The sequence below is a fragment of the Heterodontus francisci genome, chromosome 8 (assembly GCF_036365525.1).
Source record: "Heterodontus francisci isolate sHetFra1 chromosome 8, sHetFra1.hap1, whole genome shotgun sequence".
Taxonomy (NCBI): domain Eukaryota; kingdom Metazoa; phylum Chordata; class Chondrichthyes; order Heterodontiformes; family Heterodontidae; genus Heterodontus; species Heterodontus francisci.
The window spans coordinates 122656373-122778268 of NC_090378.1; the positions used below are offsets into that span (position 1 = coordinate 122656373).

At 44.9% G+C, this 121896-nt stretch overlaps 1 long non-coding RNA gene across 1 annotated transcript; it reads right to left on the bottom strand.

The window, feature by feature from the left end:
- Window positions 1-46942: 46942 nt before the first annotated feature.
- LOC137373131 (uncharacterized) lies at window positions 46943-112471 on the bottom strand. The gene is made up of 4 exons (XR_010975599.1): window positions 112148-112471; window positions 88888-89116; window positions 84069-84153; window positions 46943-47642 (listed from the first exon to the last, which is right to left on the bottom strand). It is a non-coding gene; the product is annotated as an uncharacterized lncRNA (long non-coding RNA).
- Window positions 112472-121896: the final 9425 nt, after the last annotated feature.

A 121896-nucleotide genomic window follows, 5' to 3' on the forward strand; every position in this document is an offset into this window, starting at 1 on the left:
AACAGCAGCCACCAAGGCACTCTCGAAGCCTCAGAAGATTGCAGGTCGACAGGCCCCGTATGATATACCTGCACATGTCACAGCACCAGTGTCAGAGGCGGCTGTGGATGTCCAGAGATGCTGAATGATGACCTGCAGCCAATGGGTTTTGCTGAACACCTTATGCCTGTGGCCCTCAAAGTCACCGCGGCTCTTACCTTCTGAGCTTCCGCAACATTTGTGTTGAGATTTGGCTCTCATTCACAGTGCTATTGTCCGTGGCGGTTGGGGGTCCTTCCCCATACTCCACAAAGTCAAGGTTTAAAGTCATGTTGTGGGGGGGGAGGGGATCGTGATCTTACCTCTGCCCCCTTTAATATCTCTTTTCTACGAGAGATATTACTTCCAATGAATCTTCTGCCGTGATGAGTGTATTGTAAGTTCCAGCCAAATTGTACATTTCGATAAAGTCTTTCTTTAAACAGTCTATACATTTGCATCCATCATCCCAAATCCCTTCTTACACAATCTTTCCGATTTTTCTCTTTTTACTTTTTGTTTTAACTTGCATGATAGTTTTAACACATACAATATTACAATCAATTGTGCAATTACTAGTACATGTGAAGCAATTCGAATCCAGGAAGGGATTTCAATATTAAACCCAGTATCCCACTCAGGTGGGGTAGTTATTCTGCTGATCCCATCTCTTGTGTCCCTATTTTTCTGTTCCAGAGTGTAATAATGCTTATGAGAGAGCTCCACTTCCTTTACCAGTTTTGTCAAATGCTCGGGTAATGATGGATATCATACCCAAAATGGACTATGTATTCGTGAAGGTTTGGTAAAGCATCAGTCACTGTTAGATTTACTGAGGTATGGAAGGACTGAGATATGGATAATCCTTTCCTGTGAAATTGTACCTTGATCTGGGGTTTAAAACAAAAGATCGAGTCGTAAACTGGGCACCATGTGTCATTGTGTATCTATACTGGTAGCAGCACAGTAGGTTCCATTACCCTGATATGCAACCTGGGGAGGAATATGGTTCTGAGCCATCACCTCCATAGCACAGTTGATGGGCTGTGTACTTTCAGACTCAAACCCAATACTGGTCAGTCAGACTCATTGAGGTGATACTGATACAGCACTTCATGTGCGCCCCTTCCCCGACACCCTTTCAGATCAGTGCCAATCATAAGAGTTCCCCCACTTAGCCACATAAACCCTTTGCTCTTCCTTCCACCATTTGTTCTAACACAATTTCACACCCTGCTATCTCCCCATAATCCATCTGTATGTGTTGTTCCCCAATCTTTCCCAATCCCCAAATTCATCACCCTTTGCCTTGTCTTTCTTATGGAACCACTACCACCATCCCACGGGGATGCGTCCCTGACATTCTAGGCCACCTGCCTTCCCTCTGTCACCCGTACCTTGCTGGTTGTGATATATAATTTTGGGCAGGGCACTGATGATTCAACGATTGGAATACTTGGATGAATTTGACCCCAACCTACCCAGACACCTTCCCTCAAGGAAGTATGTAGCTATCCCATCAGTGAACCATGTCTTACCCCGCTGTGTTACAGTGGGCCTGGCTCGTCCCATATACCCGTACGTGAAAGACATCTCGGTGCGCCTTTGATCCGTCTGTCCTGCTCCAATCAGGATTATCATCACACTCAACCACAGGGTACTACCCATCTTGTGTTCCTGGCTCAATTTTGCTTCTGCAGAAAAGGAAAAGAAAAGGAAATAGCACCACTCTGTGAGGAGTCTTCCCTCCACAGGTCAGACTTAGGTTATGTACAAATTTACACTACCTGAGAGATCTGACCATCTCCACAGGTCAGATTTCCTGTTATGTTACTTTACACTGTGTGCCGCAATCACCGTGTCCCCTTTTGTTTTTTCCCAGGTTGGTACTTTTTTGCGGTTCGTAGTCAGTGTGCGAGGAGGTGTCCAGGGCACCTTGGATCGGCGTGAGCGACTACCACTCCTTACCGTCCTGCTCACTAGGTCTTGCCTTTAAACAAATGAAACTCCCTTTTTCAAAATTAAAACCCTTTTATTTAAATTTTTCCCCCAAATTGTCCTATTCCACCCTTTAAATTCCTTTTGGCAAATGATCCTTTGTTCTTCCCACAGTTTTATTTTATATTTTAGAGATACAACACTGAAACAGGCCCCTTTGGCCCACTGAGTCTGTGCCGTTCATCAACCACCCTAATACTAATCCTACATTAATCCCATATTCCTACCACATCCCCACCTTCCCTCAATTCCCCTACCACCTACCTACACTAGGGGCAATTTACAATGGCCAATTTACCGATCAACCTGAAAGTCATTGGCTATAGGAGGAAACCGGAGCACCCAGCAGAAACCCACGCGGTCACAGGGAGAACATGCAAACTCCGCACAGGCAGTACCCAGAACTAAACCCAGGTTGCTGGAGCTGTGAGGCTGCAGTGCTAACCACTGCGCCATTGTGCTGCCCAAGCCATCTGAGTTTAAAACACACAGTTTGAGCATGTTTTTTTTTCCAGTCTCTAACTTGCATGTGTGAATTTCTGTCTGGAATAAAATCCCCACAAGTTTAACGAAACAAAATTCCATACGAATTGAAATTTGGATCCGAAATTCCAACTCAAATTTATAACTTCGAACAGCTACTCATTGCCATTACAGTTCCCTTTTAACAAGGTCACAATTCTTATTGTGAAATCCCCTTTAACCCAAAAGTAGTAAAACTTAGACTACAAAGTCACAATTTCAGAAAACAAACTTAAAACATACATCCTCCACACAGAACCTGTATTACACACACACATTCTCCTGCTGGTAACTTCCCATTTGCATTCTCCATTCACACACCTTAAACTTTATCCACTTAAATCAATCAACACATGTTATACAAAGAAACAAAAGAAAATAACTTAAGTTCTGGATTCTAAGGTCTTCTTTCTTCAAGGTCCCCTTTGAAACAACTGTAAGTAGGAACTCAAGACAAGGTGAATTTTCAAAGTACAACTTCAGACGAAATTTAAACCTAACAACAGCCTCACACAGCATGGGAGAGAACCCCCTATATCTCTATCTCTCAGAACAATGAAACAATCATTTTTTTCAGTTCAATATCCATGTTATCATAACTTCTTTCTCACTTTTACATCCATTAAAAAACCTCTTGAAACACATTAAACAACCAACTGTTTCAAAATCACATACAAAAACAGATCACAAGGGGTTAAACAACCTTGAAGTGACCCAGACACCGGCTTGCAAACTCAGAGAAATCAGAGACATGAGTCACGCTTGCTCCCTCTCAGCACAAGAGCACAGCACAATTAGAGTTTAACACTTTCAACATCCATTCAGTGACAGACACTGAACACTGGAGCACAGCCACACAAAATCAAACAGGACACTAATAAAACATACAAACAGAAAACTGAACCAACTCACACACACACAGACACACACACACACACACACACAAGGTTTTCTTTTACTGTTCATGCAGTGTTTTAAAACCTGCCATGTGACTCTTCCGATTAACTTCCTCCAACCATTATCTTTCAATCCGAGCATCTTTCTCTGTCCTTTGCCCATAACCTTAGTTTAGTTTAGAGATACAGCACTGAAACAGGCCCTTCGGCCCACCGAGTCTGTGCCGACCATCAACCACCCATTTATATACTAATCCTACACTAATCCCATATTCCTACCACATCCCCACCTGTCCTTATATTTCCCTACCACCTACCTGTACTAGGAACAATTTATAATGGCCAATTTACCTATCAACCCGCAAGTCTTTGGCATGTGGGAGGAAACCGGAGCACCCGGAGGAAACCCACGCAGACACAGGGAGAACTTGCAAACTCCACACAGGCAGTACCCAGAATTGAACCCGGGCCGCTGGAGCTGTGAGGCTGCAGTGCTAACCACTGCGCCACTGTGCTGCTGTAATGCGGCCACCAGAAATTTCACTGGATCTTCTGCTTGCTCTTTCTCTGCCTCTACTGCCTGTGATTTCCACCCTGAGGAACTCCCGCTTCCTGATTTCCCCCCTTTCGGAGACTTACACTCCCTACTCCAGTGTCCCATTTTCCCACAATTGAAACATGACTGGGATCTGTCTGCATTACCCACTTCTTGCTTCCATTCCTTTCCACCACTTACACTTCCCTTTATTTTGAGTACCTTTCCCTTTTGTTTATTCTCCTCCCCCCAGTCAGATTTAAAAGCCAGAGTCAGTTTCCTGAACACACCTGCCTCTGTATTTGTCTCACCCTCAGGGTCAAACCATGATTCTGCCCTTGCCCTGAACCGTGGCAAGCTGTTAGCGACTAGGGTCCTCAACCAATGATTCCTGGGAGCCCCTATCAGCTGCACTTGGGCGAGATTTCGTCCAGCAGCTTTCATTTATATGGGTCATAACCTATCCGCAAACGCCTGCAGTGCCTCGCCTGCTAGCTGTCTGGTCTGCTCAAGCTGCAAGAAAGGACTGCTCTGATTATGTCCCAGCACCACTAACATTTCCTCCTTTAAACCGTCCCTGGTTCCCTTTCCCAACTTAGTAGCTGCAGACAGACTCTGATACAGCTTCCCATCTCGGGACAACAGGATCAGTTTCTTCATTTCCTCCTTATCACAGTTATGAATTCCTCCTATCTGCTCTATGCTAACGAAATGGACAAAGGCATCCCCTCCAATCTTCAGTTTCGGCACACTGGTTAGTATTTCCCGCAACTGAAGGGTCGCATAGGGGAACACATAATCGCTCTGCAACGGCAGGGGTGGACCGAAGTTTTGCTGTCGCGGGGGCACATTGGTCTCGGTGGTCCTGGTGTCTCAGATGCCGGCTGACACTCTCTATACTGGGTCCCATCATCGGATGCCCTTCTCTCCACATCCCAGTCTATCCCAACTTCCCCTGGTGCCGTAAGACAAGCCATGCCCCTGGTGCTGGATAATCCTGGGTCAGCTTACAAATTTTCTCATTACATGGCCCGTGATCAGCCTCTTCATGTATCCGACTCTGAGCTACCCTGTATGCCACCTTGATATCCTTCAAATGCCCCTCAGCCTTGTCAGCTCTCTCCAAGTTCTTGGCACTTTCCTCATGCTGAGCCTGACCCTCCCTTTTACACTCTGTGACCTGGCACTGTAGGTACGCTATCGTATTCTTGGACATTTCCTCCTGTGCCTTCCTCTCCTGCATTTCCTTACTTAGATCTTCCATTAGCCGATTCACTACAGCCTCTGTCACTCGCCCAGTTCTCTGATTCCCTTTTTCCTATACTAACTGTTTAACCCTTTCTGTGAGAACTTGAATTTGTTTCTGCATAAATGGGAGCCAAATTGCTTTTCCTTTTGATTTCTTGTACTTGCTGCTACCTGTCCACTCTGCTGCCCTCTCCTGGGGACTGCCAGAATGCATCATTTCCAGCACCCATGGGTCAGAAAGGTTTAACTTGCGACACACATACTGAGATACCCTATCCTCCATTGAGGGTTTCTTGCCTATGACCCTGTCCATAATTTTAATTTTGTTCTTAACCTAAAGTCTTGCCATGGTCGCTAAGACATTCCGTTCCCGTACCCCCTTACGACAGTTCTTGGACTTTAGGAATTACAAGAACAAAATTGCACACGACACAGGGTTTGGCTTAACCATGAATTGTTGTTTTATTGAATCCAATAATATCCCTAATACAGACGCCTCTCTGGTTAGTTAAAACAGAAATAAAACAAAACTGTCCTTCGTACAAAGCATTCTGCAGTAACTTAAAATTGACACCTCAATTCCGAGCTGAAGCCCTCAGTGATTTGACCACTGTTCCCAGTTACCCAAAACAAAGTCACTACTACTTGGCTCAAACTTCCCAGTTACCCAAAACAAAGTCACTACGACTTGGCTCAAACTTACAAATTTCAGGCAAAAACACTACGCTTTTGTCCCAAAACCCTCAGACTAAGATCACTACAATTTGGCTGAAAACACTTACAATCACCTACATGGCCGGTCGGTCCCGGTGTTGATTGTAGGTCCTGAGTCAAGATGACCAACTTTGACCCTTCTTCCGACTGCAGCCCCCACAGTACAAACCGCTTGAAGACTTGACTGAAAAACTTACAATCACCCGCATGCTGGTTATTGCCAATGTTGATTGTAGGCCTGGATCTGAGATGACCAGTCCCCATCCTTCTTCATATAACTGCAGTGCCAAACCCTTCGAGGAGGGGATTCCAATCCTACAGTTGTCACCTGCTGGCATGCATCATTAACACAGTAAAAAGTAGAAACACATTTAATGAGAAGTTAACAAAACATGTACGTTGCGCCCGTGATAATCCATATGTGTAAATGTGCCTTTGTTTAGGCGCTTGCAGGTGCCCATTCGCCGTGCAACCTTTGCACTAGCAGCTTGACTGGAAGCAGGCTGCTGTTCAGGACGTCCTTTGGCTTTAGATGACTAGGACGGTCATCCTCTGGGATCACCAGGCTTGGAGGGCCCCGGCTGGCTGAGGGCGTCCTGAACCAGTGCAGGGCTCTCCTCTGACATCGTAGCTGCTGGAGCTGGACTCACCGGCAGAGGGGCTGAGGAGTCAGTGTCCACATTGGAATCGCCCTGAGGGGAGAGCCCACATATGGATGAATGGCTCTCCTCGTCCCTCTCAAGGCGTGTAGGAACCTCGCTATTCTCCTGACAAAGACCAGGTGCAGAGACAGTGTCCAGGCCACTGATCCCTCTCTCACCTAGCCACTGCTGCATCCAGCTTATGGCCAAGTCCCTGGTTTTCAGGTCAGCGTGCGTCTATGTGATGTGACTCTCCATGAGGGTCGCCATCCTCTCCATGGAGGAAGCCATGTGTTCATTTGCTCGTCCGTGGCAGCTGTCATGGCCTGGATGGATCATGGCTGCGTATGGCATGTGGCATCTCTGGCAGATGTTGTCTTACCTCTCCCTGCAACTCCAGAGTCCTCTGTGCTGTCGACACCAGAGGGTCATCATCAACCTGGGGCTCAGCATAGGCCTGGCCACCCAAAGTCCTCCGACTGTCAGAGGCCTCAGCTGTCTCAGCTTCAGCCAACAGCTCGGGTGCATGTGTGGAGTTCTCACTAGCTTGTGACCCAGACTCTAGAGCTGAATACATTCCCACTGAGGTGAGTGTCTCTGCATTGGTGGAAGGTGCTGGCACTCTCCGGGACCTCCGATGCCACCTCAGAGCATCGCCCTGCCAGATACAATTGAAGAGCATAGTTTTAGGTTCACTGGTGTACATATCATTAACATGATGGCATTGTGTCCAATAATGACATATTTCTGATAATAACTGAGATAGATGATATGGAGTTAGTTACCTACGACACAGTATGTATGACATACATGAATGAATGTACAAGATGCCAATGAGAGAAAAGTGTCCTATCCTCTCCCAACTCATGACCCAGCATCTTCCAGACAACATGTTGGGAAACCCCGAGGGCTCAATCTTGGTTTAATTTTGGTACCAAATGGATATTACAGAAACAGCATCATTTCGAGGACACATGTTGAAAATCTTTTGCTTCAGTTTCCCCTTTGGCTAGAAGCAAATTAAGCCGAATTGATGTTGGCACAATAGGAATCAATTAAAAATTTAATCTCAGACTTTACTAAGGATCCCATGAGATCATGAAGGATTTTTGTTGTAGCTCAAGCATGAAAAAAAAACTTGTGGAATAGCAATTTCATTTAAAATTTATAGTCAGCAGAAAGGACAACGTAATATTTTTCAGACATGGCACTACACTAAGGCCAACTTATTAAGTGACAAGGAATGCTAGCCAGAAGGTGCTTTGGTACTGGTTCCCTTAGACCCAATGCTTAAATGGAACACAAAGAGAAGCATAACCAACTTTTACCATTTATGCTTCCAAGGTAACCACCTGTTATCTTCCTCTTCATGATGTTGAAGCACTCTGATCTGAAGTTTTAGCAATCCTGTTACATACACCAAAGCCAAGCAACACAGTAACTTAGTGGAACAAGTCCATTTCTGGCACAGAGTTCAGCTGCAAATCCTCCCACTGTATGTAAAGCAACGATTTTCCTGTTTGTATTCCCAAACTTAAACCACGTCCTCTGCAAAAAATTCTAACCGCTGTTCTGGCCACACAATAGCCCATCTCCTTCGCATACTCTGTTTATCGACATATAATTTCAGAAGCAAGATTAGACCCCAGTAAATTGTGAGCTGGAAAAAGAATGTTCTGTCAGCATTAGAACAAAGGGAAGGAGTGCTGGAGAGAGGCGGGTTTTCAGGCATCATTAGCTGCTTGTGTAGATTTGCATGAAAAATTAAAATCAGACCAACTCAATTGAGCTATCTACACTGCACAACCCAGTAGTCTATGAAGAAAGAAAAACATCTACGGTGGTATGGACAGGTGAAAGATGATAGGGATGATTTCCACTTTTCACCTCCCAATTGACTGCACACAAAGTGTTTTCAAAAGTATTTTCAACCCTGAGCATTTTATTGGTCAAATTAACAGTCAAATGACAGGTTTTTGCCGCAGGATTAAAAGACATAAATATTTCTGAAACAATATCCAAAAATTCGCAACTTCACCCATTCATACACGCACACACACAAGAAAAGATAGAGATTAAAGGATAGCATGCATTTTTTAAAATTCATTCATGGGATGTGGGCATCGCTGGCCAGGCCAGCATTTATTGTCCATCACTAATTGCCCTTGAGAAGGCGGTGGTGAGCTGCCTTCTTGAACCGCTGCAGTCCATTTGTTAGAAAGGGCTAAAGGAGGGTCAGGAATGGCAGCTCAATGTTTCTGGTTACAGGGTTTTCAGATGCAAAAGGAAGGGGGACAAGAAAGGAGGGGGAGTGGCAATTTGGTTAAGGAAACTATTACAGCTCTGAGGAGGGATGATATGTTGGAAGGTTCATCAAATGAGGCCACCTTGATTGAGTTAAGGAACAAACATGGGGCAATCACATTACTGGGAGTGTACAATAGACCCCCAAACAGTCAGAGGGAGATAGAAGATCAGATATGTAGGCAAATCTCTGAGAGGTGAAAAATCAATAGTGCAGTAATAGAGTAATAGTAGGGGATTTTAACTTCCCCAATATTAACTGGGATAGTTTAATTGTGAAAGGAATTGAGGGAGAATACTTGAGATGCATTCAGGAGAACTTTTTGCCCAGTATGTAGCAAGTTCAACAAGAGGATGCAGTTTTGGACTTAGTTTTCAGAAATGATGCTGGGTAGGTGGAAGGAGTGGCAGTAGGAGAGCACTTTGGTGGTAGTGATCAGAATTCAGTCAGTTTTAACATAATTATGGAAAAGGACAAGGATAGAACAGGAGTTAAGAGTTCTCAAGGACTCCCACAGCTACCTTGACTACAGTTCTTCACACCCTGCCTCCTGTAAGGACTCCATTCCATTCTCCCAGTTTCTCTGTCTCCGACACATCTGCTCTGATGATGCTACCTTCCATGACAGCGCTTCTGATATGTCTTCCTTTTTCCTCAACCGAGGATTCCCCCCACCCCCACATCTGCGGTTGACAGGGCCCTCAACCATGTCCGGCCCATTTCCGGCACCTCTACCCTCATGCCTTCCCCTCCTTCCCAGAACCGTGACAGGGTTCCCCTTGTCCTCACTTTCTACCCCCTCAGCCGCGATCCAAAGGATCATCCTCCGCCATTTCCACCACGTCCAGCGTGATGCCACTACCAAAGGCATCTTCCCCTCCCTTCCCGTCAGCATTCCGAAGGGATTATTCCCTCCGCGACACTCTGGTCCCCTCCTCCATTACTCCCACCACTTTGTCCCCTTCCCACGGCAACTTCCCCTGCAAGCGCAGGAGGTGTAATACCTGCCCATCTCCTCTCTCCTCACTATCCAAGGCCCCAAACATTCCTTTCAGGTGAAGCAGCGATTTACTTGTGCCTCTTCCAATGTAGTATACTGTATTCGCTGCTCACAATGAGGTCTCCTCTACAGCTTAAGAGGGGAGACAAACGCAGAATGGGTGACCGCTTTGCGGAACATCTCCGCTCAGTCCGAAAGCATGACCCTGAGCTTCCGGTTGCTGGCCACTTCAACACCTCCCCCCCCCCCCCCACCCCTGCTCTCATGCTCACATCTCTGTCCTGGAATTGCTGCAGTGTTCCAGTGAACATCAATGCAATCTCGAGGAACAGCATCTCATTTACCGATTAGGCACGCTACAGCCTGCCGGTCTGAACATTTGAGTTCAATAATTTCAGAGCATGACGGGCCCCCCATTTTACTTTTATCTTTAGTTATGTTTTCTTTATTTTGAGTTTATTTTATTTTAGTTTGTTCAGTTTGTTTCTACTGTGCCTACCCACTTTTTTCATGTTTGTGCTGTTCGGTTTTCAGTCCATTAACACTCTATCTGTACCAATGCTTTGTCTATCAGCACACCATTAACATAGTGTTTGCCTTTGATCCATGACCTTCTGGTCAGCTATTCTGTGACCTTGTTCTATCAATACCTTCCCTTTTGTTATCTCTTGCCCCACCCCCACTTTACTTGCTTAAAATCTTTTACATTTCTTATATCTGCCAGTTCTGAAGAAGGGTCACTGACCTGAAACGTTAACTCTGCTTCTCTCTCCACAGATGCTGCCAGACCTGCTGAATTTTTCCAGCACTTTCTGTTTTTATTTCAGATTTCCAGCATCCGCAGTATTTTGGTTTTATTTTAGTTAAGAGTTCTCAATTGGGGCAAGGCTAATTTTGCTAAGCTGAGGAGTGATTTAGCTAAAGCAGACTGGAAACAGTTACTTGAAGGTAAATCAATGTCAGAGCAGTGTGAAGTATTCAAAGGGGAGATTCAAGGGCGGCAGAGTAAATATGTTCCCACAAAGAAAAAGGGTGTGATGGCCAGATCTAAAGTCCCATGGATGTCAAGGAGGTTACAGGGTAAGATAAGGCAAAAAAGGAAAGCTTATGTCCGAAACCAAGAAAGTGGAGGAGTGAAATCAAAAAGGAAATTAGGAAAGCAAAGAGAGGGCATGAAAGAATATTGGCAAGCAAAATCAAGGTGAATCCAAAGATGTTTTATCAATACATTAAGAGTAAAAGGATAAATAAGGAAAGAGGAGGGCCCATAAAAGATCAAAAAGGTAACCTATGTGTAGGGGTGGAAGATGTTGGTATAGTTCTTCATGAATACTTTGCATCTGTCTTTACAAAAGAGGGGACAATGCAAACATTGTAGTTAAGGAATATGGGTGTTAATTATTGGATGTGATAAACATAGGAAAAAAGGTAGCATTACTGGGATTCGTATCCTTGAAAACGGATAAATCACCAGGGCCGGATGAAATGTATCCCAGGCTGTTAAAAGAGGCCAGGGGGGGTCTATCTATCATTTTCCAGTTCTCACTGAATACAGGTGTGCTGCCGGAGGAATGGAGGACTGCTAACATTGTACCGATAGACCAAATAATTACAGGCTAGTCAGTCTAACCTCAGTGGAGGGCCAATTATTGGAATCAATTCTGAGAGACAGGATACACTGTCACTTAAAAAGGCCAAGGATAGTCAGCATGGATTTGTTCCCTGGTCTGGCCTACATGTTTTTTTTTATTCATTCATGGAATGTGGGCGATGCTGGCCAGGCCAGCATTTATTACCCATCCCACTTGCCCTTGAGAAGGTGGTGGTGAGCTGCCTTCTTGAACTGCTGCAGTCCATTTGGGGTAAGTATACATTGCTGTTAGGAAGGGAGTTCCAGGATTTTGACCCAGCGACAGTGAAGGAACGGCGATATAGTTCCAATTCAGGATGGTGTGTGTCTTGGAGGGGAACTTGCAGGTGGCGGTGTTCCCATGTATTTGCTGCCCTTGTCCTTCTAGTTGGTAGAGGTCGCGGGTTTGGAAGGTTCTGTCTAAGGAGCCTTGGTGCATTGCTGCAGTGCATCTTGTAGATGCTACACACTGCTGCCACTGTGCGTTGGTGGTGGAGGGAGTGAATGTTTGTAGATGGGGTGCCAATCAAGCGGGCTGCTTTGTCTTGGATGGTGACAAGCTTCTTGAGTGTTTTTGGAGCTGCACCCATCTAGGCAAGTGGAGAGTATTCCATCACAATCCTGACTTGTGCCTTGTAGATGGTGGACAGGCTTTGGGGAGTCAGGAGGTGAGTTACTCGCCTCAGGATTCCTAGCCTCTGACCTGCTCTTGTAGCCATGGTATTTATATGGCTACTCCAGCTCAGTTTCTGGTCAATGGTAGCCCTGAGGATGTCGATAGTGGGGGATTCAGCAATCGTAATGCCGTTGAATGTCAAGGGGAGATGGTTAGATTCTCTCTTGTTGGAGATGGTCATTGCCTGGCACTTGTGTGGCGTGAATGTTACTTGCCACTTATCAGCCCAAGCCAGGATATTGTTCAGGTCTTGCTGCATTTCTACACGGACTGCTTCAGTATCTGAGGAGTCACGAATGGTGCTGAACATTGTGCAATCATCAGTGAACATCCCCACTTCTGACCTTATAATTGAAGAAAGGTCATTGATGAAACAGCTGGAGATGGTTGGGCCTAGGACACTACCCTGAGGAACTCCTGCAGTGATGTCCTGGAGCTCAGATGATTGACCTCCAACAACCACAACCATCTTCCTTTGCGCTAGGTCTGCCTCCAGCCAGTGGAGGGTTTCCCCCCTGATTCCCATTGACCTCAGTTTTGCTCGGGCTCCTTGATGCCATACTCGGTCAAATGCTGCCTTGATGTCAAGGGCAGTCACTCTCACCTCACCTCTTGAGTGCAGCTCTTTTGTCCATGTTTGAACCAAGTCTGTAATGAGGTCAGGAGCTGAGTGGCCCTGGCGGAACCCAAACTGAGTGTCACTGAGCAGGTTATTGCTAAGCAAGTGCCGCTTGATGGCACTGTTGATGACACCTTCCATCACTTTATTGATGATTGAGAGTAGGCTGATGAGGCGGTAATTGGCCGGGTTGGACTTGTCCTGCTTTTTGTGTACAGGACATACCTGGGCAATTTTCCACATTGCAGGGTAGATGCCAGTGTTGCAGCTGTACTGGAACAGCTTGGTTGGGGCGTGGCAAGTTCTGGAGCACAGGTCTTCAGTACTATTGCCGGAATATTGTCAGGATCCATAGCCTCTGCAGTATCCAGTGCCTTCAGTCGTTTCTTGATATCACGCGGAGTGAATCGAATTGGCTGAAGTCTGGCATCTGTGATGCTGGGGACTTCAGGAGGAGGCCGAGATGGATTATCAAATCAGCACTTCTGACTGAAGATTGTTGCAAATGCTTCAGCCTTATCTTTCGCACTGATGTGCTGGGCTCCCCCATCATTGAGGATGGGGATATTTGTGGAGTCACCTCCTCCAGTTAGTTGTTTAATTGACCACCACCATTCACGGCTGGATGTGGCAGGACTGCAGAGCTTAGATCTGATCCGTTGGTTATGGGATCGCTTAGCTCTGTCTATTGCATGCTGCTTACGCAATTTGGCACGCAGATAGTCCTGTGTTGCAGCTTCACCAGGTTGACACCTCATTTTGAGGTGTGCCTGGTGCTGTTCCTGGCATGCCCTCCTGCACTCTCCATTGAACCAGGGATGGTCTCCTGGCTTGATGGTAACGGTAAAGTGGGGGATATGCCGGGCCATGAGGTTACAGATTGTGGTTGAGTACAATTCTGCTGCTGCTGATGGCCCACAGCGCCTCATGGATGCCCAGTTTTGAGTTGCTAGATCTGTTCGAAATCTATCTCATTTAGCAGGATGATAGTGCCACACAACACGACAGATGGTAGCCTCAATGTGAAGGCGGGAGTTCGTCTCCACAAGGACTATGCGGTGGTCACTCCTACCAATACTGTCATGGACAGAAGCATTTGCAGCAGGCAGATTGGTGAGGACGAAATCAAGTATGTTTTTCCCTCGTGTTGGTTCCCCCACCACCTGCCGCAGACTCAGTCTAGAAGCTATGTCCTTTTGGACTCCGCCAGCTCGGTCAGTAGTGGTGCTACCGAGCCACTCTTGGCGATGGACATTGAAGTCCCCCACCCAGAGTACATTTTGTGCCCTTGCCACCCTCAGTGCTTCCTCCAAGTGGTGTTCAACATGGAGGAGTACTGAGACATCAGCTGAGGGAGGGCAGTAGGTGGTAATCAGTAGAGGTTACTTTGCCCATGTTTGACCTGATGCAATGAGACTTCATGGGGTCCGGAGTCGATGTTGAGGACTCCCAGGGCAACTCTACTCCCTACTGTATACCGCTGTCCCGCCACCTCTGGTGGGTCTGTCCTCCCGGTGGGACAGGACATACCCGGGGATGGTGATGGCAGTGTTTGGGACATTGTCTGTAAGGTATGATTCCGTGAGTATGACTATGTCAGGCTGTTGCTTGACTAGTCTATGGGACAGCTCTCCCAACTTTGGCACAAGCCCTCAGATGTTAGTAAGAAGGACTTTGCAGGGTCAACAGGGCTGTGTTTGCCGTTGTTGTTTCCGGTGCCTAGGTTGATGCTGGGTGGTCCGCCATGTTTCATTCCTTTTTATTGACTTTGTAGCGGTTAGGTACAACTAAGGGTTTGCTAGGCCATTTCAGAGGGCATGTAAGAGTGAACCACGTTGCTGTGGGTCTGGAGTCACATGTCGGCTTGACCAGGTAAGGACAGCAGATTTCCTTCCCTGAAGGACATTAGTGAACCAGATGGGTTTTTACAACAATCAACAATGGTTTCATGGCCATCATTAGACTAGCTTTTAATTCCAGATTTATTAATAAAATTCAAATTCTACCTTCTGCTGTGTTGGGATTCGCACCCTTGTCCCCAGAGAAATACCCTGGGTCTCTGGGCTACTAGTCCAGTGATAATACCACTACGCCACAGCCTACCCCGACCCACAGCAATGTGGTAGACTCCAAAAAAAAATGCTCTCTGAAATGGCCGAGCAAGCCACTCAATTCAAGGGCAATTAGGGATGGGCAATAAATGCTGGCATAGCCAGCGATGCCCACATTCCATGAACAAATACAAAAAGACATCTTGTCTGACTAACTTGATTGAATTTTTTGAAGATGTAACAAGGAGAATTGATGAGGGTAGTGCAGTTGATGTAGTCTATATAGTGTCATAGAGTTATACAGCACAGAAACAGACCTATCGGCCCATCATGTCTGTGCCAGCCATCAAGCACCTTACGATTCTAATCTTTATTTTAGCAAGGCTTTTGACAAGGTCCCACATGGCACACTGGTTAAAAAAAAAGCCCATGGGTTCCCGGGAAATATCGCAAACTGGATACAAAATTGGCTGTGGCAGTAAAACAAATTGTTGATGGGTCTTTTTGTGACTAGAAGGCTGTTTCCAGTGATATTCCACAAGGCTCAGTACCAGGGCCCCTGCTTTCTGTGGTAAATAATTAATGATTTGGACAGAAATGTAGGGACATGATCAAGAAGTTTGCAGATGACACAAAAATTGGCCTGTGGTTGATAGTGAGGAGGATAGCTGAAGACAGCAGGAAGATATCGATGGACTGGTCAGGTGAGCACAAAAGTGACAATTGGAATTCAATCTGGAGAAGTGTGAGGCGATGCCCTTCCTAACAGCACTGTGGAAGTACCTACCCCTCATAGACTGCAATGGTTCAAGAAGGCAGCTTACCACCACCTCTCAAGGGTAATTAGGGATGGGCAATAAATGCTGTCCTAACTAGCGACGCCCACGTTCCATGAATGAATAAAAAAGATTTGGGGAGGTCAAACCAGGCAAAGGAATACACAATTAAAGGGAGAATACTGAAAGGTGCAGAGGAAGTGAGGGAAGCAGTGTTTAAAAAGAGCAGCAGCAGCGGGAAAGAGACTGAGTGAGAGCAGCGGTGTTTAAAAAGAGCAGAGACGGCAGGAAAGAAGGAGACTGAGTGAGAGCGGCGGTGTTTAAAAAGAGCAGTGACAGCGGGAAAGAAGGAGACTGAGTGAGACCAGCGGTGTTTAAAAAGAGCGACAGCGGCAGTGAAGGAGACTGAGTGAGACCAGCGGTGTTTAAAAAGTACAGCGACAGCGGGAAAGAAGGAGACTGAGTGAGACCAACGGTGTTTAAAAAGAGCAGCGACAGCGGGAAAGAAGGAGACTGAGTGAGAGCAGCGGTGTTTAAAAAGAGCAGAGACGGCGGGAAAGAAGGAGACTGAGTGAGACCAGCCAATAGTCCTCTTACCTTCCGGGACAGGAGCAGAGAGGACCTGTGTGAGAGCAGTCAGAGCTCTTCCAGCGCGCCTGAGTTTTGAAAAAAAAAGTCAACAGTGATATCACAGGAGAGCTGCAAGATGATTGGTTGGTGAGTAGCAGCTGTTAGAATATCTTAAAAAAATAAGGGGAAAGTTGTTTTTTTTGTTGAAAATAAAACCTCTGGTGATAAGGTGAGCACTACTAAAGTGTTTTTTTAAGGACTTTATATTGAAGTGGGTAGAGCAAGGCCCCTCGTGTAATTAGTATTTTTTTGATTCAGGGAGTAACTAATTAACCTCAGGGTAAGTCATGACAGGAGAGCTCAGCCCCGTGATATGCTCCTCCTGCGCTATGTGGGAAATCAGGGACGCTTCCAGTGTCCCTGGTGACCTTGTGTGCAGCAAGTGTATCTAGCTGCAGCTACTGGCTACCCGCATTGTGGAGCTGGAGCTGCGGGTGGATTCACTGTGGAGCATCCGTGATGCTGAGGAAGTCGTGGATAGCACGTTTAGTGAGGTGGTCACACCGCAGGTAATGGCTGTACAGGCAGAAAAGAGATGGGTGATCACCAGACGGAGTAGTAGGCGTAGGCAGGTAGTGCAGGAGTTCGCTGTGGCCATCCCTCCTCAAACAGATATACGGCTTTGGATACTGTTCGGGGGGTGGGGGGATTACCTCCCAGGGGAAAGCAGCACCAGGCAAGCTCGCATCACCACGGAGGGCTCTGCTGCACAGCAGAGGAGGAAAAGGGTTGATTAGATTAGAGATACAGCACTGAAACAGGCCCTTCGGCCCACCGAGTCTGTGCCGAACATCAACCACCCATTTATACTAATCCTACACTAATCCCATATTCCTACCAAACATCCCCACCTGTCCCTATATTTCCCTACCACCTACCTATACTAGTGACAATTTATAATGGCCAATTTACCTATCAACTTGCAAGTCTTTTGGCTTGTGGGAGGAAACCGGAGCACCCGGAGAAAACCCACGCAGACACAGGGAGAACTTGCAAACTCCACACAGGCAGTACCCGGAATCGAACCCGGGTCCCTGGAGCTGTGAGGCTGCGGTGCTAACCACTGCGCCACTGTGCCGTTGGAAGAGCTATGGTGATAGTGAATTCTATCGTAAGGGGTACAGATAGACGTTTCTGTGGCCACAAACGAGACTCCAGGATGGTATGTTGCCTCCCTGGTGCTAGGGTAAAGGATGTCTCGGAGCGGCTGCAGGACATTCTGAAAGGGCAGGGTGAGCAGCCAGAGGTCGTGGTCCAAATTGGTACTAACGACATAGGCAGGAAAAGAGATGAGGTCCTGCAAAGTGAATGCAGGGAGTTAGGCAGAAGGTTAAAAAGCAGGACCTCGAGGGTTGTAATCTCAAGATTACTCCCTGTGCCACATGCTAGTGAGGGTAGGAAAAGGGCGATTAGGCAAATGAATGCGTGGCTGAAGAACTAGTGTAGGCGGGAAGGCTTCAGCTACTTGGATCATTGGGATCTCTTCTGGTGCAGAGGTGACCTGTACAAGAAGGACTGGTTGCATCTAAACTGGAGGGGGACCAATATCCTTGCGGGGAGATTTGCTAGCACTACTCCGGACTGTTTAAACTAGTCTTGCAGGGGGGTGGGACCCAAAGTAGTAGTCTCTCAGATAAGATAGTTGAGGCAAATGTAAAGGTTAAAGCAAGCAAGTCAAGTAGGCAGGCCGGGCAGGGGCAGGACAGGGAGCGTGGAAGGTCTGGTAGGCTAAACTGCATTTACATTAATGCAAGGAGCCTTACAGGTAAGGCAGATAAACTCAGAGAATGGATCGGTACATGGGATTGTGATATTATAGCTATTACAGAAAAGTGGTTGAGAGATGGGCAGGACTGGCAACTCAATGTTCCGGAGTACCGATCCTTCTGGTGTGACAGATGTGGAGGTAAGAGAGGAGGGGCAGTTGCACTATTGATTAGGGAGGACATCACGGCAGTACTTAGAGAGGATATCCCAGGAGGAATGTCCAGCGAGGCCATATGGGTAGAACTCAGAAATAAGAAAGGGGTTCCGAAGAAGGGTCACTGACCCGAAACGTTAACTCTGCTTCTCTTTCCACAGATGCTGCCAGACCTGCTGAGTGGTTCCAGCATTTCTTGTTTTTATTTCAGATTTCCAGCATCTGCAGTATTTTGCTTTCGATATAATAAGAAAGGGGTGATCACTTTGATGGGATTATACTGTAGGCCCCCCAATAGTCAGAGGGAAGTGGAGGAGCATATATGTAGGGAAATCACAGATAGGGGTAGGAATTATAGGGTTGTAATAGTAAGTGATTTTAACTTCCCTAATATTGAATGGAACTGCCTGAGTGCTAAGGGATCAGATGGGGAAGAATTTGTTAAGTGTTTGCAGGATAGTTTTCTGAAGCAGTATGTGGATGGCCCTACTAGAGAAGGGGCTACACACGACCTCCTCTTAGGAACTGAGGATGGGCAGGTGGGTGATGTGTCAGTGGGGGAGCACTTTGGGACCAGTGACCATAACTCTATTAGCTTCAAGATAGATATGGAAAAGGGCAGGACTGGTCCTCAGGTTGAAGTCCTAAATTGGGGGAAGGCTAATTTTGATGGCATCAGACAGGAACTCTCAAAAGTTGAATGGGAGAGGCTGTTTACAGGTAAAGGGACATCTGGCAAGTGGGAGGCTTTTAAAAGTGAGATAGGAAGAGTTCAGGGCCGGCATGTTCCTGTTAGATGGAAGGGCAAGGCTGGCAATTTTAGGGAACCTTGGTTGACGTGGGATATTGAGGGTCTGGTCAGGACAAAGAAGGAAGCATATGTCAGGTATAGGCAGCTGGGATCGAGCGAGTCCCTCGAGGAGTATAGGGGATGTAGGACTACACTTAATAAGGAAATTAGGAGGGTGAAAAGGGGCCATGAGATTTCCCTGGTAGATAAGATCAAGGAGAATCCTAAAAGATTCTATAAGTATATTAAGAGTAAAAGGGTAGCTAGGGAGAGAGTAGGTCCCATTAAGGATCAGTGTGGCAATCTATGTGTGGAGCCACAGAAAATGGGCGAGGTCTGAAATGAATATTTCTCGTCCGTATTTACCGTGGAGAAGGTCATGGAAGCTAGTGAGTTCAAGGGAGGGAACACCGATATCCTGGAGCATATCAACATTACAAAGGAGGAGGTGCTGGAGGCTTTGAAGCGCATTAAGGTGGATAAATCCCCAGGGCCTGACCAGGTGTATCCTAGGATGCTATGGGAAGCAAGGGAGGAGATTGCTGGGGCCCTGGCACAGATTTTTGTATCATCATTAGCCACGGGTGAGGTACCAGAAGACTGGAGGAAAGCTAATGTTGTGCCTTTATTTAAGAAGGGCAGCAGGGATAAGCCAGGGAACTACAGGCCGGTGAGCCTTACATCAGTGGTGGGAAAGTTATTGGAAGGGATTCTGAGAGACAGGATTTATATGCCTCTGGAGAGGCATGGTCTGATTATGGATAGTCAGCATGGCTTTGTGCGTGGGAAATCATGTCTCACGAATTTGATTGAGTTTTTCGAGGAGGTGACCAAGAGGATTGACGAGAGCAGGGCAATGGACGTTGTCTACATGGCCTTTAGCAAGGCCTTTGACAAGGTCCCGCATGATAGGCTGGTCCAGAAGGTTTGAACACATGGGATCCAGGGTGAGCTCGTAAATTGGATACAAAATTGGCTTGGTGATAGGAGGCAGAGGGTGGTAGTGGAGGGTTGTTTTTCAGATTGGAGGCCAGTTGTGTGCCGCAGGGATCGGTGCTGGGCCCTCTGTTGTTTGTCATATATATTAATGACTTGGATGTGAATGTAAGGGGCATGATTAATAAGTTTGCAGATGACACCGAAATTGGTGGTATAGTGGACAGTGAAGAAGGTTGTCTTTGGTTACAACAGGATATAGATCAACTGGGAAAGTGGGCAAGGGAGTGACAAATGGAATTTAACGCAGACAAGTGTGAAGTGATGCATTTTGGGAAGTTAAACCAGGGCAGGACATATACAGTGAATGGCAGGGCCCTGGGGAGTGTTCTTGCGCAGAGAGACCTTGGGGTGCAAGTACATAGTTCCCTGAAAGTGGCAACACAGGTTTACAGGATGGTGAAGAAGGCATATGGCATGCTTGCCTTCATCGACCGAGGCACTGGGTACAAGAGTTGGGACGTCATGTTACAGTTGTACATAACGTTGGTTCGGCCGCATTTGGAGCACTGTGTGCAGTTCTGGTCACCGCACTACAGGAAAGATGTGATTAAGTTAGAGAAGGTGCAGCAAAGATTCACAAGGATGTGCCCTGGTTTGGAGTGCTTGAGTTATAAAGAGAAACTGGATAGGCTGGGTCTGTTTTCCCTGGAGCGAAGGAGGCTGAGAGGGGTATATAAAATTATGAGAGGCATAGATAGGATAGATAGCCAGAGTCTGTTTCCCATGGTAGGGGTGACTAAAACTAGAGGGCGTAGATTTAAGGTGAGAGGGAGGAGGTTTAAAGGGGATCAAAGGGGTAAATGTTTCACACAAAGAATAGTGGGTATCTGGAATGAGCTGCCTGAGGAGGTGGTGGAGGTAGGAACGGTAGTGACATTTAAGAGGCATCTGGACAGGTACTTGAATGAGCAAGGCGTAGAGGGATATGGAATTAATGCAGACAGGTGGGATTAGTATAGATAGGCATTATGGGTCGGCATGGATGCGGTGGGCTGAAGGGCCTGTTTCTATGCTGTACGACTCTATGACCTTGGAGTGAAAGTCCACAGATCCCTGAAGGTAGCAGGACAGGTCGATATGGTGCTAAAGAAGGCACGTGGAATCCTTTCCTTTATTAACCTAAGGTATAGAATTCAAGAGCAGGCAGGTTATGTTGGAACTGTATAAAACATTAGATAGGCCACAATTGAGTACTGTGTGCAGTTCTGGTCACCTCATTACAGAAAGGATGTAATTGCACTAGAAAGGGTACAGAGGAGATTTACGAGGATGTTGCCAGGACTGGAAAATTGCAGTTGTGAGGAAAGGTTGGAAAGGCTGCGGTTGTTCTCCTTGGAGCAGAGAAGGCTGAGGGGAGATTTGACTGAAATGTACAAAATTGTGATGGGCCTGCATAGAGTGGATATGAAGGCCTATTTACCTTAGCAGAGAGATCAGTGACTAGACAGCATAAATTTAAAGTGATTGGTAGAAAGATTAGAAGGGAGATGAGGAAATGTTTTTTCACTAAGAGAATGGTGGGTGTCTGGAACTCACTGCCTGAAAGGGTAGTAGTGGCAGAAACCCTCAACTCATTTAAAAGGTGTCTAGATATGCACCGAAAGTGCCATAACCTTCAGGGCAACGGACCAAATGCTGGAAGGTGGGATTAGGCTGGGTGGCTCATATTTCAGCTGGTGTAGACACAATGGGCCAAGTGGCCTCTTCCTGTGCCATAAACTTTCTATGATTCTATGAGTGCTCAGGTTGTGTCTGGATTCCAGTAACTCTCTGCATTGGTCATTAATCAGAAAATAGCACAATGCAAAGGGTGCTCTGATTATTTAATAGAAGGCATGTTGAGTATTCAAAACATTAAGCATTTAAAGGGAAACTAAATAAGTACATAAGGGAGAAAGGATTCAAATGAATATTTGTTCACAGCATCCACACATAGCTTGTAGTATAACAATGAGGTGGGAAGGGACGGCTGGCGTCATTTTTAAAGGGCTTTTCAGCTCTTACATTTCATTTTAATTTTTAAACACACATTGCTTCATTGCTTGAAAATTTATTTAAAACAATTAAATAAATGTTCCCAGCCCTTCTTCCCCCCTCCCACCCAATAACCTCACGTTTTATTCCTTGCCCTTTCCTCCCTGCAAAATACTTACCTTGTGCTCCCGACCTTCCCCCACTGTCCCCCCAAAGTTAATAAACTATGAACTTTACCCCTTCCCATCACCCTCGAGATCAACTAGAAACATTTAACCCTGCTCCTGCCCTGAAAACTTACCTGCTCTCCACCCCCCGCCGGCAACCAATGTTCTGCCTTGGATCTCCAAACGAAAATCCGGAGGCACAGGAGTCCTGGCAACCGACCTAAATATTGCAGTAGGACGGCCGGCAGGAGCTGGTAAGTCTTTAATTTACATTCATTACCATATTTAAATCTTGCTCGCATCGCCAAGTGGTGGAGGAGGGCGGTGGTGGCCACCATGAGGCTTCGCTGCCACAAACAATATGGGGCCGGGCCTTCCCGGCGTCGAGGCGGGCCTTTCCTGGAGGCATTTGCCAGGTCCCGCTGCCACGCCCTCCATTGGATTTCACAATGCTGATACTGATACTACTTTTTGTTTTATGATTAGTAATTTTGACTCTTCTGGATTTTGTTTAACAAGAGACTTGATAGCTGTGCATTCAGTTGAATAAGAAAAGATTGCTCTTAGAGTTTGATCCAAATTTTACAGGGATCGCTGAAGAACTGAAACTGCTGTCATTGGTGGAAGTCCAGTTATGATAAAAAATTCTATGTTTTGTCTTTATGATGATATTGCTCTTTGTGTGCTCTGCCTGTACGGATTTTTGACAAAGTGGACTGTTGAAGAGTGCATGAAACAGAAAATGTCAGTAAGACACACAACAGGCCTTGGGTGTATCTGTGGTGAGAATGGACAAGTTCATGTCGTGGGTGTGAACCCACCCCGCAGACGTTGACTGATCCGCTGTGTGTTTGCAGCATTTTCTGTTCTTACACGAAATGTGGTTCATGGTGACTGTTGCATTCCCAGTCCCAAGAAAATTGTAAATCACAACAGCAGATGCCATTTTTTTGCAGCATTTAAATTCTTCTCCTTGAAAGCACAGTTCCCTCTGGCAACCAGAGCTATCCATGGTTCTCCTGATCTGGGTGTGAAGTATTCTGTGTTCGGGTCACACCCCAGATGGTCCCAGTTGGTCCTGAGGATTTCGATCACCCCCTGCACATTATCTTTAGGCGAACTGTCACCATACCCGCCGCGTATAATTTTAGTCATGTACCCAGCTGCAGAAAACACATTTAGTTGAGGAAAAAGTGACTAGAATCGCAAAGGCACTGGGAATTCACATTTTGGTAAAGGAGGGGGTGTAGGACATGTCAAACATGACATCCATGTGCTGTGGAATAAATAACAGCTGGGAGCTAAGTGGTTCACTGGAAGAAAAATTGTATGATCCTGCGTTTCAGCTGACCCTGTGTGATGAAATAGTTTAAACAGAAACTGAGGCTGATTGAAAGTCTACTATGAAATACAAGACTAATTACTCAAGAGTAAAAGTGCAAGTTACAGGAAGAAATGGGCTGGATTTTGTTTCCCCACTGCCAGGAGTGGTGGTGGGCGTAAAAAATGCATCTGGCATGGATGGGCCACGTGCCACCACACCAAAGCGATCTTCAGCCTGGTGGCTCATTACAATATGCAAGGTGGCCATCCCCCCTCCCCCCCAATCACGTGGCGGAGCCAGCCTTGGCGACACCGTGTATGGCGTCATCTATCTCTGCACAGGCACTGGCGCCATTTTTAAAGGGTTGCCAGCCCTGCTCAGAGACTGCAGAGTTAAACCCCTGCCCCCCACTCTACACCAAAAATAAATGTTTGTCCTGTTTTCCCCCCACACCAAAATTGCAGTTGACCCCTTTTCCCCAACAAGTGCACAAAGTTCATAGTTCACCACTTCCCCCCCCCCCCACCCCCAAACTGCACAAATTGCTAACTTCACCCTTCCCAGCTCCCCCCAACCTGCCCTGCAACTGCACAAAATGCAGCGGTCATCCCTTCACCAACCACCCCCACAACCCTCCCCAGCTACATTAAAAATACTGAGTTCCCCCTTCCCACCTTGGTGGCACCGTCTTCAGGAAAGTGAAGGCCGAAGAGTGCCTCCCATCACACAGAAGATCCAGATTCAAGGGTAAGATGGTGGGGAAGTGTATTTAAATAGATACATGAGCTTTATTTAAGTATTTAAAGCAGGGTCTTGTCACCGAGCGGTGGAGGAGCCACCAGGGAGCTTTGCCGCCGCCGGGAAGATCGGGCCCAGCAATGCCGGCATTGGGCTCCATGGCAGGCCGCTACTGCCACAATCTTTCACCCCCCAACACCACCCCCCCCCCACCACGGAGCCTGACATCGGAAGCAGAACAAATTCAGCCCAATATGTGTATTACTATTGGCAAGTGATCTGTGATTAATCAGGTGGTGTAAAGCATTTATTGACTTGAGGAAGAGGTATGATTTAGTTAAAGCTGTTTTTTTTTGCAGAGGGCGAACTACACTGCAATGCACAATAATTCCTGGTTTAATAAACTGCCTCGAGCTTTCAGGTTTTCAGGACCAGTTCTCCTTTCTTTTTGCTTGTTGGCATCCTTCCATCTATGAAAGATGATGGACATACAGCAAACAATCCATTTAAGTGGGGCGTCTTCTCTTGGTGCACCTTTGTTGATGGCTCTGAAGGCCATTCCTTAAGAGGCAGGTTCTGCCACAAGTGTTGCAGGTGAAGCTGTCAAGTGATGCTCTGAGTTGTTGTTTTTGACGTTGGCGCCTGTTGCCACGCTACCATAGCAACTAGCCATCATGGTAGTGCACACCAGTCCACAGGATGTGTCGCCATTTCCCTCTTTCACCAACTACTGACTCAAGAGCGATAGTCAACATTTAGAGCCTTCAATTCACGCTTGCACGTATCCTTGGAGCAGAGCTTCGGGGGCCCCACTGGTCGTCTGGCCCCGGCTACCTCATCATACAGAAGGTCCTTGGGTATGCGACCGTCTTCTATCCTGCGGACTTGTTCGATCTACCGAAGCTGCCTTTGTTTGATTAGTGCCAACACACTTGGGAGCACTGCCTTTGAGAGGACTGATTTTTGTCCTGCCAGGAAATATCCATAAAGCACAACAGACAGTGAAGATGGAAATTATCGAGCTTCTTTTCCTGGTAGATGTAAGTTGCCCATGTTTCACAGCCATACAGCGAGGTGCTGAGAACACAGGCCTTATACACCATGAGCTTGGTCCTATGTGTCAGCTTGGTGTTACTCTATGCGCCTTTCGCAAGTCGGAAAAAGGTGGTAGCTGCTTTCCCTATACGTGTATCAAGCTCTGCATCAAGGGACAGATTCTCTGTCACTGTGGACCCAAGGTAGCAGAACAGTAGTTTTGTTGAAAGAAACACAAGAAAGTAAGGATGGATTTGAAGTAAATCACAAATTTTGAATTTTCTGTCTTTCTGTTGCTTGCTGACATGGAGGAGCTAGCTGGGAGATGTTGGTGGGCATTACTGTGTGAGAGCTGAACTAACATGAAAAGTCGAGTCATCCCAGGTTAATGGCTGGCTGACTCCAATGTTAATTCCATTTCCACATTATCACCTGTAGTAACTCCCCCTGCAGATCAATTCTCTTGAAATCACTGTTCAATGAAAAAATTAAGGACAATAATAGGATTTTGAAGATGATTGGAATTCAACGTACAGTTTAATGTTGAAATTAAATTCCCCCTCCCTGGATGTACCACAGGCAAACTACCCACTGGTACCACATCCAGGTGTCAGCCTGAATACAGCATTGACAGTCCATTCAACCAGGTGGGGGCGCAGGGGTATTGCAGCAGGTCCAATCCTGGACTTGTCTTATGAAAATGCATACTTTTCAGAGAGAATTGCTGGATTGCAATCACTATGAATTCGAGCTGCTCTTTCTCCCCCTCCCCTTCCCCCCGCCATTCCTGAAGTTAATTGTAATACTGCTATTCCTGCTCCAACTGAACAGCTTTGAGCCTGGGATATTCTTGTTCTGTCTCAAGAGGGGAGCTGTTTGTTTTTTGTTTTTAAAAGGATAATGTTGACAGTTACTGGGAGTTAACCGAGAGCTGTTGGTGCACTTGAGTACAAAGAAATGCAATCACCTGCAAACCAATCGTGTGTCTGCAATGTTTCAACTTTAACTGTTAAAGGCGATCATTTCACTAATACATGAAATGACCAGTTCCTTTCCAGTAAGAGTGAAAGGGTCCATATTCTGATGGATTTCCTTCCTATCTCTATATCCTCCTCCAGCTCTGAAACACACAGGTATGTGATGCTCCTCCAATTCTGGCCTCTTGTGCATCCCTGAATTTCATTGTTGGCGACCATGCTTTCAGCTGCCTTGTCCCAAAGCCCTGGAATTCCCTCACAAAACCTCTCTGCCTCTCCACCTCTCTTCTCCTGTAAGACACTCCTCAAAATCGATCTTTTTAACCAAGCTTTTGGTGATGTGTCCTATTACCTCTTCATGTGGCTTGCTGTCAATTTTTGCCTGTTTACACTCCTGTGAAGTACCTTGGAATGTTTTTACTATGTCAGAGATGCTATAGAAATACAAGTTGTTGTTGCGATATCTTTTGTTGCATTGCACGAATTTGTTTTTCAACACCCTGTAGGTTGAAGGAGACCAAGTTCCTCCAGGTCACACCAGCAGTCAGTCAACAAAAAAGATCCGTGCAATAAAGGCCGACACGTTACAACAACTTGGAAACAATTTGTTGACAGCTTCTGGAGACGGTGATTCTAATTACACCAGAATCTTTTTGTTAACGTACCGAGCATTTGCTTCTCCAGAAGCTGTATTGGATCTGCTGCTGGACAGGTGAGAGCAAAAAATCTTTGTTTAATGGCAATGACAGGATTCTTCAGTCAGGTTATTTTCATATCATGAATCTGCCAATCTGGATAGGAATTACTGAAGACCATCTACTGGAAGTGTCCAAGTTCACTGCTCATGGGCTGGGTGTCCCTCCCAGTTCTTGATAAGAAGGGCAATGCTTTGCTGCTGGAAGCTCTCCTGGTACAATACCATCTAAACACTTCTTCCTTCATTGCTCTTTAGTGAAATGACGTACAGTCCATTCCTTACTGATGCCTTGCAACAAACATTGGTACATTCCAGGCTGTAGACTCAGTTAGACAGAAGTTATTTGAAGGCTAACAAAAGATTGTGCCCACTACAGTTGGTCTTTGCACGTACTTACGTTTTTACCCAAATTCGCAATCAAGTGACGACAATTCTAGTGTTCAATGTGGAAAAATGTTAAAATCTCATATTCTGTGACTTTCTTTTATATTCTCAAGCATTTGTGTAAGGTACTTCTTAAAGAGGAAAATTTGTGAATGTTTTGGGCCCATCGAGCTGAATTTTACTGACCACCCCCCCCCCCCGCCCCACAACATCAGGGGTCGTGGCGGGGGTGCAGGGGGTGCCAGAAAATCCTTCCGAGACAGTCCCGCCACGGGCCTCGACCCTGGAAAGGTCCTGCCCCATTTTACTGGCAATGGCGAAGCCTCAGGGCCCCCGCCGCTCGGCAAAAAAACTGCATCTGTAAATAAATTATAATTAAAGAATTATAACTCATCGTGATGGCTGTCCCATGCCAATATTCCAGCCGGATGCCAGAGGTCCTGCGCCTTCGGAGCGGAGATCCGAGGCATAACACAGCTGTGGAGAGGGGAGGAGTGAAATTTTCAGGGCAGGTGGGAGTTCGAGTGGGAAAACCTCCTACTCTTGGCTGAGGGGATGGTGGGAAGGGAGCGAACTTCAAAGGTAACGAAGTTCAGGGGGGAAAGTTCGGCATCAGAATAAAAGCTTGTTTGGGGGGGGGGCGGTGGGACAAAGCAATTTATATATTGAGTACTCATTGTGGTGGCGGGGGGGGGGGGGGGGTGGGTCGGTGGGCGGGTGGTTGGAGAGAGGATTCAAAGTGAGATTACAATTTTATTTTTATAAAGATGTAAATGACCTGTCAGGCATTTTTGCACTTTAAAAATGGTGCCGGCGCCTGCACGGTGGTGCCGGATACCATTGCTGGCAATGAAGCACCCTCCCCCTCGACATCATCAGGGGTGGGCAGTCCGCCCACTCCATGTTAATGAGCTGCCGTGCAAAGCATCGTGGCGGTTCCACAGCGCACGTCCCACACGTGCACCGCGCACTTTTCGAAGCTTGCTGCCGAGAACAGCGCCGAGCTATTAAAATTCAGCCCAGTGTTTCCTCCTTCATTTCCAGTAGGAAATATTTTCTGTTGCACAACCTTCCTGTAGCCTCATGAATTCAATGATTTGAGTTCTGCGTGGTTCTATAACTCCTCTTGATAACATCCTGTGACGAGCTGGTAGGTTGTATCTTTGCAAAAAGGCACGCCAGTTATTGCCAGCCCCCCATGTCCCACCTCCCGACATCCCCCCCACACCTGTCTCCCCCCAAAGAAGGAGGCACCCAGCATGCTGAGGCACTCCATCTAGTGGTTTACGGTACAATAGAATAAAGTATAACCTCAGAACTCAAATCCACAACCACGTGGCAATGTTTTTGCTTAATCTTTTACAAAATATCTAATTGATCTTGGTCCCATGCCAACGCAATGTTGAGTGCAAATCATACAAAATTTGAAATGTGCAGTGAATAATGATCTGGCACCTGTGTTAAAGTTTAACACAGTAACAGAGGCTTTCAGTGTGAGGCTGTATGTGTCAGTTGAAGCTACCTGCAACAAGTTGTACCCTGGATGTGTAAATGTCTGAGGGGGGGAAGGTTATTTTCAGTAAAAGAGGGCTTTAAAACGGGCTTAAAGACGATCAAAGTGCTGAAATTGAGTGCAAAGAAAGAAGCTTTTATGGGAAATGTGTTCACAAAATCTTGGTTAAATAAAGTCTGCTTATGACTGAAATAGCAAGATACAACAAACAATTCTGCAACTGCAGCAGTTCAAATACATTTTAAACACCATCAGTGATTAGACTTTGGACTGAATTTTCCATGTCTGCCACCGAGATAGGCGGCCGACGTAAACTATGGCTGGCTGCCCGCGTGGATCACTCGACGCAGAGCCGGTGCAATATTAAAGGCAGCGGTCATTTAAATGGCGGGCATTCCATCCTCGACAATGGCATCAGGCGCCACTGTGCAGGCACCGACGCCATTTTTAAAGGGCTTCCTGCACTTTCATTTAATTTAAATATTTAAAGGACAATGATTGTAAAAAATTAAATAACATTATCCCGACCCTCTCCCACCGCCCTGCCAATGACCATGAAATTCATTACCTGCCCTCTCCCCCACCCCATGAAACACTTACCTTGTGCTCCCAACCTTCCCACCTGCAAAGTTTATCAACTTTAAACTTTACCCCTTCCCGTCACCCCCAGACCAATGAAATTAGTTTTACCCCACTCCGCAACCCCCCCCCCACCCCACCGTCCTGCACTGAGAAATGTACCTGCTCCCCGCCCCCACCAGTGTACCACCTTATATCACCAGATGGAGATCCAATGGCGCGGGAGTGCCGGAATCCGGCTCCAATATGGACGGACAGCGGGAGTGTTAAGTATTTAATTCATTAATTTTACTAAATTAACATATTTAAATTTTGGTCCCTTTGCTGACTGGTGGGTGGGGGTGGGGGCTGCTGCCACGAGGCCTCAACGCCGCTGGCAATATTGGGCCGGGCTTTCCCGGTGTCGAGGCCTGTGGCGAGCCTCCACCAGAGGTATTTTATGGCCCCACCTGCCATGACCCCCGACGTCAGGGGGCGCTGTGAAATCAGGCCCTTTAGTTTCTCCTTCATCTTTTCCACCCTTTTAATTCTTTACCTTTTTGTGCTCAATTGTAGAATGGTTGCCAGTTTATGTGCTTCACGAATGTGAATTGGGGTCACGGTTCAGAACTCATTCAGGGCACACAAGAATGTTCACTACTGCCGAGCTGATAACCTTCAGTTGATCTTCTCAGGCTTTCGAGGAGTGAACTGTGTTTAGGTAGGAAGAGTTTCCCAACCTGATGATTCTATACTTTAAGATAATTGGCAAAAGAACCACAAGCGATAAAAAATGTTCTTTTAAGCAGCGAGCTAGTGATCTGGAATGCACTGCCTGAAAGAGTGATGGAAACAGAACGAACAGTAACTTCCAAAAGGGAATTGGATCCATTGTTGAAAAGGAAAACATTGTAGATGTGTGGGACAGAGTGAGACTAATTGGTTAGTTGTATCAAAGAGCCGGGCACAAGTACGGTCGGCTGAATGGTTTCCTCCTATACTGTACGATTCTATAATTCTAAGATTGAAAATGATCCATGCTACACCCCACTCCTCTCTCCCCACAAGGTTTTGCACAAATATCTTTTCATGAAGATTTGTGTATCATTGGGCAAACAGGTGCAAGCAGAGTAGGCACATAATCATGTAAAAACTGTGTAAAGTTAATGACATTTCAAGATAGTATTGCAACATGCTAAATAGAAGTTAAAGTGAAAAGTTTTAACAAAACCAGCCAATTACTGAATCTACAGCGTCAGGGTTTTTAAAAAATGTTTGACAGCCAATTATGGATCAAATCCTTGTTTAAAATGACAATTTATCCTTTATGACCAATTGCAGGTATGGAAAGTGTGACTGTGAGGAATACGGCAAACAAAGGTCTCCTGAAACAAGTGCCGGAATCAGAAAGTAAGTTCAGCCCAATGTGTGACTAAAGTATGCTTCATTCAGAATGAGTAGACTAGGGAATCTGCAATTGGATCCAACTGTTCTACACAAACATCAGTAGCGCAGTCTCAATCAACGGGTGGGAATCGGAAAGTTTCCCGATCAAATCTGGAGTCAGACAGGGCTGTCCTCTGTCCCCGGTCTTGTTTGTTTGCTGTATTGAACCCTTTGCTGAGTCTATTAGGAAGGATGCGAGCATAAGAGGGGTGACAATCCCAGGCAGCAGAGGCACTCAGGTCAAAACCTCCCTGTACATGGATGACGTCGCCGTTTTCTGCTCGGATCCGCTGTCCGTGCGCAGACTGATGAGCATCTGCGACCAGTTCGAACTGGCCTCGGGTGCCAAAGTTAACCACAGCAAGAGCGAGGCCATGTTCTTTGGCAACTGGGCTGACCGATCCTTTGTCCCCTTCACCGTCAGGTCAGATTACCTGAAGGTGCTGGGGATATGGTTCGGAAGGGCCGGGGCGTGCACCAAAACATGGGAGGAGCGAGTAGCCAAGGTACGACAAAAGTTGGGCATGTGGGGGCAGCGATCTCTCTCCATTGTGGGTAAGAACCTGGTCATCAGGTGCGAGGCGCTCACGTTGTTGCTCTACGTGGCGCAGGTCTGGCCCATACCCCACTCCTGCGCTGTGGCAGTCACCCGAGCCATTTTCCGCTTCGTCTGGGGATCTAAAATGGACCGGGTCCGGAGGGACACGATCTTCAAATCTCTGGACAAGGGCGGGAAAAATGTACCCAACGTGGCCCTCATCCTGATGACCACCTTCGTGTGCGGATGCATCAAGCTGTGTGTAGATCCCCAGTACGCAAACTCCAAGTGTCACTACGTGCTGAGGTTCTATCTGTCCCCGGTGTTGCGAAGGATGGGCCTGGTCACATTGCCGCGGAACGCTCCGTGCAGTTGGGCGGTGCCGTACCACCTATCCTTCGTGGAGCAGTTTCTGCGGGAAAACACCTTTGACCACCGGTCCATCAGGCAGTGGTCTGCACGGAATGTCCTCAAGGCCCTACGGGAAAAGGAAACGGTGGATCCTGTCGGATGGTTCCCCGAGCAGACCGTCAAAGTCATTTGGCGGAATGCCTCATCACCAGAACTTTCAAACAAGCACCAAGACGTAGCTTGGCTGGTGGTGAGAAGGGCCCTCCCCGTCAGATCCTTCATGCACACTCGAAGTCTCGCCCCCTCCGCACAATGCCCCCGCGTTGGCTGTGGTGGGGAAGAGACGGTCGCCCACCTCCTCCTGGAATGTGACTTTGCAAAGCAGGTGTGGAAAGAGATGCAGTGGTTTTTGTCAAGGTTCATCCCAAGCAGCTCTGTAACACAGGAGTCTGTGCTCTACGGGCTGTTCCCAGGGACGCACACCGAGACAAACATCAACTGCTGCTGGAGGACGATCAATTCGGTGAAAGACGCCCTTTGGTCTGCCCGAAACTTGCTGGTCTTCCAGCGCAAAGAGTTGTCCACCACCGAATGTTGCAGACTGGCACATTCCAAGGTCCAGGACTACGTGCTGAGGGACGCACTAAAGCTTGGGGCAGCCGCAGCAAAGGCTCAATGGGGAAAGACCACAGTGTAAGGTTCCCCGACCAAGCTGGACTGAGGGGCTGGATCCATGGGAAACCCCTCGAACTGTATCGTTAATATTCTCAATTGCTGTAAATGTAAAACAGTAATTGACATGACAATTGTGAAAAGGAAGGGTTGGGAAGGAACTCATGACAGTATTGAAGGAAACTGATCTCCCTTGCAATGTTTGTATTTTTTGGTGCTGTTTGGAAACTGTCTGGCAATGTAATTTTTACAGATGTTTATGAATAAAGTATATTTTGGAAATAAAAAAAAAATTCAGAATGAGTAGACTGCCAAAGTCATTTGGCAGAATGCCTCATCACCAGAACTTTCAAACAAGCACCAAGATGTAGCTTGGCTGGTGGTGAGAAGAGCACTCCCCGTTGGATCCATCCTGCATGCCCGAAAACTCGCCCCCCTCGCGCAATGCCCCCGCGGTGGCTGTGGTGGGGAAGAGATGGTCGCCCACCTCCTCCTGGAATGTGTCTTTGCAAAGCAGGTGTGGAAAGAGATGCAGTGGTTTTTGTCGAGGTTCATCCCAAGCAGCTCTGTAACACAGGAGTCTGTGCTCTATGGGCTGTTCCCTGGGACGCACACCGAGACAAATATCAACTGCTGCTGGAGGACTATCAATTCGGTGAAAGACGCCCTTTGGTCTGCCCGAAACCTGCTGGTCTTCCAGCGCAAAGAGTTGTCCACGACCGAATGTTGCAGACTGGCACATTCCAAGGTCCAGGACTACGTGCTGAGGGACGCACTAAAGCTTGGGGTAGCCGCAGCAAAGGCTCAATGGGGAAAGACCACAGTGTAAGGTCCCCCCACCAAGCTGAACTGAGGGGCTGGATCCATGGAAAACCCCTCGAACTGTATCGGGAAAATTTTCATTTGCTGTAAAATGTCAAAATGTAATTGGCATGACAAATGTGAAATGGAAGGGCTGTGAGGCAACTCATGATTGTAATGAAGCAACGGACCTCTTTTGCACGGTTTGTATTTTTTGACTTGGTGCTGTTAGAAACTGGTAATGTAATTTTACAGATTTTTATGAATAAAGTATATTTTGCAAATAAAAAAAAAATTCAGAATACAATAATGTGAAAGGAAATTGCTGGAGAGCCAGCAGTTCCTGTAAATTTATATAGGAACTTCCTCATGAAGGCATCCCATAGCAGTACAGTGAACACCCTGCCAGACCATAGCAATCACATTAAACATTGACTGCCTCTCTAATATTTACATTATTCCGAGAGATCAGAGAATTAAAAAAAAATTGTATCAGCACAAAACATCCAAAACTCTTCAACAGAAAATTGCTTGAATTTCAATATCAAGGTTTTGAGTTGTTTACCTCAAGTTGACAATTCTGGACTATACAGCCAGTGTAAAAGAAATGGGTTTCCCTCCTCCTTCCCCCTTGCTTTTTGTCCATCCGATCTTGCCAAGCCAGTCTCACTGCGGTGTCCTGTGAACTTCTTGTGAAAGTTTGAAAAAATAAATCACCATTTAGTGCAATCATACATCCAGATTGTGACATGTTCCTGGTATCCTGGCTTTGGTTGAACTCCCATTCTGTTGCCATTGAATGTTTTGCATTGTGCCATAATCTAACTTGCCCATCTGGCTCCTGAATTCATGAAGTCAAGTACTTTGTCCAAGTAATGGTTACTCATGTTCAAATTGTGATAGTTAAAAGCTTTCAATGGTATTCGACAGCAGGCAGCATCACATCCATGCAATTCTGCATAAATCATCAGAGATTAACAGGAACCTGGTTAAGTTTTTGCTCTTCACCAAGATTGCTGAGGTCATTTTAGTGCCCTGGATCAGGTCAGTTATCTGAGTAGAAGCTTGGGATTAAACCCAGGATTATTCTGGTGTGTACAGCCTATGAACTAAACTCAGAAATATTGGAGAGGAAGGAAAGAAAATGCATCAAAATATCTTTCCTAGAAACAGCCCATAATTGCAAATATGTATTAAGCTTTGGTGATAATTGGAGGATGTGCATTATGAGAAATGCTTGCTACATTGGTGTTCTCGATCAAACGTTAAGTTGTGTCTGCGATGCGCATTGAATGGGCAGTGCTTCATAAAGAGTTTGAGGTTTTTTGAAAGTTGAGAGAGTTGAACTTAGGGCCAAAGTTTGGGAATCTGTTTCAGTACTTGTGCAGTGGTTCATTCTTTCTTCTTTCCACCCCGACCCCACCATCACCATCACCACCACCCATGCCAATAAATCCTGGCAAATATAAAACAGCCAAATATTAAAGTTATGTTTAACTTAGAATGGTTCAATTTGGGTTCTGAATTTAATTTGGTGTCAGGCAGATATTCCAAGACTGGAAGTGAAGCATGCTGAACTGGACTAGATTAGAGCTTGGAGAGGAGGAATACACCCATGAGACAGCAAGGAAATAATTAGCTGGGATAACTGACATATTAGATTTTATCAAGGTTTGGGTTAAAGGGCTCAAATGTATTTAAACGGTCATAAAACAAATGGTTTTATATAATTTCTGTGTGTGAAATGCGGCTGCCATTTTAAATTTTGTTTGAAGGGTCGTTGCTGGCTTCCTCCCCTCTCCCTGATTGTTCCATAGATTTAGATCCTAATCTGTACCTGATTGATTTGAATCGGCATGAAAGCTGGGCCTTAGCATCTGTGGATGGAGATGGAAAAATTGGGAATAGATCCATTGTTGATTTATTGTGTAAGAACTCCTGCTCTCCACAGGATGTGATGTCAAAGAATTGTAGAATGGACACCTTGTGTGCTGTACCATTCAACCATCAAGGCTGCCAAATGCTGACCAGTTGTTTCCATACTACAAAGAAGGAAGAAAAGGAGGAGGGCTGACAGTATTGATTTCAGGAGAATATTACAATACTGAAGAGACAGGATGTCCAAGAGGGGCCAAGGGCAGAATCGATTTGGTTAGAACTAAGAATCAACTGAGCTACCATTACACTGCTGGGTGTATTCGACAGACCACCAAGCAGTGGGAATGATATAGAGGAACCCATTTGCAAGGAAACTACAGAGGGGTGCAAGAATTATACCGTAGTTTTAATGAAGGATTTCAATTATCCTAATATAGGCTGTGATAGTAATAACAAAAAAGGGCAGAGAGTTTCAGAAGTGTGTTCAGGAGAATGTTCTGGATCAGTATGTTTCCAGTGCAATGAGGAAGAAGGCATTGCTGGATCTGGTTCTAGGGAATGAAGTGGGTCAAGTGGAGCAAGTGTCATTCGGGGAACATTCAGGAGACAATGATCATAGTACATAAGTGTTAGGTTAGCTAGGGAACAAGACAAGGAACAATCCAGAGTAAAAATAATGAATTGGGGAAGGGCAAATTTCAATAGGGTGAGAATGGATCTGGGGTCCAGTTGAATTGGAACTAAAGATTGGCAGACAAAACCTGTCAACAATGAGTTATTTTATTTATTTATTTTGAGATACAGCACTGAAACAGGCCCTTTGGCCCACCAAGTCTGTGCCGACCAACAAACACCCATTTATACTAATCCTACACTAATCCCATATTCCCTACTATATCCCCACCATTCTCCTACCACCTACCTACACTAGGAGCAATTTACAATGGCCAATTTACCTATCAACCTGCAAGTCTTTGGCTGTGGGAGGAAACCGGAGCACCCGGCGGAAACCCACGCGGTCACAGGGAGAACTTGCAAACTCCGCACAGGCAGTACCCAGAACTGAACCCTGGTTGCTGGAACTGTGATACTGCAGTGCTAACCACTGCACTACTGTGCCACCCAAATCTTTAATGAGAATAATGTTCAGATACAATGGAGGTCCATTCCCACAGGGGGCAAGGTAGTTGAAACAAAGCCAGAGCTCCCTGGATGATGAAAGGGACATGGTAAGATGAAGCATATTGCAGGTTGATATACAAGGGAGAACCAGGCTAAATATAGAAAGTTCAGTAGGAAAGCGAGAAAAGAAATAAGAGCAACAAAGAAAGCATGAGAAGAGTCTGGCAGCTAAGATAAAGGGGAACCCAAAGTCTTCTATAGACATATAAATAAGAAAAGGGTGCTGAAAGAAGAGGTTGGGCCAATTCGGGATCAAAAAGGAGATTTGCACATGGAGGCAGAGGGCATGACTGAGGTACTAAATAAGGACTTTACATCTGTCTTTATCAAGGAAGATGCTGCCAAAGTAATAGTGAAAGAGGAGGTAGCTGAGATACAGAATGGGCTACAAATTGATAAGGAGGTATTAGAAAGACTTGATAAGTCACCGGGATCAGATCAGATTCATCTGAGGATACAGAGGGAAGTAAGAGTGGAAATTGCGGAGGCACTGGCCATAACTTTCCAATCCTCCTTTGATACAGGAGTGGTGCTAGAGGACTGGAGAACTGCAAACCTTGTACCCTTGTTTAAAAAAGGATGTTGGATAAATACAGCTACTACAGACCATTCAGTTTAACCTTAGTGGTGGCAAAGCTTTTAGAAACGATAATCCAGGCCAAAATTAACAATCACTTGGACAAATGTGGATGAATTAAGGAAGCCAACATGTATTTGTTGAGACTGAATCATGTTTAACTAACTTGACTGAGTTTTTTGCTGAGGGTCCTGCGGTCGATGTGGTGTACATGGACTTTCAAAACGCGTTTCATAAAATGCTGCAAAACAGGCTTGTCAGTAAAGTTGAAGTCCATGGAATAAAAGGGAAGTGACAGAATGGATACAAAGTTGGCTGAGTAACAGGAAACAGTCATGGGGAACGATTGTTTTTTTGGGTTGGAGGAAGGTATATACTGGGGTTCCCCAGGGATCTGTATTAGGACCACTGCTTTTCAATCTATATTAATGATCTTGACTTGAGTGCACAGGACACAATTTTCAAGATTTTCAGATGTCAAAACTTGGAAGTAATGTGAACTGTGAGGAGGATGTTGTTGAACTTCCAGAGGACATAGATAGCCTGGTGGTCAGTCATGTGGCAGATGAAATTTGATACAGACTGTATGAAATTATACTTTTTGGGTAGAATTATTTTCTGCTGCACAACCTTCCTGCAGCCTCATGAATTGAATGATTTAGGTTCTGTATGGTTTTATGACTCCTCTTGATAACATCCTGTGACCAGACAGTAGGTTGTATCTTTGCAGAAAGGGAAGGCAGTTATTGCCAGTCCCCTTATTTACATCCACACTATGCCCCACTCCTGTCAAAATGAATATACCCAGCATGGTGAAGCACTCCATCTGCTGGTTTGGAATAGAACCTTGGAACTCAAATCCACAACCATGTGGCAGTATCTTTGCTTAATTTTTCACAAAATATCTAAATGATCTTGGCCCCATGCCAACGCAGTGTTTAATGTAAATCATGCAAAGTTTGAAATGTTCAGTGAATGGTTTACAACAATGATCAGGTATTATCAGGTATTGAAGAGTGACAGAGACTTTCAGTGTGAGTCTCTATGTGGAGGTTGGAGCTACCTGCAACAAATTATACCCTGGATGTGTAAATGTCTGAGGGGGAAGGTTATTTTCAATAAAAGAGGGTTTTAAAATGGGCTTAATGACAATCAGAGTTTATGAAACGAGTGCAAAAAAAGAAGCTATTCTGGGAAATCTGTTGTCCAGATCTTGGTTAAATAAATGTCTGCTTAACACTGAAATATGCAAGATACGACAAATCCATTCTGCAGTAACAGAATTGAAAAACATTTTAAACACCATCAGTGATGAGCCTTTGGTTTCTCCCCCTCCTTTTCCACCACTTTGCATTCTTTACCTTCCTGTGCTCTAGATGTTGGTAGATTTGTTTGCCAGTTTATGTGCTTCTCAAATGGTGAATTGGGGTCACTGTTTAGAACTCAGTCAGGGCACAAAAGAATTTTCACCACTGCTGAGCTGATCACCTTCAGTTGATGTGCTCGGATTTTAGAGGAGCAAACAGTATTCAGGGAAAAGAGTTTCCAAATTTTCTTATGATTGTAAAGTTTAAGATAATTGGCAAATGAACCAGAGGAATTGAGAATTTTTCCTTTGAAGGGACTTGGCGAGTTGCTGCAGTGCATCTTGTGTATGGTGCACTCTGTTGCCACTTGTTTATGATGGTGGATGAGGTGCCAATCAAGCGGGCTGCTTTTGTCCTGGATGGCATCGAGCCTCTTGAGTGTTGTTGTTGCTGCACTCATCCAGGCAAAGGGAGACTATTCTATCACATTCCTGACTAGTGCCTTGTTGATGGTGGTTAGGCCCTGGGGAGTCAGAAGGTGAGTTACTCAGCACAGAATTCCAAGCCTCTGACCTGCTGTAATAGCTGCAGTATTTATACAGCTGGTCCAGTTGAGCTTCTGGTCAATGGTAACCTGAGATCTGAGTGACTGAGGGGGCAGCACAGTGGCGCAGTGGTTAGCACCGCAGCCTCACAGCTCCAGGAACCCGGGTTCAATTCTGGTTACTGCCTGTGCGGAGTTTGCAAGCTCTCCCTGTGACCGCGTCGGTTTTCGCGGGTGCTCCGGTTTCTTCCCACAGCCAAAAACTTGTAGGTGATAGGTAAATTGGCCATTGTAAATTGCCTAATGTAGGTAGGTGGTAGGGAATATGGCATTACTGTCGGGTTAGTATAAATGGGTGGTTGTTGGTCGGCACAGACTCGGTAGGCCAAAGGACTTGTTTCAGTGCTGTATCTCTAAATAAATAAATAAAAACCCTCGACCATCACCCTCTGCCTCCTGCCACGAAGCCAATGTTGGATCCAATTTGCCAAACTGCCCTGGATCCCATGGGCTCTCACCTTCTTAACTAATCTCCCATGCAGGACCTTAGCAAAAGCCTTACTGAAGTCCATGTAGACTACATCAACTGCTTTACCCTCATCTACACATCTAGTCACCTCCTTGAAAAATTCAATCAAGTTTGTTAGACATGATCTCCTCCTGACAAAGCCATGCTAACTATCCTTGATTAATCCCTGCCTCTCCAAGTGGAGATTAATCCTGTCCCTCAGAATTTTTCCAACAGTTTCCCAACCACTGATGTTAGACTCACCGGCCTGTAATTACTTGGATTATCCCTGTTACCCTTCTTGAATAATGGTACCGCATTTGTTGTCCTCCAATCCTCTGATACCTCTCCCGTGGCCAGGGAGGATTTTAAAATCTGTGGCAAAGCCCCTGCTATCTCCTCCCTTGCCTCACATAACAGCCCAGATACATCTCATCTGGGCCTGGGAATTTATCCACTTTTAAGCCTGCGAAAACCCCTAGTACTTCCTCCCATTCATTGCTAATTCGTTCAAGTATATTACAATCCCCCTCCCTGATCTCGACGCCTACATCATCCTTCTCCATAGTGAACACAGATGAAAAGTAATCTTTTAAAACCTCACCTACGTTCTCCAGCTCCACACACAGATTGCCACTTTGGTCCCTAATAGGCCCTACTCTTTCCCTGGTTATCCTCTTTCCCTGAATACACTTATAAAACACCTTGCGATTTTCCTTTATCTTGCCCGCCAGTGTTTTTTCATGTCCCCTCTTCACTCTCCTGATTAGTTTTTTAAGTAACCCCCTACACTTTCTATACTCCTCTCGGACCTCCTCTGTTTTCAGCCCTCTGAATCTGCCATAAGCCTCCTTTTTTTCCCTTATCCAATCCTCTAGATTCCTTGACATCCAGGGTTCCCTGGACTTGATCCTACTCTTCAGCTTTATGGGAACATGTTGGCCTTGAACTCTCACTATTTCCTTTTCGAATGACTCCCACTGGTCTGATGTAGATTTTCCTACAAGTAGCTGCTCCCGGTCCACTTTGGCCAGATCATGTTTTATCATACTGAAATCGGCCTTCCCCCAATTCAGTACCTTTACTTCTGGTCTGTTTTTGTCCTTTTCCATAACTACCTTAAATCTTACAGAGTTATGGTCACTATCCCCAAAATGCTGCCCCACTGACAATTCTACCACTTGTCCGGCTTCATTCCCTAGGATTAGGTCCATACCGCCCCTTCTCTTGCAGGACTTTCTACGTGCTGGCACAAGAAGCTCCCTGTATGCATTTTAAGAATTCCGCCCCTTTTAAGCCTTCAGCACTCAGACTATCCCAGTTAATATTGGGAAAGTTGAAATCCTCTACTATTATTACCCTATTATTTTTACACCTGTCTGGGATTTGCCTACATATCTACTCCTCTATCTCTCCCTGACTATTAGCAGGCCTGTAGTACACTCCCAGCCAAGTGATTGCCCCCTTTTTGTTTTTAAGTTTTACCCATATGGACTCAGTTGAGGAACCTTCTAAGATATCATACCTCCTTACCGCAGTAATTGACTCCTTGATCAACGGTGCAATACCACCTCTTCTTTTACACCCTCCCCTGTCACGCCTGAAGATTCTATACCCTGGAATACTGAGCTGCCAGTCCTGCCCTTCCTTCTACCATGTCTCTGTGATAGCAATAATATCATATTCCCATGTGTTAACCAATGCCCTCAATTCATCTGCCTTACTTGTCAGACCCCTTGCGTTAAAATAAATGCAATTCAGCCTTGCATTATTCGCTTGTGCCTTGACAGGTCTATATTTGCTCTGCCTTCCAGACTGACTTATTTTCTCATCTATATTTGGCCGTGCATCACCCTCTACTGTACCTCCACTCTGTATCCCATCCTCCTGCCAAATTAGTTTCAACCCCCTCCTGCTCCACCCCACCACCACCCCCCCCACCCAAACAGCACTAGTAAAACTCCCTGCAAGGATGTTGGTCCTGTTCCGGTTCAGGTGCAACCCGTCCGACTTGCACAGGTCCCACCTTCGCCAGAAACAGACCCAGTGATCCGGTAAACTAAAGTCCTATCTCCTGCACCATCTCTTCAGCCACGCATTCATCTGCTCTATCCTCCGATTCCTATACTCACCAGCACGTGCCACTTGGAGTAATCCAGAGATTACAACCTTTGAGGTCGTGCTTTTTAATCTGCTACCGAGCTCCCTAAATTCTTGTTGCAGGACCTCATCCCTCTTTCTACCTATGTCGTTGGTACCAATGTGAACCACGACCTCTAACTGTTCACCCTCCCCCTTCAGAATGTCCTGCAGCTGCTCCGCGACATCCTTGACCCTCGCACCAGGGAGGCAACATACCATCCTGGAGGCAGGTTTGCGGCCACAGAAACACCTGTCTGTACCCCTTATGATAGCTCTCCCGCTCTTTTTCCTCCCCTCCTGTGCAGCTGAGACACTCGTGGTGCCACAGACTTGGCTCTTGCTGCATTCCCTGAGAAGCTCTCTCCCCCAACTGTATCCAGGCGGAAAATCTGTTAGAGAGAGAGATGGACCCAGGGGACTCCTGCACTACCTAGTTCTTCTACTCTGCCTGGCGGTCACCCATTCCCTTTCTGCCTGAGCAGTCTTTACCTACAGTGTGACCACCTCCCTGTACGTGCTATCCACAATGATCTCAGCCTCGCGGATGCTCGACAGTGTCCCCAGCCGCTGCTCCAGAACTAAAGTGCCGATTTTGAGCAGCTGCAGCTGGAGACACTTCCTGCACTCAAGTTCACCCTGGACAATGGAAGTCTTCCCGACATCCCACATTGCACAGGAAAAGCACTCCACACTGCCGAGCTGCCCTGTCATGACTTACCCTTAATTTACTCATTTAAATTACTCATAAATTAGAGATTATTTACACTTGGGATCTTGATTCCCTAAAAAATCACTACTTACTAGAAAAAACTGTAGACCTTACCTTTCTCTTTACTTACCTTCCTATTTAGTGATACTCCCTAACAGTGGTTACAGTCCCAATATGGCTGCCACGGGCTGTGAATTTTCCTTGTCCCTATGGTCTACATCTCAGGTCTGGGTCTTAAATCTCCATCACCCATCTTAAATGGCCACGCGTAGGTGGCAGGTCCTATGTGGGTGCAAGAACCAGGGCCACATCACAACTGAAGTGTAATGTAACCTGTCTTCACATGAGAGCCATGACTAGAGAAACTGCAGGACTGTATAAAACACAGCAAAGTGAGAAAAACTGTGTCCTTGTGACTGCAACAGCAAAGAAGGAAGAGGTAAAGCCAAGTGCGTTAAAAACATCCAAATCTTTGAAGATCATTGATTCAAAAGAAATCCAAAAGAAGTCAACCAAACAGAATCTGTTTTCAATCAGTGGGCTGTGGAATGTGTTCCAAAATAGACATCAAAATAGATTTATTAACAGTTGTCCTTGAAGGGATCGCTGAGAAAAGTGAAAAATCTCAGCAGAATATATCAAATACAATCCATCATGTAGACGAGGGGATCATTTCAACTGAAGACCATGAGCGACAGGGAGCCATGCAAACCACCTTCGAGCTACTGAAAGTTTACTTGAAGAAGCTCAACGTCAGTAACGGTGCATCTGGAAATATTATGGGGACTCTAATTGGACGATTGATGCTGCGCTGTGCAGACAGTTCGCTACCTGTGTGACAGATGGCCCTGGTCTCTGTGTACACCATCCTGTCCATTCAGTTATAATATGAAGGTACCGATCTGGATCAGCAACAGGAGCAGCTAGAGGATCTGAACACATTCAGAGAACAGTTAGACAACGATGACCTTTCAGTCCTCTTGCAAAAATACCATCAGATCGCAAAGGTAATTTCCAAGAATTTTCCCCATAACCAGCTGTGCAACTGCTCCTCATGGTCTTTAAAGGACTGTCTGACCAACACCCCAGCTGTTCCTTTGCAGCCGCTGTGCTCATAAAAATCATTAAAAGGCAAGGCAGCAATCCGCGGGACTAGGTCTCAGAAATACTAGACATGCTGAGGGTTGAGTTGGAGTCAGTTCCTTATGAAGATGTAAAACGTTCAGTTCTATGTATTTTCACCATTTTGGCCTGGCACAATGTAGCAGCAGTTGTGTCCCATCTCCTCATCTCCCCCATCCCATCGGAGAAATTTGTCAGAGAAGTGTGAAGATCAGTGGCCGAAGACACAAAATGTGCAGTCAGGACTATCAAGGAGCTGGTGTACACACCTGGGAAAAGAACCTGCCCCATCAGTGGGACAGAAAACCCTATTCGACTGCTGTATCACTGGTTGCTGTCTGCGGGCTGTGTGAGAATACAACTAATCCTGAGCTGGCAGAGGCAGTTAATACATTATTCCCACTGATATTCAGTATCCTAATTATTCCCTTAACCAGCTGTGTTAATATTTCTCTGCTCGATCGTTCAGATACTGATTTGCAGCAGAGAGATTTTGCAGCCCTATTTCAAACATCATCAAGTTGGGATTTGTGTAAGAAGTGTGTACAGACACTAAAGGTCCTTCCAGGCCAAGCAACAAATGGAGGCGTCATTGAAAACATGAATAGAAATGGAGGATGGCGCCAAAGGATGAAGCTGAGCCACTTTGACAAGGGGGTCGTTGTGTTGGCCACAGCAATGGCAGAACATGCTGGCTACAGTCTGCCTCATATTGTGAATCAACTGGCTTCTCACATCATTAGGCTCCAAGACTGTCAGGCAGTGACAGTAATCACCTCTTCGGTGAACTGCTGAAAGCTCCACTGGTTTCAGGGCCTTAGCTCACAGACACTGTGGTAAACAGTTTGATAAGGTATTTGCTGTATGTCTCTCCTGTTACCCAGTTGCTGTGTGTCTGGGCCCTGAGAAATATTAACTTTGGAGCTAAAAGACAATCTTGGAGCGTGATGGACACAATGATTAGCCTGTTGGGGAATGAGCAGAACTCGGAGTTGCTAACGCATGTGGTGCTGTCCTGCCTGAGTAAGAACATAATCCAGCCAATGGCAAACACCATCCAGCTCTTTGTGGATCCAACCCTTATCAGAATTCAGCCATTCTTCAGGGCAAAGTCTGAGAAAGTGCACGTGGAAGTATTCAACGTGTTGGGGAACTTGACCAAGTGCGGAATTGGAGGGTCCACCTCTTCTGTCTCTCAGCAGGTCCATTCCAACCTGGTGCACTTGTTGTTGCACTTCGATGGATTGGTTGAGGAGATCACCTGATCATGCAGTTTAACACTGTGGATGACCTGCCCAATCATTGGAACTGCGAAGGGATCCTCTTTAACTGAAAGATATTTGGAGGAGCCCAGCTGGAGTTACATGGACTTTCTCAGACGCATTTCATGCCTGTTGGTTCAAGATTTCCCAACGGGTGAATTCCTACGCCACGGATTGTGAATCATTTTTCAACAATGACCAGAAGCAGCTCTGAGATCACGCAAAGGCCTTTTCAACTTTCCTCCTGAGGCAGCCAGCATGTTACCGACTCAGCCGGTGGGCCACCGCCACCTGGTGGAAGAACTGTGCAATCAACTGCTGCTGTCGAGTCCCAGGATAAAGCCTGGAGAGACCCAGGCCCCGATGCTCCTTCAACTCCTCCTCTTAACATCAAACTGATCCTCCCCTTAACATGATTTGTACATTTGTAAATTATTGTAAATAAATAAATATTTTGTTGCAGTAAATATTCTGTTGTGCCATTGTAATTATTGGTGGATCTTCACACAGTGCAGTTTCTCCTGATGAACACGCACACACACACTCACGCACGACTTTGAAACTCACACCATTTTATCGCAAGTGACACCCTCACTCACGATCTTACAAAAGGGCTCTGAAATATTGGGATTTATGACAGGCATTGAAATACCTCCCTTTCCGAGTCTGCTGCATTCTGTCCTGTCCCCGATTGATCATGTGACCAGAAAGGCTTCATGAACCTCCTGTAGATCCACGGGGAATAGGCCACAGATTTGTCACTACTAAATCCAGGACAAAGATTGCAGTTGACAGCCTGAGCTTGGTCGTGTGAGTGACTGGGAGTCAGAGGGAGGCAGCAGGCTGGGATTTGGTGCATTATGGACAGGGATCTACTGGATCCTTAGTGTTTAAACACAACATTGGTGTCAAATCTCTTAAGAGGAATCAGTTTGCAGCTTTCTCTAGAGCATGAGACTCAATGGCCAGATGACAATCTAATTAGGTTTGATACAAAAACTGAAAAGGAAAGGGGACAGTCAATGATAAATGATCGTTACTGGGGCCAATTTCAATAACTTAAAAAGAGAAGCAGCCCAGATCAATTGGAACGAAAAGATGGCATATAAGACAGTGCAGAAATCATGGGAAATGATTAAACTGGGGATGATTGAGGAACAAACTTCACAGAACAACATTTACAACTGATAGAGAGACTGAGCAATAACACAGAGAGAAATATATTGATAAACAACATACAGACAGGTAAAATCAAACACTTGGAAACTAAAAAAACACATATACAAAATGCATTCACAAATAACACATAGATATAAGTACACCTACAATAATACTCATTTTTTTTGTCTATCCAGACTATTTTGATTGTTCAGTTTAACACAGGCCTCTGTTGGTGGGTGATGCCTGTCGCACACAGAGGCACATGGGGAACGCAGAGGATTGGAGTGCGTGATGTACGTAGGCTGTCAACTGTTGGTGGCTGCAGCGATGGCAGGCTGGGGTTTGGGAGAAGATAAGCAGTGGAAGGTAAGGGAGCACAACAAAGTTACCCTGGCTGGAGAGATTGTTTTCATAAGGGATGAGATGGGATTGATGGGAGGGATGGAGATGGCATGAGAGGGATAGAAGGAATTGAATGAGGGTGGCATGGGATGGGAATAGCATGGGAATCATGAGAGGGAAGGCATGGGAAAGATAAAATGGCATGGAATTGGTATGGCATGAGATGGAGGGAATGGTAAGGCTGTGTGGCTGAGATGGTGGAATTTTGAGAAGGAGGGGAATTATTATTATTAAAAACTATTCTTGTGCTAAAAATGAAGATTCACCAGATTTGAATGAAAGAGTTTTGGAAAAGCTGCGATGATGGGGAAGCCATGTTGGATCATCCACGCAGCTCTCCTGGCTGAAGATGGTGGTAATTGCTTCAGTTATCTTCAGCCTTGTCCTTTGCACTCTCATGTAGGCTCTGCCATCGTTCAGGATGTGAATGTTCTCTGAGATTCCTCTTGTTGTTTAATTGTCAACCATCATTCACGGCTGAATTCATTGATCGTGCGATCGCTTTGCTGTCTAAAGCATGCTGCTCCCACTGTTCAGTCCTGTGTTGCAGCTTCACAAGTTACAACTCATTTTCAGGTACACCTGGTGTTCCTCCTGGCATATTCTTCTATACTCCTCATTGAACCAGGTTTGGTCTCCTGGCTTGATGGTAAAGGCAAAGTGAGGGATATGCTGGGCCATGAGGTTACAGATTGTGCTGTTGGCCCTGAGCACTTCATGGATGCCCAGTTTTGAGCTGCTAGATGTGTTCTTATTATATCCCATTTCGCACATTGATAGCACTACATAACACAATGGAGGGTGGGACTTTGACTCCACAAGGTCTCCGATCAATGCTGTTATGGACACATGCAACTGCGACAGGTAGACTGATGATGACGAAGTCAAGTAGACTTTTGCCTCACGGTGTTCTCATCACCTGGTGAAGCCCAGACTTGCAACCATATCCTTTAGAACTTGGCCAGTAATGCTGCTACCAAGCTGCTCTTGGTGATGGACATTGATACTTGCCCCTGATTAAGCTGGGAGGATTCAGTCTCCAAAACATGTGGTGCTATGGGATATTTAACACTGACCCCTCTGTTCTATCTCAAAGATGCAAGTTGCTGTTGTCACCAACACCTGCTTCTAAAAATGAGGCCTGTTGCCCAACGCTATTTGCCCTACTTCTCTGCTGCTGTCTCCTCCCTCTCAGGCCCGCCTGAACTTTGGGCCTTGAAGCTTCCAGCTCTACAATCCAAGAAACTGCATTCATGAAAATCAGTTACAGCATCCTTAAAATTATAGTTTTTGTATCTTCATACTTTTCCTTTTGAAGTAGTGTGTGGTAGTATAACGCTTTACAGGCTGATTTATAATCCACTAGGCTTCAACTGGAACACGTTTTATGACCGTAACCATCTTTACACCAGCCTGTAGGGTGGTAAATCCAATATGTCACTTAGCTGACATGAAAAAATCTCTGGATAATCAACCCAGAGCCTGAGCTCTGATCTCTATTCATGTGTACAGTTCATTGTGCTAAGGGCAGTGAGGGTTGAAATTGTGGAGGCACTAACCATAGTTTTTCAGTCTTGCTTAGACTCATTGGCGGTTTCAAAGGACTGGAGAATTACAAATGTTTCACCCTTGTTCAAAAAAGGCTCCAAAGATAAGTCCAGCAACTATAGGTCAGTCAGTTTCACTTCGGCGGTGGGTAAACATCTAGAAATAATAATTCGGGACAAAATTAATTGTCACATGAACAAATGTGGGTTAATTAAGGAAAGCCAGCATGGGTTTCTTAAGGGAAAATCAGGTTTAACTAACTTTCTTGTGTTTTTTGAGGAGGAAACAGAGAGGGTTGATGAGGGCAATGCAGTTGATTTGGTGTACACGGACTTCCATAAGGCGTTTGATACAGTGCCACAGAACAGACTTGTGAGCAAAGTTATAGCTCTTGGAATAAAAGAGAGGTTGTAACATGGATACGGAATTGGCTGAGTGACAGGAAACAAACAGCAGTGGATAATGGATTTTATTTTGGCGAGAGGAAGGTTATCAGTGTTGGGACCCTTGCTTTTCCTGATATGTAATAATTACCTAGACCTTGGTGTACAGGGCACAAAGTCAAAGTCTGCAGATCAGATGAAACTAGGAAGCTTTGTGAACTGTGAGGAGGATAATGTGTAGAACTTCAAAAGGACAATATAAACTAAAGCGTATAATTCTAAAGGGGATGCAGGAGCAGAGGGAAAGGTCCTCCTCAAAACCTGCCTCATTCGTTAGGTCACAAACACTATTATCTCCTTCCTTAGCTCCATGTTAATTGTTGACTGATTACACTTCTGTGAAGTAGCTTGGGATGTTTTTTTCAACATTAAAAGCACCATATGAAAGCACTATTGTTGTTTTTGTCACCGTCCTCATTATGATTCCTCCCTCAACAAATACTATCAAAAAATAAGCGAATGGATCATTCACCACACTGTCTGACATTGGTGGGGAAGATTAGCTGCAACTCGTTTATGTAACAGCAGCCACTGCTTCAATGTGATCTCCTCGACTGCTTTCAATTACCTGAGGGAGTCGGGGAATAATGGTTTTCTGCCTCTCCCAGGAAGTTATATAACTGTGGGGTGCTTTCAAAGCATCTAACCACGATGGACCAGGCATCCTGTGTTTGGGGTAGGCTTGATGGACTAGCTGGTCCTTTCCTGTCCATCAATTTTGTATGTTCATGGGCGGCACAGTGGTTAGCACCGCAGCCCCACAACTCCAGCGACCCGGGTTCGATTCTGGGTACTGCCTGTGCGGAGTTTGCAAGTTCTCCCCTGTGACCTCGTGGGTTTTCGCCGGGTGCTCTGGTTTCCTCCCACAGCCAAAGACTTGCAGGTTGATAGGTAAGTTGGCCATTATAAATTAACCCTAGTACAGGTGGAAGGTGGGGATGTGAGAGGGTAATGGGATTAATATAGGATTAATATAAATGGGTGGTTGATGGTCGGCACAGACTCGGTGGGCCGAAGGACCTGTTTCAGTGCTGTATCTCTAAATAAATAAATATGTACTCTAGAAGTGATGTGCTTTGAGCTCTTTCACTGACATGATCACACATCATATACATCTTACCTAAAGGTGAAGGAGGTTTATGGTGGACCATCTGGCACTCAATGCCAGTTTTATTGGTGTCTTGGAGATCCTTGTGTCGCATCACCTTCTGTATGAAGTAGCTTCAGTGATGTCACCCCTTACTTCCTGGAATGGCTCTATGGTAAAGATCAGGATGTTGTGAGTTCACACTGACCTTCGAGCTACTAGGCTCCAGGAATTTATGCTGCAAGCGGGTCAATCTGCAGCCACAGTCAGCAGGGTGGCGACCAGATCAATCTGGAGTTTAGGCAACCCCTCTCCTCCAACTTTGACCATGCAACTGACTCCTCGGACTGGATTTTATTTCTGCAGGCGACGTGCCAGAAGACGGGAGGGACAATCCTGCCTCGGCCCTTTATTGGACCCCCATCCGAATTCAACGGTAGGCAAGTTATTAACTTCCTGCTGTCCCCTTTAAGGGACAAGATCCCGGCCTGTGATTGGGTGGAAGCTCAGCGCCACAGCAATGCCAGTGGGAGTGGTGGCCATTGCAGGTACTGCAGGAAGCTTGGGACCAGGATTAGCCATGGAGCCCCAGACTGCAGGTAAGTGGGGCTGGCTCACCTTGGCCAGTCAGGCATGCCCCGGTGAGGGGTGGGAGGGGTGTTGGTGTCAGGGCAACCTTTGTTGCTGGGGACCATCCCTGGGCCACAGATTGGCCCCTGCAGCCTTCAGGGAGGACTGGATGGCCTCCCCATATGGCGGAAGCCCCAATCACCACCCCCCACCAGCCGCTGGTTAAATGCCAACTGTGACAGGAGCAGGCCCTTAAGTGACCATTAATTGGCCACTTCGGATCTCAATGGTCACTGGGTGGAAAGACTGTTCTTGGCCTTCCCCCCAACCTCTGAAAAAATTGAATGGCATTGGGAAGGCAACGGGCCCTCCAACAAGCAAACATCCCCTCGCTATTTAATGGGCCCCTCCACCTCCCTGCCCATCCCTTGAAGGCTGATAAAGTTCAGCCCCTTCTGTTTCCCCTTTGGTCACATCACCGGGTCTCCCTCTCAAAGATTTCGATGCCACTAATAAAAAAAATGGTTTTCCCAAAATGACAAACAAATTCACAATGGGTTCTATAAATGGTGATTCCTGTCCAAAGCAAGGGGAAGCTGTCATTTACTGTATTAGACTATGGATCTCCAGGATTCAAAATCAGGATAATTGGCAAGTGTGGGCAGCTGCTTGTTTGGCTTCAGAACTTGGTGTTCCACTGCCCTTTTAATGACAGGCCTGTGAAGGACCACTGTGTAGGCCACAACCAACGCTGTCAACAAGAGAAAATATACTTTCATGAAGACCCCCCACCTGCCAAGAATGGGGCTTATTAATTTTGTCATATTAACATTAATTTTAAAGTGTTGCTGGAGTGAAGAAATGACTTGTTTAAAAAGAGATCACCGACACTTGGCTGCAGGACATTTGCATACTAAGAGACAGTGCTTGGAGAGACAAAAGAATTGCTCACTGATTCAATTAACAGAGATTGGGCTGGGTGACAGTGATCCACATCTTTTTGGTGTAAGATACAGCACAACACCCCGTCCCCTAACCAAAAGCTTTGGAATCCAGAAACTACAGGAGCAGTTGATCTCAAATAAGGGATTAATCACATGATGAACCTGCTGGCCAAGTTGGGAGTTTTGAATTGTGCACACAGGACAGTGTCCAGACCCACTGAAGTCGCTTAAACCTCTTTGCCTTACAATTGATCTGATGAAATGTCACAGACCTGAAATGTTAATTCTGCTTCTCTCTCCACAGTTGCTGCCTGATCTGAGTATTTCCAGCACTTTGTTTTTTAATTTCAGATTTCCAGCATCTGCAGTATTTTGCTTTTATGATTCTTCAAGTGTTCTGCTTTCATGTCCCTAATGATAGATTCTAGCAGTTTCCCATGATCTGACACTTGAACATCTTAATTTGGGGGAAATTCTGCTAGAACAGTTTGTCCAACACTCCCATTTCTACATCTCTTGTCATAAATACTTTGAGTGACTGTGGTGTTGTGGATGATTTATGGATGATTTTAATCTGCATATAGACTGGACAATTCAAATTGGCAAGGGTAGCATGGAAGACGAATTTGTAGAGTGCCTCCGGGATTGCTACTTCGAGCAATATGTTGCAGAACCTACCAGGGAACAGGCTATCTTAAATTTGGTATTGTGTAATGAGGCAGGATTAATAAGAGATCTTGTAGTTAAGGATCCTTTGGGGGAAGTGATCATAACATTGTAGAATTTCAAATTCAGCTTGAAGATGAGCAACTCAGGTCTCAAACCAGTGTCTTCAACTTAAGCAAGGGCAATTACAGAGGTATGAAGAAAGAGTTGTCTAAAGCGGGCTGGGAAGATAAACTACAGGGGAAGTCAGTAGATGAGCAGTGGCAGACTTTTAAGCAGATATTTCATAACACTCAGCAAACATTTATTCTAGTCAGAAGGAAGGACTCGAAGAGAACGATGAACCACACATGGATAACAAAGGATGTTAAGGAGAGTATCAAATCAAAAACAAAGGCGTGCAATGCAGCAAAAACGAGTGGTAGGCCAGAGGATTGGGAATTTTTTAGAAACCAGCAGCGGATGACTTAAAAAATAATAAAGGGGGACAAAATTGATTATGTGACTAAATTGGCAAGAAATATAAAAACAAACAGTAAGAGCTTCTACGGGTATATGAAAAGGAACAGAATAGCTAAAGCAAGTGTGGGACCCTTAGAGGATGAGACTGGGGAATTAATAACAGAATACAGGGAAATGGCAGATCATTTAAACCAATATTTTGCATCGGTCTTCACGGTGGAGGACACTATAAACATCCAACAATAATAGATGAACAAGGTGTAAATGGGAGGGAGGAACTTGTAATAATCTCTATCACGAGGGAAAAGGTGCTGGACAAACTGATGGGACTAAAGGCAGACAAGTCATCAGGACCTGATGGCCTGCATCCAATAGTTTTAAAAGAAGTGGCTGCAGAGATAGTGGAGGCATTGGTCATAATATACTAAAACTCACTGGATTCTGGTAGGGTACCAGCGGATTGGAAAACCGCTAATGTGACACCCCGATTCAAGTAAGGAGGGAGACAGAAAGCAGGAAACTACAGACCAGTTAGCTTAACATCTGTCACTGGGAAAAAACTAGAGTCCATTATTAAGGAAGAAATAGCAGGACATTTAGTAAAACATAATGCAATCAAACAGAGTCAACATGGTTTTATGAAAGGGAAATCATGTTTGACAAATTTGTTCGAGTTCTTTGAGGATATAACAAGCAGAGTGGATAAAGGGGAACCGGTAGATGTAGTGTGTTTGGATTTTCAGACGGCACCTTTTGATAAGGTGCCACATAAAAGGTTATTACACAAAATAAGAGCTCAGGGTATTGAGGGTAATGTGTTGGCATCGAACAAAGAACAGTACAGCACAGGAACAGGCCATTCGGCCCTCCAAGCCTGCGCCGATCTTGATGCCTGCCGAAACTAACACCTTCTGCACTTCCGGGGCCCATATCCCTCTATTCCCTTCCTATTCATATATTTGTCAAGATGTCTCTTAAACGTCGCTATCGTATCTGCTTCCACCAACTCCACTGGCAGCAAGTTCCAGGCACTCACCACCCTCTGTTCAAAAAACTTGCCTCGCACATCACCTCTAAACTTTGCCCCTCGCACCTTAAACCTATGTCCCCGAGTAACTGACTCTTCCATCCTGGGAAAAAGCTTCTGACTATCCACTCTGTCCATGCCGCTCATAACTCTGTAAACCTCTATCATGTCGCCCCTCCACCTCCGTCGTTCCAGTGAAAACAATCCAAGTTTTTCCAACCTCTCCTCATAGCTAATGCCCTCCAGACCAGGCAACATCCTGGTAAACCTAAAATAAAAGCAAAATACTGCGGATGCTGGAAATCTGAAATAAAAACAAGAAATGCTGGAACCACTCAGCAGGTCTGGCAGCATCTGTGGAAAGAAAAGCAGAGTTAACATTTCGGGGCAGTGAGTTCCGATGAAGGGTCACTGACCCGAAACGTTACCTCTGCTTTTCTTTCCACAGATGCTGCCAGACCTGCTGAGTGGTTCCAGCATTCCTTGTTTTTAATCCTGGTAAACCTCCTCTGTACCCTCTCCAAAGCCTCTACGTCCTTCTGGTAGTGTGGCGACCAGAATTGCACACAATATTCTAAGTGTGGCCTAACTAAGGTTCTGTACAGCTGCAACATGACTTGCCAATTTTTATACTCAATGCCCCGACCGATGAAGGCAAGCATGCCGTATGCCTTCTTGACTACCTTATCCACCTGCGTTGCCACTTTCAGTGACCTGTGGACCTGTACGCCCAGATCTCTCTGCCTGTCAATACTCCTAAGGGTTCTGCCATTTACTGTATACCTCCCACCTGCATTAGACCTTCCAAAATGCATTACCTCACATTTGTCCGGATTAAACTCCATCTGCCATTTCTCCGCCCAAGTATCCAACCGATCTATATCCTGCGGTGTCCTCTGACAATCCTCATTATTATCCGCAACTCCACCAACCTTTGTGTCGTCCGCAAACTTACTAATCAGACCAGCTACATTTTCCTCCAAATCATTTATATATACTACAAACAGCAAAGATCCCAGCACTGATCCCTGCGGAACACCACTAGTCACATCCCTCCATTCAGAAAAACACCCATCCACTGTTACCCTCTGTCTTCCACGACTGAGCCAGTTCTGTATCCATCTTGCCAGCTCACCTCTGATCCCGTGTGACTTCACCTTTTGCACCAGTCTGCCATGCGGGACCTTGTCAAAGGCTTTACTAAAGTCCATATAGACAACATCCACCGCCCTTCCCTCATCAATCATCTTCGTCACTTCCTCAAAAAACTAAATCAAATTAGTAAGACACGACCACCCCCCCTTCACAAAACCATGCTGTCTGTTGCTAATAAGTTTGTTTGTTTCCAAATGGGAGTAAATCCTGTCCCGAAGAATTCTCTCTAATAGTTTCCCTACCACTGACGTAAGGCTCACCGGCCGATAATTTCCTGGATTATCCTTACCACCCTTCTTAAACAAAGGAACAACATTGGCTATTCTCCAGTACTCTGGGACCTCACCTGTAGCCAATGAGGATGCAAAGATTTCTGTCAAGGCCCCAGCAATTTCTTCCCTTGCCTCCCTCAGTATTCTAGGGTAGATCCCATCAGGCCCTGGGGACTTATCTACCTTAATGCTTTGCAAGACACCCAACACCACCTCCTTTTTGATAATGAGGTGACTGAGACTATCTGCACTCCCTTCCCTAGGCTCATCATCCACCAAGTCCTTCTCCTTGGTGAATACTGATGCAAAGTACTCATTTAGCACCTCACCCATTTCCTCTGGCTCCACGCATAGATTCCCATCTCTGTCCTTGAGTGGGCCAACCCTTTCCCTGGTTACCCTCTTGCTCTTTATATATGTATAAAAAGCTTTGGGATTTTCCTTAATCCTGTTTGCCAATGACTTTTCATGACCCCTTTTAGCCCTCCTAACTCCTTGCTTAAGTTCCTTCCTACTGTCTTTATATTTCTCAAGTGCTTCATCTGTTCCTAGCCTTCCAGCCCTTACAAATGCTTCCTTTTTCTTTTTGACTGGGCTCACAATATCCCGTGTTATCCAAGCTTCCCGAAACTTGCCAAAGTTGTCTTTCTTCCTCACAGGAACATGCTGGTCCTGGATTCTAATCGATTGAAGATTGGCTAACACCCAGAAGGCAGTCAGTCGGGATCAATGGGTCTTTTTCAGGTTGGAAAGCAGTAACTAGTGGGGTGCCACAAGGATTGGTCCTAGGGCCTCAACTATTTACTATCTATATTAATGACTTAGAGGAAGGGACAGAGTGTAGTGTATCCAAATTTGCTGAAGAAACAAAAATAGCTGGGAAGACATGTTGTGATGAGGACATAAAGAATCTGCAAAGGAATATAGATAGGTTAAGTGAGTGGGCAAAAACTTGGCAGATGATGTTCAATGTGGGAAATTGTGAGGTAATTTACTTTGGTAGGAAGAATAAAAAGGCAGATTATTATTTTGATGGAGAAAGACTACAAAATACTGCAGTGCAGAGGGATTTGGGTGTTCCTGTGCATGAAACACAAAAGGTTAGCATGCAGGTGCAGCAAGTAATTAGGAAGGCAAATAGAATTCTGGCCTTTATTGCAAGGGGTTAGAGTTTAAAAATCGGGAAGTCTTGTTACAACTGTACAAGGTGTTGGTGAGACCACACCTGGAGTACTGTGTACAGTTTTAGTCCCCGTATTTAAGGAAGGATATACTAGCATTGGAGGCATTTCAGAAAAGGTTCACTAGGCTGATTCCTGGGATGAAGGGGTTGTCTTATCAAGAACGGCAAAACAGATTAGGCCTTTATTCATTGGAGTTTAGAAGAACGAGAGGTGATCTTATAGAAGCATATAAGATTTTAAGGGGGCTTGACAGGGTAAATGTTGAGAAGATGTTTCCAATAGTGCGGGAATCTCGAACGAGTGGACATATTTACAGAATAACGGGGCACACATTTAAAACTGAGATGCAAAGGAATTTCTTCTCTCAGAGGGTGGTGAATCTCTAGAATTCTCTGCCTCAGAGTTGTGGAGGCTAGATCACAAAATGTATTTAAGGAGGGGGTAGATAGATTTTTGAAATCTTGGGGAGTTAAGAGTTAGGCGGAGCAGGCCCGGAAGAGGATTGAGGCCTGGAACAGATCAGCCATGATCTTATTGAATGGCGGGGCAGGCTTGAGGGACTGAATGGCCTACTCCTGCTCCTATTTCTTATGCTCTTATTCAGAACAAACAGCTGCTCAGTCCAAATATGGCTGCCAAGGGCTGTGAATTTGCAATGTCCCTATGGTCTGCAGAGGCAAAGCCAAGTGCGTAAAAACATCCAAATCTTTGAAAATCACCTATTCGAAAGAAATTCAAAAGAGGTCAATCAAACAAAAGCTGATTTCAATCAGTGGGCTGTGGAATGAGTATAAAATGGACATCAAAGTAGATTTATTCACAACTGTCCTTGAAGAGATCGCTGAGAAAAGTGAAAATTCTCAGCAGAATATATCAAATACAATCCATCATGTAGAGGAGGGGATCATTTCAACTGAAGACCATGAGCGACAGAGAGCCATGCAGACCACCTTCGAGCTTCTGAAAGTTTACTGGCAGAAACTCAGTGTCAGTAACGGTGCATCTGGAAATATTATGGGGACTCTAATTGGACGATTGATGCTGCGCTGTGCAGACAGTTCGCTACCTGTGTGACAGATGGCCCTGGTCTCTGTGTACACCATCCTGTCCATTCAGTTAAAATATCAACGTGCCGATCTGGATCAGTAACAGGAGCAGCTAGAGGATCTGAACACACTCAGAGAATAGTTAGACAACAATGACCTTTCAGTCCTCTTGCAAAAATGCCATTAGATCGCAAAGGTAATTTCCAAGAATTTTCCCCATAACCAGCTGTGCAACTGCTCCTCATGGTCTTTAAAGGACTGTCTGACCAACACCCCAGCTGTTCCTTTGCAGCCGCTGTGCTCGTAAAAATCATGATTAAAGGCGAGGCAGTGATCCACGGGACCAAGTCTCAGAAATACACGCTGAGGGTTAAGTTGGAGTCAGTTCCGTATAAAGATGTAAAACGTTCTGTTCTATGTATTTTCACCATTTTGGCCTGGCACAATAGAGCAGCAGTGTGTCCCATCTCATCTCCTCCATTCCTTCGGAGAAATTTGTCAGAGACATGTGGAGATCAGTGGCCGAACACACAAAATCTGCAGTCAGGACTATCAAGGAGCTGGTGTACACACTTGGGAAAAGCACCTGCCCCATCAGTGGGACAGAAAAACATATTCAACCGCTGTATCACTGGTTGCTGTCTGCGGGCTGTGTGAGATTATCACTAAGCCTGTGTTGGCAGAGGTGGTGAATACATTATTTTCACTGATATTCAGTATCCTAATTATTTCCTTAACCAGCTGCGTTAATATTTCTCTGCTCGATCATTCAGATACTGAATCGCAGCAGAGAGATTTCGCAGCCCTATTTCAAACATCATCAAGTTGGGATTTGTGTAAGAAGTGTGTACAGACACTAAAGGTCCTTCGAAGCAAAGCAACAAATGGGGACGTCGTTGAAAACATGAATACAAATGGAGGATCATGCAAAATGATGAAGCTGAGCCACTTCGACAAGGGGGTCGTTCTGTTGGCCACAGCAATGGCAGAACATGCTGGCTACAGTCTGCCTCATATCGTGAACCAATTGGCTTCTCACATCATTAGGCTCCAAGACTGTCAGGCAGTGACAGTAATCACATTCTTTAGAGAACTGCTAATAGCTTCAGGGCAGCAGCTCACCGACACTGTGGTAAACGGTTTGATAAGGTATGTCTCTCCTGTTACCCAGTTGCTGTGTGTCTGAGCCCTGAGAAATATTAACTTTGGAGCTAAAAGACGGTCTTGGAGCGTGATGGACACAATGATTAGACTGTTGGGGAATGAGCAGAACTCGGAGTTGCTAACGCATGTGGTGCTGTCCTGCCTGAGTAAGAACATAATCCAGTCAATGGCAAACACCATCCAGCTCTTTGTGGATCCAAATCTTACCAGAATTCAGCCACTCTTCAGGGCAGAGTCTGAGAAAGTGCGGGTGGAAGTATTCAACGTGTTGGGGAGCTTGACCAAGTGCGGAATTGGAGGGTCCACATCTTTCTTCTCCCAGCAGGTCCATTCCAACCTGGTGCACTTGTTGTTGCACTTGGATGGATTGAGGAGATCACCTGATCATGCAGTTTAACACTGTGGATGATCTTCCGACTTATTGGATCTGCGAAGGGTTCTTGTTTAATTGAAAGATATCTAGAGGACCCCAACTGGAGTTACATGGACTCCCTCATGACGCATGTCATGCCAGTTGGCTCAAGAATTCCCAACGGGTGAATGTCTTCGCCATGGACTGTGAATCATTTTTCAACAATGACCAGGAGCAGCTCTGAGATCAGGCAAAGGCCTTTTCAACTTTCCTCCTGAGGCAGCCAGCATGTTACCGACTCAGCCGGTGGGCCACCTGGTGGAAGAATTTTTTTTTATTTCCCAAATATACTTTATTCATAAAAATCTGTAAAAATTACATTCCCAAACAGTTTAAAACAGCATCAAGTCAAAAAATACAAACAGTGCAAAGGTGATCAGTTTCCTTCTATACAATTATGAGTTGCCTCACAACCCTTCCATTTCATTGTCATGCCATATACATTTTTACATTTACAGCACACAAAATTTTCCCGATACAGTTCGAGGGGTTTCCCATGGATCCAGCCCCTCAGTTCAGCTTGGTGGGGGGGACCTTACACTGTGGTCTTTCCCCATTGAGCCTTTGCTGTGGCTGCCCCAAGCTTTAGGGCGACCCTCAGCACGTAGTCCTGGACCTTGGAATGTGCCAGTCTGCAACATTCGGTCGTGGACAACCCTTTGCACTGGAAGACCAGCAAGTTTCGGGCAGACCAAAGGGCGTCTTTCACCAAATTGATAGTCCTCCAGCAGCAGTTGATGTTTGTCTCGGCATGCGTCCCTGGGAACAGCCCGTCGAGCACAGACTCCTGTGTTACAGAGCTGCTTGGGATGAACCTCGACAAAAACCACTGCATCTCTTTCCACACCTGCTTTGCAAAGACACATTCCAGGAGGAGGTGGGCAACCGTCTCTTCCCCACCACAGCCACCGCGGGGGCATTGTGCAGAGGGGGCGAGACTTCGGGCGTGTATGAAGGATCTGACGGGAGGGATCTTCTCACCACCAGCCAAGCTATATCTTGGTGCTTGTTTGAAAGTTCTGGTGATGAAAGAACTGCGCAATCAACTGCTGTTGTCGAGTCCCAGAATAAAGCCTAGAGAGACCCAGGCCCCGACCCTCCTCCAGCTCCTCCTCTTAACATCAAACTGATCCTCCACTCAACATGATTTCTACATTTGTAAATTATTGTAAATAAATAAATATTTTGTTGCAATAAGTATTCTGTTGTGCCATTGTAATTATTGGTGGATCTCCAAACAGTGCTGTTTCTCCTGATGAACTCACACAAACTCACGCACAGACACCAGACATTGCAACACACGCCATTTTATTGCAAGTGACACCCTCACTCACGATCTTCCAAAAGGGCTCTGAAATATTGGGTTTTTTGACAGACATTGAAATACCTACCTTTCCTAGTCTGCTGCATTCTGTCCAGCCCCCGATGGATCATATGACCAGAAAGGCTTCAGCATGTACGTGAAGCCTCCTGCAGATACTGGAGGAACGGGCCACCAACTTGTCAGTATAAAATCCAGGACAAAGATTGCAGACATTGTAGTAACAGAAATATTAGATACGAAAAGCACAGTGAGAGAGGAAGTACCAGAGGGTCTGACATCCTTGAGGGTGGATAAATCACCAGGGCCAGATGGATTGCATTCCAAGTTGTTATAGGAAGACAGGGAGGAAATAACGGATGCGCTGAGGATCATCTTCAAATCCTCACCGGATACGGGTGAGGTGCCACAGGATTGGAGGTCTGTGAATGTTATAACCACTATATAAAAAGGATGCGAGGGATAGGCCAAATAATTATAGGCTGGTCAGTGTGACCTCAGTGGTGGGTAAATTATTAGAATCAATTTTGAGGGATAGGATAAACTGCCACTGAGAAAGGCATGGATCAATCAGATATAGTCAGCATGGATTTGCTGAGGGAAGGTCATGTCTTGCTAACTTGATTCAGGTTTTGGAAGTAAAAAGGATAGATGTGGGTAATGCAGTGGATGTGGTCTACATGGGTTTTATTAAGGCATTTGACAAGGTCCCGCATGGCAGTCTTGTCAGAAAATGAAAGCTCATGGGATACAGGGGAATGTGGCAGGTTGGATCCAAAATTGGCTCAGTGAGAGGAAACAAAGGATAGTAGTCAACGGATGTTTTTGCGAATGGAAAGTGGTTTCCAGTGGTGTTCCACAGGGCTCAGCGTTGGGACCATTGCTGTTTGCGGTATATATTAATGATTTGGACTTAAATGTGGGAGGCATGATTGGGAAATTTGCTGATGCACAAAAATTGGCCTTGTCGTTGATAGTGAAGAGGATAACTATTTTTTAATGAGTGATAGCCAAATCTGGATGCAAGTGCTTCTTGAAAATGACTTCATTTGTGCTTTATGACCAATTGCAGGCGTGGAAACCTGGACAGTCCAAACTGTGAAGAACATGGAAAATTAAGATCTCAAGAAATGAGCGGCGTATTCAGAAAGTAAGTTCGATCTAATGTGTGCCTAAATTATGCTTCATGCAGATTTCAACAATGTGAAAAGAAATTGTTGGACAGTGGGCAGTTCCTGTAAAGTTATGTAGGAACTTCTTTCCCACAAAAGCATCCCATAGTAGTGTGGCGAACACCATTCCAGACCATAACAATCACATTAAAGAAGCCGCTTGACTACCTCTCTAATATTTGCATTATTCCTCGAGATCAGAGAGGTCAAAGAAGAATTGTATCGACGCAAAAGTCAAAAGTGATAAGTCACCAGGACAAGATCAGATTCATCCGAGGATACTAAAGGAAGTAAGGGTCGAAATTGCAGAGGCACTGGCCATAATCTTTCAGTCCTCCTTAGATACAGGGTGGTTATGGAGGACTAGAGAATTGCAAATGTTATACCTTATGTTCAGAGAAGGGTGTAAGGATATGCGCATCAACTACAGACCAGTTAGTTTAACCTCAGTGGTGGGAAAGCTTTTAGAAAAGGTCTGTGGCAAAATTAACAGTCACTTGGACAAATGTTGATTCATTTAGGAAAGCCAGCACATGTTTAATCATGTTTGTCTTGAATTTTTTTGATGAGGTCAGAGGTTGATGAGGGTAACGTGGTCCATATGGTGTACATGGGTTTCAAAAAGATATTTGATAATGTTCCACATAACAAATTTGTCAGCAAAGTTGAAGGCCATGGAAGAAAAGGGACAGTGACAGCACGGATTTGAAGTTGGTTGAGTGACAGGAAACAGACAGTAGTGATGAATAGTTTTTTTCTGGACTAGAGGAAAGTATATAGTGAGGTTCCCCAGGGATCCATATTGGGACATTGCTTTTCTTGATCTATATTAATGACTTTGACTTGGGTGTGCAGAGCACATTTTCAAAATTTGCACTTGGGACAAAACTTGGAAGTATTATGAACTCGAGGAGGATAATGATAGACTTCAAGAGGACATAGTCAAGCTGGTGGAATCAGTGGACTTGTGGCAGATGAAATTTAATGCAGCAAATCAGTTTTGGTAGCAAGTGTTTTCTTTTGCACAACCATCCTGCAGCCTCATGAATTCAATGATTTGCATTCTGCACGGTTCTATCACACCTCTAGATAACACCCTGTAGCTAGCTGGTAAGTTGTATCTTTGCAGCAAGGCAAGCCAGTTATAGTCAGCCGCTTTAACTCCATCTCCCTTCAACCAACCCTCCCCCAATAAAGGAGACGCTCAGCATGGTAAACCACTTCATCTGGTGGTTTGGGAAAGAAATGAAAAAAGCAAACATATTGAACTCCTCCTTTTCCACCTCTTTTCATTCTTTCCATTCTTTGCTTTTCTGTGCTGGTTGGTGGAATTGTTTGCCAGTTTATGTGCTTCAAGAATGGTTAATTGGGGTCGCTGTTCAAAACTCAGTTAGGGCACACAAGAATTTTCACCACTGCTCAGCTGATAACTTTTTGGCCATAGCAATTACATTAAAGGAGATGATTGATTGCCTCTCTAATATTTGCCCTACATTCCTAGAGATTAGAGAGGTTTTTATCATACAAATTGTATCAACACAAACATCCAAAACTCTTCAGTGGAAAATTGCTCCTCCTTCAATATCAAGCTCTTGATTTTTTTTTACCTTAGATTGACATTGCTGGACTCTGCAGTCAGGGTAAAATATTGAAGAATTGGGCTCCTCTCCTCCTTCCCCCTCTCTTTATGCCCCACTCCACCACTCAATCTCACTATGAGGTCTAGCAAACTTCCTTTCAAAGTTTGAAGAAAAATGTAAATCATCATCTAGGTGCAGTCATACATCTGGAGCGTGACCTGTTCTTGGTAGACATTCAACTCTGTGTTGCCATTGAATGTTTTGCATTGTGTCACAATCTAACTTGCCCAGCTGACTCCTGAATTCATGGCTTCAAGTACATCCCCCAAGTGGTTATTATTCATGTCAAATCCTGATAGATAAATGCTTTCAAGAGCAGGCAGTTTCGCATCCATGCAATTCTGCGGAAGCCATCAAAGATAAACAGGAACCCTAGTTAAGTTTATCCCCCCACCCAGATGCTGAGGTCATTTTACTGCTCTGGATCAAACATGTTAACTCAGGAGAGATATGGGATGAAACCCAGGATTATTCTGCTTTGTGCTGCTCTTTAACTAAACTCGGAGCTCTCAGAGGGGAAGCAAAGATAAAGCATCAAAACATCTTTTCAACAAAACATCCCATAATTGCTAATGTGAAATTAAGCTCGGTGAAATTGGGGGCTGTGCATTATAAGAAATGCTTGCTACACTGGTGCACTACATCAAACAATACATTGAGTTGTGTCCGCAATAAGGATTGTGTCGTAATGGTCATAAAGAGCTTGAGTATTTTTTAAAGAGATAAGGGAGTTGACCCCTCACCTACTTTAGATGTGCAAAGCTAGTCCAAGAGACGACATTAGTCCGAATTAACATTACAAGGTACCTGTCTCTTGTACTGGGAGGTATGTAGTGATGAAGTACATACAGGGGCCAAAATACCACCATTTCCTAATTAAGGAAAGTCTAATTCATGTTAAAATACTGTGCTAGTTGGGCATGTTGTTTGGCAAATTAACTTCCACTTTAATCCAAGTTTCATGGGTGGAGGGAGGTTTGAAGCTGCTGCTTTTGTTTTAAACAGCAGAGTGGTTTTCAACATGTGAATATTGTGTTTATTCAAACAAATCTCAACAGCAACAACAACTGGCATTTATGTAGTTTCTTTAATGTAGTAAAACGTTCTAAGAAGCTTCAGAGGAGCATTATTTAACAAAGTTTGGCACCGAGCAACAGTAGGTTGCATTAGAGTAGATGCCCAAAAGCACAGTCAAAGAGGTAGGTTTTAAGGAGAGTCTAAAAGGAGGAGAGCGAGTCAGAGATTTAGAGGGGAATTTTATAGTGGCGGCGGAGGTCACGATGTCCAGAAAAATGGATGATGTGATCCCCACGTTGTCTCTGCTCCAGAAGGCTCACTGAATGTAGTGTCAATCAGGCACATACATGGACAGTGGCGGGATTTCTACAGGAGCAAGGACCTTGTCATTGAGAATCTGACATTGGAGAGCTGCCAGCCAATCAGATGCCAGAAACTGCAGCACCACTGTGGAGACCGAGGAAGGTCGCTGGACCCAGGCCACAGGTAGGTCAGAGTGGGAGGCGGGGCAGGGGGGGTGGGTGGAGAGTCGGGTCGGTAGCAAGGGCTTGGGAGAGGGGGATGGTTGGCTCTCAGCACACCCCACTCCCCCGCCCTTTCCCGATGTAGTGTCCCTTGTATAGGCACTAAGTGCCTTTACACTCCAGATCTGGGAAGCAGCCCCCACGGTTTGCTGTGTCGTGCTTCTCATGCAGCAACAGGGTCGCCTGTCGCATGGCCAATGGCGGCTGCAACGGGAAGAGACCCTTAACTGGGGGTTAACTGCCCAGTTAAGGGCCTCAATTGGTGGCAGTGGCAGGGGGGGGGGGCGGTGGTGAGGGAGGCTGTTCACAGGCCTTCTTGCCCTGGACTAAATTTTGACAGAGGCGGGATGGTAGCGGCAACCCCTGCCCCACCACCATCACAGCATATTTTATGTTCTCCCCACCTCCAAACCTGCCGCAGGGTAGATCATAAAATTCCCCCCTTCGGGTGGAGTTTCCAGAGCTCAGGGTCTTGGCATCTGAAGGCCCGGCTGCCATTGGTGAAACAATTAAAATCAGAGATGCTCAAGAGGCCACAATCGGAGGAAAGTAAGCAAAGTGCATCCATGCATAATTAACCTGAACTCCAGAATACTACAATTACACTATCCAAGATTGCACTTTCTCCAGTTCTATCACATCCTTACACTTTCTCCAGTGCCACCACCATCCAAGAGTACTTTCAGTGTCTACTTAAGAAGTGATGGTTTCAGAGACTGAAAGAATGATAATGAATCATGAAAGTAAATAATATAGTACAGTGCAGCTGATTGAAGATTTCAGATGACTCCGTAGGGATATAATTTTGTTGATGTGTAATGTGGGAAAATGTGGATTTGTCCACATTGGCAGGTAGAATAGAAATGCAGTATTATTATTATTTAAATGGAGAGACTGCAGAACTCTGTGGTACAGTAGGATCTGTCTATCCTGGTAGATGATTCACAAAAAGTATGCACGTTGAGCAAGTGATCAGGAAGGAAAATGGAATGTTGTCATTTATTGCAAGGGGAATGGAATATAAATGTCAGGAAGTTTTGCTACAGTTGTACAGGGCATTGGTGAGATCACACCGAGGGTACTGCGTAACATTTTGGTCCCCTTACTTAAGGATAAAACTGCATTAGAAGCAGTTCAGAGAAGGTTCACGTGACTGATTTCTGGGATGAAGTGGGTCTCTTATGAGGAAAGGTTGGACAGTTTGGCATTGTATCCATTGAAGTTTCAAACTTTGAAACATATAAGATCCTGAGGGGACTTGACAGGAGGGATGCTGAAAGGATGTTTCCCCTTTGTCAGAGTGACCAGAACTAGGGGAAACAGTTTAAAAATTAGGGGTCTCCCATTTAAGAGGGAGATGAGAAATCTTCCCCAGAGAGCAGTGGAGGCAGGGTCATTGAATATTTGTGAGGCAGAGTTAGATAGATTCTTGATCAACAAGTAGAGTTAAGACCAAAATCAGATCAGTCATGATCTTATCAAATGTGGAGCAGGCTCAAGGGGCCAAATCGCCTACTCCTGCTCCTAATTCGGATGTTTGTATGTATGCATTGGAGATAGAGACTTCAGTTCTGTGGGACTACAGGAGAGTGCTTTGGGCCAAATTTTCTAGACAGTACAGATTAAATTCTATGCATTGTGAGTCAGCGGAGTAGAGCCTCTTTAACTCAGTAATTTATTCCCACCTGAGATTTTGTTAATGGGGTATCTTCTCGTCGTGGCGATCTTTTGAACTGATTTTTCTTTTTAAACTTTTTCTGGAGTGTCACTGGTTGACTGTTTATTCAAGTCTATGTAATGTGTCCTCCTAAGCAGTATGAAAATGGTTAAGGAAGAGAGGCTTCCTTGACATAACAAATGAACTTTGGCTTCTTCTTCAGGTCATGTTTCCACTGTGTTTCAACCTAGAGATGCTGTTTTCTTTAACAAACATAACTACCCACCACCCCCCCAAACAAAATTAAAAATTTCCTTGGCCTTGCCCTTCTATTTCTGCAGCCTCCTCAAGCCCAATACTGGAATTTCTGTGTTCCTCCAATTCTACCCTTTTGTGCATCTCCAGTTTCCTTTATCCTTCCATTAGCAGCCGTGCCTTCAGCTCTCTGGGCCCTAAGTTCTGAAAATCCCACTCTAAGCTTCTCTCCTTTTTTAAAGACACTCCATAAAACCTGCATCTTTGACCAAGCTTTTGGTAATGCAGCTATCTTCACTGAACTGAAAACTACTGATGTTTGCAAAAATTATAGTACTTCATTTCCTAAGCTGTATGTTTTTACAGCCAATATGATTCAGCACCCTTAAAAATATGGGCCATCAAGGTTTTGGAACTGATGTAAAATAGCTTTTATCCCTGGATTTAACTATGCCAACTGACTTGAATGTTGCTGCACTGAAGTCAGATGATGTAAAGACAGTCCCTCCAGTACAAAATATTTCTACGAATATGAGGCTTTTACTGCATGTGACACTGCAGTCCACTGCAACCTGACCACCCACACCCCACCACACCCTCTGCCAGCTAGTTTAGTCGGAATGGAATCGGTTGTCTCCACAGAGCCCATGTTGGTCAACAGAATATGGAATTGCTGTGCAATAAGATTAGATTTGTTATATGTGCAGCTTTTAAAATGCATGTTCATCTATACCCAGTATTGGCAAGGGTCTGCAGAAGTGAAACCATGTGTTGCTGGAACAGCACTGTCAGTCTCACTAAGTCTCAATTGTTGTGTGAAAAAACTTTTGCTTTTGGAGCTTATTCTTGACAAAATATAAAGTTCCTGTAACATACCCCCTCCATAAACTTCATCTCATCTAGAACTCTGTCCATATCCTAATTTGCATCAAGTCCCATCACTCCTGTGTTCACCGACCTACATTGTCTCCTGGTCTCCACCAACTCTGGCCTGTTGTGCATCTCCCACTTCCTTTGCCCCACCATTAGTATGGTCTTCAGTTGTCTCGGCCATAAGCTTAAAAATCCACCCCACAAACATCTCCACCTCTCTCCTTTAAGAAGCTCATGAAAAATCAATCTCTGGCCAAGCTTTTGGTCACCTATTATAATATCTTCATCTTTGTCTTGGTATCAGGTTTCGTGTGATTAACCTCCTGTGACGTGCCATGGGATGTTTTATTGTGTTAAAGGTTAGGGTTTCAATATTGTAATAGCTTCACTGTACAACTGATCGCTTGTTCTGCTTATTTTTTATGACAAGACCAATTAAACTGCCTAGTAAGTAATGCTATATGGTCACCAGTACTAAACAGGGAGCTGAAAGTGAGTGAGTGGCAAGCTGACTATATTGGAGCATCTCATTAGATATCCTTAACTATACCTGACTGTCCTCTATTCTAGGAGTGTCCTTGAAGGTCGAGGCCAACGGAGCCATCATCCATCCCCCTACAGCTTCGCAATTGGAGAAAGTTGAGGCTTCCTGATCTATGCGGGGCAGCCGGAGTTTGTCACACCTGTGGCAAATCTGGTCACATGGCAACCAAAGCACAGTCGTCTGCAAGAACTGCAAGAAGGAAGGCCATCAGACCAAGGACTGAAAACAGAATAAGTGCAGCAACCTGTGCTCTGGGGCAGGTCAGCTCTACAAAACCTGCCCCAAACATTGCCTCAGTTATGCTCAGGCGGCAAGGTCCAAGGAAAGGCCGGGAGAAGGAACAGTGAATACGTCTGGTGCTGGGAAGGAGACAAGCAATCCTCTCCACAGTGAGGAAAGTCTACCTGAGAAGGAGAAGAAAGGGGAGGCAGCTGCAAGCAGCGACCCAACACCTACCCCGTGCCCGGAAGCCGGGCAGACAGAATCAATAGAGGAGGAGGCAGCAGATGGACAAACTGGTCAGTGGCAAATGGTACAAAGGAAAACCACAAAGAAGAAACCTCCAAAAAAGGAAAAGGCCAGCACCCAAACCAGTGACAAGAGGAGGTTACTGTCTGAGACAGACTATGGCAGCTCCCCCGCATTGGACGAGGAAGGGCTGGAACGATGGCACCTGCAAAAGAAACGGCAGAACTCAAAGCAGCTGGAAGATAAAGCCCCCCAGCTCCAGGGTACTGGAAGCTGTGATGGGCCCAGTGTGCCCCAAATCCAGTGAGATGCCCAGCGCATCCAAGCTCCGGGACACCGAGAGCAATGAAGCATCTGGCGCACTGCAGCTCCAGGAAGCCAGGAGCAGCAATGTCTTCGAGGAGGAACGGAGGGGAAAAACAACAACAGCAGAGGACAGCCCAAGCCTTGCTGCCTAGAAGACCCCCCGATGACACCCCAGCGGAACAAGACCCCCCCCCCCCCCACAATGTGTAACCAGGAGGGGTTTCAGAGCCCGACAAATGTGAAACAGCTTGTGTACACTATTGGTATGCAGGAACATACCCAAGGACAAGGACTAACAAGGACACCTGGTATGGGAAGCAACACCCAACTTTAAAATGGATACAAAGATTGCTTTGATTAACGCAATGTGTTTCGACTTGGGACTACCTCGCCAAGGTCAAAGCTGACCTGCTGTTTCTGCGGGAGTATGGAATACCGCACCTCGGCACCTAGAGGCAATGGTCGCGATAGTGGTCACAAGGGTCATCAATCTGGTCGGGGGAAATGATTCCCATTCCTCTGGCCTTAGTATTCTGCTGTGGGGAAGCAACTTCATCATCTCCGAAGTTAAGGAGGTGGTGAGCAGTCGACTCCTCGTAGCAGATGTAATGTACAATACTGCTCTGCTCTGGGTGGTCAACGTTTACACCCTGGCTCAATGCAGCGAGCGGCTGACCATTTTCCACCAGCTCCCACTGCTGCTGACAACATCCAGACTGGTCATTCTAGGTGGTGGCTTCAACTGCATTATTAACGCAGCTGGAAGATCCAGCAAGGACCACAGCAAATTGGACGCTACGTCTAGATTCCTAATGGAAACAGTAAAAGAAGCCAAGCTGCACCACATCTTTAGCAACTCTGCAGATGGAGTGCAGCGTAGATACACCTGGTCAAGACCGGACTGGTCTGCCTGTTCCAGAATTGACTTCCTGTTTGTGTCCCGTGCTTTCATGGTCAGATCCACCAACATCAAGCCTGTGTTCTTCTCTGACCACTGCCTCTTACTGGCCGACTGTCACTTACAAGACGACCAGCAGGCTAGCAGGGGAACATGGAAGCTCAATGTTATAATGCTCACCCCAGAAAATGTTGAGGAACTCAAAAGGAATTACAAACGTTGGACAACCATGAAACCCCTCTTTGAGTCTCCAGTGCATTGGCGGGAGGCGATCAAGGAGAATATCAAGAAGTTCTTTACCTTCAAAGGTGTTCAGAAAACGAGAGACACACAGAGGGAAATGTCCTGACTTCAAAAAAGAATGCAAAATCTGGTGTGGCTGCAGTCGATGGGGGTTGAGGTCAAGGAGGATCTCCAAGAGGTGAAGAGCCGGCAGGCCTCGCTCTTTGCCACGGAGGCTCCAAGATCATCTTCCGGTCCAGAGTCCGTTCCGTTCAGCAGGATGAGACGTGCTTGCGTTTTTTTCTTCCAAAAGGTACAGAGAGCTCTGTGATCAGCAGCCTGAAAGAAGAGAATGGCTCGGTAACATCTTCGCAGTCTGACATACAAAGAATTAGCAAATCCTTTTATGCTGGGCTGTATGACGTGAAGCCCGGGGACAGGACGGCCTCCCAGTCCTTCCTGTCATCTATCATGGAGGTCTTAGATGTCAGCATGCGGGAGAGCCTGGACAAACTGGCAAAGGCCATCAGGTCCTTCGAGACGAGTAAAACTCCCAGAAGCGACGGCTTACCGGTTGAGTTGTATTCGGCTCTGTGGGACTGGATCGGCCCAGACCTGCTGGAAGTATACGAGAGTATGCTTCTGACCAGCAGCATGTCAGAATCCATGAGGAAAGGCATTATCACCCTCATTAACAAGTGGAAGGGGTAGAGGCGGAGATCAGAAATTGGCGGCTCATCTCACTGCTGAATGGTGACTGCAAGATCCTGTCCAAAGTCATCATCAGTCGGGTCAAGTCTGCTCTGGAGTTGGTGATCCATCCTGACCAGACCTGTACTGTACCTGGCAGGAAGATCTCTGATAGTCTCCTGCTACTCAGGGATACAATTGCCTATGTACATAACAGGAGGGTGGACACCTGCCTTATCAGCTTGGACCAGGAGAAGGCGTTTAACAGGATATTGCACACATATATGATGGACGTGCTCTCCAAAATGGGGCTTGGGGAGGGAATCCGCAATTAGTTCAAACTGCTCTGCACAAACAGCAGTAGTGCAGTCTCAATCAATGGGTGGGAATCAGAAAGTTTTCCCGATCCAATCTGGAGTCAGGCAGGGCTGTCCTCTCTCCTCTGTCTTGTTTGTTTGCTGTATAGAACCCTTTTCTGAGTCCATTAGGAAGGATGTGGGCATTAGAGGAATGACAATCCCAGGCAGCGGAGGCACTCGGGTCAAAACCTCCCTGTAAATGGACGACGTTGCTGTCTTCTGCTCGGATCCACTGTCCGTTCGCAGATTAATGAGCATCTGTGTCCAGTTCGAACTGGTCTCGGGAGTCAAAGTAAACAGCGGCAAGTGCGAGGCCATGTTCTTTGGGAACTGAGCCGACCGATCCTTTGTCCCGTTCACCGTCAGGTCAGACTACCTGAAGGTGCTGGGGATATGGTTCGGAAGGGCTGGGGTGTGCGCCAAAACTTGGAAGGAGCGAGTAGCCAGGGTACACCATAAACTCAGCTTCTGGGAGCAGCGATCTCTCTCCGCCGTGGGTAAGAACCTGGTCATCGGATCCGAGGTGCTCACGCTGTTGCTGTATGTGGCGCAGGTCTGGCCCATACCTCACTCCTGCACCGTGGCGGTCACCTGAGCCATTTTACGCTTCATTTGGAGATGCTAAATGGACCGTGTCCGGAGGGACACAATGTTCAAACCTCTGCATTAGGGCGGAAAAAACATACCCAACGTCGCCCTCAGCCTGATGATCACCTTTGTGTGCGGCTGCATCAAGCTGTGTGTAGAGCCCCAGTATGAAAACACCAAGTGTCATTATGTGCTGAGGTTCTATCTATCCCCGGTGTTGCGAAGTATGGGTCTGGTCACATTGCCGCAGAATGCGGCATCCAGTTGGACCGTGCCGTATCACCTATCGTTCGTGGAAAAGGTTGTGCAGAAAAACACCTTTGACTACCAATCCATCAGGCAGTGGTCTTCACAGAATGTCCTCAAGGCCCGACTGGATAAGGAGATGGTGGATCCTGTCGGACGGTTCCCCGAGCAGACTGCCAAAGTCATTTGGCAGAATCCCTCATCACCAGAACTTTCAAGCAAGCACCAAGACGTAGCTTGGCAGGTGGTGAGAAGGGCCCTCCCCGTCAGATCCTTCCTCTGCACGCTGCCCTCGAGGTGGCGGTGGTGGGGAAGAGACTGTTGCCCACCTCTTTCTGGAATGTGCCTTTGCAAGCAGATGTAGTAGGAGATGCAGTGGTTTTTGTCGAGGTTCAAACCAAGCAGCTCTGTGCTCTACAGGCTGTTCCTAGGGACACACACCGAGATAAACATCAACTGCTTTTGGAGGACTATCGATTCGATGAAAGACGTTCTTTGGTCTGCCTGAAACTTGCTGGTCTTCCAGCGCAAAGAGTTGTCCACGACCAAATGTTGCAGATTGGCACATTCCATGGTCCAGGACTATGTGCTGAGGGACGCACTAAAGCTTGGGGCAGCCGCCTCAAAGAATCAATGGGGAAAGACCACTGTGGAAGGTCCTCCTGCCATAGTGAACTGAGGTGCTGGACCCATGGAAAACCGCTCAGGCTGTATACACTGAATATGGCTGAGCTGTAAAATGTACATGGCATGTAAAATGGAATGGAAGCAACTGACTCCTATATTGAAGAAAACTGATTTCCTTTACACTTTTTGGAATGTCAACTTAGTGCTGCTTTGAACTGCTTTGTAAGGTATTTTTTTTACAGATTTTTATGAATAAAGTATATTTTTGAGAAAAAAATTATAGGAGTGTCCAAGCCTTGGCGATTTAGCCCTCAGAGCCCAAGCAACCAAGTCATCTTTATACTTGTATTTTTTATTTGCTTGGTTCGTCCTGTTGGAATTTTGGTGAAGGTTTGTAAAGATCTTTTTATAACCCACTTCTGCCTGACTGTTGGAAAAAGCCAAATCCGAACACAAAGACCTGTTTGTATAAGTATCTTCAAATGCATGCAAAATAATTTTATATAAGCCGAGGCTCATATATGTGACTGCCAAAGATGAAAACTTGGGAACGCCATCACCTCCAAGTCCCCTTCCAAGTCAAACACCATCATGATTTGGACATATTCTGCCATTCCTTCAGCCTCATTGGGTCAAAATCCTGGAGCTCCCTACCTGATGGCACTGTGGGAGTACCTTCACCACATGGACTGCTGCAGTTCAAGAAAGTAGCTCAGCACCACCCTCTCAGGGGAACTAGGAATGGGCAATAAATACTGGCCTTGCTAGTGACACCCTTATCCCAAGAATAAATTATAAATAAACAGCCTTAATTTATTGAGTTTAAAATTACAACATTAGAAGCTTCCAAATTACCAGTTGGGATTTTATTTCTAAACATTTTTACTTCCCCTGACAAACAGTTACTGACTCTGTCTTGCATGTATATTTCCAGCGCAATAGCCTCGATTCTGCAAGCCTGGCTGGACCAGTTTTCTGAAAACTTCAACATTCCAAATTACACATGCCTGCAGAAGATTCTCAAACACCTGAGGCAGACGATGCCAGGCTCAGAACTGGAGAAACAGGCCCAGAAACTCCTCGAACAATTTCAGCAGCAAGAAGTGGCAGAACAGGAGCTGGACAGTAAGATTAATCTTTGTGTAGCAATGAAAAAAGTTGTTTCAATTTTAAAAGCTATGGAGGTGGAGGGTGGGACTGGGGGAGATATGTTCCCCTTTTTTGATGATGGCTGCAATTGCAATTCTGGAGCTTATTTTCAATTCATCACTGAGAAGTTATATTACACCATGCAGGTAGAGTAACATAAGAGCCAGAAACACTCTTACTCCAAATTCCATTCCTTCTAAAGAGAATCTGTTTTTTTGCTGTATTGCAAATCTCACCAGTCAGCTTTTGATGTAACATTTAAACTATTGTAGCAGGACAAAGGAACCAGTTAGAAGAGTTTTTTTAAATGACCAGTTATTACAGTGTGGAATGCTTTACCTCAAATAACGTCATTTAAGAGGGAATTGGATAATCATTTGAACAATATAACAGGATCTGGGGAGCAGGACAGGAAAATGAGATTGCAGTTGATGGATCCAGTTGAGAGTAAGGACCAGCACAGGCAACTTTGGCCAATTGATTGCCTTCTGTGTTGTAATTTCTGTGTTTCAAAGTGAAGCATCTTTAGAAACAGCTTGAATTGCTGCCAGTTAAACTGTTAATTCCAGGGCTCAATGGTAACTCACAGGTATTGAGTATTTGAGTCACTATGAAAGATAAGATGGTTTAATTATGCAATGGATTGTGATGGAATTAATTAAATTGGTGGAATGACGTTTTGCCACTTAGTTCACCAGTAATCTTTTAGACCAGTGTTGTGTAATGGAAATCACCAACGTGCCATACATTTGGCTACGACAGAACCATTTTAGCCATCTGTACTAATTTTCACAAAAAACATCACAGTATTGCAGAATTACGAATTGGATTTGTCAGCACAAATGAAAGAATCAATTCTGAATGGAATAGTGATGCGCCCAAGCATTCATTTAGGCATGATGGATAAAACTTTTCGTTTTGAATGGCAATCTGAAGTAAACTAATTCAAGACACCCACTGAATAGCCATGAGTTCCTGGAGAGTTTGCCACTCTGTCCACTGGTTTTGAAGTTCAGTTGTATTTCCTTTTGGATTTTTGAAATTACTTCAGAATTTATAGTTTAGCTAAGTTGATTAGAAATGAATCACGGAGCGAGTGTTGTACTGATGTTGATTGGAAGAGGGAGTCGGGAAACCGGCCGGAAGATGACAGCAGGACGGTCGACAGAAGCAGGTGGGTAATTAATTCATTAAATAACATATTTAAATCCTGTTCCCATCGCTGAGCGGCAAGGGGGCCGCCACGAGGCCTCACCGGCATAATATGGGGCGGGGCCTTTCTGGCATTGAGGCCCACAGGCATTTTCTGGGCCCTCCCGCCACGACCGCTGATGTTGCAAGGGCTGGTAAAATCCAGCCCATGGACACTGGCAAACCATGTCTTTCAGCTTTAATTGTACCATTGCAAAGCAGCAAGGCTAATTGACCCTTAAATGGATAATTTTTGTCGTTACGTCAGTGTTTAAGTGGTCCATGGTACTGGAAACATCATTAATCTTTGTCTTTTTCACATTTGATCAGGAACTGTTCAACAAAGTAGTGGTCCACCACTGCCTGGGGTGCATCTGGTCTCAGCGGCACAAAAAGAAAAATCAGCACCTGGCATCTACCATCTGGGCCATGGTCATACAATTTAATATCATCACAAAATGTATGATCAGCACCATCCTCAAAGACGTCAAGCTGAAGCCAGACAAGAAAGCCAGGGTGATCGAGAAGTGGATCACTATTGCTGTGGTACTGCATTGTTTATCGATTAGCCTATGTGAAAGGCCAAAGCCCACAGTACGGGAAGCCACCAAGGTGGAAGAGAGTCTGTAAGTCAAGACCAAGCAGCTCAGGAATGGGTGATTAGATGTTAAGCTCAGGTTTTGAAAACTTATTAGATTCTAGGGGAGAGAAGATCTCAGGAAGGGAGGTTTATGAGGAAGAAGAGTCTGAATGCTTCTATAGTATGTTGAATCCTGGCACTATTTCCATTGGGCTAAGAGCTTATAGAGTAAATCAATCTAATTTGTGTTTATTCTCAATAAGCACCTAAAATATGCTAGAAATGGTATCCCTTAGCCTCAAATAATGGAGTAAACCGGATAACACACCCCTTCTTAATTCTCAGAGCCTATTACTGAAGTTGTTGTGCTGGCTCTTATGCATTAGAAATCCCACGGTCACATCGCAGTCAGGCGTCACTTAATTATACAAAACATGTGGCTTCGATGTGTCTGTTTTTTTAACTGAAATGCTTCAATGATCATCTTATATTTTAAAAAAGACAAAGCCATTGCTGGCTGGGCTCTGGTTCAACACCTCTAAGCCATGTCTAAACCAAGACTTTATAACTATTGATATCCCTGAGGGAAAATAAAGCAGCAACATGTCTGAGGAGGAATAGATTGGCATTACATAGCTAACATTTCATGCCTCAGATAATGCTTGCATTTGAAGATGAACATTTCAAACATATCTAATATTCTATGTGGAGGGGAAAAGTAAATTAATTTCAGGATTTTAATTGTACTTCAAAGATGAACTTGCCTATTAGGCATTGCATAGTAAACCCTGGCTACCCGACCCGAACCGGGTCTATATTCTGTGTCCAGCATTCGGACTTGGGTCAGGTTGGGCTGGACTGTACTGGCTCCATATTTTATAAATAAATGCATTATTACATTTTAGCAAGTATTTTTTCCACTTCTCAATGTTCAAATGGCTCCTATAATTACTTCCGATTACCGTGGATTCCACAGTAATCAGAAGTAATCTTCCATCCAACGTTAACAAGGCATGAAACGTGCAGTCCGCACTCTGCAGTGAGCATGTGAGCATCCCTACGTCATCGCGTTTATGCTGTAATTAATACAACCAAAAGTGATTCTACAGTACACTAAGTATGGAGGCCATTGATGTAAAATGAATGCTGTCTACGGGAGAATGTTTAGTAGTGGGAAGTTCTGTAGCCGGAGAAGATAAATCTTCCATTTGGAAACATTTTGACACTGTTGTTTGCCGTGATCGTAAAGGTTCCAGTGAATTTCAATGCAAATCTTGCAAACTTTTACTCAAATATGACAGCAAAAAGATGGGAAATTCATCTTTGCAGTGACGCAAGTTATGTTGTACATAACTTCGTTTGTACATTCAAGCTCACAAGAAATCAGAAATTACAGACGAATGAGCACAAGAGCTCATCAATGTGGGTGCTACATACGGTCGAGTATCAGCAACCACTATGTTACCAAATCCAAGTACAGTTTCAAGGTGTTCTGATGTGGTCAAAGAAAAGAGAAAACAACTAATTTCTCAGATTATTGACACACTGAAGGCTGTGAATGTGGGAATGACAACTGACATATGGACGGACAAATACCGTAAAATCCATTATATGTTGCTAATTTGTCATTACATCACAGCAGATTTTAAACTTAATGCCAAAGTTTTCACAACAGCAATGTTTCCACTGGAGGACGCCAAAACTGGTGGAAACATCAGGCATAAGATTTTAAAGCTGCTCGTGAACACTTTTAAATTCGACCCAGCAAATTTAAATAAGTTAGTCTGGGTGACAGATCAGGGTGTTAATATAGTGCTCGCTCTTAGGCCATATCGAAGTCTGGATTGTCAGGACCACGTATATAACACAGTCCTTCAACATTCACTTGATCCAACGGAATTAGCTTCTGAAGCTCTGGATGTTGTAGAAACCATACGTCATGCCAAAGCCTTGGTGATATATGTTTAACAGTCTGGTCTTGCTGCACAGTTGTCTAAAACAGTAAATCCAATGGGAGAAACGAGGTACAGTACTGTGTATCTGACACTGAATTCAATTCAGGATATTTATCATGAGCTGCACGAGAAACTGGAACAGCCTGGGGAAAACTACAGGCTGGAAAACGTCACCCCCGATGTCTTGCAGTTTTTGGTTGATTTCCTCCAACCATTTTATGAAGCTCAGAGGGAACTCGAGGGAGACCAGTATCCTACACTGAATCTGGTAATTCCGTGGTTTGAGAAATGACTCTGTATGCCACTTTCTTCAGATACTCCAATGCAAGCAGTTGTCAAGCAACGGCAAAGAGAGTGGCTTCTGAAGAAAGTTGAAGTAAATGATGTGCACAAGAGAGCAACATTTCTCTGAACTAAATTTAATCAGCTGCGAATGTTGTCTGGCCATGATAGGGAAGAAGTTCATTCTGAAGTGCGCTGACTGATCAACAACTTTAAAACAGAAGACCCTGTGAAGCAAATGAAAGTGGTTGATGATGAACCTACAGCTGACCGAATTTGCTGAGTGGGAGAATGTTCATGAAGAAGTGAACACAAATGATGAAGTGCAGCAGTCCACAGCACAGAGGCCTGCTGTGCTGGCGATGCAAAAACGAGCATGACCTGTTGGGCTGGCGGAAGGAATACAGTGTTGCATACCCTAAATTGGCCATTCTGGCTAGAAGTATACTTTGCATTCTGGCGAGCAGTAGCAGCAGAGAGAAGAACTTCAGTGTAGTTGGAAGGACAATTGACCAGCGGAGGACTGCCCTTAAGCCTTCTACCCCGTTGACTCTATCCTTTTCTAACATGACAATTTATGAGACCTTTTTTCTTTTTTTTTGCTCGGTCTGTAACTGAGACTACCTACTTGCTATATCTGTAACTGAGACTATGAAATCAAATGTTCCCTAACTGCCTCTTGCCAGGTGAGAGTAGGCAATTTGTCTTCTTTTTAATCTACGTCTTGGCGCTTTTTTTCTGTTTTAATAACATGTCTGATATTATTAAATTTATTGCGACATTCCTGTCTGGTATTAAAAAAAATTAAAGGACACAGGCTCCAGTTGGGTTTGGTTTGGCTTTGATCGGATCGGGCCCAGGTCGGGTTTAAATTTTATACTTGAGCAGGCCTTTATTGCATAGTGTAGTTTGTTTACCACCTCCCCACCCCCTCCAACTCAGCTGGAATTCATTAATGTTTCCATTTCATTCTCCATTTTCTCCCTTCCAGTCTAAATTCTTGCTGCTGTTTGATCCCATGCCCAAATGACTGCCCTCCAACATTTTGTGCTGAATGTTAGCATGCTAATCACTTGTGAAAAGGGGGACGAGACAGAGGAATCACATCTGAAGCCAGGTCTGTCCTTGTCATATATCTGAATACATGCACCTTCCCACAGGTATGATTGGAAAGAGGTCAGGAGTGGGAATTCTGACTGACTTATTTCTCTCGCTGCCTGCATTGGCCAAGGACATGGAGGACATTCCTGCTGCTGTCCTTGCTGATATCAGCTAACTCAGTATCAACAGTTTTATTTTAGTTCAAACGTAGCTAATAAAAGTGCACTCGATTTTCTGATTTTTGTATGCTTTTCATTAGATGGTTATCTTGTGCTGCCAGTCCTGCCAGTCTGCTCTTTATGCCAGAAATTACAATTTATTATTCAGCAGCCAAATGTAATGAGAAGGAAGGCTTCCCCCTCCCCTCTTTCCCCCCCACCACCCTACCCACCAACCTCTCCCCAAAAGAGTCTGTGTCTCGATCATGCTCAATTTGAAGCCCCCTTCGGTGTCAATCACCAAAGCTGTAGGCCATCTGTCAAAAGTTGACAGACGATGAACTGAATAGGTTGTTATAGCAGCAAAATAAGTGAACAAACTTTGAGTTGGCAAGAAGTGTGAAAATGTTTTTTTCCATGAATCTGATTTTAATGCTGTTATTTTTACAGCTGACCTTTTTGGTAGAACAGTTCAAAAGTCTGAGGTATCAGGAAACTAGCAGTCACTGATATTTACAAATAACTCTCTTCTTTTCCAAATAGAAATCCAGAATAATGAAGAATTTCTCCTCACTCCGGGCCATTGTTGCAGCCCTGCAGTCCAGTCCAATCTATAAATTGAAGACGACTTGGGCTGCTGTGTCAAAGTAAGTTCCTTTTCCGAAATAGCCATGTAATGTTTGTCATAAAAATGTGATGATGAGTTGCAGATTCTACCCTGAGCTTCCTTGCTCAGTGAGCTTCAGATTCTAGATGTGTTGGCAGGGCTACCAGAGACACTATGGTGCACCTCTAACAACTGGCTCATTGCCAGAAGTCTGTCATTATTTGGCTCAAGAATGAGGGTTACTGGGCAGTTTTCTTCAATAGAATAATAAAACTGTTCAGCAACTTAAACTTTAAACTATTGCGTTCCAAAATTGATCTGCTGTAACTGGCCATAAAATACTCTCTCTGTGGATATGTTGTGTGCAGTGATGTACGATGGTGGTTTGTATAGGATGCTAAAAGCACAGACGAGACAATCTTTTATCTGCTGTGGAAGAGCGCTAAACTCTTTCAAGCAAGTTCCTGTAGTTTAATCCCTTTGCCACATACAATTTGATCCTGTCTGCATTTTTAGGTTTCTTGGAAGTTTCTATTGCTGCCAGGAGATTTACCAAAGGCTAGCTAATGCCCTGCATTGCATTTAGTTATGAGAAATTCTTAAACCCTTCCCCACCCCCCATTATCTCTGTTGTCTGTTACATGTCTGAGTCTTTGACAGCCATTGATTAATCTGCCTCTATTCTCTCATGATTAATTTGTCTCATTCTCTTGATTAGCAGCAGCATGGGATTGTTCGAAGAGCTTGAGGAACAATGCTGCCATCGAATTGATTATCATCTGGGTGAAGAGGTAAGATGTTGCATTTGGGCCAGTTTATCCATATTCATCGGGTGTTCAGTGTTTAAAAATAATACCTGCAATGTGTTAAATTGGTGGCTGACTGCATATGGGTGTTGTCAATCGATCAGGCATCTGGGGAAATGTGCATTGTGTACTAGGTAAACATATTCTAACTTGGGTACGCTGACAATGATGCAAACTCAGGAATAAACACAGAAAGAGAATCTAATCTTTGAAATCTGAACTCTTTGACAAAGTTTAAAGTGGGACTTGTGCCAATGATTTTTCCTTTTGCTTTGCGTGGTGTGAGGGCCTTTTAATTGAAAACTAGCATTTTATCCAGGCAATGGGGGTCTCGACTTCCAAGATCTTCTCAACCTTCTTTCAAGAGAATAACCCCAGATTCTCCAATCTATCCACATAACTGAAATCCCCCACCCCTGGAACCATTCGCCTAAATCTTTCCTCACACCCGCCATCACCCACCCCCCTGCCCCACCAATCGTCATTGCTACCAACAGGCTGTTGTTCAGTGCTTGGCTCCATGAAGAGAATTTTTTTTACCTCCTCTAGGCTTCCCTTTTTTAAACATGTTAATTTAAATCAATCAAGTGAATAAACTGTTCAATAGGATTTTATAAAGAATGATTGGGATGAATGGCCAACACAGTCGTTATGAACATCAAGAAAAATCTTCCATTCGTATAATGGCTTCTCTGCCAGTTATAGCAAGTGTTCAGTGTGTTTTGTGAGTTTTAGAAAACATTAAGCAACTGAAACACTCAACCAAGTCCTCTGCATAAGGTATAGAATCTGGCATCATTATCGCCACTCTAAGATACCGAGAAGCCATCATTTTTGGTTCCCTATCCCCAAGTGCACTAAACTTAAAAGTGCTAATTTTCAAATCTTTACAGCCTTATTCCGCCTATTTCGTGAAACTTCCTGCTTCCACTCCCAATCATTGCTTCAATTCCTTCAGCCCAACTTTGGAACTCCTTAATTTCCTGACCGCCTCCACTTCTCTCCAGCTTGAAAAACCTTCTGAAATCCCATCTTTGCAACCAAGTTTTCAGTCATCTCTCCTAACTCATCATGCTCATTGTCCATTCGTTTTTATCTATTTCATTCCTCCATTTGCAAAGTGACTAATTAATCCTGATATTGGTTAGTTATAAAAATCTTTGTGCCAAATTGCCACAACACTGCTCATTGTTACAGGCAGAAAATAGTCAAAGCATGGGTTTTCTGTCTAATTCCTAATTGATTTTAAATGTAGCTTTTTGTTCCGTATTTGAAAAGGACTGAATGTAGTATTTTTGTTGGAAGGATTTGAATCTGAGTTCTAAAAACATTAGTCTGTCAGATGCTCAGTTTTTCTGAACTCTAAGACAACAATGGGAAATTATGTATCTCTGAAATACATTCGTAGGCTGGATGGAAACCTTTGGTAGGCCAATTCTGGCCCGTGGGCCGTGTAGGGGAGGCGGTGGCATAGTGGAATGTCACTGGACCAGTGATCCAGATGCCTAGGCTAATCATCTGAGGACATGGGTTTGAATCCCACCATGGCAGATGAGGAAATTTGAATCCAATTCATAAATCTAGAATTAAAAGTTAATCTGCTGGTGACCATGAAATCATTGTCAATTGTTGTAAAAATCCATCTTATTCACTAATATCCTTTCGGGAAGGAAATCTGCCATCCTTACCTGGTCTGATCTACATGTGACTCTTAAATGCCTTCAGTGGGCAATTAGGGATCAGCAATAAATGCTGGCCGAGCCAGCGAAGCCTACATCCCATTAACAAATAAATAAAAATGTTGGACAATCCTGATCTGGACCCGAAATAGATAATTTGGAGAGCCATCACAGGTGCAGAAGGCTAAATAGTTCCTAGGATGGGAGGATTGTCCTATGCGCAGAGATTGAGTAGACCTATACTGTCTTGAGTTTAGAAGAATGAGAAGTGATCTCATTGAAACACAAGATTCTGAGAGGGTTTGGGAGCATAGGTGCTGAGAGGCTGTTTTTCCCCTGGTTGGGGAGTCGAATGCCCTGGGGCATAGTCACAGAATAAGGGGTCAGCCATTTAGAACTGAGATGAAGAGAAATTTTTTCACTACATGTTGTGAATCTTTGGAATTCTCAACCCCAGAAAGTTGTGGATGTTCAGTTGCTGAGTATATTCAAAGCTGAGATCAATAGCAGCACAGTGGTTAGCACCGCAGCCTCACAGCTTCAGCGACCTGGGTTCAATTCTGGGTACTGCCTGTGTGGAGTTTGCAAGTTCTCCCTGTGTCTGCATGGGTTTCCTCCAGGTGCTCCGGTTTCCTCCCACAGCCAAAAGACTTGCAGGTTAATTGGTAAATTGTCCATTATAAATTGCCCCAAGCATAGGTAGGTGGTAGGGGAATATAGGGACAGGTGAGGATGTGGTAGGAATATGGGATTAGTGTAGGATTAGTATAAATGGGTGGTTAATGGTCGGCATAGACTCGGTGGGCCGAAGGGCCTGTTTCAGTGCTGTATCTCTAAATCAAATTAAATCAATATATTTTTGGACTCCGAGAGAATCCAGGGATGTGAAGATCAGGCAGGAAAGTGGAGTTGAGGTCTGAGATCAGCCATGACCCTATTGAATGGCAGAGCAAGCTCCTGGGGCTGATACGTTATCTTTTGTTTTTCTGAACGCCCTTCTTCTGTATTGTAAAATTATACAAAACTAGCTGAGTTCCTGATAGCTGTCCATTAGCTCCTGCTGGAAAGTTGCATATCTGAGTATCAGATGAGGAGCCAAATGAGCTCAGCAGTGATGCCCTCTAATGGAATAGGCTACAAACAGTCATCACCGAGGTTACCAAATGAAGGATGGCCTCTGGTTCTAACAAGTTCCAGCTATTAATTCAGTCAAACCTTTTAGGAGATGAGGAGAAAAAGAAAAAAAAAAGGATAGCAGACAATCTAATGTTTTGCCTGTATTTACAAATAAGTGAACTGCCTGTAGTTTAGGGTTGAAAGAGAGACAATATTGTATTTGACCAATGCTGTTTATGTGCATTCTCTTTGTATATAACTGAAGTGTTCACAATAAGTAAGAATGGTTAATGCTATTTGTAACAGTAACATGTGGAAGAGCTCCTAACTTTCAATGACAAAGCTCCCCTTAGATTGAGATGGTTCATACAGTATAAACCAGGAATTGAACTTTGAACTTTTTTGATCTATATGGATCTAGTTTTGTATGCCAGAACAAGAAGGGTTCCGAAGAAGGGTCACTGACCCGAAACGTTAACTCTGCTTCTCTTTCTACAGATGCTGCCAGACCTGCTGAGTGGTTCCAGCATTTCTTATTTTTATTTCAGATTTCCAGCATCCGCAGTATTTTGCTTTTAGTTTTGTATGCCATTGTATCATTCTGTATTAAATGTTCTCTAGTTACAGATTGATTTTGTTACATATCAAAGGGAACAAGTTAATTATGGGTAGTATGTTTAGGAAATGTGGCAATTAACGTATTCAAAATATGTTGAACAAATTTGCCTCTGTTTTATAGGATGTGATGCAAGGAATTGTGCCTTACCTGGGCACATTCCTCACAGATCTCACGATGGTGGACACTGCACTTCCAGATTATGTTGTAAGTCTATTTGTTTTACCACATGTTGGGATTCCTGCTTGGCTGATGGTTGCAATAGTTACCATATCAGTGCAGGTTTCTTGAAGATGAGAATAAAAAAGTGACAATGAAATAACTACTGAGATTGATCAAAGGCATACATGTGAAAAAGTACATGCATGGCAATGGTAATTTAGTACTTTGCACTGTGAATCAAACACTGTAAATGAAGATGCATGACAAGTTACTATGAATATAACGCTATTTTTTCCGTTTCCTGAAAATGTTGCATAAATTGCACACTTTTATTGTGTCCAGGTCATTTTCTGTTAATGGGACATCACGCACCATTTCATTCTCAAATAGTTGCTGACTTATGTAATCAACTTGGTGTTAATGAATTTGACTGCAGAGAAGGACTTGTCTATTGTACAAAATAATGATTTGGCAGTGGGTGTCTTACACCTTTGGTGTCGTATACATGATTGAGTTTTGCCACATACTAATTTGGAACCAAGTTTACAGGGCTTGTATTTCACTCGTGACCATTTTTGTGCACAATCGAACCTTTCTACAAATTGAATTTTTTTTTTGTCCTTGTTTGTCTCCTTACGGGTGCTTTGATCAACTTTGAAAAGAGATGCAGGGTTAGTATGAATTGCTACATTTTGGAAAACTTTCAAAGTTGTTTGTGGGGACAACATGCCCCTAAATGTTATTGGGCTTTCTTTTTCACTTGGGTGGTGGAGGTGACCAAAACTCAGGGCCATAAGTATAAGATAGTCCCCAATAAATCCAATTAAGAATTCAGGAGAAACCTCTTTACCCAGAGAATGGCTCGAGTACAGAACTTGCTACTGCAGGGAGTAGTTGCGATGAATAGCGCAGATGTCTTTCAGGAGAAGCTACACAAGTGCATGGGAGAGAAGGAAACAGAACGATATTCAGATAAGGTCAGATGAAATAAGGTGGAGGAAATATAAACACTGGCACAGACCAGATGGGGGAAATAGCCTTTTTCTGTTGTTAATTTGATGTAATTTACCTTCCAGTAGTCACTGCTAGGTACAGCCTACACCCGATGTTGATACGTGAATTAAATTTCTACTTAATTATGTCTAGGTGTGACTGAAAGTTTTTCATTAATCATGAAAGTGGATGGCTAATTTCTCAATATTTCACACAGTATTTTCCTTCAGAAGATAGACATCAGTTACATTCATGACATGTCAGAGATTCCAAGAGGGAGTGCAGCTCTTAGGTTAACACTGGTGATGGGCATTTTTCCTTCATATTTCTCACATTGCTATTACCAACCTTTCAAACATGCATTTATTGCCATGGTTACTGTTGAGGATATCTGTAGTAATTTCATTTCATGTCACAGCATTCTGCAGAGAACCTGAAAATAATAACATGATAGGAATTTGACCATGTGGAAAGTAGTGACATTTCATTTTTGAAAGTGTAACGTGAGTTCCAATTTTCCCCTAGCCCAGGAATGGAGTGGGTTCTGGTCAGATGCAGTTCAGCGACTCAAGTCAGCTAATCCCCCGAAAAGCTATATTGTGTGAAGGGTGCAAATCTGGAGTTCGTTGTGGACTTAACGAATCGAATAATTCAGAATTTATCAGCATTATTCTGGTTTCTTTATTGTAATTCAAATAGGATTTTTCAAAAAATGCATTCACCGTTTTCTTTTACTGAAATCACCTTGGCTATGAAGCAGGAAAACTGGATAGGGTCTCCAGCTCCTAGTGTGCTAATCAGTGACACCTTCACCACCACCTTTTCTCATGAAAAGCGAATACCAAAACAAAATTGAAGACAGGATCAGACATCATGGCTGTGATTCTCTCATGCTTGAAAATCCTGTCAACTCTCACTGTCCAGACTCCGCTAGGCAGAATCCTTCATTTGCTGAGGACTCCCAGTGCCTGTGGAATGCTATTCCGGTCAGAATTTAAACAAACTTTCTCTGGATACAAATGTCACTGGCAAAGCTGTCATTTATTTTGCATCCCTTATTGCCCTGAGAAGATGCAGGGGACAGGCCCTATCCTTGAGCTGCTGCTGTTATTTTGATGATGGTGCTTCCCCCAACAGTATTGGGTTGGGAATTTCAGGATTCGGACCCAACAATAAAGGAAGGATGGTGTTTGGCAATGTTTTGCAGTGATTACACAATACCATCATTTAGTCTTCTGTTGTGACCAGGTGAGAAAGGGGTCTAGGGTTCCCTTTCAGACTTCACCAGGTCTGAACATAACAGGGTTTAATTTTAAACACACCATGATTTTAGTTCACCCTTGGTGAATCCTTGTTCACTGCTTTCCAATTGTAAGACAAAGAAACCAACACAAACAGGCTTTCTTAGGTTTAAAGAAGAAAAGTTGAAATTTATTAAACTTAAACTCTAATTCGGTTGACACCTACGGATATATGCTGCATGCTTGCATGCATACGCAATACACACATGCAAATAGAGACAAAAAAGAGAAGAAAACTAAAGTGGAAAAGTTTGAGGCAATATCTGACGAGTTGTTGTTACGGTTCTTCGAGCTCACTGCAGAATCCTTGACTGCAGGTAGATCTTGCTTTTTGTTGGGACCCAGTATTCTTAAACCTTGTTTGCTGGAGGATGCTTTTCTCCCTTGGGGTTCATATGTCTTCAGTGGATTCAGAGGCTTGTGAAAAAGAGATGGCAGCAGACAGGACAGAGATCTTCTCAGTCCAAGAGCAACAGACCTTCTGCCCAATCCGTTTGTATAAATCAGACCAGTGAGAGTCATTCAAAAAGGAAATAGTGAGAGATCAGGGCCAACATGTTCCCGCAAAGGTAAAGGATAGGACCAACAAGTCCAGGGAACCCTGGATCTCAAGGGATATAGACGATTGGATAAGGAAAAAAAAGGAGGCTTATGGCAGATTCAGAGCGCTGAAAACAGAGGAGGCCCTAGAGGAGTATAGGAAGTGTAGAGGGGTACTTAAAAAAGTAATTAGGAGAGCGAGAAGGGGACATGATAAAACACTGGAGGGCAAGATAAAGGAAAATCCCGAGGTGTTTTATAAGTATATTAAGGGCAAGAGGGTAACCAGGGAAAGAGTAGGGCCCATTAGGGACCATAGTGGCAATCTGTGTGTGGAGCCGGAGGACACAGCTGTGGTTTTAAATGATTATCTTTCATCTCTATTCACTTTGGAGAAGGACGATGTAGGTGTAGAGATCAGGGAGGGGGATTGTGATGTACTTTAACAAATTAGCATTGAAAGGGAGGAAGTATTAGGTGTTTTAGCATGCTTAAAAGTGATAAATCCCCAGGCCCAGATGAGATGTATCCCAGGCTGTTAAGTGAGGCAATGGTGGAGATAGCAGGGGCTCTGACTCAAATTTCCAGAGGACTGGAGGACAGCAAATGTGGTACTATTATTCAAGAAGGGTAGCAGAGATAAACCATGTAATTACAGGTCAGTGATTCTAACATCAGTGATAGGCAAACTATTGGAAAAAATTCTGAGGGACAGGATTAATCTCCACTTGGAGAGGCAGAGATTAATCAAGGATAGTCAGCATGGCTTTGTCGGGGGAGACCATGTCTGACAAAACTTAATTGAATTTTTCGAGGAGGTGACTAGATGTGTAGATGAGAATAAAGCAGTTGATGTAGTCTACATGGACTTCAGTAAGGCTTTTGGGAGATTGGTAAAGAAGGTAAGAGCCCATGGGATCCAGGGCAATTTGGCAAATTAGATACAAAATTGGCTTAGTGACAGGAGGCAGAGGGTGATGGTCAAGGGTTGCTTTTGCGATTGGAAGCCTGTGACCAGTGGTGTACTACAGGGATCAGTGCTGGGACCCTTGCTGTTTGTAGTGTACATTAATGATTTAGACGTGAATATAGGAAGTATGATCAGTAGTTCACAGATGACACAAAAATTGGTGGCGTCGTAAATAGTGAGGAGGAAGGCCTTAGAATACGTGACAATATAGATGGGCTGGTAAGATGGGCAGAGCAGTGGCAAATGGAATTGAATCCTGAGAAGTGTGAGGCATTTTGGGAGGACTAACAAGGCAAGGGAATATGCAATGGATGGTAGGATCCTAGGAAGTATAGAGGGTCAGAGGGACCTTGGTGCAGTTGTCCATAGAAGGCAGCAGCACAGGTAGATAAGGTGGTTAGGAAGGCATACAGGATACTTACCTTTATTAGCTGAGGCATAGAATATAAGAGCAGAGAGGTTATGATGGAGCTGTATAAAACACTAGCTGGGCCACAGCTGGAGTATTGTGTACAGTTCTGGGCAACACACTGTAGGAAGGATGTGATTGCACTGGCGAGGGTGCAGAGGAGATTCACAAGGATGTTGCCTGGGCTGGAGCATTTCAGCTATGAAGAGAGACTGGATAGGCTAGGGTTGTTTTCCTTACAGCAGAGAAGACTGAGGGGGGAACCTGACTGAGGTATACAATATTATGAGGGGCATTGATAGGATAGGGAGGAAGAAACTTTTTCCCTTAGTGGAGGGGTCAATAACCAGGGGGCATAGATTTAAGGTAAGGGGCTGGAGGTTTATCGGGGATTTGAGGAAAATGTTTTTCAACCAGAGGGTGGTTGGAATCGGGAACAGTGCCCGAGCTGTGTTAGAGGCAGGAACCCTCACAACATTTAAGAAGTATTTAGATGAGCACTTGAAATGCCATAGCATACAAGGCTACTGGCCAAGTGGTGGAAAATGGGATTAGAATAGATAGGTGCTTGATGGCCGGTACAGACACGATGGGCCAAATGGCCTGTTTCTGTGCTGTATAACTCTGACTCTATGACTTTAAATTCAAAACCTCAGGTTTCCCAGCAGGTTAGTCATGTGACTAGCTGATTTGACCATGTCCGTTTGTATATTTGGTCATCTTAGCAATCAACCTGGAATGTGAGCGCCCTCACCTTCAATGTCTGGTGATCAAAAGTCCATTGTGGGTTGAATGTGTCAGGGAGTGGCTGCTTTGTCCTTTGAAACACTGTCTGTTAATTTGCAAATATCTTCTCCAGCCACGGCTGATGAGTTTAACATGTCCTTTCTCAACTATAGTAACAGATTAAATTCAATGTTCATGACAAAATTAATGTGCCTCATTCTTGGCAGGTGGGGACCTAGCATGAAACTTCACTACTGGTATCAGCAAAAGTGACCATATAGCTGTTGGATCAGAGTAAAAACCCAATTGGTTCACGAAAGTTCTTTAGGAAAAGAAACCTGACATCCTTACCTGGCCTGGCCCATGCAGGGCTGACCCTTAACACTCAATTCTATCAAACTGTGACAAAAAGGCAGCCAGCACCGATCTTCTCAGGGATAACTGGGGACAGGGAATAAATTCTGGCCTTGCCAGCAATACTCATATCCCGAGAATGGATGAAAAAAACATTTTTTTTCAGCTATTCAGCCTATCCAACAATGGTGCAAATGCACAAACTTTTCTCCTGTGATTTGTTCTACCATCTGAACCTTGTAGCAAATTACAGTCCTATTACTCCTAGCCATTCATATTTCTAGATCTGGATTACAGTTATATGCTTCATCCAATTAAAACTATCAGAACGAATGTGTAAATAACAATGTACATTTCCTCTGCTTTTCAGTGTTGGTGATCCTGGACAATGCCAATATGTTTTATGGTCGGCATCCTGCAAATTTTGGCTTTGTTCTGAGAAATCAAAACTCAGACAAACCGGTTAAGCTGCAAACTCAGTCATGCTTGACACTACCCAAAGCACCCAAAAAGGGAACAGTGAATGCACTGACTAAGCAAGATTACACGATGAGGAGAGTAACCTTTCATGCAGTTGTGACGACTATTCAGTATTGAAAACCCTGGAATATATGTGAATAAATCACCTTGGCAGAATTCTACTTAAATTACTAGACAACATGGAGAGCATTAACCGAACCCCAAACTCTAATGCAATGCTTGTCTGCTGTTGATATGTTTTGCACATCAGCCTTTTCAAAACAAGGCAGGGCTTTATACAGGATGGAGGATTGAACCGTCACCAGTGTCTGCAGGCTAGCCAAAGACTTGATGAAGACTGTGTGTTTGTGAATCAGTTGAAAGAGAAAATAAACCTTTGTTACGTACGATTGTGTCGACAAATTGCGATTGAATTGGCTCGGGTTCTTCCATGGTCCTTTGTAACAAGTGAACCGTCTGCCATCCAGTCACTGGCTAGACGATGAATACTTCAACAAACGTGTTTCGATTGGCCTTTGAATGCTTCAGCAGACTTTTCCTGCCTTCTCTCTTATTATTCCAGTGGTTTAATCTCTTCTGCATGCACTGAATCAGACTTGCCTTCAACGAAGGACAACTGCAAGAAATTAGGAAAAAGTTTATCATTGCCATTGATGTTGCACTTGATTTGAATTCATGTTCAGCTTTATATTGAACTCTTATTTTGTATATTGTTATGAGTCCATATTTATTGTTTACACTTGGAATCTATCTTTTAAAACTGAAGGGCTGAACTTTGGGTGTTTTTTTTGAAAGGCAGTTCAACAAAAGGTTGACCAGTAAACAAGTTCTTACTGGAAAGCATGTGAATACACAAACAGACATGGCCAAACCAGCCAGTCATATGTAAATAGCTTGAGTTCGCTGCTCATAACCACTCACATCTGCATGTTTCATGCATTGAGAGATCACCTACCTGAACCAGACTACCTGACCATTATTGATAGCCGTATCCTGGAAATCAAGCCCAGTGATTGGGTAACAGCAGCGTTGCCATGTTTTTCCATCAGCTGATCAGAACAGAGTAACAAAGCCACACACACTTCAATAGTCCAGATGCTCTTTACAAAATATTGTGAACTATTTTCATTCTTCATCTGCAAGGTCTTTTTTTCTTCTTCGAGGCACAGAGTTATACTGCACAGAAACAGGCCCTTTGGCCCATCGTATCTGTGCCGGCCATCAAGCACTAAACTATTCCAATCCCATTTTCTAGCACTTGGCACCAGCCTGGAATGCTATGGCATTTCAAGTGCTCATCTAAATACTTCTTAAATGTTGTGAGGGTTCCTGCCTCTACCACCTCTTCAGGCAGTGCATTCCAGATTCCAACCACCCTATGAGTGAAATTTTTTTCCCTCAAATCCCCTCTAATCCTCCTGCCCCTTCCCTTAAATCTATTCCCCCTGGTTATTGACCCCCTCGGCGAAGGGAAAAAAGTTTCTTCCTATCTAACCTATCAATGCCCCTCATAATTTTGCATACCTCAATCATGTCCCCCCCTCAGCCTTCTCTGCTCTAAGGAAAACAACCCGAGCCTTTTCAGTCTCTCTTCATAGCTGAAATGCTCCAGCCCAGGCAACATCCTGGTAAATCTCCTCTGCACCCTCTCCAGGGCAATCACATCCTTCCTATAGTGTGGTGCCCAGAATTGTACACAGTACTCCAGTTGTGGCCTGACTCGCATTTTGTACAGCTTCCTGATTTGTACCAATGTTCACCACTAAGTTTTTTTTAAAAATGTATTTCTCGTCATCTAGAAAATGACAGTGGGCATATCCAAAGAATATCTGGTGCGGTCAGTATGATTTTCAATCCTGCCCTACCCTCTTGCACCACCACCACCACCCGCCCCCCACCCCAACCCCTCCATTTTAGTGTAAGATTCCAAAAGTTATTCACCTAAGTGGTGATCTGAACAATCTGATTTCAAACTTCTTGCGTGGCCAACTTCCACATTCCCTATTTTGTAATGTCTGCCCCCAGCCCATGCTGAAATGTCTGGCTTAATTTGCTGTTGCCTTTGGCATCTCCTCAATTTTCCTTGTATCCCCATCTACTCTCCTTCCCCATATCTATGTGTATCTATCTATCTCTTACCACCACTAGCTTGATCATATTCAAAGCTGGTGTTCCGAAGGCTGCTGTAATTCGAATCCCTAAGCTCTAACCAAACTAAAGTTTTTCAAAAGGTTTGAAACAATCTTTCCACTCAAGAAATCCAAATGAGTGACCGTTTCTACGATTGGAATAAAGTATTTTAAATACTACCAATTATTAGTAAATAAGTGAATAAGTTGATTTTGCTTTGAATTTGTAACATTGTATTCTTTCTCTCACACTCTCTCCCTCTAATTTTCAACCATTAAAATGTATCTCTCTTATCTTGATTAAATTTATGAATGTGGAATTGTGGTAGCAGTTTTGCTGACCTTGGGGTCTACAGCTCTTTGCTTTAATGACTCGTTTGTCTGCAGCAACCCACACAGACGTTATCAATGGGCAAATGTGGTATCTGGAGTACGCACTAACTTAAGGAAAATAATAGCTTATTATGTACAGCCTCATGCGAAGCTGACCTCGGATTCTACATGGTGTATAGTCACGAAGGCCGTCCTGTGTCTATCTTGTAGTTTTGTAACTAATTGGGAAACTGTCAGCTCGGCATCTGTTGTACTATATAAATCCGCGGAGATCTGGAGCGCTTTGGAGTCGCACCGGACCCTGATTAGGAAAGGTGTGCTCCCCATGATATCATGCAATAAAATTTGTTAATGCTCAAGGTCTGAGTCCGGAGAATTTCTTCGACAATCACATTTCTTCAACAGGTATGCTTTGGTCTAGATTTCCATGTTTTATACAATGGAGGCATTTTATTGGTGCTAGAATAATGGAATTCTGTGTTGGTGTTCCTATAATGGTGGAGTAGTTCCCAGACTTTCAATGAATTAATTTGGCATGTTCTGTTGTGTTAAGAAACAAAATTGTATTGTTGGCTGATTTTGCTGCTTCATGACATCCTGAAACATTTTATAACTAATGGATTGCTTTCAAATCGCAGCCATTTACGTAGGCAGATCTGGCAGTCAATTTGTGTCGGCTTGAATTATATGCTGAACTCCATACAGAGGATTCAACCCACAAAAAAATGCTACCAACAGTCCCAAACTGACATTAAGACAACATCATTGTTTGTAAAACTGAGCTCTTAATCTGTGATCTATTATCCCAATAAATTTTAAAATAGTAAATGCAAGAAAAGTTACTGCCCTTAGAAAGGACTCACTATTGTCTCGTTAAAAATCTTCAGCACAATAAATACTAAAAGTAGAACTGAGATTACTACCCTCCAGTGTTAGAATTAGCAGATATCCAAACAATCCTAAAGTGGAATCATTAAATGCAAATTTGTTTTTGTTCAGTAATGTAAGACATAATTATTAGTATTTACAGACCTCTGAGCTCAGACATCCTCATCCAGAGGATTGAAGTTGATAGCTGCACTGGCGATCCATGTGACACATCCTGCTCCATATGGAAATGAGGCAATGAATTTATTAGGTAGTGAAGGTAACCCATGACAGGTGATGTAGGTGAGTTCTCAGCATTTCCACAATGAATGTATACCAGCATGATGCTCCAAAATATATAGGGCAGTCATTAATATTATGAACAAAACATAAGTGACAGGTACCTTAAGGTGAACTGTGACATTCATTGAGTGAGTGAGTCTGTCACAATACATTGATGGTTGTGCTCCCTTTTGTGCTGTCCAATCAGTTCCTGCTCATTAGTGAATGCCTCAGCAAGACTCCCTCTCAATGCAGCCCGAGACAATATTTTGTGTAAAATAGAAAGTATCCTTCAAGGTTAGCACTGCAATTCCAATTTAATATAACTTTCATATACTACTTGAGCTTTGCTTATGGCATCAGCTAAACCATGCTTTGATTTGAATAATATTTATAAAAGAAACTAAAATGATGTTTCATACCCAAAGATTAAATCTCACTTCTTTTTTAAAAACTGGCCAGCCCATTCTTGTTGAGGTGACTGATGACTTGTAGGTGATTACGTTGTTTTACTGGGAACATATCCAGGGCCAAGACAAAGCTCTAAAGTCAAATCTGTATTTGAATACATACCCATCATCTATGTTCGATAGTGGGGCTCGCCAAGAGTTACAATTACAAATTAAGATAAAGATTATTTTTTCAATCCTCAGGCTAGGCCTGGCTGTATTCAGGTTTTTATCTATGTATTGGATATTTCTCTGCTATAAATTCTTTTAAACATTTGATGAGTAGAATTTCATAAACAGAATTAAATATTAAGACAATTAGGCTCGATTGACCTGCAAAAGACTTGAAGAACAATTCTTTTCAATAAAAATGGCAAACACCCTCTCTGGTTATTGAAATAATGGAATGAAGTGGTTTGGAAAACATCAGACTTTCATTGGCAGGCCATTAATTATTGAAACGACCATTCTCTAGAATGACACCACCTTAATTTTTTTTGAATACATGCAATTTGCAACAGGCAGAGCATTCAGTTCATAAAGCAGTGAGTTGGTTTGGACCTTGTAGAGATTAGGTGAAACGAAGGAATGAAGAATTATGAACCAAAAATAGTCTGGAAGAGGACAGAAATGTGGCAGTGCAGATGCCTCAGTTATAAAAGGTGGCTAAAACAGCGAGAGCTGAGAACACTAATATTTCTCAGTGAAGGACTGAAATGTAAATTAGACTCACTACAGCTAAGGCAGATTCCACATGTTTTGCATCTATTTACAGTTGCTTGTCATGAAATATATTGCATGGTAAAGACCAATAGTCTTGTGACTGAAAGTGACTCAAGTAAATTTCATATACTGGATGGACTCCTGAAGATTTCACCTGCTTGAGATTTCCAAATTGGTAACACGAGGATCGCTGTACTGCAGGCAAGATTGTGAACTGTAAAATACATCTTTCCAGTCTCTCACTGGAGTTCAGAATTGTTATGAATGATCAGCAGTATTCTGCGACAGATTTATTATGTGCTAGAAGCTCAGTGCTGAGGAAGATGAAATTGAAATATAAAACTGAATCTTCTCGATTTTTGTCTAATTCCAGATACATGGTGTTGAATTTTCAATTGCCTCTGAGGCACATACAGGTGCAGGCGGCATTGAAAATAGCATGCTCGATGGCATCACTAGATCACAACATCTCTGGAACGCAACATGATTTTCAAAGGGAGGGCTGGAGGAGAGCAGGCAACCCTCAAATTAACTGACTGTTGAGCTCATTGTGAAGCTCATTAACAAGCTTTTGAGCAGCTGTTTTAGATTTTCAATTGGGGGGCATGGGGAAAACTGAGGGTCTGAGATATGTTAGGGTGCAGTTGTCATGAACACAGCGGGGAGTCTCGAATGCTAATAGAGTGCTAATGGTCAACAAATTTAAGATGGAGATTTATGCTTGGCTTTTCAACCAGTGGCACAGAGTTGCCATCGCTGGTACCGAGGGGCTTGCATTTGTGAGCAGAGTGGTTGGACTTCTGAGAGGGACGTGAGGTTTCTGGCATCAACTGGGCATCAGAGGTTATTAGAGGAAGCCTGGTGAATGAATAAGTTGTAGCTGATGGAGTTGTGATGGGAACAGGCTACTCTGACACTGGACAATGTAACGAGGAGGAGTTTCAGCAGGATGCATCCTCCTGGTCTGGAGGAGGCCAGAGGAGCTGCAGTGGGAAGAAGGCACTACCCAAGACATCAGCTGTACCTCGCAAGAGTCAGCCGGCTGCAAATGACAGAGTGCCAGTACTGTAGGAAGCTGCGCCTATCCAGGTAGATGGATGTTTGCACTCTGGTCCACAATGACCTGAGACTTCACGGCCCCCATGGCAGTCCCCTACCTGAATTCCTCAAACTATTATTCATCTGGGTCTTTCAAACGATCAGCTGTGCAGCTGGAGGCATCTCATCATGCTATCAGGCAGGACATGGATGCCCTATTCTGGGGGCTGGTGTAGTGGTGGCGGTGGGAGAGACATTACATGCATTTTGAGACAGATGGGCCAACGCAGGCAAAGAGGACATTAGGGTTTGGTGCCATCTATGGATTCTTCAGATCCAGTGGGTCATCGATTGCACCGATAACACTATCAAGGCACCAACCAGCCAGCCAGCCAGATGCCTGAACAGAAATGTCTTCTACTCAATGAATGTCCAGATAGTCTATGACCACAGAAAATGCATCTTTCAGGTCTGCGCCTGGTTCCCAGGCAGGTGTCGTGATGCCTTCATTCTTCCAGAGTCCCAGGTGCCATACCTCTCAAACCAACATCCAGGCTCTGTGGGTGGCTGCTGGGAGATAAGGGTTTTAAATTCCGAAAAGGTTGTGCCTATTGTGTGCACACTTTTAAGAGGTGTGGCTATGTTATCATGCCAGCAGAATAAGAGTTGTGATGCAACACAGCATGTGACTTCTGGGTTGGGACAGACTTAAGTAACAGGACAGTGAAGACCTGTGTGTACATGCAGAACATTCCTCAAATAAAGAATCCATGTTACTGCACTGCTTATCCCATCTTGAGTGGTCAGTGCTTTGAGCACAGTAGCATAGAGGCTCAGAGAACACGCAACAACTCCTGCGCCCATTCAGAACCCAGCCACGGATGCAGAGAGGCACTACAACCAAAACCATTTCCTGGCATGAACCTGCATTGAACAGACTATTGTTACCTTGAAGATGCGCTTCCGTTACCTTGACCACTCCGGTGGTGCACTCAAGTATGAACCAGCCAGGTAGAGGCCTGCTCAGATTGGGAAAAAGGAACCCGACCCGAACCCAACCCAAGTCCCCCCGATTTAGCCCCAGGCCCGACCCGACTCGAACCTGACCTGACCATCCCCTTACTTACCATCCTGACACCGAACCTGCAAGAAGCTGCAGTACAAGTGCGATGACGTCATCGTGACATCACTTGCTCACTGCGCAGACTCAGTTTCATCCCAGACTCCCAGTTCAGGTAAGTTTTTTAATTTCAGTACTTAACAGCAGAGCATTTACCATGTGTGTCCGGCCCAACCCGACCCGACTCGACCTGAACTCAGCCCTACCCGACCAGAGTCTGAAAGACGGACCCTGAAGATGGGCCCGGCCCAACCCGAACCCCATACATGTTGTCGGGTCCCGTTGGGTTCGGATCAGGTAGCAGGCCTCTACAGCCGGGGGGGTCTTATATGGTGGTCATTTGCCGTGCGCTGACAATATGATAATACAAAAAAACCTGAGCTGGATGAAGAGAAGCTGGAACGCCACTCTTCCCCAGTGGAGATGATGAGGACGAGCAGAACGACAAAGGGGGAGCTCCAGAGGAGCCTGGCGCCCAGGCATTGGAGGAAGACCATCCCAGGTCTCACAGCAATTGGAGGCTTGCATGGCTGCAAGGGCCATGCTAATTCAGCAATGTTTCACTTGAGTTGCTCTTAGCCTTTTGCCAGATGACTTTGTAACTCACCTTCCATCAGAGAGAAATTATAGAACATAGATACATCTGAATAATACCATTGCTCCCCAAACAGATTGTTATTGATGGAGACCCCATTTTTAATCTCCCACTACACAGACTGTGGCACTGCAGAAAACCCAGCCCCACTGACCACTGTCCCTTAACTCCATGACCTTTTTGACATCAAGCAATAACAACATGCAAGTCTGATCGTAGGCATAAGCAATTATTATCAAACAAAACGTTAATGAACATATGACATGAAATAAAAAGGATGGGAGCTAAAAAATATGGAATTGGCTCAGTGACAGGAAACAAAGAGTAATGGTTAAGGGATGTTTTTCAGGCTGGAGAAAGGTTTGCAGTGGAGTTCCCCAGGGGTCAGTGTTGTGACCCTTGATTTTCCTGATATATATTAATGAACAAGGCCTTGAAGTACAGGGAACAATTCCAAAGTCTGCAGATGATACAAATCATGGAAGCATTGTGAACTGTGAAGAGGATGGTGTAGAACTGCAAAAGGATATAGACAAGTTCGTGGAATGGGCAGATAGGTGGCAGATGAAGTTCAATACAGAGAAATGTGAAATGATTCATTTTGGTAGGAAGAACATGGAGACACAATATAAAATAAAGGGTATAATTCTAAAGGGGGTGCAGGAGCAGAGGGACCTAGGTGTATATGTGCATAAGTCATTGAAGGTGGCAGGACAGGTCGAAAGAGCGGTTAATAAAGCATACAGTATCCTGGGTTTTATTAATAGGGGCACCGAGTGCAAGAGCAAGGAAGTTATGTTGAACTTGTATAAGACACTAGTTCGGCCTCAGCTAGAGTACTGCATCCACTTCTGGGCGCCACACTTCTGAGCGCATTGGAGAGAAGACAGAAAAGTTTCACAAGAATGATTCCTGGGATGAGGAATTTCAATTTTGAAGACTGATTGGAGAAGTTGGGACTGTTTTCCCTGGAGAAGAGAAGGCTGAGAGGAGACTTGATAGAGGTATTCAAAATCATGAGGAGTCCAGACAGGGTAGATAGGGGAAAACTGTTCCTACTTGTGAAAGGATGGAGAATGAGGTGGATCGGATTTAAAGTAATGGGGAAGAGAAGAAAAGACAACGAGGAGAAACTTTTTCACACAGCGAGTGGTTGAGATCTGGAATGCGCTGCCTAAGAGTGTGATGGAGGCAGGCTCAATTGAAGCATTCAAAAGGGAATTAGACTGTTATATGAAAAGGAAGAATGTGCAGGGTTACGGGGAGAAGATGGGGAAATGGCTCTAGGTGAATTTCTCTTTCGGAGAGCCGGTGCCGACACAATGGGTCAAATGCTCTCCTTCTGCACTGTTACAATTCTGTGAAACTGAGAAAACATCACTCACGTGACCCATTAAGTGCATCTTCCAGTCTGGCAGCTTGCGTTCTCGTCCACTACAGGATGCTCCCGCTATGGCTGAGGGTGAGGTGGGGGGGGAGCCTGCTCCCTTGCCTCTGCTCATGGCTGAGATGCCTGTGGCTTCCGTTCTCATTGTGGAGATGCCTGTGGGGTTCCTCGATAAGCTGCTGGGCCTCTATCCTTGCATGGGTAGCCTCTGTCACAGGGCCTTGCAGCATGGATGGTTTCTCAGGTCAGAGGGACGAGAAGGTGAGGGATGATGCCAGCACCCCTGAGAGGTAGCCCCCTCATCAGCTTCTTCGACTGCCTCAGCCCTTTCAGTACACTTGCATGATGGATAAGGCCACCAGGTGAACGCAGCTGGCATCCACCGCCAAGCTTTCCTGCGCCATCAGCAACAGTGAGAAGTCAATGATACAGAGTGTGTCACTCCTTCTGTACATGTCAGCACCCTGCTCCTGCACCCACTCAGAGTAGTGCTGCATTATGGCTCTCCAAGAGGTTGGCACTCTCTCACAGGTGGAGCTCATGCACTCAAAACCCCAAGTAATAATCGGTACACAATGTGCTGCATGGATTCCTCCATCATCTGCTCCAGTAAAACCGGCCTTGTTTCTAACACCCAAGGCCCAGCATCTTCACCCAGCGGAGCTTGACTGTGTCTGTGCTCCATCCCCTGATGGGGATTGCCCACAGCTGACTAAGCCTCAATATCCTCCTACTGCTCATTGTGATGTGCAGTTCACCCAGTGCTCCATGTTCTAAGCTAAACTGAACCCACCAGGGTGTGTGTCTGTGGGTCGAAGGTGCAGAGGAATGATGTGACGGTGCACCTGGAACATCTCTCCCTGCCGGAGGAGGGGCAGCGCCAACATTCTGCTCCCCCTCCACTACTGGCCCTGTGGGATGCACAAGATGGTGATGAGAACTCAGGCTAGTCGGCAGGGACCTGAGCACAACCAAACCCATAGATTATAGCAGTTGTGAAGCCACAGCACGCACCTGTCCAAGACTTCTCCCTTGAATGATGTGCTCTCTTCGACAGGATAATGAGGGAAAGATTTATGAGTCGGCTACCCTCCCTCACCTATTCCAGAATGACATCCACATGAGAAGTCAGCCTCCTCAGTGATGCCCCCTTTACAATCATCCCATACTCAACTGGCCACTTGATCTGAAAAAGATAGGGAGAACTATAGACTCTCAGTCTGCTCAGCTCATGTGGAATACTGGTGCTTACAGATAGAGACTTGTCACCCGGGTGTCACTGGCCACTCACCTTTCCAGACCTTATTAAATCATTGAATCGCTTTCTGCACTGGACTCATAATCCTTCTGGTGACTCCCCGGCTGCTGACCTCAGTCACCACCTCCATCCATGCCCTCTGTTTCTCTAGGTGGATTTCTTCTTCTGGATGCCAGGAACAAAACATCTCTCATGTCGGACACTGCATCAGTTAAACCTCAAGGGAGGCATTTAAAAATCGTGCTGATGTCCGGGGACGCCTGCCAGTGCCAGCACTGATCCTCAAGGTCCCTGCTGGTCCATTGCTTCAGTGAATGGCAAGCCGTTCGCCTTTACAAAAGGCCCTCTGTTACTGGGTCCGGCCTCCAGGCCACTCCGGCGCCACTAACTGGATGGCAAACTCACCCACTGGCCCAATTAGGCCCTTTCTCTTTACAGCTGTTGCAAAGAAATAGAAGGAATTAAAAAGAACTTGGATTGAGATGCGAAGATGGAAGTCCTTTGTTTTGGTGAGGTGTCCCAAAGTCGAATAGGTGGCTGCCACTAGGAATCTTTCCCGGTGCTGCTGATGAACAGTCTGCTTGGATAGGCAAAGAATTTCAACTCTCCAAGGCTTTACCTGGTGTTTCAGCAGGTGTGCAGTATCAGGGGGTTCAGTTCTAACATATTCAATGCGAAGTCCTTTTAAAGATGCAAGCTTGCTACAAACATCCAGGATGTCTTCAGGAGGCAAGAGTACAACTTCATACAGGTATCAGGCAACCCCCACCTGCCAACAATGAGGCACATTGGTTTTGTCATATGTACATTGATTTTGAATGGTTGCTGGAATGCGGAAATGACTTGAACAGATCAGCCGTGACTGGAAAGGACATTTGCATACAAACAGACAGTGCTTGTGTCAACAAAGGACCATTTCCTGACACATTTAACCCACAATGGATGTTGATCACGAGACAGTGATGGGGTGGGGAAGCGCATCCCATGGCCTACTGGGATGATGCAATCCACAGGGGCCAGGACTGGTTGGACCAGCTGATCACATGACTAACTGGCTGTTCCAGGGTTTTTTGAACTAACCACAGATAGTTTGAACTCAGAATGTCCGTTTGCTCCTGGACTAAGAAGATCTCTCCTGTTTGCTCCCATCTCTTTCTCACAAGTCTCTGAATCCACTGAAGACACATAACCCCCAAGAGAGAAAAGTCTTCTACAGCGCACAAGTTTTCAGAGGAGTACTGGGCCCCAACGAAAAGCAAGACCTACCTACAATCAAGGATGCTACAGTGAGCTGAAAGAACCGTAAGAAAAACTCTTCATATATTGCCTCAAACATTTCCACTTTATTTTTCTTCTCTTTTTACATGTGTGTATCGCGTATACATGCTAGCGTGGACACGTCGTGTATCTGTAAGCTTCAACCAAATTAAAGTTTAAATTTAATAAATTTCAACCTTTCTCCTTTAAACCTAAGAAATCTGTTTGTGCTGGTTTCTTTGCCTTATAATTGGAAAGTAGTGAACATGGATTCACCAAGGGGGAACTAAAAACATGGTGTGTTTAAAATTAAACCCTGTTACGTTAAGATCAGGTGAAGGCTGAGAGGGATCCCGAGACACCTTTCTCATCTGGTCGTAACACAGGCTTTTGCTTTTCAAGAGCAGGGATTCTTCAAAGACAGGTAACAGTGGTCTGGATATTCTTCTGATCCTGGCATATCTTCTGATAAGTCGATATCCAACTGCTCCTTTTAGTCCAAAAACAGCTGACTTTTTACAGTTCAAAGTGAAACTAATTTTTTCCAGACAAGTCCCATGATAATTAAATTCTGTCTTGTCAAAACACAAAAATAGCTCTCAAGTCAAATACCCTAATGTTGAATTGAAATCATATATTTTCCAGTAAAAACTTGTTTATTGGTCCACCTTTAAAAAAAAACACCCATAGTTCAACCTCTTCAGTTTTAAAATATAGATTCCAAGTTTTAACAAAACCTACAGAAACTCTCACAATACCTCCACCCTTGACTATGCCATTTTTGAATGCCTTTCATTGAAATGTATAAAAAAACAGAAGTTGAAAACATTCTAAAACACATTTTCCACACACATCCCCCATTCCCGATTTACTTGTGGTTAAAACAATTATGCTTTGTGCCATCTTTGCTCATATAACTCAAAGTTAGAATTGTGATAAAGCACCTGCAATAACATTATTTTTGCACGAAATTTAGACAATCCTTAAGTGATAGGGCTGCAACAGTAAACTCCAATGGAATATTCTGACATTCTGGGTTATAAATTCTCCACAAAGGTTAGTGGGTTATGATCAGTACATGCCAACGTTTCTCTGTAATCATGGCAAATGCAGATTTTGAAATGTTTAAGAGCCAATAATAGACCCAACATTTCTTTTTCCATGGTGGAATATCTTTTTTGATGTTGATTTATTTTTTTGAAAAGTATCCCACTGGTCGTTCTATGCCCAATTGATCATCTTGTAACAGGACTGCACCAACCCCCTGGTCACTAGCATTAATTGCTACCTTGAAAGGCTTCGTGAAATTTGGAGCAGCCAACACTGGTTCATTAAAGTGGCCTTGAGCTTTTCAAAAGATGCCTGGCACTCCCCTGACCACCCTACTTTGGTTTTCTTTTTCTGTAGCAAATCTATTAATGGAGCAGCTACAGTGCTGAAATTTGGTACAAACTTCCAGTAGAAACCACACATCCCCAAAAACCTCTTGGTTTCTTGCTTTGACTTAGGGGTAGTGAACTCCACCAAGACTTGTACTTTCACCTTTCTTGGCAACACTTGTCTTTGTCTAACTATATCCCAAGGTAGGTCACTCTCACTTTTGTGAATTCACTTCCAGCCAAATTTACCACTAAAATGAGCTTCTTGTAATTTTTTTAAACCGAGTTTCTAGCTGTTTTAAGTGTTCCTTCCAAGAATAGACTGTATACCAGCACATCATCAGAATTAACTATAGTTAGGAACACTGACTACCACTTGTCTCATTAGTCTCTCAAAGGTTGCCAAAGCATTTTTTAGCCCGAATAGTATCACTCGGCACTGGTAAAGATCGTCTGGTGTGACAAAAGCTGATATTTCTTTAGCTTGGGGTGTTAAAGGAACTTGCCAGTATCCCTTTAACAAATCTATCTTTGTATGTTAAGATGCCTCTGCTTGTTAAAAAAAGGTCTTTGATCTGGGTTCTTTGTTGTCCTGGTAACCAAGACCCTTGTCTTTAAGTGGAGTTGATGTAAGGTCACCTGATTTCTCGAATTCCATTTTAAACAACATTAAAACCAGTTTTTAAAACAGTCATGCTACAAAGTCCAGCGTTCAAAACAAGCCTCACACACTCCTCCATTCACCACCACCCTTCACTCACGTAACAAAATTCTCGATCAAGGACTCCTACTTTCATAAACTTCACCTCACCCTCACACACAGTTTCAAGCCTCACATTCACACCTGACAGCTTGCACACACTGCCAGGTATTCATCAATGACAGGTACATTGCACCACACTCACTGAAACACTTCCCTCTCTCTTGCATGACAAGGTGGTGGTATAACTAGACTGCAGCAGCTAACCGGCGGGTGTAGGCTCGGCTGTTTGTCCCCACCTTGATGGAGGAGACAGTGCTTGCAATTATTGGAGTAGCCGTAACTAATATCATGGCCAGAGATGGGGCTGAAATAATAGCAGATGTTCCCACTTAATCCACCTTCTGACATCCCACTTCCCCCTCATCCCACAATCTCTTCTGATTTACAAGTCACAGATAGTGTCAATATGCACCACTTGCTTTCCTTCTCAATCTCCTACCCTTGTGCCTTTCTCCTTTCAGCTACCCAAGAACGGTCACCTGGCCAGACAATGTTATGGGCGTGTCAAGTCCAAGAGCAGCAGGAAACTGATGACAATGAAATATTGTCACTCAATATCACATTCACAGCCACTAACTCAGATATTGATCAGAGGTGAGATCTGCATGTGGTGAGACACCAGCCACAAGGGAAAGGATAGCACAAGTACCAATGCGCTGTCGGGCAAGGTCACATAAGAGTTCTGTTGCAGAGGACTCAGATGAGGACTTTGATGGGGCAGAGTACAGACAAAGGCTGTTGGTTCAGCACAATGAAATACTTGGTGCATTTTCAGTCCCGTCAGAAAGCCTGCGGTCGCTAAAGGCCTGCTTGTGTCTGCAAATGAAACCCGACTCGAGCCAAACAGAACTACATCTGACCCGAGCACAACCCGAGTCCTTCGATTTTTTCCCGCGCCCGACCCGACCACCGGAATAAAGTTGTTTATATTAAAGAGGTTGTGCTCTACCTTGGATGAGATCGACAGTGCAGACCAGTGCGGAGTCCAAATGCACATACCCCACCTTGGCATCCTGGCTGTCAGTGTCCGACCCAGCCCGAGTCCGAATGCCGGACTCGGAAGAGCAACCCAACCCGACCCCGACATGTCATCAGGTTGGTTGGGTTCGGGTTGGGTAGCGGTCACGGTCAAGGAACACGGAGGAGCCGGTTCCAACTTGGCAACTTCCAGCACCCAATAACAGTGGATGTTAGAAGGAAATTTCTACTTATTTTTTATTCGTTCATGGGATGTGGGCATCGTTGGCTAGGCCAGCATTTATTGCCCATCCCTAAGTGCCCTTGAGAAGGTGGTGGTGAGCTTCCTTCTTGAAATGCTACAGTCTTTGGGGTGTAGGTACACCCACTGTGCTGTGAGGAAGGGAGTTCCAGGGTTTTGACCCAGTGACAGTGGAGGAACGGTGATATAGCTCCAAGTCAGGATGGTGTGTATCTTGGAGAAGAATTTGCAGGTGGTGGTGTTCCCATGCATCTGCTACCCTTGTCTTTCTAGGTTGCAGTTTTGGAATGTGTCAAATGAGCCTTGGTGAGTTGCTGCAGTGCATCTTGCTGACACTGTGCGTCGGTGGTGAATGTTGTTGTTGGTGGATGAGGTGCCAGTCAAGTGGGTTGCTTTGTCCTGGATGGTGTCGAGCTTCTTGAGTGTTGTTGGAGCTGCTCCCATCCAAGCAAGTGGAAAGTATTGCATCACACTCCTGACTTCTGCCTTGTAGTTGGTGGGCAGGCATTGGGGGGACAGGTCAGTTAATCGCCGCAGAACTCCCTGCCTCTGACCTGCTCTTGTAGCTGCAGTATTTATGTGGCTGATCTGGTTTTTTGTCAATGGTAACCCAGGATGTCAATAGTGGGAGATTCAGTGATGGCAATGTCATTGAACACCAAAGGGAGATAGTTGGAGATGGTCATTGCCTGGCACTTAAGTGGCAAGTAACATTGGCACTAAACATCAGTCCAAGCCTGGATGTTGTCCAGGTCTTGCTGCATATGGACACGGGCTGCTTCAGTACCTGAGGAGATGCAAATGGTACTGAACACTGTGCAATCATCAGTGAACATCCCCACTTCTGACCTTATGATGGAAGAAAGGTCATTGATGAAGTAGCTGAAGATGGTTGGGCCTGGAGATCGGCACAACATCGTGGGCCGAAGGGCCTGTTCTGTGCTGTATTTTCTATGGAGCACTACCCTGAGGAACTCCTGCAGTCTTGTTATGGAGCTGAGATGAAATGATCATCCAATAACCATCTTCTTTCATGCTAGGTATGACACCAACCAGCTAAGAGCTTTCCCCCCACCCGATTCCCATTGTCTTCAGTTTTGTTAGGGCTCCTTGATGCCATACTCGGTCAAATGCTGCCTTGATGTCAAGGGCAGTCACTCTCACCTCACCTCGTGTTCAGTTCTTTCGTCCATGTTTGAACCAAGGCTGTAATGAGGTCTGGAGCCGAGTGGCCCTGGCGGAACCCAAACTGAGCATCACTGAGCAGGTTATTTCGAAGCAAGTGCCGCTTGATAGCACTACCGACGACACCTTCCGTCACTTGACTGATGAGATGGTAATTGGCCGGGTTCCTCGTCCTGTGTTTTGTGTATAGGACATACGTGGGCAATTTTCCACATTGCCAGGTAGATGCCAGTGTTGTAGCCGTACTGGAAATGTTTGCCGAGGGGCGCGGCAAGTTCTGGAGTTCAGGTCTTCAGTACTATTGCTGGAATGTTGTCAGGGCCCATAGCCTTTGCAGTATCCAGCACCTGCAGCCATTTCTTGATATCCCGTGGAGTGAATCAAATTGGTTAAAGACTGGCATCTATGATGCTGGGGAATTCAGGAGGCCGAAATGGTTCATGGGTCATGCAATTTCCAATAATGACCCTTTTTTTAACTTCTAGTTGGTTTCCGCCCCAGGTTTTATTCAAGAAGAATCCATGTTTATATAGCACCTATCATGGCTTCAGATACTCAAACTGCTAAAAATATAAGGGATCTCCCATTTAAGATGGGGGTGAGGTGAATTTTTTTCTCTGAGGGTTGTTAATCCGTGGAATTCACTTCTTCAGAGAGCAGTTCAGGCAGGGTCATTGAATATATTCAGGAAAAAGTTAGATAGATTTTTGATTGACAATGCAGGCAGGTGTTATGAAGGGCAGACAGGAAAGCAGAGGTGTGGCCACATTCAATCAGCCATGATCTTATCAAATGACCTACTTCTGCTCCTAATTTCATGTATGTTCCTTTGTACGGATGTATGTCTTTTCACCATTGACACTCCACCAGTGCCCTTGTTGTTGCCTGTCCGTCAGCCAGCCCAGATTGCCACTTCCCATACTGAGATAGTGCAGTGTGAAGCTGGGCCTTCTAGATTCAGATACTCGAGAGTGTCCTCCAAGGCCATCTGCAGTCTCCCCCAGTCAAGGCTGCAGCCACATTGGTAGCACTGCATAGGAGCACTGGGACAGTCTAAGCACCTGCAATACAGGCATTAAGGGAATGCACAAGGGTGATCACTTGACTTTTGTTTGGAATATTAGATGTTTTGCTTGATAAGGTCAGTTTGCAATGGTTCTGTGGTGGCTTTTATTTCCTCGTTGCTTCCAAGAGGACACTGATGGTCACTAAGGTGTGGGAGTGTCGGTGAATGGGGAATTGGGGTTATGCTCACTGGTACCTCAGTCCATGAGGTGATAACAGACAGCCGGACTGGAAAGGGGATGTGTTTGCCTCCTGCCTTCCTCCTCCTCAGCCGCTCGCCTGATCCCTGGTGGAAAGGGCTGTGCCCTCATGATGTTGAGGTTGTACAGGATACAGCAGACCATGACTAATCGTGACACATGCTACAACGAGGGCTCCTCCAAAGTGGTCCAGGCAGCGGAGCCACTTCTTGAAGAACCCAATCACTTTATGACGTTTCAGATAGCAAACATGGCTTTTCTTTATATGCAGGCTGCCCATAGTGATAGGTGATTCAATAGACAGGGGAACAGACAGACGTTTCTGGAGCCGCAGACGTGAATCCAGGATGGGTTGTTGCCTCCCTTGTGCCAAGGGTCAAGGATGTCACTGAGCGGCTGCAGGGCATCCTGAAGGGGGAGGGGGAACAGCCAGCCGTCATGCTCAACATTGGAACCAACAACATAGGTAGAAAAAGGGATGTGGTCCTGCAGTCAGAATTTAGGGAGCAAGATAAGAAGTTAGAAAACTGGACCGCAAAAGTAATAATGTCCGGATTACTCCCAGTGCCATGCATAAGTGAGTACAGAATAGAAGGATAAGACAAATGAATGTGTGGCTGGAGAGATGCTGCATGAGGGAGGGTTTTAGATTCCTGGGACATTGGGACCGGCTCTGGGGAAAGATGGGACCTGTACATGCCGGAGGGGTTGCACCTGAAAAGAGCCGGGACGGAGTTCCTTGAGGGATGTTTTGCTAGTCACGTTGGGGTGGGTTTAAACTAGTTTGGCAGGGGAATGGGGACCTGAGGGTAGACTCAATTGGGACAAAATCAGAAAATTAATGGACGAGTCTGGAAGACAGAGGAAACAAAGGTGAGAAAATAAAAAAGAGTTTTGCAGTGCTCAGGGGTATCTATTTTAATGCAAGCAGTTTAGAAAATAAAGCTGATGGCACAAATAAACACATGGTCGTAAGATATCCTAGCTATTACAGAAACTGCTATGCCTATGCTGGGACGAGGGAGCAGTACCCCAGGACATGCGCGATGCCAATATCATCACCCTCTATAAAAACAAAGGTGACCGCGGTGAGTGCAGCAACTACCGTGGAATCTCCCTGCTCAGCATAGTGGGGAAAGTCTTTGCTCGAGTCGCTCTAAACAGGCTCCAGAAGCTGGCCGAGCGCGTCTACCCTGAGGCACAGTGTGACTCTCGTGCAGAGAGATCGACCGTTGACATGCTGTTCTCCCTTCATCAGATACAGGAGAAATGCCGTGAACAACAGATGCCCCTCTACATTGCTTTCATTGATCTCACCAAAGCCTTTGACCTAGTCAGCAGACGTGGTCTCTTCAGACTACTAGAAAAGATTGGATGCCCACCAAAGCTACTAAGTATCATCACCTCATTCCATGACAATATGAAAGGCACAATTCAACATGGTGACTCCTCATCAGAGCCCTTTCCGATCCTGAGTGGTGTGAAACAGGGCTGCGTTCTTCTCCCTGCTGCTTTCACATGCGTTCAAGTCTTTTGAAGAAGGAATTTTCCTCCACACAAGATCAGGGGGCAGGTTGTTCAACCTTGCCTGTCTAACAGCGAAGTCCAAAGTACGGAAAGTCCTCATCAGGGAACTCCTCTTTGCTGACGATGCTGCTTTAACATCTCACACTGAAGAGTGCCTGCAGAGTCTCATCGACAGGTTTGCGGCTGCCTGCAATGAATTTGGCCTAACCATCAGCCTCAAGAAAACGAACATCATGGGGCAGGACATCAGAAATGCTCCATCCATCAATATTGGCGACCACGCTCTGGGAGTGGTTCAAGAGTTCACCTACCTAGGCTCAACTATCACCAGTAACCTGTCTCTAGATGCAGAAATCAACAAGCCCATGGGAAAGGCTTCCACTGCTATGTCCAGAATGGCCAAGAGAGTGTGGGAAAATGGCACACTGACACGGAACACAAAAGTCCGAGTGTATCAGGCCTGTGTCCTCAGTACCTTGCTCTACAGCAGCGAGGTCTGGACAACGTACGTCAGCCAAGAGCGACATCTCAACTCATTCCATCTTCGCTGCCTCCGGAGAATACTTGGCATCAGGTGGCAGGACCGTATCTCCAACACAGAAGTCCTCGAGGCGGCCAACATCCCCAGCTTATGCACACTACTGAGTCAGCGGCGCTTGAGATGGCTTGGCCATGTGAGCCGCATGGAAGATGGCAGGATCCCCAAAGACACATTGTACAGCGAGCTCGCCACTGGTTTCAGACCCACCGGCCGTCCATGTCTCCGCTTTAAAGACGTCTGCAAACGCGACATGAAATCCTGTGACATTGATCACAAGTCGTGGGAATCAGTTGCCAGCATTCGCCAGAGCTGGCGGGCAGCCATAAAGACGGGGCGAAAGTGTGGCGAGTCGAAGAGACTTAGTAGTTGGCAGGAAAAAAGACAGAGGTGCAAGGGGAGAGCCAACTGTGTAACAGCCCCGACAAACAAATTTCTCTGCAGCACCTGTGGAAGAGCCTGTCACTCTAGAATTGGCCTTTATAGCCACTCCAGGCGCTGCTTCACAAACCACTGACCACCTCCAGGCGCTTATCCATTGTCTCTCGAGATAAGGAGGCCAAAGAAGAGAAAAGAAGACAGAAGCATGGCTTAAGGAGGGACAGGAATGGCATTTCAACGAGCCTGGTTACAGGATTTTCAGGTGCAATGGGGAGGAGGAATAAGAAAGGAGGGGAAGTATCAATTTTGGTCCAGGAAACTATTACAGCTGTGAGGAGGGATGATATGTTGGAAGGTTCATCAAATGAGGCCATATGGATTCAGCTGAGGAACAAAAACAGGGCAATCATACTGCTGGAATGGAACTATAGACCCCCAAACAGTCAGAGGGAGATACAAGAGCAGATATGCAGGCAAGTCTGTGAGAAATGCAAGAACAATAGGGCAGTAATAGTAGGGGATTTTAACTACCCCAATATTAACTGGGATAGTTTTACTGTGAAAGGAATTGAGGGAGCAGAATTCTTGAGGTGCATTCAGGAGAACCTTTTTTGTCCAGTATGTAGCAAGTCCAACAGGGTATAAGGCAGAAAAGGAAAGCTTATGTCCGACACCGAGAACTCAAAACTATAGAAAGCCAAGAGGAGTACAGAAAGCGGAGGGGTGAAATCAAAAAGGAAATTAGGAAAGCAAAGCAAGGGCATGAAAGAATATTGGCAAGCAAAATCAAGGTGAACCCAAAGATAATTTATCAATACATTATGGGTAAGAGGATAACTAAGGAGAGAGTAGGACCCATAAAAGACCAAAAAGGTAACCTATGCGTAGGGGCAGAAAATGTTGGTATGGTTCTTAATGAATACTTTGCGTCTGTCTTCACAAAAGAGGGGGACGATGCAGATATTGCAGTTGAGGAGGAGTGTGAAGTATTGGATATGATAAACCGAGGGAGAGAGGAAGAATTAATGGGATTAGCATCCTTGAAAGTTGATAAATCACCAGGTCCAGATAAAATGTACTCCAGGCTGTGAAAAGAAGCAAGAGAGGAAATAGCAGAAGGCTTGACCATCATTTTCCAGTCCTCACTAGATACAGATGTCGCGTCGGAGAATTGGAGAACTGCTAACATTGTACCTCCATTTAAAAACGGAGACAAGGATAGACTGAATACTTACAGCCAGTCAGTCTAACCTCAGTAGTGGGAAAACCATTGGAATGTATTCTGAGAGGCAGGATAAACTGTCACTTAGAGAGGCACAAATTAACCAAGGATAATCAGCATGGATTTGTTAAGGGAAGATCTTGTTTGACTAACTTGATCAAATTTTTTGAAGAAGTAACAAGGAAGATAGATGAGGGTGGTGCAGCTGGTGTGGTCTACATGGATTTTAGCAAGGCTTTTGACAAGGTCCCACATGGCAGACTGGTTAAAAAAATAAAGTCCTATGGGATCCAGGGAAATGCAACAAGGTGGATACCAAATTGGTACAGTGGCAGGAAACAAAGGGTAATTATTGACATGTTTTAGGTACTGAGGGCTGTTTCCAGTGATGTTCCGCAGGGCTCAGTACTGGGTCCCCTGCTTTTTGTGTCTATTAATAATTTGAACGTGAAGATAGAGGGCATAATCAAGAAGTTTGCAGACGACACAAAGATTTGCCATGTGGTAGATAGCGAGGAGGATAGACTCAAAAGGAGTCTGGATATACACCTCAAGTGCAGTAATCTGCAGGGCTACGGACCAAATGTTGGAAGGTGGGATTAGAATAGGTGGATTGTTTTTCGGCCGGCACAAAGACGATGGGCCAAGTGGCCTCTTTCTGTGCCTTAAACTTCTATGATTTTACGTGTGCATGGGACGCACACCAATGGCATAACCCAGGTGGTCAGTGGATAGCCCTGATGGCCCAGCAGCCACCCTCTGGTTTGACATGGTGGCTCAGCAGATTGGCACAGAATAAAGACATCTTAACTGCTGCCAGGATACCAGCTATTTACCAACATGATCTACTGAGCATGGTTGCATCCCAACTGCACATTCAGAAAGTGGAACCCTTTGTGATTGTGGTTCATCTCTGCATTTAGACACGACACTCACAAAGCAATGTGTGTGCAATAAATGGCACCTGCACCATAGGGATCCCAGCTATCCTGGTGAAGCTACGTGCACGCTTCGCTGCTTCTCTCTGGTCAGAGACAATGTAATGTACTCCCCTCTCCTGATATAAAGAGTGTCCATCACCTCACTCCTGCAGCAACCAACAGCCAAACTGGGAGATGTTAAGAAATGCTGCCTGCTTCAGTCTGAAAGTATCCCCACACAATGAAATTCAGGGCCATGGTCACCTTCAAAGCCACTAACAGCACCATTCTTGTCCTGCTCTGAGGCTGCAGGTCTGGTTGCAAGAGGTGGCAGACTTCCGTGAGCACCTCCTTTGTAAAGCAGAGACATCACACACACTGATCCTGGCTGAGGTTGAAGTAAGAAAAATGCTTCCAGAAGACCCCAGGTTGATAAGGCCTCCTACTGAGAGCCCTTCTTCCCCCTCCTCCTCTGCCCTCTTGCAGCAGCTTGTCTTCCTCCATGTTGCCTCTGCTCATTCTCCCAGTCATGGCTGCAGACCAAGGTGGATGGAAACTTACTGAACCCATGACCAGGAGCCAGTGGTCTGATCAGAACCCTTGAAGTCAGAACCAAGACCTTCACCACGTGCAACACCAGTCCCCGTCAACTTCACCAAATTTAAATGGCAGTAAAAACTCACCTCTGCAAACTCAGACAGAGCCAGTCGAGATCAGTCAGTAACTAACCTGAGCAAAGGTGACAATCACTTTAAACAGAGCTGATGGGAGATTCCTTCCTGCTGCTAAACACATATTCAGCTGTGTGTTTAAGACAGGGCATTCCGCCAAGCAGCGAGGTTGGAAATGGCAGCGCCGGTGTCAAATCAGCATCACACACTGACTGACGTCATGATCTGCCTACTCTACATACTTGTGGTGCATGCTTCTAACGCACACGCTATTGCCCTCATCAAAATGGTTTCTGGAAGAGGCTGTGCCAGAGGTGAGCAAGGGTAGTGGTCACTTGTTTGGCAGCAAAACAGACCCTGTAGTGCGAAAACTGGAGGCACTATGGAACCAAATTTGTGGCCAGTGTGAGCCAGGAGCACATGGATGAGGAGGACAGTACGATAAGCAACATGAATAAACAGCCTGTACAAAATACTGGAGCTGTTCTGTGAAACTTGCAGAATACATCTTTATTTTCTATCACTTCAAGCAGGAGCCCAGAACCGATGCACAAGTTGCCAAGTGCCATCCATTAGCAGCGATGAGCTTTCATTTTAGTTTATAAATATGGAGAGTTTTGAGCTCAGTCACTCTTTGAAAATAAACTCAGATGAATGTTTAAACAGGTTTGCAACTTGTTTCCCTCCCTGACATTTTCCCATTGCTTGACAACTGTTACTACATCTTCTTGATGTTCCAATATAATCCAGGTCAGATAGGTCTTTATAGAATAGAGGATTCAGAGGAGCAGTGCTTGTCATGACATTTCACTGGAGTGGAAGTGAAGTTGTGCATTATCTATAGAATAAAGGTCTTACTGTAGAGGTGATGAGCGTCAAAAACTGAGAGTCAATATTGTAAATGACATCAGAGCTGTTAGTAAATTCTACTGAGAGCCTTGTGATAGAGACTATGTTATCATTTCCTACACATAACACATCCCTTCTAGAACTTTCAAGCCCTGAGTTTAACCGGAGGGACAGCCAGGAATCTCCTCACTCCGGGCCCGATGATTTTATCACCGGATTAGTATTTGGCAGAGGTTCTGCTCCTCCGGGCCCACAAAGATTCCACTGAAAACTTCAATCAAAATACTTGCCATGGCCTTTTCTGTCCACTCTGCTGACTCTCATTCGATCTGACTGTGGACTTTGAGCCCTCACTAACCTCCTGATATTCTGAATGAATATTGTGCCCAGTTGCTCAGCCTAAACGACTGACACTGAACACGTCTGCGGCTCCGGCTCTGGGAAGCCTCCCTCTCAGTCACGTGGTCGGGCCCTTGAAGTGACCGTTAGTGGCCGGTCACGTGGGAACATTTAAACCGGCTGAGCACTGAAGCAAAGCGCTGGGCAGCTGTAAAATCAAATAGTGTCTGACAAAATAAACCTTACAGCTACCCTGCCTTCATTAAAAAGGCTGTTTGACTTTCCTGATCGATATTTGAGGAGGAAAAGAGGCTGGAAAGACACTTTTGTCATGATGATGTTGCAGGCTTGTGGCACAGTGCTGATGTGATCTACCTCAGAGTGTTAAAATAAAGCTCAGCCAACACTTTATCGGATGAAGACATTTAATTTCTCTTGTTCCATTTTAAAGGCACATTTTCTTGCATCAATTGCCTTGGTGAATGAGATTTCTGAAAATATTTGGAAGTCATCTAAAATATGGTTGTAAAGATTTAAAGGAGGGAACAAGCATTGAGTGAGATGGCTGTGCAAAGCAGACGACTCAGTTGGGATTATCCAGTGTCCTCCACTCCACATCGTGGTCGGCTCGCTGAACATTCTTTAACCATTCCCACAGTATCTCTGTTGTGTTATCAACGTTGTGATCCATGTCAAGCCTGTGGAAAGATGCAGATAAAATCATCATTGGATAAGTAAAGTCAACCGGAGTCTGCAGCCACACCCGACCTCACAGACAAAATGAAAAGAAGCTGAGCCAGTTGCTGCTGACTGCACTGCTTCAAAGGTCAGAAAGCTGGATGGGTTAGGGTGTTGGAGATCCAGATCATTGCTGAGTAGATTTGAGAGGAGAAAAAGCTTGCAATATGGTCTGATCTTCTAAAAGTAAAAGAAAAGTGCTCTCTTCATAATCTTAACACCGTTTTCGTCTTTGAGTCTTCAGAAATCTCACCGCAGCCAACATGTTGCATGTTCCTTGAACCTCTGTGTCTGTATAGACTGTACACAAAGACTGTCACTCAAGATGAGATCAGTAATGCAGTATTGTGGGTTCTTTGTTAATTACTGAGAGAGCAGCAAATACATTGAGATAGTAACTGTACACGTGTATCATCAAGACTGACCAACACTCAATCACATGTTGTGTTACATTATAACTCTTACATAACTAACATGATCTTGTAGCCACACATCTGAATGGTGTACACACACAACAGTTACCTGACAATCACACATGAATGATTCATTGTCGAAAATAAGTACAAAGAAATATTTAAAAAGAAAATGTTTTGATTTTGTTCATGGGATGTGGATGTTGCTGGCTGGCCAGCATTTATTGCCCATCACTAATTGCCTCGAGAAGGTGATGGTGAGCTGCCTTCTTGAACTGCTGCAGCCCATGTGGAGTAGGTGCACCCCCAGTGCTGTTAGAACAAAGAACAGTACAGCACAGGAACAGGCCATTCGGCCCTCCAAGCCTGCGCCAATCTTGATGCCTGCCAAAACTAACACCTTCTGCACTTCCGGGGTCCGTATCCCTCTATTCCCATCCGATTCATGTATTTGTCAAGATGCCTCTTAAACGTCTCTCTGGTACCTGCTTCCACCACCTCCCCCGGAAACAAGTTCCATGCACTCACCACCCTCTGTGTAAAGAACTTGCCTCGCACATCCCCTCTAAACTTTGCCCCTCTCACCTTAAACCTATGTCTCCTAGTAACTGACTCTTCCAACCTGGGAAAAAGATTCTGACTATCCACTCTGTCCATGCCGCTTATCACTTTGTCAACCTCTATCATGTCGCCCCTCCACCTCCGTCGTTCCAGTGAAAACAATCTGAGTTTATCCAACCTCTCCTCCTAGCTAATGCCCTCCAGACCAGGCAACATCCTGGTAAACCTCTTCTGTACCCTCTCCAAAGCCTCCACGTCCTTCTGGTAGTGTGGCGACCAGAATTGCACGCAATATTCTAAGTGTGGCGTAACTAAAGTTCTGTACAGCTGCAGCATGACTTGCCGATTTTTATATTCTATGCCCCGACGGATGAAGGCAAGCATGCCGTATGCCTTCTTGACTACCTTATCCACCTGCGTTGCCACTTTCAGTGACCTGTGGACCTGAACGCCCAGATCTCTCTGCCTGTCATTACTCCTAAGGGTTCTACAAATTAATGTATACTTCCCACCTGCATTAGACCTTCCAAAATGCATTACCTCACATTTGTCCAAATTCAACACCATCTGCCATTTCTCCGCCCAAGTCTCCAACCGATCTATATCCTGCTGTATCCTCTGACAATCCTCATCACTGTCCGCAACTCCACCAACCTTTGTGTCGTCTGTAAACTTACTAATCAGACCAGCTACATTTTCCTCCAAATCATTTATATATACTGCAAACAGCAAAGGTCCCAGCACTGATCCCTGCGGAACACCACTAGTCACATCCCTCCATTCAGAAAAGCACCCTTCCACTGCTACCCTCTGTCTTCTATGACTGAGCCAGTTCTGTATCCATCTTGCCAGCTGCCCTCTGATCCCATGTGACTTCACCTTTTGTATCAGTCAGCCATGAGGGACCTTATCAAAGGCTTTACTGAAGACCATATAGATAACATCCACTGCCCTTCCTTCATCAATCATCTTTGTCACTTCCTCAAAAAACTCAATCAAATTAGTGAGGCACGACCTCCCCTTCACAAAACCATGCTGCCTCTCGCTCATAAGTCCATTTGTTTCCAAATGGGAGTAAAACCTGTCCCGAAGGCAGGGAGTTGCAGGACTTTGACCCAGCAACAGTCAAAAACGATATAGTTCCAAGTCAGGATGGTGTGTGGCTTGGAGGGGAACTTGCAGGTGGTGGTGTTCCCTTGCATCTGCTCCCCTTGTCTTTCTCGGTGGAAGAGGTCGCAGGTTTGGAAGGTGCTGTCTAAGTAGCCTTAGTGCATTGCTGCAGTACATCTTGTAGATGGTACACACTGCTGTATTTTATTGAAGTTTTCAGTGCATTGGTGGTGGAGGGAGGGAATGTTAGTGTATGGGGTGCCAATCTAGTGGGCTGCTTTGTCCTGGATGGTGTCGAGCTTCTTGAGTGCTGTTGCAGCTGCACCCATCCAGGCAAGTAGACAGACATTGGAGGGTGAATGGGCGGGAGGTGGAGAGACAGAGGATTTGGACGATTTGGTGAGGGTGGGTGGAGGTGCGTGGGTAAGGTGCGTTTGGTAAAAAGTGTCATCGTGATGTTGCAGCCATCATGAGGTGTGGGGCATGCTTGATGCACCAGCTGATCTTTTCCTACCTCTTAATTTATATGGTTGCGTCCTATCAAATCCTTTTAAAATTTTATATCCTCAATCACATCACCCCTCAATCTCCTACACTTGAGAAGTTACAATCCATTTTTCATTTGCTCTGAGCTTGAGGAGCTCTCAGACAACAGGGAATAAACCTTGCTAGCTTTTCCTGTTAACTGGCCCTGTAGCAGGAGAGTCCAAGTTCCTTCAGACCACTTTAACTAATCTACAAACTTCTCAAAGGATATGAAGAAGACTTCAGTATCATCTTCTTCAAATCTGAGTACTTACCAGGAATACTTTAAGAAGTCAAAGCTTGTCTCTGAACTAGGATCATTTGAATTATCAGCATCTTCTCCACGATGTAAAGATGATTTTCCCCTAGCCAATTCAATCTGTCTCATTTCACGATCTTTTTGTGCTTGTAGTTCCTTCTCAAATTTTTCTCTCTGGAAAGCATTCTCTCTATTTCTCCTCTCATTCCTCATTTGTCACCTGAAATTCTAACTCAAGCCTCTGCTCTTCCAGGTGAATTTTTGCTGAGGTGACCTGGTCTGTTTCAGGTTCTCGATCTTCTGCCTGTTCCAGTTCTGGGGTGAGGGAGAAATGCTCAGCCAGCACTTTTAGCACCTCGGGTCTTTTTGCCCTTTCCCTCACACGAAGTTCCACCTGGTCAGCTACTGCTCTGAACTGTTTGATGTTTAAGGTAGCTCACTTATGCCAAGTTAAATCATCCTGTTCTTCAAATTATTTCACTTACAGCCAGCCATTCTATTTTTTACTGTTAATATACGCGAAGCCTGCTGCTGTAATCCTTTTTATTGAAAGAAACAATTTCAGCGATTATACTTTTCCCTCTTTCTTCCAATTTATTCTTTTAAGTTCAGATTCAGCTAATTTAAGTCCAGTTGGTTTGGATCGTGGATGCAGTTCCCAATTCTTTTACAGACAGAATTGAGAGAGAACTGAAACCCCTGTTCTTTTCCCTTTACTGCCCAGAATCAGTGTGTTTTTGAAAAGGAAGATTTGTGTGTTTCTGAACTCCTGAGTGTATAGCCAATTTGAATAAGCAGCAGCACGCTTTTCGTCAGTTTAAATAAAGAGGATTATTTTTATTCACATGTTCACCCTGAAAGTCTGACACGAGGTCACTCACCACACACACACTCAAGAAAGAAAGGCATTAAAGAGGATAGTCTACTTTTACAAATTACAAGCAAAGGAACAGTTTGTAATTCACCTGATTTGTCTTGTCTTGGGGAAAAGGCATGCATTGTGGGCCCAGTGAAGAAGGTGTTTTTACTGCTGAAATGTAATTAGGTGAATTCGATAGCCGATGTTGTACATCGAAGTCGTTGCAGGATTCTCTCAGAGATGGATTTTCAGCAAGTCATGAAGATAGTTGCTTGTACTCTCATTATTTGGAGGTTGGTTTTCTGTACTGGTGGATTTGAAAAGAAACAGTCTTGGAGACCTTACAGATATTACAGTTTCCTGTTCTTTTAAGGCACGTTCGTACTGCCTGGTCTGTTTGCTACTTCTTTCCTGAAGATTGTATTATAACGATCTTTACAAGGAGACCAATATAGCTGCCCCACCATGTGACTTCTCACAGCTCCTTTGCCAAATATGGTGGGGGTCTAGTTTTATTAACTCCATTTTGGTTTATTGTTGTAAGATATTCATCCTGAGAAGGGTTAAGGAAATCAGTTTCTTTGTCCTCGGAGAAAACCATTCAATTCAAGAATGTCTCCTGATGGTTTCAGGATCGACGTTGGTGACACCTCTTCATGAGTTTTTGAATACACAGATCAGGCCAGCAGGGAGGTGGGGAGAGGAGCAGAGAGGAGTGGAGAGGAACAGAGAGGTGGGGAGAGGAGCAGAGAGGAGTGGAGTGTGAAGAAGCGATCTTCTGGAATGCCTTCAGTGCTGAACTTACTCCGTTGGGCATTCTGCAGTACTGAAACACACATTCATGAGTAACAAAAGCTGTAAGTTATCGGCTTTGTTCTGCTCGAGGTATCTGAAGATAACTCCCTTGCATATCAAGCTTTGTGAGGATTGTGGAGGTATGAAATGATGCTGACAGTTCTTGAATTGTAGGAAGTGGTTACTTTTCTGGTATGATAGCTTTATTGACCGCCTTAAGGTCAATGAATAGTCTAATTTTGCCATTTTTTCTTTGTTGAATGACTAGATTTGATATCCACAGCAATGAATCGATTTAGTCAATTATGCCATCTGTTCCTAGTCGTTTCAGCTCCTGTGACACTTCAGCATGGATTGCAAATGGCAACTGCCTGAAATGTTGTGAAACTGGTTGATTGAATGTGTCAATGCAAGGAACATGACAGTAGCCCTTGATCTTCCCAAATCCAGTAAATAAGGAAGGATACTGGTGTGTATAATCTGCATCGTCAATCCTGTTAATGTGTGCTGCAGCAGACCTTTAAGCTTGAATCCAAGCCTATTGAAAAGGTTTACCCCATAAGGTTTCGGCCTTTGGCTACATAGAAAATGAACCTGTCTAGGGTGATATTTTTACAGCGTACTGAAACTGTGATCATTTCCAAAACTGAAATGATAATGTACTCATAAGCTTGAAGTGTGTCTGTTGCAGGAGTGAGAGAGAATTGCAAAAAATACTGATTCTAGAGTTTGTCACTCAAAATAAGATACTTTCACGCCAACATCAATAAGAAATGACAAAGGGATGGCTGCGATCTCGACTGAGCTCTCCTTAAAATGACCTGGTGCTTTACTTTTTGTGATGGTATATACATGTTATACCTCACTCTCAGGAAGAGACTCCCCCCATGTGTCGAACTGATGACGTCTTTTTCTTTGACGACCTGCAAATCTTTGCAAAATGGTTCCACTTTAAACATGAATTACACTTTTTCCCTCGAGTGGGACATGGTCTTGTGACTTGATGAGCATTTCCACAATATGGGCACAGTTTTGAAGGTAACTGACCTTGATGGGACACCTTTGATGAGGTTGTTAAAGTCTCTTTGTCCTTAACCCCTGCACTGAAACTGGTTGGAGAAGCTGTGTCTGCAACCCTGAGTCGAAGGATGCATGTTTGTGTAACCTCTTTGAATCTAACATGGCAGATTTGATTTGGACTGCCAAGGTTGTGGTGTTTTCCAAGCTTAAATCTTCATCCTCCATGAGGAGGCATTCCCTAATTCATGGAATTGAAGCCTTTTCAATTAATTGGTCACAAATTAGTTCATTGCTTAGTGTGCCAAATTTACATGTAGATGCCTATTGCTGCAATGCTGCCCGTAGTGTTTAATGGACTCACCATGTCTCTGCGATCTCTGGTGGAATGTATCTGGCTCTATCATCACACTTTTCTTTGGCCCGCAGTATTTTTCAAGAGCACTTACTGCTGTATCAAACTTAGACGTATCTTCTGTGAACTGCTTGAATATGCGCTGTCTTTCTGCTCACAATGTACAGGATCGCTTTCTTGTGAATCGCTGCTGCATCTTGGCTGTCAATCCCCAAGGCAAGCAAGTAGGTCTTGAATCCCGAAATCCACCACTTGCAGGACATGGGAGGATTTCCTGGCTTTGAGAGAAATGGTTCTGAAGCTGATAAAGTGAAACATTGCTCAACCAGCCTCGTAGTCACTTCTTAATGGTTGAAAATTAGAGGGAGCGAGAGAGAGAGATGGAGCTAGAGTATGGCAGAAAGAATACAATGTTACAAATACTAAGCAAAATCAATTCATTCAGTTACTTACTAATTATTCCTAGTTTTTAAAATATTTTCCTTCCAATCTTATTTGAGGGAAAGTCACTCATTTGGATTTGTTAGCGTGGGAAGATTGTTTCAAACTTTTAAAAAAAACTCTTGTTATGCGCAGGTGAGGAGGGGTCGAATGGCTCTCCTCTTGTCCCTCTCCTTGCTTGATGGCAACAGAGTTTTTCTTTTAAGCAGTAGGTGTGCCTCCCAATTCAATGAGTGTTTAACCCTTTTAGGTGCTATGATCATAAAAGAACCAATCGGACAGGTTTTCTTGAGTTTAAACAAGAAAGAGTCAGTTTATTATACTTCAAATCAAAACCCGATCTAAGTAAAATAATAAACTATGCTCCAACTTTTACACACATACACACACATGCATGCACACACACACACGAATAGGCTGCAGACTGAAGAAAAATAGATTGGTTGGATTAGAGTCCAGACAAATAAAAGAATAAAGGGCTCAATTTTATCAGCCCCTCAATGCCGCAGGTTGCGGCACACGGACTGGCAAAGTTCTGCGGGGTGAGGCCTGCCTTGACGCATGACGTCGAGAAAGGATGCCGCATCTTAATAGCAGTGGGGGGACCTCAGTGCGACCCTCCCTCCGTAAACAGTGTACGCACTGCGTTTGTTTGTGTTTGTGAAGGAGCAATGGCACTCCAGTCACCCTGTCCGTGGGCAGGGTGCCAGAAAGGGTAGGGAGCATTAAGCTTATATGGATGGTGGGGGCAATCAATGCAGCTGGAAGATCTTGATGTGGTCAAGCTGTACCACTCTGAGTGTTGGCCAAGCTGGGCAATGCCATGCCATGCCACATAGTTGATCCATGAAAGCAGCTGATGTACCCGTCAACACCAATCCCTGCCCTGGAAATAGGAATGGCTCATCCTACATTGTGTGATCCTCTGCTCTTGCGTATCCGTTTGCACCAGAGGCAAAATCAACAGGCAGGTGCGATCCATGTAGAGGCCCCCGGTCGTGAGCAGCAACCCCCAAGGGGAGCTCGCCTTTACGATTGCCGTGCATCTACAGGCCCTGCATGACATGCCATCAGATGTCAGAGTACTAGTGTCAGAGGAGTTTGTGTGTGTAGAGAAGGTGGTGACATGTCTCTGTGCCCTGATCAAGGATGATCTGCAGCCCATGGGCTTTGGTGGAAATCCCATGTCATTGTTCCTCATCATGGCAGCGGTTCTCAAGCTTGACGCCTTTGCAGCTTTTCAGGGGCCTACCAGAGACCTTTGTGGGGTCACACAGTCAGCAGTGCACCGCTGCATCAGGGAGGTCACCAATGCCCTGCACTGGAGGGCCAGTGAGTATGTCCACTTCAGGACAGACTCTCACAGCTAGGCCCAGAGGGTCACCGGTTTCGCCACCATTGCCAGATAACCAAAGGTTTTAGGGTTTAGAGATTGCACCCATGTGGCCATCAGGCCTCCTGCCAGGCTACCACCTGCAGATGTCATCATTAAAGGAATCGTCTCAATCTGGGTGAAGCTGGTAAGTGATCACCGGAGATGCTTCATGAAAACCTGTGCCTGCTTCACAGACAGCTGCCATGACGCCTGAGACCTGTGCCATTCCCAGCTGCCGCCTCTGTTCACTGAACTGGCTCAAATGGAGGGGTGGCTTCTTGGAGATAAGGGCTATCCCTTGTAGACATGGCTCCTGACACCAGTGAGAGACCCCAAAACTGCTGCAGAGGAGAGATACAATGCCAGTCACTGAGCTAAAAGAGCTGCCATTGAGCAGGAGATTGACATGCTGAAAGAGCTTTTCCAATGCCTGTACGGATAGGGAGATGCCCTGCACAACTACGCACCCAATAGGGGCCAGGTCTGGCATGATGAGGAGAGACATCAACAGCATTCCTCCTTGGACTATGAGGACACTGAGGACCGACAACATCATTAATAAGTGAGAATGTTGACTAAAAACCTCAACCTACCCCTAGTGTAAATTAAAAAGTGTAAAGAACATCTTAAAACTATGTACTATGGGGCCTAATGCCCCTCCAGATCCTTCTTCACTTCCCTCTGACCCCACCCCTTCTGATCTGACCCCTTGCCGTGCAATCACTATACTCTCTGACCTCCCTTTCTCTGATGCTGAACATTCTGTACTCAGCAAGGACTCAGTTTTATCCCCTTACGCCCCCACTTCAATGACATTCGCACTGGGCATGACATTGCGCTCGTCTTCTGTCGCCTCTGCCTCCGGGCTCACTTCTTTGACCAGGAATCCTTACCCCGATCAGTAGACCCATTCATCTGCCTCCAGCATTCTCCCTCTACTGGGACCCCTCCGCGGCCTCTTACCCGCTCTTGATCTTTTCTTTGAAAACTGTCGGTGAGACATTGGTCACCTCAATTTCTCTGCCCCTCTCACTCACTCTAACCTGTCCCCCTCTGAACCTGAGGCACTCCGTTCTCTCAGGTCTAACCCTGACATGGTCATCAAACATGCAGACAAGGGTGGTGCTGCTGTTGTGTGGCATACCGACCTCTGCCTTGCAGAGGCTCAGCGCCAACTCTCAGACACTTCTTTATACCTCCCTCTGGACCATGACCCCACCACCGAACATCAAGCTACTGTCCACAGGACTGT